The following is a 144,179-nucleotide window of genomic DNA, read 5'->3' as shown; positions in this document are numbered from 1 at the left end:
TCACATTAATACTTATAATGTTACTCATTAATACTTGCAATATTATATTACAGTATATCCATTATAATACTTATAATGTTATAGTATAATAATTCTCATTAATATTTTAGTGCCTGTCAATGCTTTTTGATGATACATGATTATTTCCAATAAATCATGTAAGAATTTGACACTTAACAAGTATAATAGTATAAAGATTCATAATTGCCAGTGATGTCTATGTACCAATGTTGTAGATAGTAACAGTAACTCAGTTCTCCAATGCCTTTAGAATTGTAATGTATTTCCACTGACATTCAAAGGCGGGTAAAAATTGAGCTGTATATGAACTACTATCTGGCTCTTCACTGTTTATAATGCACTTTGAGTTTCCCACGTGGAAAATGAGAGAGCAAAGTAGCATAATAACTCATGGTGACAGCAACACAGAATGTTTACGGATTTATCTCCCTGTCAAAGTATGAGATCCTCTTCATCTACTAACACTGGCACAGACTTTGTATTGCGCGTAGTTTCAGGGCTGTTCTGTAGACAGAATTCTGAACATCATTGAAATTCTGTTCATTTTGATAAAAATGTCTTTTTTTTTTTTTTTTTTTTTTAGCCAAGATCATACTGAAATAATATTTCTAGGCAGAATACCTTCTTGATCAGAGTAGAGATGCTTTTTCTACAAGGAACAGTTTGCCAGTCTGCACAGCAGGGTTATTGTTTGGGATGCATATTGTTTCAAGACTTAAACAAATTTTCTGTCAAGATCAACATCTGGGACTCTCTTGGAAGATAAGCAATTTACCAGAGCAACTGGCTTTTGACATCTCTGCTTAGTAATTCCACTCAAGCTGCTTGACTAAATCCTATGCCCTTAAATGACTTCAGCTCATTCCTTTCACATCAATAAAGCATGTTTTTCTGAGTGGGAAGTAAGAGCTTCGGAACTTGATCTATAACTGCTACTTTACACGCATACTCAGAACTTTATGACAGGAAAAACAAGGCTTGATCACAGTAGCTTTAGTAACTACAATGGGACTTAGTCCTGCCCTCAGAGGCTTTCTTGATGTAGTTCAGGGAGGAAGAGTTACTCACAGTTGATAAAGATCAAAGATAAATAACAAATATGCACAATTGAGTAGAAATAATTTACAAAACTCTCTACCTGTTTAGTCTGGAAATGGTCCAATCTGTGTGCAATGGCTCTCCACAAATGTGCCAGACTAATGTTAATAGCCAGCAAATTATGGGCTCTGCTGTTTCCCAGATGCTGCTTACGATATAGAAATAAGCTGTATCAGCCATACCATCTGTCTACTCCTGCTCTTGTCACATTATGTTTTGTAATATTATTTGGAGATGTAGTATAGCATGTCATACAATGTGAAAAATGAGTTTTTACTTCCATGCAGCATCAGTTCTCTTTCTTCAGTAACCTGATCCAAAGCTTTTTTGAAAGGAACAGGCTGACTCCCACAGTTTTCCATAGGCTATGGATTAAGTCCCAAATGCTTATTTTCCTTCTCTAAGAAGGAATACAAATGTTAGAAATGTGCATATGATCCAACTTGAACATCTTCCATGTGCAAGATGACTTTCTAAATGGAGGGAGTCTGTTTTAATAGCCATCTGCTATTCTCTTGCTTTTACTACATCTGTGATTCAAGCTCATCCTTATAGATGATATGTGGCTTCAAAGTAAGGCATTTTGTGCCAGTCAAGCAATAGTTCCAGAATTACCTTGCAAGAGCACATAAGTAAACATCAGGCAAAGAAAAAAAAGCTCAAATTAAATCAAAATGTTTTAGGATTATTATTTATGTGAGGCTTTTTGGCAGCTCAGAACAACTCAATGCTTTCATTTCTCATAGGGATGGAACTTTCCCCTTGGACAGAAAACTAGCACACAACTGGTTCTGCAGTGAGTCAAATTTTACCTCAAGACTCATAAATGCCCTTTGTTGAGAAGCTGACAAAAGAATTCCTACACAAACAGAAAAGAGTGCACTGTTTCTTGGCATTTCCAGCTAGTTACCTGATCTGCATTTTGCACTACCTGTTATATAGCAGATGAAGTATCACCCAAGATTTTACACTTAAAAAGGGAATGTATAGCTATCCTTCACACCTATTGTAGAACATGTGAAAAAAAAAATTATCATAAATTATAAATTTGGAAACATGACCATTGTGTGCTTGACCATTCCATGAGTCAAGGTGGTAATGGCAACGGAAGATGAAAGAACAGATCCAAAACCACAGGCACCACAGCAGTGTATGTTATTTATATGTTATAGCACAGAGATTCCATAAGCGGTATGACTTCTTTACAATTCATTAGTTTCTGTCCAAACAGACACAGAAACATCTCTTGAGAAAAGCTGGGGGGGAGAGAGGAGAGAAAAATCCTTACCCTGCAAGTCTGGATCCATTTGAAATGGACAGATGGCATTAGGCATTCTATAATGAAACAAATCAAAGTGTAAAACCACATTATCTAGACAGAGACATATCGAACCATTCACATCAAACCTTTTAATCTGAACAATTTACTGGATGAATTTCAGAGATGAAATTAAACAGAATTACATAAAACAACATAATAGCTTTGGTGTTAGGTGCAGAGAAACTCCAGAAAATTGCATGGTATCTGCTCAGGATAAAGCAGAGGTAATTCCAGTAGCTGCAAAATTGTACGAAAAGGAAAACCGTCCCCAAAGTTTCAAGTTTCAAGTACAGCAGATGAGATCTTTCACTACCTAGGAATCCAGTATTTACATATAGGATTACTACACAGTCCATAGTGTATAATTTCAGCATAGACAGAACATACCTTTACACTAGACTATTCCCAAGATCCATTGATTACAATTGCTTACAAGTCTATTTTCTAAAATTTTCAAACTTGAAGGGTTAAGCTGAGCAGACATCATTTCTTTCTGAGAAGGAAGTGATAAAGAAATCATAACCATGAATCTACTTCTTTATGTAGCTCTGAAAACAAAAGTAATTGTGTCACTGATAATAAAAGAAACAAATTCTTCCCTCAGGCCTTAGGTCGTTAACGTTCCAGTCTACATTATATTTTTAAACATAAAAGTATAAATACGAATTCAATATAGTAACTCTCAGCTAATATTACAGTTGAAAAACGCTAGCTGTAACAGATTTATGTTACATGAGACAAAAAAAGGCTTATAGTAAAAAAAAAACGGAAATTTGATTAAATAAATAAAAATTAAATAATTGGAAACTATCTGAAATGTAAACAATGATTTTGGTATTAAAACTATACTTACCTGAACTTTCACTTCATTTTTCCAGTGAGAGTCATTGATCATTTGTCATAAACATTACAGAATACTAGACAATTATCAAGGATAAATATTCAGTCATCTATAATTCTTGGATCATAAAGGTGTTGCTCACCATCTTAATTGGTGAAAGCTGCAACTTTGTCTTTCAGTCTCTAAATAACCTATAAAAAAAGCACCTATAATGTAAGTCTTCAGTGAAAGCCAGGTGTAGCAATCTAAACTCTGCATATTTTCTAAAAGATAGACTTTCAAAGACACCACTTGCCTCTTTCTTCCTCCTTTTGTCTCTTTACCAAAGGCACATAAAATAAAGCAAGAATGTGAAAGTAAAAATACAGTCTAAACGTAAATAAGAATTCAATTTGCTCACTCTCATGAGAGTAGATCCACTGACTTCACTGAGTTATACAGCATGCGTAATCTATTAATACTTGATGTTGTAAGATGACAAGCTCTCTATCTAGTACAAGGTAATGTTTGCCCTTTCAATTAGCCATATGGATAAACACATTGATACTACAGTATTCAGGATCTCAAATTAAACTTCATCTATTTTACTGAACTGGTCGTCATTGTGCAACATCACAACATTGGATGTTTTATACCCATGAACCCTGCCTGTAAAAAGTTATGAAAGGCATTCTTAACATATATACAATCTATATTTTTATATAGGAAACTCTAGGAAGAGTCCAGATCTTGACTGCAATAGGAATGTTTGGATGAAATCAGCTGGATCTACTCCACCATTAGCATATCTACTTTATAATGAAAGCAATATGAACATAAAAGAACATCTATCTACCAAAACACCACATCTGAACTAACAATACTCACTGATACACTATTTCAGCCAGGGTGCTGTATTTTGTCTACTTTTGCCCTTTATTAATATTTAATAGCACTTCCACAAAACAAAAAAGAATTATAAAATTAATTCAAAGTGTACAGGAAATATATTATACAATTATAAACTCGGATCCCATTAACACAACTATTGTTAAGAGCAGAACAAGAACAGTCTTACTCTTAAAATCCTCTTGGAATGTGCAACAAAAGTAACATGCTTTGATTACTTAGACATATTTTGTTTATCTATACAGGTCCTCAGAACATGTACCTTAGGAAATAAAATGCATTTTTAAACATACTACGTAATTAAGTTACAAAACAGATGAAGTAAGACAGAAAACTCAACAGACCAATTGACTTATCAAAGAAGCCGTCTTTCAAAATCAGAAAACATACCATCAACATTGGAAATATGCATAAAATAAACTACAATTACATTTGTTTCCTGAGAAGAGTGAAACATCCTATATTGTGTTCAAAGGCTGAAATTGCCATGTCTCCTCTTAAACACAGTAATGGTGCTTACCTTTATCTCAGCTACTTACTAAGGGCCCAGAAGTCAGAGAACACCATCAGAAAAGTCCAGTAGTTTTATAGCACTTAAAAGTTGACTTCAAGACACAGTTCTAAAGGTTTTGCTTTTAAATAAATGTTGTTCACAACAAATGCCTGGCAACAGCCCAGATCAAAGTATCAGGTAATTGTCTAAGCAGTCAAATCAGAGAATGCTAATTAATTAGTAATAAATATCTTGAATTATTAAAGATAAAACTTCTTTGATCTTTGTTTCAAAGCCAATATTTCTTATCATTAAAATGCAGTATTTCTAAATTGGGGGGTCTTTACTAAGCGTCTCCCAGTTGCTGAGAAACAGTGTTGCTATAGAGACTGAAAAGGAGGTGGAAGCTGGCACACTAATGCAGAGAGCAGTGTGCTATAGCAGTTGGTGCAACAACACAGAGAAGAAATAGTAAGCTCTAGCAATAGTGTCCTAGAATAAGGATTGTTCTGACCAACCAAAAAGCTTACATACTCTTCGATAGGCTAAAATATGAAGAATATATATATAACTTTTTAAAGATATATCCATTTATCTTAAGGCCTTTTTTCATTCATTTCTCAATGTAGAATTAGTCAACGCTAACAGTATCCTGCATATGTATAATTACTCAGTAACTTCAAAGAAAACATGTACCAGAAATTACTTACTCACGTATTGACAATTGTAGGTTTTCTATAAGTCTATCACTATGTAACCAACATTGAATATATTACCATATTTTAGATTTCACATTATTTTCATTCATTCTTTCTCTCTTAGGCAAAAGCCAAGGAACTTCAATTCCATTCTGTTATGTTTCCCTGATGAAAGATCCCACTTTAATTTCTTTCCAGGCCACTATGCACACCTCATTAGAATAATTTAGGATATAAGAGACATCCAAGACAATTTGTTTTGTCTTTCTCCTTCAGATCTCTGAGATGAAATTTGTGTGGTCTCAAGTAGTGACTCAGAAGTCCAGTAAGCCTGTTTAGACATGAACTGTTTCTGCAATGTATTTCTCATTAACAGCTGTGCAGTGTTGGTAGTTGAAATGCCCAGTCAGTTGAACTAGTATTTCCACAGGTAGAATGGAAGAAATCCAATGTTAAAAGTACTGCCAAATCATACTCCACACAGCAAAAAATAAATTCAAATATGTTTTAGAGAAGTTAATTTTTCCTCTCTTGTCTTGGAGAACACTAAGCCATGAAACAAACCAGATATGGTTTATAAAAATTACTGATAGCATCCTTCCTCGTTCTGTCCATACCAACTAGTAAAGAACAAATAAACTCCTCTTGCTTTCCACAACTGAAATGAAATCTATCCCTGCTAAGAGTTTGAACCTGCACATGAACAGAAATAATGAATTTATTTCAATTGCATATATCAGATTCAAAGAACATGAAACTTTTTATTTTGCTTTAAACATTCAGATCTGATAAAAAATTAGCAGATACAATGATATTTCACTTAACAGTCTCCATCTTTTAAGACACTGAAGACATGCAAATGAAAGTAGTTCCTCAACAACCATGTTTAGCCAAGAACTAATTAATTGTATAGCTGACTTGAAACATATGAGCAGTCCCTACAAAACTAACAAAATAGAATCATGTAGACAAAAATGATCTTGTCACTAAGATGCATGCAGTTAAATCATTGTGTTAAAAATCAATCTTGCCTGAGAATGTACATTCTCACACAAAAACTGTTTTTCATTACATTTGCAACTACCAAAAGAGGTATAAATTTGTTGAATTTATGAAACTACTACTGTGTGTGACAACTTTGATCAAAATTGTCCTAGTATGCACTTTTCAGACCTTAAAAGATATTTTTGAAAGATTGTATTTGTTTGAAGTAAGTTATTTGTTGGTCATGAATGAGATTCTTGACTCGTTAATAAGTCAGAAGTTTTGCTTTAGTCACCAGATTAAAACTGTTATATTTACACCATTTTTGAGATATTTTTCTGCCTACAGACTCACAGGGTTTTGGATGAAGAAGGCAATATAAAAGCAATTACAATGTTTAGCATTTCTTTATAGTTTGTTTTAGAATGTGTATTTTCACCATTTTCTCCTGAAGACATATCTGGCTAAACCGAGCCAGCAGGAAAGGTTTCCATCCCTGTAAAAAAACAAAACAAAACAAACAAGCAAAAAAAAAACAGTACATATTTTTGCTAACCTCCCAAAATAGTTACACCTGCAAGGAGATAAGCCAGGCACTTAGGTAATACTTGAATAGTATGGCATTTGATACCAATGTCACAAGAGTAGGTCACAACTAAGCAGTTAGCTGCTAGCAGAGGAGTGTCTCTCTGCTTAGCAGTTAAAGCAGCCACAGGAAGAATGGGGCAGCTCTAGAAAAGGAGTGCCAAACAAGTAGAGAGCAGAGACAAGGACACTCCTATCTAAGTGAGAATCTACTGTCTGAGTTAATCAAGATTCTAACTACTGGAATAATTAAGTTATGCATTTATCAGGAAAAATCTTACTGCGTCAGTGGTCTTTTCCTATTTACAGTATTTTTTCCAATTTACAATATTTTTTCCTCTGTTAGAAATTCAATTCTATTTCCAGAGAGTGAAAAAGAGTAAAGAATAGTTTCAAAAACTTAGGGTATCTGGTGAAAGTTCTTTTCTAATAATAGTTACTTGTTTTAAAAAGATTTTCTATTTAATTATCATCTATGATAAAGCATGTCGTGTACTTTATGTTGGCAAAATCTTTTATTTTTATGCTAAATGTATTATTTATGCTTATTTTTAATATTCATAACATGTGAATGACACAAAAGAAACTTATCAAAATAAGGCTTCTATCATGCAGATTTCCCCTTCCTATGGCATGGGTCAGGATATATCTGACAAGCACTTGCTACTTATGTTCCTCCCTGAAGGGTTTTATATTCATTTAAATGGAAAGGGACATCAAATTAGAATTCATTACTTAAATTCTCACTTAAAACTTGGTGTTATCTTTTATGGGAAAAAACCTACCTTAATGCGATTTTTTTTTAGTAGTGATTTTATCACGTCCATATGGATGCATTTCTTTTATTTTCTTTAATGCAATGAGCTTTTCCTGAATAATAATAATAATAATAATTTTAAAACCACCCATTCTTGTTAGCCACTGAAATTTCTCACATAATCTTAAAATATGGTCAAATGAAAATAATCCTTATATGTTACTACCATGACTGAAGATCACAAATACTTTAATTATGCCAGGATGTGGAATTTGGGACTAGTCCACCTAGTTTTATAATATTTAGACAAATTAAATTCTTTCTGTTTCACTAAGGGGCAAGAAGCTCTTAATGCAATTATTCCTTGCTGATTTTGCATTTTCTGAAAAATCCCTTATTATAATAAAATCTGGCCTTCATTCTTGCAGAGTCACAGCCATAAGGATCCCAAAAGATACATTTTCTGGCATAGAACTACTCTGAATACAATATATGCAAAATCAAGATCAGCAGGATAGAATGGAGAAACATTAACTTAAAGTTAATATTTCAGTTTGCACAAAGCCTGTAGAACTTGAGAGTGCAAATTCTACATCTCCATATGTAAACATTTTTTATCATCTCCTTTTTGGGGAACACAACAATAGTCTGTTAATTTCCATATATAAATACTACATTATTTCACAATACCCACCCAGTTTTACACATGTATAAACACATGTACAGCTTGAACAGCTTGAACATGCCTAACATTTCTAGTAAGGTGCTCAGTATTCAAAGTTACATTGCAATGTACCCATAGGTGGCAGAATGGGCATACTATCAGGTGTAAGAAATCATCACCTGTATCAGATCATGGGATAAGCGTTCCAGAGCTTCCTGTGTAGTTTCATTAATTTCTAATTCTGCCATGACTTCCCAGCTACCATTCTGGAACCTCACTGGCATAGAAAAGACAATCCCTTCAGGAATGCAAAATTGTCCTGCAGAAGAAGGAAAAATTACTCAAACATACTATTTCTGATTAAAAACACATTTTCACAAGTGTTGAGATTAAGCCCTACAAATATGCAGAAGTGCAAGCTGTGCAAGAACTTAATATAAAGACTGATTTTTTTCAGAGCACAATTCAAGGACCAACAGGCTCCACTTTTACTGTAACTTCGAAGATTAGTTTCATCTACTCATAACAGTTTTATGTCTTAAAAAGTGGAAAAATTACATCTTTTATTTCATGTAATGTTTAAATGACTGCTGTGAAAATTTTCATTTATTGGTCCACCCATCTACATAAGAACCTGCTTGTATAGGTTAGGCTCTAAGAACTATAAAGATTCCACGTGCAAAACATATATATAAGAAAAGCATTTAAATTAAGTCTAAAAGACAAACTGTAACAAGACAGTATTAACATAAGAGATGCTTTTAAGCAGTAAATATCAAATCACAAGCTTGGGATAGGATAACTGCTTAGATATGGAGGCTCTTGTGCTGAAACAAACTCCCAGCCTATTATTATATTATGATCTGATTTACAATTGTTTACTAATTTGAAATTTTGATTTAAAAAAATCCCATTATACCTATTGGGGAAAGCTCTAAGGAAGCTATTAGAAAATACATGAAGCAAAAATAGGTTTACCTTCACTAAGTATTCCCACAGAAACAATCTCCCCAGAAGGAGAACCATGAAACCAGTATCTTAGTACTGTAGCTACTGCATGAGCGGGTAACATTCCTGCACAATGACAGACACGGGAACTCAATGAACTCTGTGCAGACAGAAATTCTGAATGGATCCATTCGCTGCCAACAAAAGAAGGAAAAAAAATAAGAAGGAAAAACAACAAACTACTAAGATGACTGTAAGAAGAGTAGTTTCCTAGAGGATAAAAGAACTAAAACCAAGAGAAGATAATAGTTAAAACTTATTCAAACTTTGCTGGAGGCAAGGCACTTAAAGACAGAAAATACGGGCAAGAAGTAGCTCAAGAAATGACAGCAGGCATTACTTGTCTATGAAATATCATTTAGTCAAGTCAAAACTGTTACTATTACTGTTTACATTTGTTACCTCTTATGTAAGGACCCAGCCATGAACTGTAATTCCCCTTTGCTAGGCACTGTGCAAGTATGGAATAGAAATGTCAGCTACCCAGTAGATGCTGGAAAGTTTATACCAGAGTGGGAGCTCCACACAGCCAGGCCTGAGTATGTCACCTCTGCTGCTCACTCACTCCAAACATCTTTTCTCTGCTAATTCTCTTTCCACTAGAACCTATCTAGATGCCATGCATCCTTTTAATACCTGTAAACAAATCCTGTTTTGGGAAATTGTCAATATTAGTTCCATCAGGTCATAAGTTCTATGTAATTCAGGTACTTCAAGAGGCAGATATGTGTTTAGTATCATTTCAAAGTTTTGTCACGCACTTTAGATACTTTAGTCACTATCTGGCTTTTCTTTACTTCTTAAAGCCTCTTCATATGATACACATGCAATATGTAGGAAAATATAGTTATAAACAAAGTTGGCAGGGGAGTCAAGACTACACAGCGCTACAAACTACTCAATTTCTTTTGCAGACTCAGCACTTCAACTTAGGTTCTTCTTTATGTACAGTGCTAATCAATAAACAAAAATCTTTCTGGATGTTCATTAAACAGTTCAGATAAAACAGAAATGTTTAAAAAGGTATTTGATTTTACTTTAAAAAACAAATTTGTACATTACCTATCATAAATCAAATTCATCAAAGGACGTGAAAAATTAGCTGGGCCCCAAACAGCACTGTCACATCCGTAAATTTTTGTATGTGACAAATCAATGTAGTGACAGCCAGTAATATTGCCCCAAACAATCACATCTTTAACTCCTGCAACAGAGAAAAATACATAAATTAATTAAAAGAAAGACAAACACTTTCACAATATACGTTGGACTAGATGACCTCTGGAAGTCCCTTTGAAGATGAATTATTCTTTAATTCAGTGTCCTGCCTTAATAGCAGATATGTTTTCATCTGAAAAATGCATCAATATTCTCCGTAACATTACATGAAACCTCAACAAAAGCTATAAAAGGAACTTTAATTAATATAATGCTATTATATGTATTAGACAAAAAACTAATATTTAGCTGTCGGAAAACAAATAATTTCACAAACATATAGCAATGTTTCATTTAAAGTCCTGTACATGGAAATATTGACTGCTGAAAAGCAATCTGAAAAGGAAAAAAAAAAACACATTGGTGCAAAAAGAATTTCTCAAATAATCTGCTGATAGGCAAATCAGCCTATCAGTTGTTCTATGAAATACGTGCTCTCAGAGAAGTTCATCCACTGAAATCCCCAAATGCTACCAGAACACAAAAACATTCACCTGCTGCATTCATATTCAGCTTCCTGGCCAGCATGGCTTTAGCTGCGGTTTCCCAGGATGTTGCAACAGCAATGACATTTTCAGGATTAATGGATGGGCCGTATGTGATAATCATCATCGCCTTAAGGTTTACAAAGGTTTTTCCTGCTGAAATTACTCTGACCTCTTTCTTTGCATTCTTCTCAATCAGGGGAGCATACACATGGCAGATCTCACTCACTTTTCTGATGTAGTTCTCAAGGGACTGGACTTCACGTTTTAAGAGGATATCATCAAGAACAATGATAACGTCAGCTTGAAGAAAAGCCTTATCTATTTCAGTGTGCTCTGAAATACCACGGAGGAGTGGGAATGCCATGTCTTCCACTTCCATTACAATACCGCAAAGAACATTCTTAAACTCGTCAGTGTCTAGCAAATGGATACTGATTTCAGTTGTCATCCCAAACACTTCTCCATTCGCCAACAGAGGTATCAGCTGATAGCATATAGGAGCTGATGCACTAATAAAAGAATGGTACCAAAAAATCATAGTTAAGCACTGTATACTGCTCGTTTCAAAGTATTACATAAATAAACACAAAGACCTTACCTTTACATTTGATTATATTTAAATAGAGCAATAAAAGATCCAAACTAATGGTCTTTCTCTGTTCTTAACATGTTAAAAATTAAAAGCAGTTAGGGCATCCTTTCATTTGAAGGTTTTTCCATCCTATACATTTCAGGCCATAATGTCATTTAAAGTCTAGCATCTTACAGAACCACAAATTTTTAAGGTATTTTGTTAGGATTAAGAGAAATACATAAATTTCTACAGGTAGACCTGCTAGGAATTGATTACTTATTTAAATATTTCCAAATACATTTAATGTAAGATACCTGCATTACAAAATTTTGTAAATACTTGTTTTTCCTTCCAAGGTGATCTGGTGAGCTCATTGACACCTGTTCACATCCCTCACTTAAACTGGAACATAATGTAACGAAAATAGAAATACTTTTCAATTCATATGTTGAATGCTCATAGTGAAGGGTGCAGAACCTAACTCAAATCAGCAAATTACGTGGATTCATGTATAACCTCAGACATTTATACCTCATATGCATTGAGAAAAAATGCATTCTTCTGAAACTGAGTGAAACTTCATACTCTTTTTACTTTCACCTGGTGATCCAGATCTGCAAAGGGTTGGTAAGATTTCTAATCTCCTCCTCCTCTTTTTCAGCTTCCACATGTGCCTGTAGGTTCTCCTCAGCAATGTCTAACATTTCCTCACTCAACATCATTGAGGTGATGCCATAATAGTGCTAAGAACAAAAAAAAAAAAAACAAAAAAAGTGATCTCTAATGAAATGACAGCTCAAACACAGCAAGGTGTAGGATAGCTTTATTTTACATTTGAAGGAGGAATAAAGAACATTATAAGAAAATGTAAAATATGGGTTTACAGAATAAAAAGCAGCTCACTACCTGAGCATATTCCAGAAAATCATTAACTCCTCCCAGAAGCAGACCCTTCCCTCCACGGTCCAAAAGTTCTCTCCAAATGATTGGAGATTGTCTGTGCTGCCATCCATTCATTTCACAAATGTCACGGAGCCACTGCTAATATAAATACCACCCCCCCAAAAAAAAAAAAAAAAAAAAAAAAAAAGTTTTAATACTTGTTCACTTATGATAACAGTTAAATGTTACAGTTAGTAACAATCTTATTACTTCCTGTCAATACATGATTACAAAGTGTCTCACAACGTACCCACATCCCAGTGTGCAAAAATTGGCAGATTGACACAAAGCAATTCATGATGATACACTGCAATATTTCAGCAAAAGAGCAAAACGTCCTATGAACTTCTGCTTGGTTTTAACTCTGTAATTTTTCTCCATTGTCTTAATGACACTGAACATAGGAATGTTGTAAAGCAGCGAAAAATCTGAGGATTCCTTAAATAGGTAAGAAGTAGGTAACCTCTGCAGAAGGGTCGCTAGGCTGAAGAGGTTACTTGCCATTCACTTTACTGTTGAATTGGCTGAGGTATCAATCAAAAATATAAGGGGGTAATATAAAGCACAGTACTGCCTGTCTCATGAATACTGCAGTTTTTCATTTTTATATGGACTACAGTAAAAAAAACTTCAAGTAAAATGAACAACTGAGCATACAGCAAAATAATTAAAAAGGCCCACTCACACTGTAAACCAATATATGAGATTTATTTTTATATTTCTGTTATAATTCAAAGCCTTTGAATGCCAGAAATCCTCTTGACAAATAATGGCTGTGAAAGTATACACAATCACAGTGTGCAAAAAATTTACAGAAAACAGCAGGCTGAACAGTCACATGTACTTAATAAAACATAAACTTCACTTTCTTGCAAGCAAAACACAGTTTCAGCGTGACCTTCATTTTATGTACGTATTCTGCCAGTCAGAATGTTGAAACTTTTCCTCAGGCTGGCGCTCATACCCAAAACTGCTTTTGCAGCACTTCCATCCACGTACCCAGATGCTAACGAAAGTAAGAGACAGACTGCAGCCAAGCACACTCCTTGCCAGGCGGAGCACTGGGTTGGGTTATCTACCACGTTTGGACTGGTAGCGCCTTACCTCCCACCTGTCAGGGTGCTGGGTGATCTTGTGAACCCTGAAGTCCGGCAGGTTAGCCTGGAGGTAGTCAGCCAGGAGCTCCGCTTTGGCATAGTAAGGGCAGTTTGCCCTGCCTGTGGAAACACCAACCGCACGCCCAGAGGCAGATGTGGTGACACGGGCTGGTGAGAACTCGACCAACACAAAACTTTTGGGAATTTTTCCACACACACTCACCTCCCCCCCCCCCCCCCTCCCCTCAGGCGCCTCACCCGCCAGCACCAGCTTGGCCATGCACGCGCCGCCCTCCAACGGCCGCCGGCTTGGGGCGTCGCGCGGCAACGCAAGGCGCTGCACGCGCCGCCACGGCCGTTTGGCCCTCGGCGCGCGCCGTCCCCTCTCGCGAGGCTGGCGGAGGGCGGCCGGGCGGCAGCATGGCGGCGGCGCCGCGCGGCGGGTAACGGCCGCCCGCGCTCCTGAGGCAGGTGCCCAGCGGCTGCCCGAGGGACGCGGAGGGCTGGAGGGGGCGGTCGGGGCGAGCCGAGCCCAGCCCAGCCCTCAAAGTCCCCCTTCGCAGCAGCTCTCCGGGGGGGTTGTCCCAAATCTTCTCCCTGCAGCTTTACGTGAGGAGTCGCAGGTCTGCTCGCTGAGCTGTGGCTTCCCTTGGGCTTCACACACAGGTGACTTTGTGCTCTCTTTGCAGGCTGGTTTCCGCAGGAGGAGTTTTATCGGGTCCCCTGCCTTGAGTTGGCGCGTCAAATCTGCTCATGAAACGCTCGGCAAAATGAATAACAGGATAAGTAACTTGTTGAACACGGTCAGGTGCTTGCGTCGGTGTGGTTCTGTGCTCGCTCCCAAGTACTCAGGCGCCACAAGAAAACACGCTTCGTGGGTCGGCGGGCACAAGGATCCCCTGGAAAATGTGAACTTCAGAAAACCCTTTCCAAGTATTTTTCCCTCTCCACACGGATCATCTCTTCGGTTTCTATCTCAAAAGGCAGATGTTTTTAGCACAGGTGATGAAATACAACCAGAGAAGAGTACTGAGGCTCTGGGGAGTGAGCAGGTTCCCCAGAGCTCCTTGGAACTGAAGAACTTGAAGGATGATTCTGGGGGCTCCAAGGCGAAGCCTGTTGTGGATCACAATGAACAATTCTTTAATAGTCTCCGGAAATGCACCTGTCCTAGCGATGTGCTGGATTTGGCTTCAGAGTCTGCTGTTTCCCTTAAGCACTTCACTAACTGTTTAACTACAGCATGGAGACTCCTGAAAACCCTGTCTGAAGACCAGCAGCGTTACGAGAAGCAGCTGATCTTTGAGCACCCAGTCTTCGTCAAGCTCTGTCAGCACCTGCTGCGAGACGCCAGAAGGATGACACGGGCTGACCTGGTGTTCAGTCTGCATGCTGTGGTGAACCTCGGTGTTCCTCAGAACACTCTCCTAGTCCAGACTTTGTTGAGGGTATGCCAGGTGAGTATGAAAAATCTCTCTTCTAAGTCTTCTAAGTGGGCTGAAGTGTCGGGACTAGTTTTGGGAGGCTGCCCAACATCAGAGAGATTTGGCTTACATCCCAGGTTTAATCTGATGTTCATTGGAAATTGGGCTCCCTTAGTTAATCTGTGTGTAATTCTAGTTTCCTTCATTTTTGAAACCACTGGCTGATTTCATACGGATTTAACTGACAAATCATTATCCTTTTCAAATCAACTAAATGTGGCTGATAGGAGACCTTGTAGGACAATGGAGTCTCAGGAATTGACTCCTCGGGGGGAAGGCAGGATGGCAGGTGGACATTAAGAGTGGCCAGTTTCCTTCTCTGAAGTAACCTAACATTGTGGAACTCTTCAACAGGAAAAGCTCAATCAACTTGATAACCGGTGTATCTCGGTTTTGGCAACTACTTTAGCAGGGCTGGATAAAGACAAGAATGTGAGCGCTCTTCAAGCTGGATTACTGTGAGAAAAATACATTTTTCACATGTTCTTAATATTTAATTATTGTTTGAATGTTATGTCTTATGTAAGTCACGGAGGGAATATCTGCGCATAAAAGACGTGTTTTGGTTTTAGGAATTAGATGATTACATGAGATAACAGCTGTACATGACAGTGATTTTTGGCATTGTCTTTGCAGTTTCAAGCAGAAAGGCTTCTGATGGCATAGGAAGTTAGACCACTCTGCAGCTGATACATATTCTGACTGCATCGCCACCACTGTTTTTTTGTGATGTTGGTCAAGTCCCTTTGCATATCTATGCCTCTGTTTTACCTGGGTGTAAAAAGGAGGTAATAAGGCTAGCTTAATTCATTAACTGTTTTGATTTAACATGATGAAAAATGCTGTTCAAAGGCCAGGGATTATTTCCTTCGAGTTTAGTAAGGAAAAATTAAGATGAAAACAAGTTTTGACTTCATCTTTTTATAGAGCAAAGCCTATGTCTAATGTTTTGTCAGAATAACTTCTCTGGTTTTAATGATTTTCTCTAGAATGATGAGATGTACATGGGTAACCAATCTGCTTACTTTCATGAGTTTTTTACTGAGGCTGTCACAAAACTTGAAATAGATTAGAACTTTTGGTCCCAAGTCAGGTCCTGCTTTGAAAAGGCAGATGTGCTAGTGATACAGACAGAACACGTTGTCCTGTAAGCTTAGGAACGTGGTTCTTGTAGGTTGGTGGAAAGCAGTGGAAAACAGAAACTCCTTCATCACATACTTATGATTCCTCTGTTCTATGATACCCCCTTCTGTTCCTGCAGCTCACAGCGCAGCTTGTTTTTTTTTTTTTTTTCCTCAGTTGCTCCAGGTCATAGTCAGTGTCCATTCCCAAGTTTCCTGTCTGTTTCAGAACTTGTCTCCATCTAGATGATTCTATGATAAAAACGTGTAATGTTTTCCACAGAAAAGTGTTAATTCCATGAGGCTTAACAGCACTCACATCTGCGCAGTCACCTGTAGTCTGGTCAGGTGACCCTAGTGTTCAGAATGTGTCAGGGACAACACTTACGTATCAGGGAACATTAAGAAACCATATATTTATACCAATATAATTATTTCCATGTGGGTTAACATCTGTGCTGCAGCTACATCAGATAAAGTTGTGCCAGCCTTGCAAAAAGTAGGCAGGAGAGGAGCAGGGAATAACAGCTGTAACTTGGGAGTATATCAGTGAGGGAGAATGGGGGTACATACCAGTTCCTGCTGAAACAAGGAAACCATCTCAAGGCTTTGCATTTCTTTCTTCATCAGATTACTAGCGGAGCAGCGAATCCCAAGTATCAGAGACATCTTTATACTGCAAAACCTGATGAAATGCATGGGAAAAGATGCTCCAGTCTTTCTGAAAAAGAAATTAGAGGTGAACTTGGCTGAGGGGTCATTTTTACTTCCAAAAAAGCCTGTGCTCTTGCATTGTTTTCTGAACTGTGTATGGTTCTTTCCAGATGCACAAAGAGAATGTATAATACAAAAGTTAACTGCATTTGCTATATGAATCATAGTCCAGCTATATTTGCAAGAGAAACTTAAATTTGGAGCTGGGAATATCACTGAAAGGGGGCAGGAAGCAATGGAGATGGTACAAAAGGAGTTGAGACAGTAAATTAGCAGTGCCTTCATCTCTTGTTTGGGTTGGCCAGATGGTATTTCATAGAAGCATTTACTGGCTGTTCTGTGATTCCCTTGCCCAACCTCTGTCTGGAAAACCGACGTAATACTGTGTAATTTCTATTGTAGATGCATTTTGCATTTACCCGTTAATAGACATGCAGTAAGAATATTGTATTTTAATAACAAGTAAAGCTAAACTCTGTAGTCTCATTTTTACTGTCTCTTGTATCAGTCTAACTGCTGCTTCTGTAAATGAAGTGTGTTCTGCAGCATCGTTGCCTCTGTTCACATTAGTAGCTGGGTGTTTGTATTAAAGATATGCCACTCTGTGCTGTTGGATTGTGCTGAAAGCTTACAGCTCTTGCACATGTCCAAAATAGTAATTGCAGTCATAAAGTAAATCAACTGTGGTAATTATATTTCTGCTGCTTTTTTAAGAGTTAGTATATGGTATCACAGTATTTGGAAGTGAGTTTTACTGAGACTTCTTTAAAAAAAAATCCATATAAAGACAAATTTCTGGGAAATTGCTTAGTGACCTAGCTATAGAACACTTGATCTCTTCTGATTGTATATTGAGAATCTGAAAGAAGTTACTTTATGCTTTTGCTTTTTGTTGCTCCTTTTTCTTTCATTTAAGTCTGGACAGGCTAATGGATTTGGGAAGGTTTTGGTGAAGATTCCTTCACAATAAAGCAGTGGTAACATGTGAAGAATGAAGGATTTAATAAACTCTACTTCACTTTAGATGGCAGTTTTGAAAGAGATTGACCACCTGACTTACCTAAATGCTCGGCGTGTGTTTTTGGGTCTTGTTGCAATGAATTATTGTTCCATTCCGATCCTGAATGCCTGCAGTAAAAAGATCCAGGGTAAGAAAAATGTTTATTAAATCTCCCTCCTTTATGCCAAATTTTTCCCTTTCATGTCCCTTTCCTAATTTCCTTTAAAATTCAGGAAATATCTTTGCTTTACAGAAGAGAATAGTAATGTGGAGTCATTTGACAAGTGGCAAGACAGAACATTACTGATGGACAATGAAACCAAATAGTTCTTGCATTCTGTACCCTTTTTAACATTTCCCTGAATTATATATTTTTCTTTGCTTTTCTTCTGAATGCATTATTTAGGAAAAAGAACTGAATGCTAGAAGTAAAAAGTAGATTTCAGATAAGCTTTTAAAACAAATCTGAATTGGAAATAGATAGACAGGCGGTCTGATGCGATTAGTCTGAAGGGAACATAGTGTTTCCCCGATTAACTGGTTTTCAATATTGAATGCTGCAGTCCAGAAAAAAAAACTTAAATGAAAGGTAGTGCTCTCACCTCTCTCCAACCTTTGCAATGCATTTCCCAAGTATATGTAGTCAGTACGTATCAATTCACACTTAAAATGCATATGAATGTGTGTCTCAAAAAAAAGGAAGATATCAAAACAACATTTTTAATATTTAGGAAACAGGAATATTTGGGCTGTTTGTACAGTCATTATTTGTCCTGATGTTCATGTGTGTTAGGACACAGTCTTTAATTACATATAGTGGCTTCTACCACAGGAGTCATGCCGTGCTCAGACGCAGGCTACATAGCATGCATAGAGTAACCAGCTACTCAGTGCTTTTTTCTGCACTTTTTTAGTGCGTATCATCAAGACTTACATGCTATACATTGTGCTCTGGGCATAGTCATTTATTTCTTGACACAAGTAACCCCTTCTAGAGTATGGAGATGGAACAGGATGAGGAGGGAGGGTTATCCATTGGGTAAGGGAATTTGCCAGCGTGTTTTCCAAGTCCTGTGCTGTTGCTGGGGCTTTCAAGAAAGTAGCACCCTCTTCTGTATCTCAGGACCTGAGCATAATTGTAGTAACCGTGTGTTTCATAAATTGAGTTAGTTTTTGCAGCATTGAGGAGGTGACCCAGTGGTGATATTAGTTTTCTAATTACACAGAGGAGAGATTCAGGTCAAAGTGTCCAGTAACACGAGATTTCCTTTGATCTGTTTTCTTCAAGAATACCTAGCATTACCAATCACTGAATTTGATGCACAGATTTCATTGGCTTCAATTGCTGTTGTCAGTGCTGAGCACCTGAAGAAATGTTTCATACTAAGCCTGGAAAATCATTGAGCCACAGCTTACGAGAAGGGTTGAACTCATTTATTTTCCTACTATCCTCTTGAGTCTTCATGGAGAGGAAACAAAGTCTAGTTGTAGCTGTGCCTTCTCCTGCAGTCACTGTCTTTTAGGACATGCATGTCACTCATTGAAGCAAACAAGGCAGGATGTTCAAGAGAGAGCATTGTTCTTTGGTATTTAATCTTCAACTCAGGAGTAGGTCCATATTGTGTGGCAGATGAAGTAGCAGTGCTGTGCTACAGGTCTGTTGTGATCTGGTACTCAATCTGTGTCATTATGCTCATATGCCAGGAGGTTATGTTAAGGTTTTCCAGTCTGACATGTGCTAGTGCTTCAATGCTTGATAGCCTCAGTCCTTTTTAGAAATAGACACATATTTATGGTTACATGCAGTTCTGTAAAACCAAATCAGAAAAAGTAAATTTCATCATGTGCCACTATGCCTCCAACCTACAGCTCCCTTTGCTTTGTCCTTTTTATCATTTGTCCTTTTTTGCTTTTCTGTTACAGAGAATATTCACGATGCTCAATTTTGGCATTTAATTCTTATTCTGGAAGCTTGTCACAATCTCCAGTACCGTAATGTAAAACTGTTTTCAACAGTAGCAGACTACGTTAATTCCAGTGTCTGCATTTTGGACAAAAAACAGGTGAGTTTGAGACCAAATAATTTATAGTAGTAGCAGTAGAATAGGCAGTTTCTGGTGCTTTTCCATGCTACCCTTTTAGAAATACCATTATGATGAAGTTCATACAGTTAAACTTTTAAAATGCGCTTCTATCTATTGACTTACAGAATAAATAAAGAAATAGAATGAATGTTATGGTTTGAAAAGTTTGCTTTCATTAAAAATGCCTTTTATGAAAACAAAATGTAAGATCCACTTTACTTTTTCTCTTGACCTTATAAAAATACCTTTTGTTTCAGATTATCCTTTTTCTGTCTGCCTTCGAGATACTTGGCTTTCAGCCCAGTGAACTGATGGGTGTTTTTGCTGAGAAGGTGACAGCAGACTCTGAATTCCTGGACTTGAAAAGCCTTTTGATTGTTCTCCGAGTGTATTCACGACTCAACTACCTTCCCAAAGGCCAACATCATTTGTAGGTTTTCATTTGAGAACGCCTGATGTTATGTTGTCATCAATAGAGTAATATATGGAAATGTATGGAATGGCAACTGGTATTTGATATTAGTTGTGAAAAAGTCCATAGTTCTGTTTTATTAATCTGTAAGGTAAATTTTCTATGTCTTCTAGCATTTTTTTCTATATAGGATTTCTTTTCTGAAACTGAAAATTGATATATTCTTGGTTCTAGACCGATAAAGGTACTAACTCTGTTGATAGGTAGCTGTAGCCTCAAAGAAGATTCTAAAGCTAATGCTGGATTACTCAACATGTGATTGTACAAAATATAAAATTTACTAGCACATAATTCTGTTTGAAATCCATTATAGTCTTGTATATTTAGATACTTTTCTTCTGCTTTTGGAAAAGGTTTTTTGAGACTCTTCAGAGCTGCTTGAATAAGTACCTTCCCCAGATTTCCAACACAGAACTGCTGAAGGCAGTGTATTCACTTTGCATCTTAGGATACCTTCCTCATCGTGCACTTGATCAGCTGCTGCAAAAGGAGAGCTACGAAAGACTTCTACCATCAGGTTAGGCCTTATGTTGTCATGTTCTTTTTCTTTAGAAGGACAGTTTGCCTACCTAAATAATTTTTTATAATTGTGTTAAACCTTATAATTTAAAGAAGGCAAACACAATTAATACTGAAGTTCACAAGAAAAAGCTGATGCAGTAATGGTGATTTAAGTGACACCTGAGTCTCTAATTATGCACTAGGGCATCTGGTTTATTGTCCTGGGCCCCATGGTGGCAACTGTTTAATTAATAGTTTGTGCAAAGAGGTGTATGTGAGATTGGTGGAAATTGTAGAAATGCATTAAGAGCTAGGGGTTCTTTGTGCAACAGATATTCAGACACTTTTAAAAACACAGGAAGTCTTAAGCTTCATAAACCAACTTCGGTACCTGGGATCATGAGTAAAATTTGACTTTGACTGCTTGGAGTTACTATGAGGAATTTGGAACACTGTAGTAGAATTTGGTTTCCACATGACATTCCTCTACAGTGAGTAGTGTAGTTTATCAGAGTAGGAACTCAGTGTAGAATAAAACTGCCTTGATATTGAGCCTCCTTTGACTGAACCTGAAAGCTGTAACTGCTTAGTTTGGGAAGGCTAGTACTCTTAAAACACAGTTTCAAAATGATGGCTAAAGTCTGATATCCCTTTGTTTTATAGCCTTCTACTGTCTGGATTTTACAAATGACTTGTATGCATGCTCTCTTGTTCCATGTTCTTAAGGCTTCTGTAATAACTGATGGCAGGCATAGAGCTGTGTACAGTAGAGGGGAAAGAGTGGATAAATGGGAAGGTACTAGCTGTAGACCTTACTATTTTAGTTAGTGAATTGACAGTGTATATTTAAAAGAATATTGAAGATAACAAAAATCATTGGGGAAAAAAAATTGGGGTTTGACTCCTGTATTGAAATTCATTTGCTCTGAAGAGACTGTAAATGGTAACAAAATGAAATGTTCTGAGAGGTAATACTTAGGATGCAATATTTTTTTGTATTCTTTTTCAGGTGATCTTTACAAAGAAAAAAAGGAAATGATGCTTCGCTGTGTGAAGACGTGTATGGAACTTGATAGCCCTTCCTTCACGAAGCCTGAATTTGTGCCAAATGAGAATTTCTCATCATTAGTATCTCTTAATCTCAGAAAGGCTCGAGAGGCACTGCTGGAACTTCTGGGAGATGAGAATATGTTTCGGCAAAATGTTCAGCTGCCATATAAATATCACATTGGTATGAAGACACATTCATATTGTTATTTTTAATGTAAATGTATAATCCCTAAAATAATAAGGTGGTAACAAATTTGCATAGCATACAGGTGATTAAAAGATATTTTTTTTAAGGTAGTCATTTAATAAATTATATCCTTGATTGTTGAATTTATTTTGTAGGATGCTTTTGTAAAGTCAATTTACTGAAATACTATGATTGCTTTTATTTACAAAACTGCTTTGGACTTCTTGTCAAGCATCAGCGAGCAGATTTTAACTGCATGTAAATCCAGAATGGCCAACTGTTTCAGACAGTTGATACCTTAGTATTACACTTGAATTAAAATGAAACAGTGGTCTTCTTTTGTTCTCTGACTTGCTTCTCCTCTAAAACTCTGGATAACGTTTGGTTTCTACTTCCATTTTATGAAATGGGATATGATCTTGACAGGTGATCATTTCATAACATTTAGTTTCTTTTATATTTTGATATTGCTTATTCTTTTGCCAGCCACCCAGATAACCGATTTTCTTGTGATATTTGTAATAGTTTTCTTCCTAAATATTTCTAACTGGGCATCAGATTACAGGAAAATCTGAGTAGGTATGATGGACTCAGATCAAAACGAGTTTCTTTATGCGAGTGAATTGTAGTTTAAAGTTACATCCACAGTTTCTAAAAACTTTTTTTTTCTTGGAGATGTGCAAGCTTTAGCAGTTTATGTTGGTTGCAGGGAGGGAAAAGCGATCGGTAATGAGCAAACTACAAGAGAACAGTAATTAGAAACACAGCAGTGACAGTGTCAGATATCTTTTTCAAATGAGCTACATAGAATATTAATTGTAACCTCGTGTAATGTTTGTTGTTGTTTTGCTTTCAGATTTTGAAATCAGGATGGATTCAGACAGAAAGAAAGTGCTCCCAGTAACTGCAACAGATAATCATCCTGACACAAGTGTTCAAAGGTGTCTTTTTTGACTGTCTATTTTTTCTAGTAGGCTAGTTTTGTTTGTATGTATTCTATGCACTTATGATTTCTACTGATTTGCAGAAGCAAGCAGACAACTTATTTGTGCTCCCAGAAATTGCCATGCATGCTACTTCAAAATAACACCTCATCCAGCTCATTAACTTCTAATAGAGGCTAAAAAAATTACATTCCAGAGAAAGAGGCAGGAAACCTTACAGTTTGGATAATCTCAGCCTCCTGCAATGGATACAAATTTTTAAGTATGATTAAAATCCCTTCCAAAAAAATAGTACATTATGATTGTAAAATTCCAAGCATTACTGTGTTTAATTAAAAATTCAGTTATTCTCTTTATGTCTCCAAAATTTGCATCCCAGTGGTATGTTTTAGCAATGAATTCAGCTGCTGAAATGCAATTTGAATAAAATGCACAATCATGTCCATGCTTTAGGTGATAATTTTAATCTTGTGGAAAAAAATGACCTCTCACTGAATGAAGGCTTACTTAATTGATGTATGTCCTACTTAACTAGAATTGAGTAATGCTTAAATTTGTGTGCTGGGTCGCACTGCACAGGAACATATTTTGTGTAGTTTGCTTTTTGAGAAAAAGAGAGCTAGTGAATTGAGTAACAGAAACTCACATCAGGTTTTCAAGACATTCAGCTTTCCTTACCCTTTTGAGTAGGTTTTATGGCAGGAAGTAACTGATCTTGAATATTAGCAAAGGATCAAAGTAAATGCACAAGCTGTCAAAATAATGTAGAATTTGGAATGATCTATTTCCTTCCCATTATGGGGGAAGTGGATGTCTAAGGACTTAATTCTGCTGTAGTAGTTTAAGTAGATGCTAGCACTTGAGTGAAGCTCACCGAAGAAGAGAGGGTCTAAATTAATTAAGTCTGGAGAAAGAAAAGGATAATGAAATTTGTGCAGTCCTGATACTCTGCCTTCCGGAAAGACAGCTCTATATTCTGCAATGTTGAAGGACATCACTGAATCATTGTCTTAAACTCTTCTTGTTTGTAGATTGGCGTTTCTCTTTGTTCCTCTGTCTGCATTTTGTTTGGGTACAACACACCCCCAAGGGAAGCTTGCAATGAAGAAGCGGCATCTAAGTAAATTGGGCTATCATGTGATTCTGGTAAGAGTTCTGTTATTCTCTCTGTTTAGGTCCTGTTATCAGCACAGTGATGAGTATGTTTGTTTGGCAGAACAGGCCCTGTAGGGAATGATGAGCTTTCTCCAGAGTGATAACTGTGTAGCATATCTGCTTTTACAAGGTGGTGATTGTGTCATAAAGGACAGAGGAGCTCTAAAAGACAAGCTACCACTTAACATTGTCAGTGAAATAAATGTTACCATAGCTCAGGTGGGAAAAAAAAGTCAAGCCACTGAATTGTTTGTACCTAGAAACCTGTAGGACTTTGACTTATTTTTATTTTTTTTTTACAGAATGAATGATTCAAATGAACATGTTTCTCAAAATAGAGCAAATCCCTATGGCTTTCCCATCATTGAATGCTTTGTTTATGGGACATAGTAGTTTGCTAAAGACACAAGAAATAATGTACCCTTTCCTTTTCCTTTTCTACAGGTCCTGAACAAGAAGTTTCAGGAAATGACAAATGAAGATGCAGTTGAGTTTTTAAAAGGAAAAATCTATTCTGAAAATGCTTCCCCTATTTTCTAAAGTGAATGTGCCTGATAATAATTAAAGTAAACCAACAATTTTGTGTCTCTCTCTCTTTTTTTCCTGTTTAACTAACAGACTGATTTTAATGGAAAAGGGAAGCATGTTTTTTTTTTTTTTTTCTGCACAACTGTGTGCTCCAAGGTATTATTACAGGTTGAGAAGTTTGTAAAGTCAACAATTTCTGCTGGTAGTGGTGGTTTTCTTTAGTGGAAACAACTACTTGATGAATCTGAAAAACATCCTGGCATCTATCACTGTTGAAATTCCCTAACTTTGTTATTTCTGCTCCTCCCATGCCCCAAATAAAACTCCTCTCTCCTCTTGAGCTGGGTCAGAAAAAGGAAGTGACTATTTCAAGTGGTATTGGTACCTTGCCTACAACCAAGCACTAGAGGGATTTCCTCCAACATCCAGTCCCCTTCATCCCCTGCATTAATCCTTATGCAGAGCTCTAGCAAGTAACTAAGCCTAAGGTGTATATTAAAAAAAAAAAAAAGAGTTGCATGAAAAGTTTCTGAGAAATCAACCTCACTCAATTTTCAGAAGTTTGGGACAAAAATGGTTCCACGAGCTGTATGCTTATTCTTTTGAATCTTTTGCTCCACTACTACTGTAATAGATTTTGAGGCTTCTGACCACAAGATTACAGGTCTGTCACATCCTTATGAACTGACTCTTGCTCTCCCTTTATGATTGTCTCCACTGCTACTTAAAGAGATTTTACAATACTCAGGTTTGTTCATTACATATTATGATGCATCTCTACTACTAAAAGGTAAAATGACAGCATGGTGGAATTCATTATATTGACAGGTCTACAAGCTCAAAACAGCTTTAGGAGTTCGAGCTCAAAGAACAGAGAGAAGTGGTACATCTTTTCTGTTACTGATAATATTTACTGGTAAAAAAACATGTATTGCACTGGAATTACTGGAGTACTTAGCAAGAGCATTGGAATGTTTGGACCTAGATATATTTGCCAAGAATAGGTTGCTTGTTTCTGCTGTACAATCAGATCTTCAGTCATCATTTTACTCTACCGTAACCACAGCCAAAATGGCACGAAGGGAAACAGCAATACTCTATACAGTGACCGCATGTTACCTAATGGTGGTGCCCTTGCTTCACTTGATAAGCTACAAGAAGTGTGTTCTTTGTCTTTCTGAAGTAGCATGCATGTATGGATAAGGTATTACAATAATGAGATAAGGTCAAAAAGAATGCTTAAAAAATTTGCTGTGCAATTTCTTGCAGAACATGTGGATAAAAGTATGGTGCACATTTATGAAGGAAACCAAGTAAAAAGCATCACAGTCTGGCACAAAAAGCATAGAGCACTGCTCAGCATTTCAATCTCTGAAATACAGCAAGTGCTGGAAAACAGATTTTTTTTGCAATTGTAAAACTTAACAACCAGACCAGAGTTAATCTGCTTAACTTGATGTGAGGTTTATCGTGCCTCTTTTTTTTATCTGCTACTTTAAGGAGGTATTGTCTGCATGAACTCATCTGTAAAGCAGAATGGTGAGGACCATTCTGATTTTCTGAGCTAGCCAACTGACTCATGGTCCTTGGCCAGTGCTGAAGGAGGTGTGAAATATTCTTGTCCATGCTGGAGTGCTGGCCGGAGCTCAGAGCTGTGTTTGAGACAGCATTTTATGCTGTTCAAAGGTGAAGCCTTGCAAACCAAGCTACTACAGTGTCATCTGCAGCTCTCACCTGGTCTGGGGAACTGCTGTTTCTGCTTCAGGCTTTCCAGTCAGGTTCTCAGTAGCAGGTACATAGCTCCTTCTGTTCAGTGACAAAACAGCAGGCAGGAAAGTATCTCTAGGGTACCAGCAACCCAGACAGAATTAGCCAACAGTGAGCACACAATAGCATACATGAAATTAGTTGATTATTTTCTTTTATTTCTTTTAAACATCTTGTAAGTGTATGGACATTTACACAAGCCAGATGGAAGTGTAGTCCACCATAATGATCACCTTGCTTGCTAAAATATCTTGCTTTATGCTACCATAATAATTTATTGTTATCGCCTACACTGATTCATAGTTCCAAACAATACAATAGCTGCTGCCAGAGACTTAGGAGCTGTGGGTTTCTTCAGTCATTACTCCCATTAAAAAGCTACTATGCTGCAATGTTTGAAATACCCTGATTTCTCAGGAGTCCAATTCATGCAGTAAGGCAGATCTGATCCCCTAGTTTGTGTGACAGAATGTATTTCAAACATTCTCCTCTTTTCCCTGAATCACGCTTATTAAAGTTAATGGGAGACCGCCAGTAGATGATTTTGCTTTGGTTTTTGTCACTGTGTGGACTGCTTAGTATAAAAGCTGCAAAATCCCCTTTTTGGGGGCTTAACATGTATTTAGCGGACCTGGCAGTGAGGCTAACAGGGGTGCAAGCTGCACCATTTTTTTTTTAAATACACCATTTTAACAGTCTGCCTGCAGTCTCAAGACAGGCATGTGTTTCTAACCTTTATCCACACTTAGAACACATTATAAGTGCAGTAGATGGAAATTTTTTTCTGAACAAGGAGTGGGGACCCTGGAATCTGAATATGGCTTTATTTTATAGAGCCTAGGAGCATACCTTATCAACAGAGGGAAAACAGATACCTGCTGTGTTGTTTGTCTTACTAGGGGAATTTTAGGCATATACCTAATCTAGCATGGACAAAGGTTCTTAAGTCCATGTAAAGTGAAAGTAGATCATTTACTAAGTAAACTAAATTGTTCACAGATCTTCAATGAATTGACGGCTATTTAAAGAGAAAATAGCAAGTGTACAGCTTAGAGTAAATATGTAGCAGTGACTAAAAGATAGTAGACTCAGTTGCACAGATCCACAAAAAAACTTCCTTTCATTCCAAGCTATGAAATACCAGACTTGGGTACTTGGGTACTGCTAATCTCAAAGAAAAAGATACTGTTATTCCTGTTTTTTTTCACATACTATATTATACCTTTTTTGATTCATAAATCTTACATTGTTACAAAACAATAAAATGCAATGATAAAGCTGGCTTATCTTTTTGGTTTGGTTTGTATCTTTCAGTGAATAAGCATAAACAATAAGCAATTAATGAATAAGCATTTTGCCATTTGAATTCTTCAGATTACTTTAAGGACATCCACATACAAAAGGGTGACAAGCTTGGACCACTGTCATGTATCATACAATCAAGATGAAAACATTGTGGGAAGAACTTACAAGTTATATAGCAAACTTCGCTGGCTCAGGGATGACGTTAACCACTGCAGGATGTATGAACAGATCTAAAATGAGAGCGTGAAATGGGAAGGCAGAAGATGCATGCTGCAAGGGTCAGGAAGGCTCTTGCATGAACAGAAAATAAACTAGTACCATCTGAGCAAAAATGAAACAAAGTTTGTTAAGTAATGCAGAATGAGAACAGCAAGGGTCTGGAAAATAAAGCACAAACAGCTGGATTTGCAGACCTCTATGACCTGTGTTTCTCTGCCGCTTGGATTTACTTATGTCTGAAAACACATTTGAGCCCTAACTCCAGTCTTCTCAGGGGTATGAAATATCTCAATCACTCAGCCACTCATTCTTGCAAAACATCCAGGAACTCTCCTTAGAGTTTCCTCTTTGCTCTCAAACTGGCCAAGAGGTTCAAAAATGACCAGGAAAGAAGGACTGAGTGCATTGGAATAGCTTGTTTTTTGTTAAGGACATCAGCATTTAAATAAACTTAACCTTGGAATTAGGGAATGAAAGTCTGTTTCTCAGCTATTGCAACTGTTTCTGCATATGCAAGAGGTTGAATAATGCTCTGTATGTGGAGGTCTATTGTCAATTCCTAAAGTGGAAAATTTTAATATCCAGAGATGATACTAAGATCTCCCTCTAAAGCTTGTTTTGTTATTCACCATTGCAACAGGAATGATTTTTATTGCCATTTGTTAACACTAAGTTATTCCCATTCCATGTGAATCTCATAGCACACAAGCTGGCATGAGCAAGGTATCAGTTTCACTTACTCTTTGCTGGCAGGAAAATATCTGAACTCAAGAAGAACTGCAGATGTTATGTAGAACTCAAAAAAGGTGGAGTATTTACTCCAAGGACAAATGTGCTGAAATTAGTTATCTCAGAACAAAAGCAGAGCCAGTAAAAAATAGCAATGGAATACAATGGTTATCTGTTCTTTACAGACATACTTTTAAAGCAATTATGATATTTAAGCACGTTTTACTGAACACATAATTCTGTGTTTCTGTTCTTTGCTAGTGACCATAGCTGCTTTAGAAGTTCTACATTGTTCTTCTCTTTTATGTGATGCCAATGTAATGGGTTCCTATATTCAAGACCTGTCCTAACAGCTGCAGTTTTTTGCTTTCTTTCTCTATTTCTGGATAATGGCAATATGGAGTCAAAGTATGAATGTGGCTAATACTGTAAATAACAGCCCAGGAACAAGAAGGATAACCTGTCTTTGGGTCTGCAGCAAGTCCTTGTGTCCACAGACAACCAACAAGCTTTCCATTTCGTCCTATTTCCTCTCTTTGAAAGTATTCCCATACTATACTGCAATAACATTGTTGCCATGGCACCCATCAAAACCCAGATATGCTCCTGCTTTAACGCAGCAAGATGCAAATTTTGATAAGAGGAGGATTTCTTTTCATTTTTCACTGCTATAGGTATAGGATTCTATCCATGCCTCCAGACAGATGCAATTTACTAAACACTCTTTGTTATTTCTGAATACATGCCATGGATTATTCTTATCAGTTCAACTCACAAAGGGTTCCTGCTAAATCTTCTGTACTTGCCTGTTTGATTTTCATGGTACAGATTCCTCTACATATGTCATCTGCACTCGACCACCCTTTAGAAAGGTGGGGAAGTGTGTGGGGAAAGGGGGAGTGGCTCCTCAGCTGGTTTAAATTGAAGTCAACGCACCACAGCAATATACACCAGCTGAGGTTCTGGTTCTACATCTTCAAAGGAGGAAACTTGAACTGATGTGCAAGCCCAGATTTCTTCTTCTGCAACAGAGAACAGCTGGTGAATCTGACTCTGACTATATGCAGCCTAGTGTAAATAGTGGTAATTGCCACTGAAATCTTGATTTGTGCTGATAAGAGTTGATTGTGGAAGAGATTATATGTGTGTATGTTCAGACTTTATTGCACACAATAGCTTAGGGAGGGAAGAGAGCCTGGAGCCCACATCTGAAATCATGTTGATTGCATCATAAAAGAATACTTAAAGTATATTTATTAAAGACAAATACTGTGTTCCTGCTTGCCCTTTGTGCTGGCTCAGCAGTTAGATATCAGCTTTAGTGGAACAACAGACAGTTCTGTGACAGAGGCAATTCTCTGGAAAGTACAAGGGAAACCTAAACCCCTTACATGCGGGGTGTGTGAGGTAAGAAGAGGGTAAAGACTGCTAATGCGTTTGTCCTTGTTGTCTTAGAACATGTTCCATTCTGAGTAATCTGTTCAGGGAACATAATCTCTGCTAAATGAATCTTCATTCTGAGTTACTTTCATATAATGTAAGGAAAATGATGGAGATCTGAAAAGTTAAGCTGGCAAAAAATAGACGTGTTTGGAGATTTCCTCTGTATCAGTCTATGCTGAAGGAACAGTACAAAACTACAAATGCTTCACTGATGTCAGCAAGATTTCATTCTCAGTAGAGTCAGTACTCCCCCTAAAGGGTACTACTGATGTGGATGAAGGCTGGTGTGATTTCTGGTAATACAGAATAAAAAGAGAACTTTCCCATCTTTTTGTTTCTGCTGTTACTTGATACTCATTTGCCTAACCTAACAGCTCAGTATTTGAAGGAGGAAAAATGAGGAGAACAACAATAAAGGTATCAAAACCACCTTATCTGAACAGAGGAAAAGAACATTGGCACCACGGCATTGGGTGGAGACACAGACAATCCGAGTTCAGCTCCCTGCTTGCCATTGCTTATATGTTTGCTCATGGGCAAGTCACTTAGGAAGATCTCATAGTACACTCAGGTACCTGTCACTTGCACGCATCTCGGCTGTGCCATGACACCAAGGAATGTCCTGGTTGCCAACAGAGGTAATAATCACAGCCCAGCCTGGTGCCTGTGCTCCCGTCTGTATAATGGGGATGTTCCAAGGTCAAGATGCTTGGATTTGTTTGCTCCCCCAGGCAGAGCTGGTTGATGTTTTCAGAGCTGTTAGCCATGAGTGTGGAGAAGGCCTTGGCTAATTACACAAGTAACAGCCCCCTTCACTGAAGAGCCCCCAAACTTGTGACTAGAACTCTTCGCTGCAAGCCATGTCAACAGCCTTACTGCGAACTTAGTGTCACAAGCACGTCAAAATTACACCATCCAGTCCCCTCCCTCAGATACTATTAGCAGCAACATTTTTTTTTACAAAATCAAACACCAAAATGGAAGTTATTTCTACTGCACATCACATTTGTACACATATAACACACTCCAAACCTGGCGTACAAATTTTTTTAAGACTTATTTGCAAAAATACCCCAGAAATTCTACTCAGGATAAGCTATGCAGAATAGAGACTTCTCTAACTCAGACAAGATTTGCTTCAGGATCTTTTGCCAAGTACTACGGGTTTCAGCAATCATTCCTGTGATTCCTCAGGGAATTCCTCATCATAATATGCAAGGTGAGTACTACTCACCTTGCATAGCCTTACATCCAAAACTGCAAGCACACGAGCAATACTGTTATGCTTGGTGGTGCCGGTATTAAACAGAAAGCTGAGTATGGGTATCACTGCTGATAGAACTGAGGCCAAAGGTTAATATGAAAATGTTTCATAGCTGCAAAAGCTAATTACTTAACTTAAAGTGAGTATAGTATAGATTGTTTGAGTCTAAGAAATTGTGTGCAAGGATATTTGCATCTAATAATTTATGCCATGTTTAAATAGTTCATACAGTATTTTAGGGCTTGTAATAGAACTCATTAAAATAATGTTAGTTTTTCTAGAATGTGGTGCAGTAAGCTTGTTTTTTTAACCATTAAGCAGTAATAGAGGCTTATGTGCAGTCTTTCACAGTTCTGTTAGTAGCAATAAAGTAATATTGGTTCATTTACTTACAAAGGTAATTACTGTATTTAAAAATACAAGCAAAATACACTTACAATGTTATGTGACATCTTCGTTAAAAAGATCTCATCAAAACAAACCACACTTTGTTTTGACAACGAAAAAATTACAATATGTTTTGTTTCTTCATACCATCAAGGATTCTCATCTAATTCTTGCCCACTCAGAACCTTATTACAGTATCAGACACTTATGAAAATCCTTTTGTCCCAAAGCAGAACCTTTGAAATCATAAGTTCTAATCATGTCACCAGGAGCTATTCTTAGGAGTGAAACTTTTCAGGACTGGAGAAGGTGAGTGTGAAAATTTAACTGCTCCTTATGACAGCAAATTCAGACCCATTAAAAACTGCCAGCAAAAGGAATCTTTCCTTTGATCAAGCTAAAAGGGCATTATTTTGCAGCCAGCTTGTATGCATGGAATTTAGGTTCAATAATTTGCCACTGCACCTGAAATACACTACTAGTGTTTTTTTTCAACTGCACAATCCTCATGCGGACAAATTTCCTACTGGAGTTTACATAAGGGCTCTAGGATTTTGCGCACAACTCCTGGTAAAGGGGATCATCCTTCACTCCTAGAAATAAACTTTGTTACTCCTGAGCAACAAGCTGTAAATACCACCTTGAATTCAGGCTCTATGTTAAAGGAGCACCTCAAGGTTTCTTAGCAGTGACATTTTGTTGTTTGAAAGATGAAGGTAAAATAGGCCAACTAAGGAAAGGCATTTTGCTAATAGCATCCTCTTTTCCTGCTTAAGGAAACTGGTATCTGAGGAAGCTGCTGCCAGCCTCATTAAAGCAATACATATTTTGCCAGCCTGCTTCCATAAGGAGCTGCTTACCGAATGGGTACTTGATGCACTTCTGAGACAATGAAGTTGTCTAAAAACTGTATCATGGGACTGGTGGAGAAAAGGCAGGTGTTATTTCTTACAGTGACACAATACACTTAAACTTCCAGTTTTGAATCAAAATATCTGAGTATGTATGTGTGTAAGTGCTATAAAAACTGTGGAAAAATCTTTGAAAGCATTTGTAAATGTGTATGTCTTGAAATCATTAGGTCATGTACCAATTGTCAAATTAGTTCCAGTCAGCTAAAGCTTAAGTGTCCTATGTCAGTCAGTGATCTGCAGGACACTAACAGTTGGCTTAGTGGAACTAATTTTAAGGTTTGCTAGTAATGTCATTCTAATCTAGCGTATGTTGGCTGGAATTTATTTAAGATTATTTTTAAATCCCAAATGTAAGTTTAATGGAGTGTTTTCAGTATCAAATCAGAGAAAGAGAGAGAGAGGAAAACTCAGCTTCCAGTATATTCCCATCTATGCTAGAATTGTGGCTGGAGGTAATGAGGCTTGAGAACTGTTAACACTGTCAAATCACAACAGAGTCCAGAGAATTTCAGACAAACCTTTCTCTAACAAAGTTATGAAAGGTGAAGATGTAGTATACCAAGAGGAACAATGAATTGAATTGCAAACCATACAGCATATTGCTGAAGATGCATGCGCTACAGAATTAAGACCATTCACTTAATATTGTAGAATGCATTGGAATATTTGGAGTATTGCTCAGAAAGACAGAGAATACTTTTAGTACTCACAGAAAAAGACAGTAACTATGCAATAAGCTATCTGCTATGACAACTCAATGGGAAACAGATCTATCATTTCATTGTGTGCTTCCTCAAAGTGAAGCCACAGTGATAACCAGAGGATATTTTAGTAAAACAGTTGAATTACCCAACCCACTTCTTCACTGGAGCAGAAGACTAGGATTTAAGGCACATTACTCAGCATGTTACTGTATTGACCCTACTGAGTGATGATTCTGACTTGGACATATACCATGAGCTTTCTGCAGCAATGAAAGAGGGAAATTTACTGGAAGATTATTTTGCCAGAATTAAGGTGATGATTAAAATAATGATCATCTTGAACTCCATCTAGTTCTACTTTGTTTTTTAGTTCAGATGGAGTCAGTATGGGAGTTAGCTGTGGAACTGGGAAAGCTTGATGTGGTGAAGTGATGTTTGTGGAGAGATACAAGAGCATATATATATATATTTTTTTCATCTTAATAAGCTCCTTGTCCTTGAAAGTTACATGCAGCTCAGGAGGAAATCCGGGTGCAGGCAGCTACCAGGATCAAACTCACCGCTGTTTGATAATTGTTTAAAACATGTGCTACGCTTCAGTATGGAATCTTTAAACAAAACAGTTCTAGCTTGTGGCTGTTGCTAAACAGACTGTATGCAGATAAGTCACAAATAGCTGAGCATATGTGTGGTGCAAGGTTAAAACAATAACAAGCAGGTCGAATCATTCAAACACTGGAAATCACTTTGACTCCAGGCCAAAAGCTTAGCTTGAGATGATATCAGTATGGGATAAAAAGAGGATAAACTAACAGGCTTAGCAGCCAGCTTGTTGGAGTCAGCATATAGTATCTATACTTCCAGCAGGAGAGCAGATGGTCATATATTTAAGGAAGCACCAGACAGGGAGTCAGGAGATCTGAGTTCTATTCCTGGCTCTGCAGCAATGTTCCGATGTCACCTTGGGGGAGTCACTTTTTTCCCCTTTTTTCTTAATCTTCTAAGTAGTGGAAATAATATTTGCTTGTCGAGGAGGCGGTTAAGAGGCTAAACTGATGCTGAAAAAATGCTTTGAAGCTCTAAGAAAACGTATGCAAGTACTGCAGAGCAAACTTGTTTGGAAGAAAGGACGCTGCATGGTTTCACATGGCCATATACTTATGACCTTTCCTCTCCTCAGAACATACCATGTCTTTTTACACAGTTTTCCAGGAGGGAATAAATGGATTAAGCTGCCTTCCACATTTGCTAGAAAGATAAGCAGCTGCCAGTAAGAACCTGACCAAAGAACAGGCTTTATTTCTGAGAGAGACATTATTTATGCCCAAGAGGGCAATAGGCTTGTTGACTCTAACTGTTTGTCCCAAGGTAGTTTTGCACTGGTGGCAGAATAATGTCTCTAATGGCATTTATTCCAAATTCAGCAATGCTGCTTACAAACTGAACATTAAGTACATACTTCAGTATCTTCTTTTATGAACAAATCTTCTGCCCAAGTCCCCAAACAAGTCCATTTTTTAAATCGGTGAGAAATGTCCATGATTATTTGTACAGGACTTTCATCTAAAGCCCATTAAAATCAAGTAGACTTCAAAGGAATTTGAATCTAAGACCTAACAAGCAACTGTCATTTCTTCTGAATCCCATGCCTGAAAAGCAAAATGACCCTATCTATCTTAGTAACTCTTTGGCATCAGAGGAGTAATGATTTCACCACCAAATATATAGATTCTACTTTCAGGATGAAGGTGTAAGGATATGGTTGGAGTTGAATTTTATCATATATCATGATTTGTGCCATTTGTATATACCTTTTTTTTTTTTTTTTTCTTTTGAAAAAAAAAAAAAAACACATAATGAAGCCTTTTGTTTTTTTACTCTATGCTCCATTTTTCTTGTCTCTTGATTCTGAGTCCCTGTCAAGGGACTGAGCTCCCTTCAAAGCCAGTTCTGGTAAAAGGGCACAGACACTACCACAGGAAAGATAATTCAAAACATTAGTCTACCTCACATAGCCATAGTGTGGACAAAGGAAGAACAAGAAAAGGTTATCTGAGCAGAGGTGTCAACATGGAATATGGACTTTCAAACATGAGCTTGTTTTTCTGTTTCCTACACAGATGGAGTTGCTGTAAGGATGGACAATTATCAATCCTGTGAAGGTGGACTTCCTTCAGCTCTTCTGGAAGTCACTGTGGGTTGGGTATCTGCATGGAGGGAAATATTCATCATTTTTACAATCAAGCAGTCGAGCAAGTAACAATATGAGGCAAAAAATGGGAAAGGTCTGGTGTGATTTATGAAGAAGAGCATATTTTTCTCTTGAATGCAGACTGGTTTTGTGAGAACACACTTCTGAGTTAAGCTGGTCAGTTTTGCTGTCTGTTTCCTTGATGACAGCCTTGGCAGTAATGTAAGAGGACTTTGCTGAGAAGGATACTATGATTACAGTTAAAATTCATTGCATGTGTACACAAACAAACTGACTTACTGGACTTTCTTCACTCAAAATCCATGCAGTCTGCTGTATTAAACGACAATGGGATGGCTTTACTCCAAGAGAGAAGTTCAGTGAAGCAATTTCTTTCTGAAGAATTGTGCTATACGTCTAAATGTAGTCTACTAAGGAAGGAATTCAACTGCTCACTCGTGATACATGAACTAAATAGGGAATGAAGTATTTCAGACAGTAACCAACCCACCATTTTGAGCATATCAAAACACTTTTTATGGCAGTGTAAAGTTGATAGTGTGTGGCCTGGGACTGATTTGGCCCAGGGCTGATTTGGCCCAACTGAATGTGGTTTTAGGTGAAACTCTGCAATCCCCATATCTTTCCCTCTAAAACAAATATTGGTTGTTTCTTTTACATTCTCTTCTCGGCTACCCAAGTGACAAAACTGCAATCAGAAGGTCAGGGAAGTGCTCCACAAGGACATACACATGGGAAGGAACAAAGCAAGGATGGAGCTTATTTTTCCAGTATTCTCTTGTTCTTCCTACCCCTGTAATTTTTACATAATCCTCACTAGTTGCCATAGACCTTGCAGGTAACATTTTCTTCAGACTGCCAACGTGGTCATATAACATTTTTAAAGGTTTGAAGGTAGCATATATAAAAAAAAAATCTTACTTCTTAAAAGGGGTGCTGCAGTGAGAACAATGCTATTTGTATATGTTTGTATTTTGGGATGTGAAACAGAAAGCTTGAACAATTAACAAAAAGTACAACTATATCAACGTGAAGTTAATGATTGAACAAGGGTAGGTCTGGTTATATAATAGAATTGTGCAAATGAAGCTTTTAGTCCAGATCTATCCTCATCTATTCTGGATTGTTTGCACAAAAATGTGGCTTTTTCTTGGGATGACCTTTTCTCTGGGGATTCTAATTCCTGGAAAACTCTGCTCGGATCTGCAATATGATGGGTGAGTGTGAAGGGGGTCATGAAGAACTATGCAATCACTGACATTCTCAGGAACTGTGTAAAAATAGTAATAACATCTCTGAAATGAAAATGTGGATGAAGGGTTACTAACCTGTAAATTTGTAAGATTTGAAAAAAGAAAACATACAGACAAGAAATGAGAAAGAGTGAATCAATCCAAGCCAACAAAGATATGGTGGCAGCTACAGGAGACGCAACATGTCCCTGCAACGCATCTCTGCTATCATTAGCTGAAAATCATTTGGCTGATCCTCTTTCAAAACTTCTGAAATGAACTTTTGAAATCAGATGCTGTAGGAATAAAATACTTTTTCGGAGTACAAAATGATTGAGCAAAATTAGATCCATTAATAAAAGAAATCTGGGGTTATGTGAAGAGGATGCTCAGATGCTGAACTCCTGTTTTAAATCTGTAAAAATAATTTAAAAAGCCAATGAAATTGGTCCAGACAATCTTCATCCAAAGGTGTTCATAAAATGAGATTATCACTTTTTTTAACTGCAAGTATTTTTGAAAAGTCTGAAATGCCTGCTTTTGCTGTATTCTCCATTCTCAACTCTGCTTCGTAAGAAATGAGTGATATAAAATTGTGCTGTTTGCCTGTCTAAACAATTCTGATAGGCATTAACCCTCAACTTTACAAGGAATGACAGGTCACTCTTCGCCTTTACAGCAGCTGTGATTTGCAGTAGGGGCACAAATACAGTGCAGAGACTAACTATCCATATAGAACTTCATATATGGAATTTTCTAAAGTCAACAGGAAAGTAGACCTGTGATTAATACTTCTGGGTTAATTATATCCCCTAGATACAGCTTTAAAAAGAACACAAAACCAAGCAAATAAGCTCCTTCACAGTATACCTGTTCAACACCTCTCCTGGGAGAGCATACACAGTCACTACATCTCCCTTTACAGTGCATTATTTCCCTTTAATCTTTACATTTGTGTCAGGGACTTGCTCAGAGCCTGATGTTTTCACTGGGCAGAATTCATGGACCCTTGATTATGTAGTGTTCAATTTTGTTTCTAATTGCTCTTCAGGACTGAACCTGTTGAGTACTTGCATAGGATTTAAAAACACACTTAACAGAATGATCTGTGTGACTTTGGACTAGCAGTACCTGCACAAAGATGAAGCAACTGGTAAAGCCCAGCAGGACTAACATTTTCGTCATAATTTGCTCTATGCAACAACTGAAATTAAATATCAGAGGCATGTGATCTATGAACATCCAAGGAAATGCAGCTTGTGCTGAGAATGGTCCTTTAATTTGGTAAGAAAGCTTAACCATAGCATTTAAAAAATGTTGTTCTTGCATGGTCACATGGGCTGACTTTGCACTTCTGCACTGAGAATCCTAGTCCATAATCATAAATGAGTGTGTGCTTTCTAATTTTAGTGTACTATTAAAAATGATCTGTCTCCACACTGGCTATTGTAAAAGGTTTATCAGTAAATAAGAGCTGGCCATCTGGCAGCAATCTGACTGTCTGGCATTTCTTTCATTTGGTGTAATTAAGACATAATGTCAATGAGGATAGAAAGATATTACAGGATATTGTTTCCCTTCCTGACAGACAAAGCACGAAGCAAGCCCAGGCATTTCTGGAGAATAAACACGGAACTGCAGCTGAGATGTTTATTCTCCTAGCAAAGATGTTTATCCTGCATCTACAAGGATCTATTTCAAAGATACCATGGTTGTTGTATCAAACCGTTAGCAATGCAAATGTAATCATTTTGCCCCATAGATAAGGCTGCTGCTATGTGCTAACAGCATCTCCTGAACCAGTTGCAAACAGCTCACTTTAACTATCAGGTTCTGTTAGTCCATCAGCAAAGGTGATATATTCAAGAGAGAGAAAAAAAAAATCCTGCCCTCCTATTTTTCAGTGGATAATGCGAATAAATTGTGAATTCTATTTGCATGTATATTCAGCTGATAATAGTACATTTGTATGGAAGCACAAACGATAGCAGTTGCAGTTCAGATGAGAGCATATTATATTGATGACCACAATGATTCACCATGCAAGGCTTTTGCAATGAGAGTTTCTATCACAGAAGCCTTAGCAAGTAAATATATTTTTCTTTTTTACTTGACCTGTAAAGGTTTCAAAGCCTACTGAAGTCACTGAAGAAGACTGTGAAGTTGTGGTTATTGGTTACTAACAAGTAAGCACATTTCCCAGGTTCCCCATTTGACCGCATCAGTAGTAGATAACTGCCACCTCACCTTTGAGAAACACGACATAATTGTCAAAATCCACTTGTTATTATGAAATCCTTTCATTAGAAATATCACACTTGTTATCAGACCTGGAAAGCTGATCTGTGAACATCCCAAAAAAAAAGAATTACTTTTTTTTTTTTTTTTCTATAAAGCATACAGATTTGTTTTCTGCATTTCCAAGCACTTTAATTTGTTCTTTTCCAACTTTTGATCTTTTTTTTTCTTTTTTCAGATGAAGTCTGCTGTAAATTAAAGTTTCATGGGGCCTAAGGAAAATATATTCCCAGACACTGGATCTGTGTGTCATTTTTGGAAATAGTAAAACGATAGATCCTGTACAATACATTTTTTGTGTTTTCTGCTGTTTGAGTAAGAATATGTGCTTCTGGAGACCACTCTATTCACTGCTTGTGGAATAAATTGGCAATTCTTATGGCGAGCAGTTTGTGAACATCCCAGTCTCTTAGCAACTGGTGGTATCATGGCAATCTAACTTTTTTTTGCATGTTGAAATAGATTAGCAAAGCACAAAGCCTATTTGGAATAATTGAACAATTCCTGAACAGGAGGAACAAAAAGAGATTTTATCAGTGATCTTGTTTTGGCCCCAGTCCTGCAGAGGCAGAAACACACACCAGGGCTCATGCAAGCTGATATGATGAATAAAGGACTGCCACTAGCAAGGAAGCAGAGCTAACCTAATGCCCCAGCAACAGAAAACCCACATCACTTAGTCCTGTTTGTAGCTAAAACATTCCAGAAATTCATCACTCAGACATGCTTTTCTTAGAACATTTACATGTTTTGTCTTCCTTCCACATGAGAAAATACCTCCCTTTGATTTATGGCAATCATGTCTACTTTAACAAATATTAAAACCTGTCTTGTTTCTGTACTTAATTTCCAGAGATCAGGTTTTGCATATTGTGCCAGAAACATTTCAGCAAGTCCAGCATCTTCAGCATCTTTGCAGCACTTTAATGGTGAGTAAGAATAACCAGGTGTGCCTAAAAAGCACAGAGGGGGCTTGGAATGTAAAACAGATTTGCATGTAAGCTTGGACAGGAATGAAGGTGAAAGTAAACTTCAAAAAGCTACACCTAAGACGTTTCTCTTAGTGTAAGGCTAAATTGCCCCTCCACTAGATGAAAGAATTTATGGGGAGACGACAGTTTCATTGCATGGCTCTGGGAAGGTGCTGCTACTTATCAATGGTGCCTCAGTCAATGGAAGCACCGAGCCTGTGCTGCATGCTCTAGGAACAGATTCCTGGAGAAAAGTTAAGAAAAGAATCTGAAGAAAAACTTGTTCCATTGTTTTGATACGCAACTACTCTAAATAAATATATTTTCTCGTTCTGAGAACAGAGCGTGATTTGTGCATTTCCTTATTGTCCTCTGCCTAGCTGGATTTGTGGAAGCCCCAGCTGCTTGAAGACATCCGGGCTGGAGAAGACCTACACATAAGGGTCCCAGCTCCTCTGGTGCAGGAGGTGAAAGACAGCTTAGATCAACATATGATCTCTTACAAGTACGACCTCTAATTTCCTGATAAGAAAGGCTGGCTCTAGCAATCTTCTTTGCTATTACAGTAGGATCAAACCCTTTCCAATGAGCAGTCAGCAAGTACTAATGACAGGACCCAATCTTTGTTCCAACTGCCTCCAACTTATCTTATCTTGCCCGATGCACAGATATTATGGCTACCTCTGAGTTTTAAAAGCATGTTCCTCTATGCCCTGTTTATTCACCTTCCACTTAGCCTGGACTGCGAATTTGGAGCTGGAACAGAACAGAAACTGCAGTCTTCCTAACTGTTCTTCCCTTGACCAGGCTAGGGAGAATTTCCAGGCAGCATCTAGTGCAAGAGAAAAATCCCAGCCTTTAACAAAGGTCCCAGTGGCAGGTCCCCACTGCGCACAGGTGAGAGCCACTAGCTGCGTTATCACAGCTATCCAGCCACTCATCTATGCCAAGGGCCACGCTTTTGTTTCCAACCAGAAAATCTAATTCAGATACAAAGAGTGATTATAAAGCTACATGGGATTAAATAAGATCTATTCCTCATCCAATCTCACTCCCATTTGGAACTGACTTTTCCAGGTAACCAGCAGCTAGCTATATTTCATATAAACCATCCTGCAGTCACTCAGGGCTGATGACAAATGGCCTATGGACATATACTGACATTTACCAATGAAAGATAAGCTAAAAGAGGATTGGTGCCACTTCAAAGCTGTTTAGAGTTAAAGCTGATCTTGACATCCTGCCTGACAAATTCTTTTTAGTAAGTGTGATGCCCTGACAACCAGACGTGGAGAGAGATGAGGTGGCAGCCAGTATGCATGATCTGGCATCAGGTTTAGGTATTCAGACCGAGACAACAACCCAAAAGATATTTAGCCTCAATCAAGGCTATTCATTTTCTAATGGCTTCAGCTGATTCTAGGGGAAAATTAAATATTAATCAGAAGTTAGCAGCTTAATTTTTATTTTATTTTTTGGATTGGAGCCAGAATAGTATCCACCTTGTGTAAGCTCCTAAAGAGAGAGGCGGATAATTTAAAAGTCAAGCTGAAATTTTGGCTTGAGGGATTGAGATAAGGAATAAGGCAATGTTATAGTTAAAATTCCTGTGACAGATTCAAAGCTGGAGACATCTTTTAGAAGGTGGTTGACATGCAAGGAAGGTAACGTGACAGTTAGGTGAATAAAGATAGAGACATAAATGACAAATTATAATCAGGACATAAATATTCTGACTGTGTCAGATGCTGGGACTTCTGTTCTCCAGAGCTCTGATAAGGCATTTTGTGTGTGGTTTCAGTTCAGGGGAATCTGCACTGCTACATTTTAGTCTGAAGTTCAGATGTGAATAAACATCAAAGCCCAGAGAGACAGTCAGCTGTAACCACTCTTAAAAGTTAGATGTGCAGTTTCCAGAAATGCCAACTGGTGCTAGTGTCAGCAGAATAGCCTATGAGCACTTATGGTGTTTGAAATCAGTGTTTAAGCTACCTTTGCAATTGTCTTATCACAAGCGCCTACAATGAGCACAGATTTGTGAGTGTTACAAGTGGCCGCTTTCAGTAAGAAAGAACAGTGTCTGATATGAAGTCCTCTGAAGCCAAGGCAAAAGCTTTATGGATTGCTCTTCCTCATGGAATCAGCCCTATGCCACACTCTTTTCTGAACGAATTCCGAGATAAAAAGCAATGAGGTCTTTTTAGAGAAAAGATCAGGGTTTGTTCTGATTTTTTCAAAGTGCACCAAACACCTACATGAAGTCTTTGCAAATTGAAAATGTCTCTATAAAATACAAAGAAACAGTAATCTTAAAATTTTCAGTTTCCCCCTGACTTTACCCAAAAGTGGTATTTTAGAGTTTTGCCCAGGAGCAGAACTGGTAAAGGAAAGTAAGATCTTGAACTTTTTTTTTTTTTTTTTAAATCGTCAATGGTTAAAAAAAAATCTAATAAAATTATTATTCATAAGACCCAATGAAGACTTCAGCACTTGGAACTTTCTCTTACAAAAAAGTAACCATTTTGTTGATGGTGATGAATTTGCCAGGCAGCTCAGAACCCAAGGGGCTACAGCTTTTTATTTGTTAATATAAGTTGTGTACCCACCATGACAGTTCTTCAGTAATCATTAGGGATTTTTTTTATTTCCTATCTCCCAAATTTCCCTCCTTTCAGAGTCCTGATAAATGATGTGCAGGAGCTTGTGGACGAGAGTGTGCTAAAGGAGAGAAGCCAAAGGCAGGTCCCTGAAGGTTACAACTACACTGAGTATCATCCGATGGAAGAGGTAAAGATGAACCTGAGTTTGTTTGCTTTCTTTGTTGCTATTTTGTATTTGCCACAGGAAGCAGCTCCCTGCTTACAGAAAGCTATACTGGAGCTCCTTCTGGCTTTAGGGGTCTTTTTTGAAGGATCAGTCCTTACTGTTTGACTAGAATCTCGTCCTCATGTATTTTGTTGAAGCTACCCCTAAATTTCCTGCTGAACTTACATGTGGAAAATAAATACTAAGATGGCAGATACTGTAATTGTAATGCAGTTCTGGAGATTTGATGGTGTGGTTCTGCATCCAGCAAAGACAACAGAAAGACACCCAATGGGGTGGGCATGTTGAATAAGATTCGGGATAGAGTATCAGTGTTGTATTGCAGTGATGTTGTCTTTTACCACCCAGTGAGATATGGCCATGTCTTTGCCTGCAGGCAAGTGAGAGACCTTCCGTAAGCGTTAACTGATATCACAGATTAATATCACAGCTTAGGTCTGAAGAAAACATTGCTTGTCTAGGAAAATCCTTTAATCTGGAAATAGAGGTGGATAAGAGAAGGAAACTCCCCCTTAGCACCAAGCGCTCTCTGTGACTGTTTCAGATTTATGAATGGATGACTCAGATCGAGAAAAACAGTGAGCTGGTGACTCAGCACTACCTGGGGAATACAGTCGAGAATCGAACAATTTATTATCTGCAGGTAAGGCAGGAACTTTATTAAAATAAATAAAAGTACAAAGAAGAAAACAGGATTCAGATCTTCCCTAAGACTGTACCTATTCCAGTTCACTGAAATGAAGATGGTTTTGCTCCCCCTACAGTGCAGTAAGATTTCCCAATGTTCATATACACTATCACTATAACCTTGCTATTGCTGTTATATTGCAAAAGCAGACAAATCAACTAGAATTGAGTTTAGAAATATCAGTCAAGTTGAAACTAGCTTGGCAACAGCTGTGTGTGAGGACCAAGAATTTTATTTTCCAGTTTTTATTTTTCACAGCATATAACATTTCTTCTACAAGTATTCCATGATACTTTTTATTGGTAGCTCTAGTAAAAACTGTAATCTTAATAATTGGCTTAGTTATTGTCTAATACACTCTTATCACTGAGTAAAATTAGGTTCCCTGCCTTTCTGTGCTTCCCTGTCTAAAAAAAAGAATCTCAGAGTAAGAACAATCAGACCTGTGAATGACTAATATAAATGAAGAAGAAACTGTTTCATTGAAACTTCTACTCAACAGGCACTTTAAAACTCTTGCCCTGAGTTACTTCAGAGATGGGCTCATTAGGAAGGAGAACTTATCATAATGATGTCTGCAATAATAATTATCTCAGATAACTCAATAGTATATCCAGGAACATCCTTTTCTTCATGTATTAGGCTAGGCTATTTTATTGTAATGTAAGTTAGCCCAATGACCATTTTTATACTCTCTCAGATCAGTCAACCATCAAATAAACCCAAAAAGATCATTTGGATGGACTGTGGGATTCACGCCAGAGAATGGATCGCTCCAGCCTTCTGCCAGTGGTTTGTGAAAGAAGTGAGCCCTATCTTTTCCACCAAAATAATAAAAAACACTGATTGTTTTGAATGCTTCAGTTTTCTTCTCTACAGTGGTACCAAGCATTATGCTTTTCCTGTTAAAATATGATGTTCAAAAATAGTACACAATACAGAAACCTAAGTCCAAATCACAGTTTGAGATGGGATACGGGACAATATTTGTTAGCACGTTGTATCCTCTATCTAAACTGATTCCAAAGACACTTAACTAGACAGCAATTTCTACCTTTTCCATGGTGGCTTTTGGATCAAGCCTCTCTATATCACAAAGACACAGTCCCCCTGGAATGAAACATCCCTAAAAATGCAGTACAGCAATGTTCTAAAATACCTGGTGCACAATGCCTATGGCATCGTGTTTTTCATTCTCTGCACCCTAGGAAGTGCACTACAACTGGATACACTGTCACTTTGTTAATGGCAGAAGGTAGATCTCTCAATATATCTGGGGATCAAGTAGATCTTGGATACCACAGTAATATCCAGGAGTGAGTGATTCTTTGATGACGTTTCTAAACAATTTCTTTACAATGATTACCACTATATTCTCTTCTGTTCAGTCCTTTGTATTTTTTATTTTCAGATTCTGCAAAATTACGAATCTGATGCAACGATAAGAAGATTTCTTCAGAATTTGGATCTCTACGTCTTGCCAGTCATCAATGTTGATGGTTATATCTATTCCTGGGAAGCAGTAAGTAGTGAAAATCCAGGACCAGACTGAAATTTAGACGTGCACAGCATGTTTTGTTCATTTTAGACACAGTCATAGCAATTATATTTAAACAGAGAACAGTGACAGAATCATTACTCACACAAATCCTCCTGTGGCAGAGAGTTTTTTTTTCTTCTGGTAAATCAGCAGTCACTTGAGATCAGAGGGCAAAAAATTCCTAGCAAATGTCATGAGCCTTGGGAAGGTAGAAAGTCAAAACCACAGGATCCATTGCTTTCAGGCTTCTGGGAATGGACTGACTTCCCTGCTAACAGCTCAAGGCTTGAATGATAGAGTTAAGCATGTCTGGAGGAGTCAGTCGTACTTTGCAAGAAATCTCAACTAGCAGACAGATCTAATCACCTTCGCAGCATAGGGCAGAAGACTTGGTCAAATGTTAGGCTATCTGGCTTTGAAATAGATGTGCTCTCCCATATAATCTTCCTTATCTGATATGGAGAATAACACGAAATATAGAAACATCTTTTAATTCAGAACATTAGCACGGCCCAAAATGTTCAGTCTACTGCCACATGGACCCTGCTGTCTCTCCACTTACTCCCCAGCAGGTTGGGAGCACACCACACACTGCATTTGGATGCACTGGTCATTCAGCCAGGAGGCTCATACAGGCAGTGCAGTGAGTTCTGCAGGAACCAAACATGGCAGTGAGTTTAACAATGAATCAAAGAGCAGCTAGATTAGATGGCAAAAAAAGCATTCATCTTCCTGAATCTGAAACAAATGTAAGTTCAGCTATCATCTCTTTTGGACAAAGAAGTATCCCCCACAATGTCAGGTCCTTCTTAGAAGTGGAACACCGCATGGAAGCGGTTCGGTACTACAGAAATAACATTGTTGTTTTTTAAAAGCTCAGAAGCTCATTTCAAGGTGCATGAAGGCTTGTGGAAGATATCAGCATGGCAGTAATAAATAAGATGTTTGATCACTAAGTTTTATCACCCTTGAGCAGAGTCCCCTATAATGCAAGAGTTACTCAAGAATGCAGAGGTCTAAATAAAAGGTGTGCAATGCCATACTATCATTAGTCTCTTTGGATCATCAAGTTGCAGTTATTTAACTGGAATTACTTTTGTTTAGGAACGTTTATGGAGGAAAAACCGTGCACCATATATGAATGGCACCTGCTACGGGACAGATCTGAACCGAAACTTTAACTCCTCCTGGGGCAGTAAGTTCCAAGTGTTTCATGTCAGCTACATATAATAAATACATGCAGTATTTATACAGTAAATAAAGCAAGAATAATAACAAGTCTCTGAAATAAGATGAAACCCTATATGAAAGGAATACTCATCCCACTGTCACCAAGATACACGTAAAAGTAAAAACCTGGTTTGTAAAAATATTGCTATTGACTTTCAACTGGCATTTACTTCTGGAAGCAGAATATTAGTGCTTACACAACTGTACTTCTAATTCACTGCAGGAGCAAGCATCACCAGTGTTAGGAGTCAGTCAGTTAACAGCCAACATTTGTATCTGCCATGAATTTCAAGGGGCCTCCAAAGGTTTGCTGGTAGGTTGCATACTGTTGTTGTGTCAGTGATTTCATTGCAGCCAACCTGGAAATGCGTGTAAAATAATTCATAATTTTCAATTTTTAGTTGCTAGCAAGAGAGTAAAGCATTCGAGTCCCTCTGAGCTTTCTAGTCTGACTGCCCACATACACACACACCTGAACACCTCCAGGTAAATTTCCCTATGAAGTGGAGTTAATATGTTTCTCCTTTAATTCACTTTTTGTATTCCTCTCCAGGTGTTGGTGTTTCTTTTAACTGCACCAGTGAAGTTTTCTGTGGATCTGGACCAGAATCAGAGCCTGAGACGAGAGCTGTGGTCCAGCTTATTGAACAGAAGAAGAGTGACATTTTGTGCTACTTAACAGTACACTCCTACGGACAGTACATCCTCACTCCATATGGTTCCACAACCACACCTCCAAGTAACAACGAAGAACTGGTAGGGCAAAACATTCATCTTTCACACCAGTAGAGAATTAGTACAAGCAGTAGCACCTGGCACAACTCTTTGAACTGTTGATCTTTCTTTAAAGAAAACTTCCCTTGAGGCAGGTCTCCAGGGCTTTAGCATGCTCATTGCCCTTGTGCTGGGCTGTGGTCTCCTCAACGTTCTCAATTGTCTCTTGAATGGGCAGTACCAGCAAGGCTTCTCTGTCTCAGAATTAACCCTAATCTTTCATCTTAAAGTAGGAAAAGTGAATTATTACAGTGTTACTACAGTGCAGTATAGGTAAGCAGAGAAGAGCACCAAGTTCTGCCTGCAATCATTTGCTGCATGCAGGAATGTGTTTGCACTTCAGGATGCTAGTACGTTACATGCATGTGGTTGTCAGAGTTGTATCCAGAATGGGTACAAACATGTTCATTTGGAGAATGGGAGCAAAGTAGACACCTACATTTTGGTTACTATTCTCCCTTAGTTTTTGAGTGCTTTAATTTAAGTTCACTAAAATGCATATTTATGAACATTCCCACAGCTGTTGCACTAGTGAAGAGCATGTAGGACCTGGGTTCAGAGTTCATACCAGACACTGGAGAAGTGATTCAGTCTGTCTATAGTTCATTTTCTAAAGATGGTGAGACACCGACTCCATGGCAATAGGAGAAGTGTAAGAGATCAATAACTGCTCTAGTCAGTCTCAGTTTGCTATGCAGCATAGGCTCTAATTCTCCAAAATGCATCTCTCCAGCACTAAAACAAAACCAGTATCTTCTCCACCTAATAACAGTTATCTTTTTAAAATGTAATTTGCATTAAAAAAAATCAAGACCGTTTTGCCCAGATGTTTGTAATGGGTTTCTCTAGAGTCCTGAACTAATAGAAATAAAACTTGAGGCTGATCACAAGTAAACTTATAGCTGAAAGAGATACAGATTTTGGACTACTAGCAATAATTGCCAACTTTACTGGTACTGACAAAAATGCTGTTTGTATTTTGAACATACAGATGCAAGTTGCACAGAAAGCAGCTGCTGCCCTGATGGGAAAGTATGGGACCAGTTATAAAGTAGGATCAACCTCTTTAATTTTATGTAAGTTTATTTTCCCCTTTAATTGCTCTGTTTTTCAAAGAAGAGAGTCATTCTTGCGTCATAGACATCAGCAAGTGCTGTTTTGCCAAGGTCCTTCTTTGAGTAATATTTAATTGCCTGGTTTGGTGGAACATCCAAGTAACAGTCATTTGAATACAAGATAATACTGTACCGCATAAAGCTGACTGCAAGAAGGAAAGAAGCATTGATCAGAAGCCAGTTCTTACATGAATTCCTCACAGATACATCACAGGGGACAGAAAGAGATTGGTGATAGATCATCCTGACCCTGCTGAAGTCAGCAGCAGAACTCCTATTTGTCTTCACTGGAGTCAAGCAAAAATTAAAATCCCAATCAGGTCTACTCCATCAGACATTATCACATTGCAGCTGCCTGCAGTTCGGTGCGAAATGTGTCAGTCTCAGCCTCATTCCTACCAGACCAGATAGCCACATCACGAACACACCACGACAGCTCATCTTAGTTGACAGTCTTAACACAGAGGACTTGAGGGCCCTAGAGACTGCCTGGTAAAAACAATCCTTTCCCACCAAGCAGGAAGTCATGCCAGGCACTCAGAACAGTAAGTAGCTGGCTTCAGTACACACGTGGTTTTGCATATTCACAATGTCTGTCTATGCCAGTCTCTGCATGAGCAATGTGGTGTAAATCTAAGGTAACTTGTCCATGCCTAGGACTGCATGTTGCCAGGGTTTGTACTTAAACTGAATGGGTAAGAAAAAAAAGATCCATGAGGCAGATAAACAATGATACAAGGAGTAGCCAGAATTTTTTTCAGGCTTGAACAAAATCATGTTTAAAAATATATGTGTTTAAAAATATACAGAGAAGTTCAATGTCAATGTAGGAAATGAAATACCAGAACAGAAAAATGGCCTATGCACCTTGTATCCAACACTGATCATGGCAAAAAGCTATAAACGCAGAATCTGTGGAACTCATCTCTTATACAATATCATCTTATGGAAAGTTGTTTCACTTAGGAAACTCCATGGAAGACTTTAAGAACTGGAGCAACTAGAAATGCTGGTCTCCATGTCACAGTGATGTATGATTACTGCTTAGCTCAGGGATTCTGGTATAACCTTGCATTAACAAGAGGTATTTCAAAGAGCAATGCTTAATACATATATCTCCCCTCTATTTTTAAATTCACAGACAGTAACTCAGGCTCCTCACGGGACTGGGCTCACATGATTGGCATTCCTTTCTCCTATACATTTGAACTGCGAGACAATGGTACTTATGGATTTGTTCTACCTCCTGACCAGATCCAGCCCACGTGCGAGGAGACTATGTTGGCTGTGACAACCATTATAGACTATGTTGACCAGAAGTACTTCCCAGGTGGGGCTGTGATGCTGACCTCAGGCAGCCTGAGCCTTTGCCTGAGTGTTGTATTTACATGGATTGCTTCTTAAAAACACTACCAAAAGCCCCCCAAGAGACACCAGACAAGGTATAACATCCCTTTGAAATGACAAAAGTATATTAGCAGAGAAACTAAATGTCAAGTATTTCAATAAAAGCTCATTCCAGAAAATTCAAGTATTCACTTGTGGTTTTGATAGCTCTGTTTTAGGGACTTGTTGGATGAGGTGCTATTCCTACCTCACGGAGCAGATCAGAGAGCATTTCTTTGCATTCTCAAATTCCAGAAGCTCGACAGAGTGCTAGAGGACAGGAACCACTGCAGCTTATCGAGCAGAGACCCTCAGCCTTGGCCACTCAAAAGGAAGTGCCAAGGAACGAGCTGCTGTATGCGTTGTGACAGCCAACAGCAGAGGGTGCAGGGCGTTCACTAAAATAGAGAAAACCTATTTTAAACATGTATTGTCTGCTTTTGAATCCTGGAGTTCTGCATCCCAGAACTACGTCCACCAGGCTTGGTTATTACAGATTTTTTTTTTTGATAGAAAATGAAGAGTTCAGGAAAAAAATGCTATGTCTAATTTTCTAATGCAATGTCTAATTTTCTTAGCAAACTTGAAGTTTCCACTTGAAAATTTAAAGTCTTCTTTAGACTAGAGATTTTCAACAAAATATTTCCAACTTTGGGGAAGAGAATATTTTTTTGCTTGTTTATTTCTAATGACTGCTTGAAAGCTAGTCGTGGCAAATGTAGATCAAAAGCTTCTGGTATAAAACAGATAAAGCACATGGAGATGACCATAATATTACTGTCCTCAAGCTATAAAGTACAACAAAACTCTGTGACTTGACTATGATCTCATCGATATTCTGTGGCAGAATCTGGAAAATTCTTTTGACAAATTCCCTTCTGATGCTGGCAAGAGAAAGATGCATCACACTTGACCATGATACCGTTAAAGAGAAATAAAGACAAAAGCTTGCAGTCTTTTTTCCAAAGCACATCTTATTGTTTTGTCTGTATGGTTCATTGTCAAACCTTAGCTCCTGTGTTCACTGTCCACAGATTATTACCAATCAGCGTAGCTAAATCTGTCTAACTCCTGCAGGTTCCCCAGAGCATAGTCCTTCCAGACCAACCACTCATTTAGAGTAAGACCCGTCTGTCGCTGGGCTTTGTAGCAGAAGGTGTCACTAATTAGCACTTCTCCCCACAGGAGCATCACTCCCCAAACTTATGTTTAGTTTAGGGTGTAACTTGTAAGGCTTTACATCTACGTTTGTATATCATGCCTTTGGAACAGTAAGAAGCAAGACAAGGCTATCTGGCCCATCACTGGGAGCTGTCTTTAAGCAAATGGGTTTTGACCACGAGTGTTTTGTAGCCTTCTGCTGGCACGTGGAAGCAAAGCCCCCCAGTTCCACCAGGGCTGCCACCAGCACCAGATGGTGGTGTCCTCTGGTGACCAGTGCCCCCACGTTCACCTTGCCAAAGCCAACCCAAGCTTGGGCTTCCACCACGTCATTTCCAAAACTAGCCCATGACTTTACTGGTACAAACTGCTGCTGGGCAGGGCCCCTTCCTGGATTCGGAGACACCATACAGCCTGGGTGCCTAGAGACAGACTGGAAGGGAGTTAGTTTTGTTGATCTTAGGGATCTTTTGATAACATTGTTTGCAGCTACAAGATAAAACCAGGTGTGTCCCAAGGTTAATTAGCAGATTTCTGTGGACTGGCTCATTTCCTTATTAACTCCCCTTGCTGCAATAACCACCAGCAGACAGGGAAAGATGCACCTGGACGTGGGCCCTAGGCAGGGGGATGAGGGGAGAGTTTGCCTCCAGCATTCCAGAACCACAAAAGGGGAAAGGAAGACTGCCAGGAAAAGAAAAAAAAAAAGGAGGGAGAGAGAGAGATTTAGCAATAATCATTATTTAGAAGAACTTCTGCTACTGTCAGCACACTGATCATCCTTGGGCACACAGCTCCCTGGATCCATCAGCAATGACTCACCCACTTCGCATAGTAAAACCACAAATGAAGGTTGTGTGGAAGCAGTACCTTGCCCTCCCTGCCACTGCAGAACTGATGTCCCACAGTGAGTGCTTACAGCCCCTTTTAGGAGCGGTCGTTGCACAATCAAGCTACAACCACTAAAAGGCCAAGGCTGCAGCGAATTGATCTTTACAAACATTACACGGGCTCTTATTTCACACACCTTCCCAGTTTGCTGACATCTCCGTGTACCTTTTGTGCTTGTAGAAGGGTGATAAGTGTGGCTGACAAATGACTGCAGAGAGGGTGCATTTTATCAACCACAGTTTGCAAATAAAATTTTTAAAGAAAAACATACTACGAATGTCTCTTGAAACTCCCCTTACTTCATGAATCCACTGTCTGGCTCTGTCCCTCCTACATTCCTTTTGTTTTCTCTTTGACTTCTGCTAGTTTGTGCTTTAGGATGAGTTGCGGAAAGAGCCACATTCTGATTTCTTAGCAGAAGCACTGCATTATCTTACTGAGACGATTGTGTGGCTTTCACTTTACTCATGTGTAAACACAACAGAATTTATCATGCAAAACTTATTCTTTTATTGATTGTTATTTCTCCCCAGTAATTTTACCAATACCAGTGTCTCTTCTCTTTCTCCTTCACAGTTATCCAAATCATGCTTGCTTTACTCGTGTAATTGTTATTGAGAAGGATTAATTACTTTTGGTCATTCAGGTTACTGAATAAAAACAAGGGCATCTGATTTTTGAGTAAGAGTGTTCTACATTATCCTTATTAATATTTCTTCCTTAATATAGAAATAAATATTGAAGGAAGGGCCAGTGATCTCATTCAGTTTCATGCAAGGAGCTCCTCTTTGTTAATTTCTCCTACACACGATGTTAATTTCATACAGTCCTCAGGCTCCTAACAAGTTAGCAACACTGCCCTCATTAAGGAAAGTGAAGATAATCACGAGGGAGCTATACTATTAAATGAATGTGTGTAGCCTCATTTCTTGGAGCTGTACATGATACAAGATCAAAAACCTGCAGTTTTGAAGGGAGTATAGCAAGCAGTAAGAGCAAGCTCTGTCAGCTCACCTTCTAGGGGAGGCACTTATTCCCTGGTTGTTATCTCCTGATAAAGTGCTTACGCTCCAGAAGTCCACTCAAACATTTTTCTTGGGTGCAGGTTCTGTTCCAAGTGAAAAAGAGAAGCTGGGTCTGAACAAAACTCTCAGACTTGAACATCTCAACTGTGTATCAAAATTAGAAGCAGTCTTAGCTGCTACAAGCTCGCTCAGAAACACAAAAAGACGGTCTCAGTGTGTCCCAGGTATGATTGTAAATGGAAAGGTACTAATTTACAACAGAAGACCTAGCCATTCGGGTCTCAAATCTCTCTAGCTAAAACTACTTTTTCCAAAGTAAGCTGGGACCAACTTCAGATGGAAAGGTCAGACTCTGAACGGAAATCAAAGCATCCTGAGACGGTCTTGGGTTTCCTCAGCCTACAACTCACAAGCATTCATGGTCCTGGTAAGCTTTGTCTCAGTCCCTGTGCCTTTTTTGGCTTCATCTAGAGCTTGGTTTTCTTGACTAGATGGGTTTCCCAGTTAAACCATACACAAATAATACAGCAGAGCCCACTGCTTTGATGACAAGCTGTGCTCATGATCTGCTTCAACATAAATGGCTAGCCAAGGCTGCTTTTTTTTTTTTTTTTCTCTTCACGACCACTATGCTGAGAAGGGACCAAAAATAAAGATAAAGATAATAAAGAGAATTCTAAAGCTGAAACGATTGGGCATTAGAATTAGCAAACTTGGGTACTCTCGATTAAAGTATTTTCTAAAATGCATTTTCTATTTCCAGTATCTGCTTTCCAATGAATCTGGATGATCCTTGTTGGTAGAAAATATAAAGGAATAATTTGATCACAACCTGTCATCACTTGCTTCTGTCTGCCAAATCTCACAGTGTCTGTTTATGTGCATGGTAGGCATTCATAAAACCAGCTTCTTCTCTGAAAGCTGGCAAACAATACCATTGTACTGTTCCCAAGGCACCCTGTGGCAAGCAGTGAGAGCAAATGCAGTGTCACGCTCACACCTTTTAATTCTCCTCAGTGTCTTGACCACAAGTTACACCCCATCACAGATGCCCTCTTGTGTGGGGAAAGACTCAAATGAAGGCAATGTAATTTAGGGAGTGCTGTTTAGGATTGCATAGTACCTACAATAGAAAATACATAGATAAGGGAGAATATTTGCAAAAATGATGGAAATTTATTCTGCTGACAAAGGCTTTAGAGGGAAAGAGGAAATAGGTCACACATGGACTAATAATGTCATCATTGCTAGCTTTAGTTCCTTTGCATGAGTGTCTGAAAGAGACAGACCTTGTTTGAAAATCCAATCCCTCCCATTTCTCAAATACCCATCCAGCCTTGCCTGAGGATCACCTAACACAAGAAAGTAAGTCTGTATTTAATGTCCACATTCCTAGTCCCTAAACACAAAACACGGGAATCTATGACAAAGGCCACTTTACCCCAGATTTTCTCTTCTCACTTCAGTCACTGTTTCTGTATATTCCTTAGATTTGCACATTGCAACTTTCTTTCCAGGCTACCTCAGCTAGAAACAAATCAAGGGCTTTTGTTTGTTTGTTCTATGCTTTAGCTTCTACTTGAAAAATAAATCTTGCTCGGGATAAGCAAGATCCTTTGTGGCCATACACTTGTGATATCAGAACTGTCTTTGAATTTGCCATTTTCTTCACCAGTTACCCGGGACATGGACCTGAACTAATCAGTGTGTGATTTTGAAAACACTGAAAGGGGGTAGAAATCTCAGAAAGCAAGTTGTGTCAAATGGTTTACTAGGAAATACTATAAAAGGGTCATTCTCAGGGGTAACAAACCCTCCCAACACCAGGGGAATGTAATTCCATCAGGAAAATGATTGCCTAAAAGTACCACACCCAAAATGCCTTACTTGGCATTACTCCCACCTCAGAGGCAGCATCAAGCCACTTGTGCATCCATCCATCCATTTTGCCTGCTACCTAAAGAATTCCATTACTCTGATAAACCTGTTAGTGCCTGAAATCCCCAACACATTATCCAAGGATATCTTAGTGACCAAGGAACAGGGAATCAATAATAGGCTCGTGAAGGGACAAGAAGGGGAATAAGGGTTAATAGCAATTATTCATGAAAAGCAATTTAAACCACTTTTAAAATTTAATTTTGTGTGCCAAATTTAAAGGATTCTTGAATGCTAAGGCCTTTTTAATCATGCTGATCCTATGTCTTATTAAGTAGGACCAGAACATTACTCTTTTTTTTGTGACCCTCAGTTATCAAGGACATGCTGGGCAAACAGCCAAGGTAATACACGCTCAATAATAATAATCTATACTTAAAGGTAACATGATGGCTATTACATGATGGCTGTGCCGATTGGAGGAAGGTTAGATCCTCCAGCTCTGGTAACTGCTTGACTTAGCACTTGTTTTAGTGCATGAGAAACATTATAAAATAAAGCATATATCTTACAAGCAGGAGAGAAGTCATGAAATGTAAGCAGCAAAGAAATGGGAAGAGGTAGCAGAATGATGGGGGCGTAGAATCCAAAAGCAGTTTGGACATGCTTTTTTTTTTTTTTTTTGTAAAAAACAACACAACGAAATACAGCACTAAAACTCCCCTGACTCCATCTGCACAGAGGACTGTCACTGTGTGTGCCAGGAGAACAGATCAAGAGATTGATAGAAGTCCTGTTCTATTTAAAGGACGTGGAAATGTACAGAATCAAAGAAATTAGAAATGACAAAAAAGGCCAGTGAAAGACTATCTATCTCGTAGGATTGCCCTCTAGGGCACACTGGGGACAGGCAGGTTGTCTGGTTGAGTCATTAAGGTCTCAAGCTCTTTTCTTCCATGTCCCCATTCAAACTGTAGAGTTGTACTTTTATCTTCAGTTTTCAACCTTTTCCTGTTCAGCACAGGAAATACATGTTTTATAGATATGTATATTTTTACATATTTGTTTTGTTTAGCAAAAATAGGCCTTTGGCAATAGGCTTATATTTCTTAGATAGTTGTGTGGATCCCATGGACTCTCAAGGATCCAGAGACAACGGCTTGTCAGACAGCGGCCCATTAGTCTTCGGTCTTGTGACCCACAGCACCCTTGGACTGGAAAACAGCAAGTTCCAGAAATTGTCTCTTCCTTTAGGGTTTATTGGTAAGATGCTCCTGAAGCCTTTTTTCCAGCCATATTGCTGCTTTTGTCCAGGTTAGTAGGAATCTGATGTTATCTACTGTACACTTTCTTTATGGTATCAACAGAAAATTGAGCTCTTTGACTACCTTCCAAGGAAAATTGGGAACTCCAGCTGAGTCCTCTAAACTACGATAGCTGTTGAAACAAGACTTGCTCTAACCCTGTGTCTACTACATGTTCAGGATCACTCAAATTTGGCATGCTGCTCAGTCCCACAGATCTGGCTAAGTTATTCTTCAGGTCTCTGCCAGGTGAAGATCCTTTCAGAGGGGCTATTTGGATGTAAAAGCAGCCATGGTGCTGAAAGAATAAACTATTTATTTTCTGAATGGGCTGAAATGACACTTTCCCCTACTGCAAGCACACACCATTTATTTCACCTCCCTGTACAATCAAGTACAATGACACCTGCTGCAAAACTCTTTTGGAGTTCTAAGATTCTGGACAGCAAAAATATTGTCTTTCATGTGACTTGTAGTACCTCATTTGGTGCCACTTTGAGTGAGGCCAACACACAGCTATTGAAAGGCTTTTAGTGGCAAGAGAAACTACTTAACAAAACACACATAATCTGAGGGGAAAGAAAAACAGCTTGCGTAAGGGTACCTAGGAAGATGAACTGCAGGAATACAGAATGGACCCAGATCCTCTGAGCCTCAGTTGGCAACCTGCTCGCTAGCCTGCCACATTCAGACCGCACCACGGAGCTTTAAAATGAAAAATGGCTTCAAATGAAAAGAAACAGTTCCTAAGCAGAGGTCTACTTTAAAAACACACAGCGCTCTAGTGCTAATCAATATTTTTTGTCTATAACATTTGTCTTACATAGTTTTTTTTTAGTAGTACAGTGCTGATTTCCCATTTTGCTTTTCTAGAGAAAAACCATGAAAAACACTTGCAAGTATCTTTAACAGGTGTTCTACTGATATACACACTGCTTAAAGGTCACTTTTTTTTTTTTCTTTTGACAGAGACCTTAGACTTCTATATAAAGTGCAGCAGGTTTTCCTGAGATGCCTGAAAACAAATGTTGACATGCTGCTACAGCACTCCACTTCTTCCTCAGCTTCAAAACACAGAGATGCTTTAGAGAAACCTACCAGGAGCGTTAATACGATGATGTGCCAGCAACAAACTGCAGCACGTCGTGCGGAGTTCTGACCTCAAAGAAAGCCTGAGTATCTGCAAGGGCTCTTCACTAAATAACAGCAGCATTTTCCAAACACAAGAGTGGAAAATAATCCTCTTTGGTGAGCAGTCATTTCTTCTAGATAAGGAAGAGAATTTGCAAAACAGCACCATACCTCCAATACGTTAAGTGTATATGTATATATATTGTTTAATGCCTTGTTTTTAGGAGAAAAGACAGTTTACTAGAGTTTAAAAGACAGTGTTAAACTTGCTGTACAGACTAGTCCAAATTTAAGCTTGAAATTAGTCCAGCACATCAACTATACTTCAGAAATTTCTAAGGTTTCTTTCACTATGGGAGCTAAGTGGCAATGGACTTAATCCTGCACTCCCTGACATCCATAGTAAAGCTTCTGCTGCCCTCAGCAATACTGGATCTGACCCTGTAAATCCCAACATGCTTGTGATCAGAGCTTGATTTCTAAAACCTTTTTACCCAGTTTCTCACGGCAACTTGGGCTGGGAATTCTGCAGAGACCATTCACTTGAAAGATGTCTGAGCGAGATTTCTTTCATTCAGCGACAAATCCCTGACTGATTAAAAGACCTGTGCTGACAGCCCTCCAGGAAGCCATGCCATCTACTGCTTGGGCAGCAGGCACTGCTGGCAACATGTGCCAATTTAGAAAACAGGGAACAGTGAGGGTGTGAAATCAGGAGTCAAAGTCCCTGCAAGCTTCCAAGCAGTTTAAAATAGAAGGGAATTTTTGTCTTGGTTAAACACAGTCCCCAGCCTCTCACAGCCAGCTAGATAAATTAACCATTATCTAAAACATTTCTATCATCTTCAGTGGGGCACGGTAAAATGTTAGCTCTTCGGTTATGTTGGGTTAGGTTAGGTAAAATGTTAGGATTGTGTAGTATGTTGGAGTACACTCAGTAGTTTCTCTACAGAATCACCAGCTCTGTGGTGTAAACATGCCTCCAAAAACACATATCCATGGACAAAAAAATTTGGACTCTAATTAGGTTGTGTTTTTATCCTTTCTTTCTGTAGAAATACAGCTTAAGAGATCATGCTGCCTGCCTCTCAACCTCTCCATAGTGACCCTTGAACCTGCTGGCTGCCTTCTGCCAAACTGGCAACATGAGAAAGGTCACAAAAATGAGAAGCTCCTACCAAAAAAAAAAAAAAAAAAAAAAAAAAAGTGTGTGGGTGGCATACAGAAGTCCACATTGGCACCTTTGAGAGGGAAGGGGGTGTGTGATGAGGCCAGTAATATGGTCTTTTAAAAATGAGCTGGGGGGGCGGGGGGAAGGACTCTCTAAGAGGAGAGCAGATGAAATTTGAGGGTGTTTTCTGGCACACATGATGGAAATTGACAAGTGGGTTACAGACTTGTGTGGGCAGAAACGCAATTTCAGAGGAAACTAGACTTCGTTAATTCTGCTGCTTGGTTGTGTTACTGTTTTCTGTGAAAATTATTAGAATTATTAGACATAGCAGACTCAATTGCATTACCACTAGAGAAGAACTGAACCAAAACCACAACAGGATGCTGAGAAAAGGTCAATTGCTGAGCAGCCATGTACTATACAAAGTAAGAGCCAATATCAATACATTAATTAATATGCAGTATAAGTTAAGTAATATACATAATGAAAGCTCTAAAAAAAAAAAAAAAAAAAAAGAAAAAAGAAAGAAAAAAAAACAACAAGGAAAGAACCTGCAAAAGAACCTGCAGGGCATTTAGAACAAAGGCGGCACCTTTTCCTGCAGAAGAAAGGACTGTCTCATTCTTCAATTCTTAAAACAGTGTTTTCTTATAAGTAAGCAGAATGAGAAGCAAGCAGGGAGCTTTAGGAAGAGCTGGTAAGGACATACCCTGCATCTTCAGCAGGTGGCAGGATGATAACCGAGAACATCTTCTGTTGAATATGTGTGTCACAAGGCTCAGGGGGACTGCTAATTCCCTTTCCTACAATGACTCAGGCTGGGATTTCCCCTAGTTTTGTTATTAGCCTAGTTGCTATTTTTCTTCCTACCCATTTTGTTTCTTAGGAGACTGATAGTCAAAGAAAAAAGAAACAACAAAAAAACCCAGGCCCACTCCTACCAGTGTGATCACAAGTTAAGAAATACCGAGTGTTCTTCCCTCCTGAGATCTGCCAGCACAGAAGGAACATGCTTTGTTAGTATAGAGCGTGTCCAGGGAAGTAGATTTCCAGGCACAGCCACGCTTTGCTCTCTGAAAGCCAAATAGTATGGATTTATTTTATTTTTTTTTTTTAATGTTTTCAGGGCAGTAGCAGAAGTTTCTCCAGTAGAACAATGTAACTGGGCGATGATTTATGGCGCAGAGCAGTGGTTACACGACAGAGTCATGGAGCACAGCAGCAATTTCCCTGCCACCCAGGACTGTGCAGTCCTGTAACAATTACACTTACATCTCTGTGTAAATATACAAATTCAGGGACTCTTCTTCCTGGGGAGGATCTGCCAAGCCCGTTTGGACATATTCTAGGACAGAATGAATATGGTGCCCCATAATAACTGCTGGCTCTTCTGTCTCATTTTCATGAGATCACAATCTGCTGCATTAATCTGGTCACCATGATTTCCTCTTCTCCCTGTCTTTTTACTCTCCCTCCTCATCTTTCATTTTATTTAACATGAAACTATAGCCAAGAGAATAGAACAACAATAAGAGGTGCTGAAAATTCCCAGACCCTAGCCCAGTCCTCTACTGGATGAATATTACTCTAAAGAGAAACTGGTGCAAAATCCTGAGATTACTGAAGAAACAGCACACTTCACACAGGCTAGAAACTAAGTCCTGCGTTATAAGCCCTGTCTCTTGTTATGTTCTGGCTTCTCAAAAGGACCAAATACCTCACTCCTTGATGTGATGTTGAAGCTCTTTAGTCTTCATCCCTCTTGAAAATTCTGGTGCTTATTTTTAGGATCTCAGCCAACGGTTTAAGAACTGATGTTAAGCCCCTGTGCTTGATATGCTGAATGTGTGGGTTTCTGGCACATGTATTTAAAAAGAGATGTGTTATTAATTGGCTTCCTAGGGGCCGCAGGACTTTGGAAAAGACTTAATAAAAGATATGCAGCATTGGAAAGCAGAACACCTTCAAAAAGTGCTGCTATAAAAGATGACTCATCAGGTGATACCACTGATATTGCACCTGAGGAAAATTGTCCCGGATCAAAACCACCCAGACACAGTGGACATGTTTCTAAGAAAGATGCATACAATCTTTTACCAGGTTGCTTCCTCAGATGAATAAAGCAACTGAAAGAGTAGGCAATACATGGATATCCAGCGCAAGTGGTAGGTAATGGGGGCTTAAGTTCTCATGTCTTGATCCTGCTCTTATTTGGAGATGCTGACACATCTCCCTCAGACTTTAAGGAAAGTAGGACTGGCACCAATAGAGCTGTTCTTAATTTCCTGCTTTCTCCTCCAATCTGTTGTTCCTATCTATTGCTCTCTGTGACCAGGCTTTTTAGCTCATCCCTCCATGAAGCTTTGCTACATCTGCTTATCTGTTTGCTTAAGCCAGCGAAGCAGTCTAGGTAGCTCTTTGCCTTTCTATAACATTTGCTTACTGTCCAACGGTATCTTTGGCAAAGCTGACATATTCATTGATCTATCTGAAGCGTGTACAAGTGATTGATCACTAGTGCCCTTTCAAAATTACTGCCCACCCCTGACGGTGGGGATGGGGGGAGGGATTACATGTGGATCAAAATATAGGACCAAGAAAGAACAAAGAGACAGAGGCACTTTCCCACATAGAGAAAGCTTTTGAGGTTGCATTTGAAAGATGGTAGGTAATACAAATTCTACCCTGGAGTGACAAGCTGGGGCTGAAGACTCCCTGGAAGGGTGGGAATATGTATCAGAGGGTCATGACCACTCCACCCTTCCTTTATTGTTAAAGGGGGAGGATTTATGTATTAATTTCTGTTACTGCAGTTCTTAAGACCAATACCAATGGGTCAGGGCCATGCTGGACGAGACATTAGAGTGACATTTAAAACACAGACAGCACTTCCACAGCGTGCATACCTTGTTATCTAGGCAGCACACAGCACGAGGAGGGAGTGGCACATAATGGGGAGACAAATGGGGGGCAAAGCGAGAGCTGAGCCAGGGGCACTAGGGCAAGCTTGCTGCTCCGTCACAGGCAGAGGTGAGCACCCTGATTGATGTCTGCTGCAAGCTAATGGGGTCATGCTGGCTGAGGGGGGGGAGGAGGATCTCATTTTGGGTGCCATCCTGCCTCTGCCACAGAAAGCAGTAATAGCGTAAGTCAGAAGCCCACAGACAACTACCTGGTGACCCCAATACAATCTGCTTGCCCCCATCAAGTATGAGCACTCTAATTCCCCTCTCTGTCAATGTGAGCAAAACCAGCTGAGTCAGATTTGAAAGTCAGATCTTACTCAGGCTCTCGGACTTCAAGCTCTCTTCTGTCACCTCCATTGGGAACTGTTCAGCTCAACTGGGAGCACTTCACATTCATTTTCTCCACTGCTCTGCTTTGTAAACGTGTTTTGCCCCATCCCTTTAGATAATAAGCTCTTCAGTAGTCTCATTCTGGTCTGCACATACAGCACCAGCATGACATGGCACGAGATCCCTGATTACATTTTCCATGCTTCACTAAAATCCACATGGAGCCATAGGAAGGACAGAGCAAAGAAAAACAACTCCAAGCAGTTATGAGGAGCATAGAAAGGTCCGAATTTACCTGTGTCCCATTAATTTTTGCCACAAGGAAGGGGGCAGCAGCATCTGTAGTAGCAGCTACAAAGAATGTCCTTGGTGAAGGAAGGGAGGTGGTAACTGTGGCTGCTGGTAAACTGCAGGGACCAGAATATCTCACAGCCACACTCCTTTTCTATTCACTTCAGCTTTTGACAGCTTCCAGCTTTTTGTTGTTGTTGTTTTGTTTTTCATCAAACAGAAGCAGTATATATCAAATAGGGGGCACTTCTCAGTGTCAGATGCTTTGTTTAGTAAAGCTTGGGAAATACAGTGTCATCTCCATTTTTTTTCCTGAAAGGGATAAAAGACATCACAGACCTTACACATCCTTGTGGGTTGTTATTGCGGGGTTAAGGTCGGTGTTTTAAAAATGGAGGAGAACTAAGCTTGTATTATAAGTACCTCCAGGCTTTTGAATTGGTTTATAAAAATAGGTGCCTGAAGAAGAAAAAGAAAAAAAGAAATCTGAAAAACAAATTCAACACCAAGTAGTTTCTAGTGTGCCCATCTATTTCAACTAGTGTGATATTAATAGAATACACAACAGCAGGGAGTGGGAAAATAAACGTATTTTCACTCACATAAAGGGACTGACTAAATGACTCACAAATGCAAAAATAAATAAATGGCTCCCCATGATAATCTGAAACGATATTATACCCACTGAAACAACTCTGCTTCTTAACTGTAACCTAGCATGTTAAATTCAATCAGTTTTATTTGAGGCCATGGTCAGACTGAGTGATCAATCTCTATTACCATGGGCTTTTTTTTTTTTTAATCCTGTCTTTACAGTGCCATTTTTCTTCTCACTAGACATTTCAGTTCATTTCCCTGAACCTTCATCAGCTTAATAACTGAATTTCAGACTTGCAAAAAACAAAAACAAAAAAAGCTCAAACTTCCAGAGCAAAGCAAGCAAGCGTGTGCTGTGCATGGGAAGGGGGAATATAGCTAAAAAATGTAAAATAGGCAAGGCAATTGTTAGCATTGCATGTCCTGCACTTACTGGATAATAGTTATGTATTCTAGCTTAATAATGCAGATATTCAGGGTCAAACAGGTGCTGGCTTCAGATGGTGTAGAAATCAAGAGGCAGGGTTTTTTTTGGTCCTGTATAATTGGCAAACAGGTATTCCCCTAGAGAAATGGAATGAGGACACAGCAATTAACTCTCCCAGTCCTGCAATCGGAGTGCTAATCACATCCTTAGCAACTGCACGGTCACTATGGTACCGACACCATCTTTTGCTCAAATCCTTTCCGATTCATTCTCCTGGTAACTTTGGTGCTGGTCAGAGCAGAGGTTACATACACTTGCTGACACTACGCTGAATGGCTCCATCAATAGCCAGTCTGCAATATTGGACTCGGTTGCAAATAAAAATCAGCTGGGAGGCTAGAAAGGAAGGCAGTAAGCGTCCAGAGAGTCTATGCTGTTTGCTTTTCAGAAACACTGTGCAAATGACAAACACAATGCCTCACTACAGTCTCTCTGCTCTAATAGTCTTAAATGTGAGGCTAATGAACTTTATCTTTCAACTCCATTGAACCTCATTATACTGTAAATACCCTTTGTGTAACATCTTCTCGTGACTCAGCTGCCAAAAACAATAATGATACTATCAGAAAAGAAGGAAAAGAGAAAGCCATGGCTTTAGAAACGAGCCAATCAGATGCATCTTTCCACAGCAAATATTTGTCCTGGGAGAAGCAGTGACAAATTATAGAGGTTGTAATGGAAAATATGCTAGATGTTGAGACATTTTTGAATGCTATCAGAATCAGAAAATAGCACACAGGAAACAGACTAACGATCTGTCCCCGATGGAATTGCGGAGTAGACAGTGAACCTCCCCTCTAAGAAGTTCTATCCCATGCACTGCAGGCACAAACAACAGGAACTGTCTTTCATTCGTGTTTGGGGTTTGAGTAGCTCATCTCCTCAGACTGCTTTGGATACCCCAGTGACACAGAGGAGCTGAGCTCCAGTTCTCACCATGTGAAGAGGGGACGCTGAGCTCCTTGCGCTGCTGGCGTTACAAAGTGTCGAAGGAGAACTTACTCAAGATCCCAGCCCCTTAATTTCAAATGCCAATGTTTTGGTACATGGGAAGACTGATCTTAGCATTAGTCAAGCAAAAAGAAAGGAAATGAGTGCTTGCAGGAAGAAAATGGATGTCATCTAATCCAAGTGTATTAAGCTTACGTCAGGACACTGTGCAGTTAATGGGAATAGGACAAAACATTCCCAGGGGACATATTTTCAGTATCTCCTCAGCCGCACGATGATGCCCTCTGACAAAGCTGGTACTAATCACTTTTGGAGGCAGAACAGAGGACTAGGTGGATGCTGTGTGGATCTAGTGTGATGACATCTGTTTTCACAGGTGGAAAATGACATTAAAATGGAAGGTACAGATACTGGGAGGTAATCAACTGGAGTGACAGTTTCAAGTGGTACTGACTGAGACACAGATAAATGCATAGCTTCCAAAAGATTTGTAGAGTGGATATTTTCAGTAATGTCAGCATTTATCATATATTTCTAATTGGAGGACCTCAATTCTCCATTTTCCTAATTGATTACTGTAACAAAGACACCTTGAGTGCTGTATATTGCTCACTGATTGCTAGGCAAACATTATTGGAGTGTCAATATTTGCTTTTTCCTAGAGCTATCATTGTTTGAGAGGGTGTAAGTCATTTGGGATAATGCTCTAGTAGCGTTTTATTAAACACGCATGGAAAGCATCTGGTTTGCTTTGTCTCTGTTTTCTTTTCTTTCTTTTTCAGCAAAAACAACCACTAGTCACTTCATAAAGCCAAGAGACAAGATAAGGCATATCAAAGGAACATATGATATTCCTGTCCTATTGGCATCACATTACTTAGCTTCAGAAAGGTTGAGAATTCAAAATTATCACCCATTTTACATTTGCATACCTGGTCTCTGTAATGAAGCATTCCCCTAAATCTCCTTCTACCCCAGTTGCTGATGTTTTATCTTTAACTAGAAGCCAACATCACAGACTTTCATTCAGAAGTTTGTGCATCACCTGGCATAGCAGGGATCCTGCTCCTAATTAGTGCTTCTTGATGCTACTGTGATACAAACCTATGTTTTTATGTTAGGGGTGAATGCTCTATTTCTTGAATGGGTGAAATAAAACTCAACTGTTTACCTGGACAAAATGAGGAGAAAAAGTACACAATAGTTTCTTGCTAAATTAGAGGGAGAAATAATTTTCTGCCCTAGCCAATATTTAATGAGGCTTTCCAGTTCTTCCAGGGGTGTGTCTTTTTAAATAGCATAAAGATTTTCTCTGTGGTCCAAGAGCTTGGGCAATAATCAGCATAGCTGAGTTCGAAATAACTCCATAATTGCAAGTTTGGCCAACTTATCCAAAGCCCTCACCACAAATTTTATGAAAAGTACTACTTGATATTTACATGAAAGTCATAGTACACAGAGTATGATGCACTTGGCAGGGTGGCTGAGGTGCATAGCTGTGGAATAACTCTTCAGAACATCTTATTGGTCCTCTGGTCATTCACTATGTAGGTAACTACTCACAGGAATACTGTCCTGAGGTAGAGAGAAGATCACTGGAATTGATGGTAATGAAATGCCTGGAGAGTTCCCTGCTGCACTTGGGAAGCAGACAAGAAAAGTGGATTGCAAAATCCAAAAGAATGGCCTTGGCTCCCTGACACGGGTCAAGAAGAGGTTGACCATGTATTTCAGAACTAGAAATCCACATCACACAACCAGGAGTTTTGAAAGGACAGCATTGTTAGCCATGGTTTTTTTTTTTTTTTTTTTTTTTTTTTTGCTAACTTCTATCCTGGTTATAGAACAGGATGAAGGAAAAACATAGAATTTGGCCTTCTATATACAAAAAATAGTGCCCTTCAACGGTTGTTTAAAGTAGACAATTATTCTTGTGCAAGCCAATTGGGAAGGTGTATAAATACACTGTGCATGTCTTTTCACACATGCAAAATTTAATTTCACAAATAGCAACTTCAGGCATCTGGAGTAGATAAAAATCTATAGAAACGATCTGAGAAGAAACTTTAGTCTGTTCAGCACTAGAACTCACATGTATGAACCATTACCAATATCCTGCTGAATAGGAATTTGTCTTGACATTACGCTGATTGTTTGGGAACTGCTGGTCAGTATAAGTCATGTTTTCCCTTTCTGCATAATCTGAAGAGAATTACAGTCTCATAGTTTCAGTTGCAGAGTATAAATTCAAGTCTAAAAGCTCATGTTTTCAGCTGTCTGTACATTCCTGTGACATTCCCCAGTGGATCAGCGATTTCAATGGCCAATCACATCAACACAAAGCTCCTTACTTCCTCTTTTTTCACTTCTGATGAAACTTCCTCTATCACAGAGCAGAGCTAATGGTCCACATTTAATCAACAACAGCATTTACATTTCAAAATAATGAGAGCCACTCAGCTGGTAACTTGTTAATTAGTTCTGAAGCATTCTCCCTTTCAGCCTTTATCCTCTTGCACTGCAGCTCCAAATAGACCTGGCTGAGGCTGACAATCCTTCCAATAATAAGAGAGGTAACTTGAGCAAATGTTATCTCAGAATCCTATCTTGCTCTAAGCTCACTTTACACCAATCTCAAGGAGAACTACTCCTGATTTACCTGGGGGTAAACGTTTTAGTGTATCACATCATCTTTTCCCACTAAATTTTTTTTCCTACTATTTTTGAACGATGAATGTCTGCAAAGCAATTACATGCCTGAACTTAAACTTCTCTCACCCCTTTATTTTTTAATAATGCTATTCTATTTGAGGACAGATTCACATTTGCAGAAGAGCTATTTCTACCACCTTATAATTCAGTGCATTTTTTTTCCTCAATTCTAACATGAAAGCACTTTTACACAAAGCTATACAAAGCTACCAGAATATAAATAAGAATCTCTCCTTTTTTTTTTTTTTTTCTAGCACCCAGATACTTGCAATTGAGGATGAATGCAAAGAATGAGGATCTGTTCCTAGTTTCTATCCCTGTGCTAATAAAATCTGCAATACAAATGCTGGGTCTCACAGTCTTCCCCAGCATATTCCTTAACTGCAGAATTCCACCAATTAGTCCCCAGTGCAGGATATGCCTCAGCTGACCTGCTGCCAATCAGTTGCTCCAGAGCCTAGATCGATTTTGTCCTGTGATTATCAATTTTCCTGTCAGACAAAACAGACAAGATCTTAAAGAAAAGAAGACATTTTAGGAAATAAAATCAGGATGTTCCACTCAGCACGTAATTTCCTCCTATATCCTAATTTTGCATGGCACATAAGTGTGTGCTTAACTTCAAGCACTTGATTAATCACCTCTTTGAGAAAAGGAAGTCTTTCCTGAACTGGAGGCTAGTTCTTCTCTTCTGCAGCTCTACAGATGAATGCTTTCTTTAATTCTGTTTTCTTTTTCTTTCTTCTTTTTTCCTTCTTGCTTTATTTCCTAATTTTTCCCCCTCTTCCCACTACTTTTTTTTTTCCCCTATCATGTATAATAAATCTTTGCAAAGTTTTTGCCTTTCCTAAACATGGTGGGTGTTAAAGGAGACGGCTTATTTAAATAAGGTAGGGGAATACGTGTAGGTTATAAAAATAGCAAAACATTCCCAAAGTTTTAACAGGAATTTGTTCTTTTGATTCATTTCAATTTCTTTGGAAGCCTGAGGACAAAATATACGTAACATTGAGCCTGGCATTTTCATTGATCTTTGTCTTCTATAAATGAACTACTTCACAAATAACAAATAAAACAAAACAAAAGGAAGAAGAAATAAAACTGGCATGTAAAACTTTCTTTCCTAAGTCTCCAGGGCATCTTTTGAAAATTATCTAATTTTGTCTGCTTGTGACCACCATAAAGTACGTTCCCATATATTGGGAATTTGGAAAAATGTTGCCAATAGTTTAAAAATACATAAATAAAGAGGTCATACATTTCAATCAGACATTTAGAGTCTGCACGTGTTGTCTGTGAAACCAATGCAATGATTCTGATTTTCACAGAAACGTGACCAAGCCTTAGGGTTGGCAGAAGCAGTGAGTTTGGATCTGAGCTCCGGGAAACACAGTTCTAGAAATGTGATCTGCAGAATATCAAGATTGCAGAATCGCAAGACTGAATACATTTCATTTGAAATACTTGTTTAATCATTTTCTAAAAGATAATCTCATGTGCTTATACATATTACTTACAAGAGTTTGTTCTATCACAAAATTCACAGCTTGATAATCCCTAGGAGGCATAAATCCTGAAGATCACTTGATAGCCAAACTTGAAACATCCAGTGTACAAACTGCCTGTATCTGCAAAAAACACTCATCTGATTAAAACTGCCTAATTGAAAAGAAGGTTTCCTAGAACAAAGGAAACAAGCGGGAGGGTGTGCTTAATTAATTATTTTGGGGGACTAGTAAGATTTCTGTTCTCCTTGACTCCTCTTTCTGTACTTTTAAAAAATACTCTGCCAGTAACAAGCAGTCTCAACATACTTGCCCAGAGGGGCTCTGATCCAGTTAAGACAAAACTTACATTGATACTAGTGAGCGTGACCCTGGATTATACATTTGTACTTGACTTATCAGAATTCATCTCTGCTGCCCACTTGGCATATCACACCATGCAACTTAGGTCCCCGATTCAGAAGTGAGAGTTACAAAAAAATCTGTTTTAAATTACTTTAGTTTAATTTAGGTATTTGTGGGATTCGGACAGCGCCAGCAGGACTAATTTGGTTATAGAATAAGAATATTAGCCATTGCAAATCAGGCTCTGGCAAATTTATTTCTCAAATATAAATAACCTTTCCGTTTTATGTATGAATATATAAGTGTTTTGACTTTTGTGTGGGATTTGGAGGCTCTGTCCCTATAAAGATTTGTGCATACGTTTAAGTCAAACATCTAAGGAGTAGTGTCTGTTCCTCCCCTCTCCCCCTTGCAGTTTTAATTAGATTCCTTGATTTCTGCATGTGCAAGGTATAAGGTTAAGCAGCTCAGGGACACTTTGAGGGATTTTAGGCTATCATCTGGGCAATAGTGTGGGAATCTTCTGCATATATACACAGCAGCAAGAAAACAGCCAAACTGTTACCATAACAACAGTTTTGAGGGAGGGAGTTATAAAAGGGAACAGCAGGAAGAATAATTTCTTTGAAAACATTTCAGTGTAATGTTAGGGCGTGAGGTGGGAAGGCACAGAAGCAGGCATTAGATGATCTAGTCTTTAAAATCTACTGTATGCCGTCTGTGATCACTGTGAGTTACTAAGGAAAAAAAAAAAAACAATAACTCCCTGCTGAGACTAAGGCTATGAGTATCCCTACTCACAGTTTTGTGGCTTGTTGACTAGTCTCCATCGGATTTTGTGTTTTTTAGAAGAAAATGCCCCCTTTCCACATTTTAATATGCTTTCACCTGTTATTATTTTTAAGCTTGTGGCACACATTGATAGCAGTTATTTTTAGCCATCCACCTACCTATTTTTAAACAACTCCTCTGCCTCACTCCCTACCTCAAAATATACCACGTTGACTTCAGTTCAGTTATGTTCAAGGTCATCGATCACCCCCGTTCCCATCTTTTGGAACTACATACAGTCACTGTTATACTGGCTGTACTTGCTGATGTGGGGGGGGGGGGGGGGGGGGGGGGGAAAGCAGGCACGTGGAAATGTAGGCACTCTTTTACCCAGACTTGACTCTGACCCAGTGCTAGACAATGCACTGCCTGGTCCTGCACGGCATGGATGTGATGAGGTCAGAGCTGTGTGGCCGCAAACTCCTTTCTGTAATTAGATCTGGGCTGTATTTTCCCTTGGAAATGCTCTCTCTTTATCATCAAGACATTTCAAAGCTCACTTCTATTTTTTTTTTTTTCCTTAAAGCAGTGAGACAACTGATTTTTTCCTAGCAATTTTTTCCCCGTCACAAAAATGATAATGAAAAACAATTTAAACTTTATTTTTTTTTCAGCTATTCCATTACTGATCTTTCCATTGGCTCAGAGGAAACAGTGAGAGAGGGTTTGATTCTTTTCTGTGGAAAGAACATCAAAAACCCTGTTACGCTTTTTGTAGAAAAAGAACATTTTTTCCTCTTATCCATTATTTTGCTAGCAATTTTGTATAGCATTTCTTTGAAAATACATGTGCCAGTTTCATTTTAAATTTCTTTACTCCATTCTGCTACTGAAAAGGCTGCAGATGGAAGGAGGAACTGGGAACTCCCCGTGTCAATCAGCTCTATTCACTCAATGGCTGTATTTATTAGTTTCATTAAAAACATATTGAGCTGCCCTGGTTCCTCAGTTCCGCACGCCTACACAATCCCGACTGCCTCACCATCCCCCTGTCAGTTCGCACTCTGCCCCGAGGCCTCTCTCAGCTTGAGATTCCACATGAAACATGAATCCAAGAGGATATCACATGTTTTTAGGTCTTGCTGGAAAGATTTCACACAGCTTGATAGGGCGTGTGTGTCTGTTAGTGACCCACGAGATGAGAAAAAAGAAATCCTTTAGTTGGAGTGATATATATATATATACACACACACACAGAGGTATGTATGTTCTAAGAAGAAACAGAAAGAAAAAGACTATGTGAAGAAAGAAAAAGACTAAGCTTGGAATACATATCCACTGTTAATGTCATTTGGACATGACTGTATGTGTAGCATCTGACCAGAGTATTAGTCATAAACCAAAGTTTTGTAGGAAATACAGCACACTGGGCTGTCATCATAATGGAACAGCCTTTAGAGGAGATTCTTAATTTGTTACATTATTAATGCTGAGGCATAGACTGGAAAACATGTCTCTCTCCATTTGCCTCCTGTTCTTATCAAAATCAGAACCACATGGAAGAGCAGAACCAAAGGACAAAAGAATGGATGCTGACAGAAATATTACAGTTAGACTGTCTGTCCTTAAATGTTTTTGTTAGTGTTTTTTTTTTTTTTTTTTTTTTTTTTAAATCTATTTTATGACAAAATAAAAAGGTGTGGCATAAATCTGTAAGATCTCTGTACAGAGGATCGAGAGCTGAGGTTGCAGTCTAAACTCTATTTAAGTCGCAAGCCTGGTCTAAAGACAAGCTAAACTACTAAGCAAATACCAGGCTAAGAATAAGTTTTCAGAAAAGGATTTTTTTTTTCTTCCCTGAAGAGTAACCCATACAAATCTATCTGCTCGAATACATTAGAACTGAATTTCTTCCTCTTTTTGGAAATGATCTCTCTTTCCAAAATCATCAGATTGAGAAACTGCTACCTAAACACACTAGTTTTCTTTCTCCTTTCCTATATATCCATAGGCTTTGAACTTTAATTCCTGAAACCTACAACGTTCCAAGAACGGAAGAGACTTGAGTACACTCTGATGTTCTTATGCACTCCAAAGGATGTAGAGCATACAACCCCTTCCATAAGTATCTTCTTTTTTCCTAAGCACATCACAACATATTAGCACTGGTCTCAGAATCTTTTATAGAAAAATTACACCTTTTCCTCTCATGACAATACAGATTCAGCAATACAGCATACAAGATCTGCTTACTATCAAATAAGTATTTTCAGCAGTTACGCAGCCCTCTCAAAATGTTTGATCCACACAGTCATCCTGACAAGGAGTTTATAGTATTATTTACCTGTTTCCAAATGAGAAAGCAAAGGTAGATCTGAATGTATATTTGTATATTAAATTGACACAAACATACCGGTGATTTTCTCCCAGATTGTTAACTTTTCATCAGTTCAAGCCATTTCCACGCAAGTCCTTCCCTGTATGGAAAAGCAGCCCTTTGAGGAGCAAGAGACGAATGGCCAAAACTCCTCTGACACAAAGGTTCACTGCCAATAATTTCTGATTCATTAGGAATCAGAAACATTCATATGAATTGTTCTCTCCTTTGTATGTGCAAAACGTAATTCCCACTAACATCAAAGAAAAAACTGACCTCCTTATCAAGCAGCAACTGCATGCGGACTGTTTTGTTGTTGCTCAGGGGCTCAACAACATTTCTCACTTCATGGATATTTCACACACCTACCCAGTGTGGTGGTCCGGCTTCCTCCTGGAGCGTGCGCTGATCTCCTGCTGCCTGGTACCACCAGGCACGCATAGCAGCAGGTAAAGGAGGCCTGCCCAGCCTGGTGGAGCCCGTGCGGCAGCCACTGCTAGCACAGGCTCCATCTTGCAGCTTCTGTGCCACAGTGGACATTTGAGGCATCAAGCCAGAAAAGCCCAGCTGCCAGAGACTATGTTTGGAGAACAGCACAGCCACTTCCTCCCCTCCCAGATAAATTACTTTCGGGCAACACCTGATCACAGTAACAGCTCCCCAGGCACTTGTCCTGCTCTCCTCACAGACAGCTGCAGTCACTAAAAGAGCCCAACAGCACCTGCTGGGGGAATGATGCGTTATGGGAGTACTGGTGGTGTTCATATGAACAAATAAATGCTCTCAGCATCTTTTATGTCTGAAATCTTGTACTTTTCTCCACATGATCTCCCAAATAGTGCCCATGGCCTGACTGACTTCAGGCTCAAAGATAGCCCTCAGCCATACCCAGGTGGTTTTAGGGTGCTCTGGTGGGGCCATACCAGGAATTCAACAATATGGGTAACTGGGATATGGCCTTGTTGTGTTTATAAGTAAAAACATGATATGGACATGCCTAGGTGGATTTTTTTTTATTGGTGCAGTGGCCTGAAGGGGCAGGTGCCCAGCATCAGAAATGCTGAGAGAAAAGCAGGCAAGGGGTTAACAGCAATCCCCACCACGAAGCATATTTCAAATGGCAGTACTTTTATAGTTGTTTGGTAACTATCAGCAGAAAGCCTGGCCAGCACAGAAGGGGATGACAGAATTGCTGTGTGGGGAGAGGACAGCAGGGCTCCCGTGTGTAGCGCGAAGACCCACCTGACAGGGCGGAGCACATATCCTCCTGCACTTCCTCTCAACATTAGAGCTGCTGCCATTTCACCAACGTTGCTCAGGGACAGACCCAACTGTCCTGCTCCTTCACAGCCCGACAGTGTGCCCCAACAAGGCTCCTGAGCGGGGTGGCTCACCAGAGAACGGGCTGGCCGCTGTGGGGAGACCTGAGGGGAGAGGCGCCATTTTGAGGGGCCCTGTGTGTCTCCTCAGCGCCTCAGCACTATGGCGGCCTGAGGTGTGCCTGCCTCAGCCATGCCCGGCCCTCGCGGCACACTGCTGTTCCCAGTGTTAGCTGGGGGTGAGGAGAAGCATTTTGCCTCCTCTGTCACGGGCTGCAGGGCTGGTGTCATGCAGGAACACAAAAATCCCTCTCGTTGCTTGTGGACAGGGAAGGAAATCGCCTGATTCTATGTGGAAATAAAGATCTGTAACTGAAACCTTCCATTCTCCGCCACAGCTCATGAACTGTATTTAGACTATTTCCCGGAGCGTTAGGCAGTGTTCTGATTACGGATCTGTTCCATCCTTCCTCTTCTAAATTACCTTAGTTGTAGCAGCTCTTTCTGCACCATCAGCCAGCCACAGTATTTCTGAGTCACAGGAAAGGAGGTAGAAAGAAATGCATATTTTAGGGATTAAAATATTCACCTCAGAAGACCAAGGTTCTCATCACTGAATTTTAGGAACTTGTATTGTTATCCAAAAGGCTAAGAGGCTTTCGCTGAAGGATACAAAAGTTCCTGTTTTCAAAGATCCTTCCTGAAAATCAAAAAATACTGTTTAAATGTTATCACTCAATCATACCTGTCTTTACTTATGGGATTAGTACTTTTCCTAGGTTTGCTAACACCAGTTAGACTGGACACTCAAGTCAAGGTTACGTTCTGAGTACCTCAAAAAATGAGAAATACTAGATAGGAGCTTCGAATCAGAACATATTTGCCTGTGTTGTGATGCTGGCTTCCGGTCAACACTAGGTATTATTTGGGGAATTCAAGTTGTATTTGAGGCATGCCTATCCCCTTCCACAGGTTTGAGATGCTTTTGCTCTGTTTGTACCTCAGAAAAATTCCGGGGGAAATTCAGCACTAAGATCACATAATTCTGGTGGCACACCTCACTTTCATTAACTCTCAATTTTTCTTTCATTATTTACTCTCTCCAGGAAAATGTGAGGTAAAAGGCAAAAACTAAACATACAAGAAAAAAGAAAATCTACACTTGTAATATAGGAAGCATTTTCTTTTTTATAGCTCCCTCATGTTTTTCCTGAGATAGCTTAGAAAAGAAGACGCTTGAGAAAACTAATGAATCTGTTAGAATAAGCTGCCTGCCAGATAACTACATATTGCAGATTCCTGCCTAGAAAATGCTAAGCTCACTCCGCCTCCTTCAGCCTGAGAATGGAGTAAGGACTCCTCGTCCCTGTGCTTGCTGCTCCTCTCTGCTTCAGCTGAGGTGCATCTGAAGGAGAGGAACTGTCTGCAAAGTCATGCAAAATTGTGCAAAGTTTGCACAGATGTGTCCAACAAGATGCTGATTTGCAGTCTAACCCTGGAAGTAACTAATTCTTCTTTTCTTTCCTTAGAGAACTCCATTCCCCAACAGTGAGAGTAGCCTAAGGTGTGTGATTGTCTGCTGCCTGAACAATTTCAGAGGGAAATTTCTCTTTCATGGTATCTCTTTTTCCTGGCCTCTAACCTAGGGAAGTGTTTGAAAGCTGTTCTTGCATCTTCTGAGAGGAAGTGCATGATAGTAAAGCACTGGATTTTCTGAAAGTTCCAAGAAAACAGATTGTTTGTATGGTCATCTGTAATTGATAATCCTCTCTCCAATTCAAGGTAGTTGAAAACAGACCAAAGAACCAGCACTGCTACTCCAAAGTTTTCTTCATAAAGGTTGTTCCAGATTTCTCTGGAAGTACCTCTCATATGTGGAAAGCAGAGGACTAATTTACATTAGAATTATCTTAGGCTAGACATATAGACAATTAACCATCAGAAAACTCAAGGTAGGTGACATGCAAAAAGCTTCCAGAGGTTTTCAAGGAAGAGAGGAAGTGAAGCAACCAAACCTTGTCTTTATAGAAAAATAAATAAATAAATAAATAAATTTAAACCAAAATTTTATTTCCAGGGGGAATTCTATATTGTATATAATTCCAGACATACCTTCATTGTACAAATCCATGTACAATAAAGACACTTTTAAGAAACTGTATGACAACTGACTGCCTCAGTCCCTCAAGCCTTGAGTGACATCAAGATACTCCTGCTGTAGTAAAGCTGCTAGAGCACTGTGAAGTTTTGACCATTTAGAACACCAGCCAAAAATTTTAGCCTAAGACAAGTTCTTTTCCAGTGCTCAAGAGCTGTTTGTAACATACACCCCAACACTACAAATTATGTCCATTGTCAAACATCTGGCATGACCTGAGTGACCAGAGCAGCTATGTGCATCACTGGAACTTTTGTCTTCCAACTTACCGTGTATTTTTTCAGTAACGCCTGATGTAACTTCATCTCCTTTTGCATTCAACTCATCACCTGGAGTTAGTCACCTCTGGATGTCTCTCTCTCTCTTTCTTCATTAGCTACAGAGGGAGTATAAATGAGTAGGTTAGAATGGTAATCTGACTTCTAGATGCAGGTATCAGGAGGGTAATCCTACCTTCTGTCTCCCATGAGTAGTCCTCGCAGGTCTTCCAACAGGGAAAGTCGAGCATGTTGCTACAGAACTAAAAGCTAGCGAGTTTGTATCAGATGAGCCTTACAGGATGTTCATACATGGTGCCATTTAGGTCACTGCTGTGTGTGATAACAAGATGGCAAAAACCTAAATGGATACAGGCCTGGCTTGACAAAGTCAGTCGTTTCATTTTATGGCATGACACTGCAAAGTAATTGTGCTCAGAATGACTGTCTTTACTGCCTAAACACATTTTCAGTACTTGAGCATCCAGGTGGATTCAATTGTGCTTGCAATTTTGCAGACATTAAAGAGAGAGACTAAATGATTGAGGCAGGGGAAAGAGAACAATACTGCGCTCAGCTCCTGTGAGACTGTGTGATGCACAGACTAGAGCATCACACTAATGCTCAGGAGCCTCAAAGTCTAGTCCTGTTTTGACCACTGACTGACAAATGTTTTGAAAGCTAGGCATGGAAAATGCAATGCAAGTGCTCTCTGTATCTTTTACAAAAATAATACTGGCTAAAATCTTTAACCAATGCTAGCTTACGAAGAGCAAAAGTCACTGACTCCAACAGAAGCAATGTTACAAGCCAGATGGAAATCTGGTCAGCTTTTAAGAATATGAATTTCTTTCTTGAGCATCTTTTCCAAAAGCAACATGTGTTACAGCATGAATATAAGCAACACTTGAACTGTTACAAAATACATTTAAAAAATATTATTTAAATTCAAAAATGTGATTCTCTTAAGTTAAAGCATAAGTTATCTATTTATACCAATATGTGTTTTTACATAACCATAGCCTTAACTGATATTCAAAAGCGACTTCGCTGTTCACGGAGGTTTTCATAAGGAAATAATATACAAGGCACACTAAACACTGTCGGGCCAAACACATTCTACTGTTTATTACACATATTACATTCTTAAATAAAAATGCGTCACATAACATTTTTGCATAGATATCTTACAATATACCAATTTAAAAAAGAATTATGAAACAGACCAGTAACAAAAATAAATTTTTTCTTCATTAATAATTTTGTAACATTAACATACCACCATCATATAATACAAATAATATTTTTAAATCTTAAGACTTTTTGTACAGCAAAAAAACTGACAAAGTAATATATTTATATATATATATATAAAAAGCTTAAAAAAAATAAAATGTCAAAAAAAGGCAGAACTGAGGGCTACAAGATTGGGTACTTCTGTGATATACTAGAAATACCAGAGTAGGCCTGAGAGAACGTGACCGAGGGCATCTCCAAAATGCACTTGTCAGACACATCTGGTAAAAGAAAAATTATAGTGCAAAATGAAAGTCCTTCAAGCAATGTTGTTTGTGTGTGTTTTTTTCTTTTTTTTTCTTTTTTTTTTTTCTTTTTTTAATAGGGAGCATTCATCCTTTTGTTGTTGTTGTTGCTAAAAAAAATCCCCCAAACAAAAATCTAACATGAAGTAGAGAGCAAGAAAGGTTTTAAAGGATAAGAAAGAAAACAGGACATTTTGCAAAGCAAGACAAAAAAAAAATAAATCTCAGCCTGCTTTATTATTTTTCCAATCAGATGAGCAGACACGCTAAACTAAGGCCTTGTTTCTAAGAGAAAAGCTGTCATGGTTTATATGCAGTAATTTCAAAACCATACACTTGGAATTGGTGCAAGAACCTTTTGGTCGAGGTATCTTAATTGGTTGAACCATTTCTTACACTTTATCTTAACTGCATAGGATGCCAATGCAAACACAGTCCAGGCGAACAAATACTAGGTGCATCCACAAAGTGATTTTAACTAGACTGATATTTTAACATAGGGCAACTTCCCTGGTAGAGACATGGCCTTGGTAACACAGTAGTGTGTAAACCAGTGTTTTGATCTACTTCCAGAATCTGACAGGCCTGGGTTTTAAAATACAGAGGGATGGGAAAAAGGCATGTTGCAAAATATAAAGTAAAGATCAGCCCTTCAGCCATCAGGCCTTTCAGGGACTGCATGTTAGCTTTTTATTTCCCCGAGAGCCCAACAATAAAGGCTAAAATTGTCACCTTTCTGTCCATTCTAGTTCACTTTTAGTGTGTACATGCTAAGCCCTCATCCCCCTCCCTTCCCACCTCCCCTCCCAACCCCCAATTTGCAGCCTACTCATTCACAGTACACAGCAACAAGTATTTCCCAGACTGTTGAAAACTTTCCTACAGAAGCTGACATGATTCCTAAAATGCAGTGGCAACAGTAAGTGCCCTCCCTAAATCAAAGCAATAGGCACGGTTGGTTACTACACACTGTAAGTCAGTAGCTCAGTTTTGTCTTCTGTGTGAGTGCATACGGTATACGGTTGCACCTCCACGCTCACACAGAGAAACGGTGTAGAACCTGTTTTTCTGGCAGTATATAGAAGTTAGGACCAAAGCACTTAAAAAAATCATCAAAGCTTTCATTTTGAAAATTGTGAAGAGTTTCAACTTGAATTATCACACCAAAAATGCCATTAACAAGCATTAAGGAAAACTATAAAACCCTGTTTGAAAATAACACCTGCATTTGAAAGTTTTCAGGTAGGGAAACCTATTTTTGAGGTGATAAAGGCAGCCTACCCCCCTATCTCCACATTTTAATGTATATAATTTATATATACAACTACATCATTATATATATAACTTATATAGTACAAGTATGTCTTGGACTTATTCCTCTAAGGGAGGAGGAAAGTCTCAGCTTTTATGAGAGAGACCTTAGTACCTGGTGGGCCAGACCCTCCAGTTCTTGCTATGCTAAATCTTGCCACTGAAGCCAATGTAGAGCTGTGAGGAGAAAGACTGCAGTAATCATCCCTAAACTATTAATAAAAAAAAACACAAGTGTGACACAAGGAAGAAGAATATCCAAGCTTGATCTGGAAATGATCCTTCAAGAAGGTGTAGGTTTAATGCTAATGAGTGACAGGCAAGACTTATCAATGAGTAGTTGTAGAATCTTGGGAAGAAATAATTTTCGTTTTTTCAAGTCAAAGCCATAGAGTTAGTCTAGCATGGTCATTGTTCTTCATATGTGAGGAGCTTTGCAAGTGCAATTCTATCTGAAATCAGCAAAAAGTACTTCAAAAGAGTGTTGGGTTGAATGCATAACCCAGAAATATGAAAGCTTAAAAACAGTCTGGATGGAATGAAAGGATTTGCTAAGTCCCAATTAAAATCAAGAATAAAAGCCCTTGATCCACTGGGTGCTGGCCTGGTAACATTAAATAACGTCCAAAGTTTTCCTCTGTTTTTGTTTTTTAAATGTAAAGATTTTGACATACATTCCAGGAAGGTGAGAGAAAAGGAAACCCTTAAGCATGTTGGATTTTGATCAGTTCCATCAAAAGCACCAAATATGACTTGTTCTATACACAAATAAACAAAGCATGTTAAATAAGAAGAGCAACCTTTGTGTTAGGGGCAGCTAAAAAGCCCAAGTTGTCTACAGCCAGGTAAAAATGAAGGAGAAAACCTGATTCTATAAATACTGAAAGGTCACAGATAACACACATTCAATCACTGCAACCATCATATTGTTCAATTACATTTTAGCCATACATCTTAGTGATTATCCTTTTTACTCCTGAAGGTAAAATAGTTCCAAAAGCAAAGGACTGGAGGATCTTCTTGCATTCAGGTTCTTCTTCCCCACCTGTGTTTAGTCAGTGTTTTCCAGGTATTAAGTGAAAATGTGCTATTTTAAAAAAGCAGTAAACCCAATTCCAAAAAATCTGAGTCAAATGAAAAAAACAACAACAAAAAAAAAACAAAAACAAAACAAAACAAAAACAAAAACAAAAACAAAAACAAAAACAAAAAAAAAAAAACACCTCTGTAGAAATGTAAGTTGGCTAAGATTTCAGGTACCGGGAACCATTTTTGAGACACTGCATGGGTCTTCCAGGCTAGCAAACTTGTTTCTGTAATATTTGTTTGGTTCCTGCAACTGTGACACATCTCATGGTATGATATTCCTTCAAACTGCTTTGCTAAGCTTTTTTTTCTTCTTCAAGATTTTTTTCCTCTCTACATCTTGCTCATGAATAAACCTTATAACGTTTGATATGGATGAATCAGAGTTTGAGAGTAACCCTACGGACCCATTCTACACTCTGGGTAGAACCAGTACACATAATTAACCAGACAGAGCTCTGATATGAATCACAGAAACAGGAAAAAATAATGTTGGAAGGTATCTGTGGAGGTCACCTAATGCAAGCCTCAGCTTAAAAAACAGTTCAGTTAGATCACTCTGCTCAGGGCCTTGTCCAACACACTGAATAAATCCTGGATTTCAGTCCTGGAAATAAGCTTTCTTTTGTTTATTTGCCTAGACTATCCAGGTGAAATCATTTTCTAGACTGAGAACTGGCTATTGAAAGAGAGCAAGTTTAAGATAATGAAAAACACTCTACTCTGGAATCTCCTTTCCTGTTAGACTATTCTTTGTAAAATATACATGATGGTTTACGTTGCTCTTCTCCTAAGGGGGAAAAAATTGCAGAACAAAGATGCGCTGAAGTGTTGCTTTGTTCTAAAAAGTGACTAAAATGCAACATCATGTGTCTCCACGTTTGATATAGTATGAGTGATACGTTATTTTAGTTTAAGGTAAAAAAGTGATGATTATGTTAGAAAAGCAGAATTTTGCTTGCCAAGCCTCAAGCTGGCAGTATAAAAAGCATATTTCCATAAGCATAATTTTATACATTCAGAAAATCTTACTAGAAAAATCTTGATACTGGTACTTTCTAAATGATTTTTCAACACTGTAACATATAAAGTACATCTTGATCTGGGATATTCTGTTCAATTTTGGTCTTCCCCATACAAGAAAATTACTGACACACTGGAGCAAGTCTAGAAGAGAGCCACCAAGGAGATCAGATGGCTGGAGCACATGATGGATGAAGAGAGGCTAAGAGACACAGTTAATTCTTAGGAAGAGAAAGGTAAGGGTAGATCTTATTGCTGCCTACAAATGCCTAAGAGAAGGTGTGGAGAAGATGAAGACTCTTTGCAGTGGTGCACAGCGGAATAGCCAACAAACACAAGTTGGAACATGGGAAATTCCTACTTGACATACAGATTTGTCCTTTTTTTTTTTTTACCACAAATTTAGTCAAATATTGGACCAGCTTGCACAGAATGGCTGTGGAATTTCCATCCTTGGCAGTATTCAAAAATCGACTGGACATGGCCCTGAGCAACCGGCTCTAGTTGAAGGTTGGCTGAGATAGTCTCTGGACAGTCCCTTTCTACCTGCATTATTCTATGATTGACTACACTGCTCCAAAACATTATTTAGCTACTCACAAAAAAAAAAAAAAAAAAAAAAAAAAAAGATATTTGATTTAGTTGTTTCCTTTATGTATACTATTTTGTGGGACATTTGTCTCAGTTTGTTCTCATCCTACAGTTCCATGGCCTTGGAAACCACATCTGACTTTCTTCAGAAAAGCCAGAAAAATGTGGCTTCTGTTTTGCAAACAGACATAAATCTAGCATGAAAGAAACAATGTTAAGCTTCTCCTTTCTAAAGCTCAATAATTTTGTCCTCAACTGTTACCAAATCATCCATTTAGGGTTTTGCTTCCAAAGACGCCTTACAGAAAGGATTAGCCTTTCCTTATTAGCCTGTTTCTATTCATAATTTATAAATAGAAGATGTCTGTACAACTTTAGCAAGGAGACACAGGCCCAAAAATGATCTAGCTATACTGAATTGCTCAGGTTTGAAGTGCACAGCTTGAAATATCTGCAAAGAAACAAAACTTTTAATTGTAAAAAATGACTCCTGGAACGTGTCACTAATTAGGCCTTTCCAAAATGGAGACTCCATCTACAAAATACAAGCTATGGTTCAAAATTTTAGTAATGACTAAGACACTTGTATATGAGCACCCAGAAACTGAAGTGCAGAGATTGACAGAGTATACAACATATTCAGGTGAAAAATACCTCCTGTTACAAGCAGAAGCGATGGTCCCAAAGCCCAGAATTTGGCTTCAGAGTTCAAGACCTGCAACAAAAAGAGCCTGAGAAATCTGAAATCTAGTTAAGGCTCTTATCCCCTTTTCCTCTATGTTTGGCTATACGAATCCAGGATTTAACTATAGGCCTGTCTCTAGAACAAAATAATCACACATTTCAGTATGTTTCTTTCTATGGGGCCCTTGTTCTGCCATATTTAAATAAGACATCAACAAGACCACAAATGAAAACTGGAATAAAAGAAGCAGTCTTGCTTAATTTTTTTCCCTTTTAAATAGAGACTGGTACATACACTGTCATTTAATAATTATTCTTTGTAGACTACTGTTAGCATATCTAAAGGCAGGTGTGTCCAGAGGTCAAAGGAGGATATTTATGCAGGTTCACAGCCAATGAGTATTGTAGCAGTGAGTTTGAGAGCACATACATTAGGATGCTACACTAATGAAATTCTAGGATTTTCTTATTCTTTTTTTTTTTTTTTTTGATCTAATGCACTGACTGGATGCTCTACAGTTTCACACAGCTGAGGTTTCAGTTCCCATTAGACATCTGGCAGGATGCTCTATATATTCCAACACAAATTGGATTCTAGGGCCCTCAGTCCCAGTGGAACAGCTGGATGGAATGGCCATAGAAGTATGCAAACACAGAAGTAGAGAAATACGAGATTGTCAGCAAGCAGTGCTCCGCAATTTTTGTATATATATATACATATAAAATATATATATATGTATATATAGTACGGTTAGTTTTAAATCTTTGGAATAAACTCGATTTTCTTTCTTTCTCTCTGTCTTTCTTTTCTTTTCTTTCTTCACACTCTCTCTTGCTCTCTCTCTCTCTCTCTCTCTCTTTCTTATCATGAATGTTACATCATTGCCCCTAAAAGATGGTTAGATTTTGGTCCATATTTCATGCCATATGGGCCAGACATCGTATTTACCCCCTGTCCCCAAAGTGTTCAGTTGACAGTCACAGTGTTTTGTGAAAACTGTGAGGAAAAACAGCATCTTTTGAGTAAATTCAATCTCTCACTGGAACCAAAGGTTGCAAAATGCTGAGAATTCAAGTGCCAAGGATCCTGGTGACAGCTCATAAACATCTATTGAGTTTCTTGTTTGTTCTTTTTTCCCCAAGAGAACAGTTTTACCTCCCAAAACATAAATTAAGGGAAATATTTAACAGTCAATGAGTCAAAACAGTCAAAGAAGGGCAGTTGGCTAATACAGTATAAAAGAGCAGCAACCATTTGTGGACCATGCGCCATTTTGTTTCATTTCTAGACACATCTTGTAGGGATGGTCCCAGAATATACAAAATATACAACCTAATGACCACCTGCCTGCTTGCATAGGCCATTTTTATGGTCCTAAATGCAGTCTTTGGAGTCAGGGCCAGTGCCAAATAGTTTCAAATGCAAGTTATAGTAGGATACATTTTTCTTTGTTTGTTTTTCTTTTGTATTGTAGACTTTAATCCACTTTAAGCCCAACGAAATCAAATTATCAATAGGACTGAAGGGTGAGCATGAGACCTCCACTTCTCCTTGGTGGTTCACATAGCAGGCCAAAATGGACCTCTAGGTTAGTAATACTTTAGAGCAATCATTTGGAAAAGCCTCATTGTTGTATGTGAAATCCAACCCTTCCTTCACCATTCACACCATTATGTTTTTTCATATTGGAGTGGGCTACAGTATCAACTTGATGAGTGGAAAAGGAGGACTTTGATAATTTCTTTAAAAGGCTAATGCTGAATGAAGCCTTTGTACTTGGAAGAGGTTCTCGATTTCCCACTCAGAGACTAGAGCAGGATTTTTGGCTTGTGGTTTTTTTTGAGTGTAAGATGTTCAAAAAACATCAGGTTTAAATAAAAATGTCTGCAGGTGCTCTTTACACAAACAAAAGTCTAATGTTTTAAATTGGTTATTAGAAGAACAGCAAGAAAAAGCAACAAAATTCATCTCTAAGTCACTGTGAGTTGTGGCTAACATGCTCACATGATGTGGAAGGAATCCTGTAGTCATGCCTGTGTGGTGTGGCCAGTCCCAGACCGATATCCAGGTGAAGACAAGGAGTTCTGAAGATCACTTGTTCGTGGAGAAAAGAGAAAAGAAGGTTTAAGCTTCCAAATAAGCTTTTAAAGTTTTCATTCAACAAATAAACAAGAAGTCCTAGCTATGGCAATAAGGTGAGGCCTACAGAGATATTAGGTGCTGTTTCTCAGGGTTTATCCCTTGGCCACTTAGCCATCATGGCAGCAGCTTCCAGAGTCCCTAGTGCATATGTTGTGCAATAGCCAAAACAAAAATTAAAATAAAAACAACCAACAAAAATATAGTCCTCCGTGAAGTCTACATAAACTCAGGCCAAAGAGAGGATATTTGTGTCACAAGTGTCACTCCACAGTCTACTGCCATTAAGGCCACTGGTATTGACTTAAAAGGATCTCAATAGCTCAGTTCTAGGAAGAAGAACCAAAACCAAGACAGGTCAAAGTGTCTGTGAGAAGTCTGACGCACTGAACATTAGGAATCCTCAGACAAAGAACAAACGAACCAAGAGGTTAATTTTGGCTACCAAACTGGGATTTGGTTTTCTAGGTCATTGTTTTCCCCCCATCTATTTAAAAAGAAAGTTAGTGCTACAAATATGCAACTTCAAGACGACTTATTCTCCTATTGAGTTGCATTGAGAAGCAAGTTAAATAAGCCCCTCCTGTTGCCGTCCACCTGCAGAGAAGCCTCCTCCATTTTCTTTGACTTCCATTGGCAAAACCAGGAAATAAATCCAAGAGAGACAAAGTACTGTACGCAATTGTTCTTCTCATTGACTTCACCTCTATACCATTTCTTTGCCTGCATCTTCTCCCATCCAGCTGGGGCAAGGCATAAAGAACCGATGTATGTATTGAAGTATAACTGGGTGCATGACAGTGCGAGCGTGTGGTCTCTGTACAGAGGATTACACGTGATCAAGTTCTCTTCTCCTGCAAGGCAGCATGTTATTACTCGAGTTCCACTTTCATCTCACAACACTTAGCTCAGATGACTTCCATGCCAAGCTGACTGATATTTAGATGTGTCTCTTCATGTGGAGGGCAAGGTGATCAGACCTGGAAAAACACCTGCAAAATAAACCAAGTGGGAAATTAAATAAATACAGAATTTTGGAAAACAAGGTTCCTGCTCCTCCCTCTTTATGTATAGGAGGAAATGCTTATCCAGGTTCAGTGACATTCTTTAGATTATCGATGGATCAACACCAAACCCTGTGTGCTTCACCACTATAGAACCGATGGCCAACTATCCTGGCTTTCAGCAACTAAATAGACTATTCTCCCTTCTCTGTTCCTCTCCCTCCTCCTCTTTCACTGAGTGAAACTTCAGGGAAGGGTGCTCATCCATGCACCTGTAGGATAAAATCAAATATTCAGTGTATGTGTGTGTATAAAAAAAAAATAAAACAAGTCAGTTTTACTCAAATACTTAGCAATGACAATTTAAAAATAAGAAAATAATAATTAAAAAAAAAAAAAACACAAACAAAAACACAGAAAAATATACCTTTTTCAAGTGCCCAGTACCTGCAACAAACACCAACAGAAGATGCCAGTTTTGAAAGCTAAGTTCCCATTCTTAACTACAAATCGGAAGAAAAATGGTTCAATGCTTGGGGGCTGGAAATCCTTCGGGCTACATCTCTCATTTTCTCTCCATTGGGAATATCATTGGTAATATGTGAATGCTGATGAATGCTATCTCCCTAAATGATGTTGAGAGAAGACAAGGTATTATCCCTATCCTGTAAGTGTGAAAATTGAGACACAAAGAAAGCAAGGATATTGTAACACAAGAAGTATGGTAAAACCAAAAAAAAAAAAAAAAGGGGCAAAAAAGACAGGACTTTAGCTTTCAATTTCTGTTCTTCATCCACTAACCCATCTTTCCTCCATCTCATCACACAATATTACATTTTGACATTCTGAACATTTAGATGGATACTGATGAGACGGACTTAGAGCATCAACCCTGGAGAACTAGTTGAGTTTTAGGGCAGGTCTAAACATGCATTTAATTGAAGATAAGGTAGGGCGTGAATTTGAAATGACACATCTACTCTTGATTAACTCCCTCTCCAAGGGCTTATGACTGCATTCTTTTGAAATTACTTAATCCACTTGGGAAGTGGGTTAAAATATTCAGAATAAAACACTCCCGAAGAAGAGCAGCCCCAAAAAGAGTTAATCAAGAATTATTATTCTAGAACAGCTGTCTTGTAGCAGACATGCTTCAGGGCATTCACTGCAGCAGGAACAGCAGCCCAAAATCTGTGACTTTACACCATTAAGATATTGTCAGTAACAAGGGGAATAAATTCTGAGGAGGACAGGTGCTTTTCTTCCCTGTCATTCAATACGTAAACCCATTTTATCAAAACTGCCAGTAAGCAGGAATATTTATTCAACTTCATACCCAATAGAAATGGGATCAAAGGCACCAATCCATTTCACACCCACGATCACAGTGTCATTAAAGATATGTATGGCACCAGAGAGTAAACTGCAGGACAAGCAGGCAGTGGTTCTGGCTGCCTACCCCAAAGCCCTGAAATGGAGCCTGACTGTCAGAGAGGCAGCACTGAGGCACTCTCAAAATTCAAACTTCTACTATGGACTTTGTACTTGTTTCTGAGTACTCAGAAACAAGAGGTTTACAATATCCCTGCAAATCTTGGCTTGTCTCCTTTCTACCCTAAACCAAAAAGCACTGGCACAATTATTTTTAGTAAGAGGAAAAAACATCTATTATAACACAAAAACACAAATTCATGGCTTTTGAATAAACTGGTTTTGTAGGGCTTTCAAAACAGAAAATATATATTCCAGAACTGATTTGCCTGCAATGTCTTTTCACTGCCCCACAGATCTAGAAAGAGCCACCAATGGTTAGAATATCCAAATGGCTTATCATGAGAATCTGGACAGCTCATACACAGGCACTGAATCTATTTCTAAAAAAGCAATAGTTGAGGATTTTTTACTTTTCAGAAAGAATGTAAAAGAACAAATTCAACTACGTAGTCAAAAGGAAAAACACAAACAAACAAACAAACAAAGAAAAATAGAAGTGCCCTCAATCTAAAAGCAAGCACCCAGAGAATAAACACACTAAGCAGAAAATAAATAAGAAATATAGAAATGAAGAGATTTTAAAATAGTTAGGGAATCTTTTCTGTCCCACTGGCAGCATTCCCTTGTACAGGCAGTCTATCTCTACCTATATCCAGAGATGATTCACCAAGAGGTAAATTTTTAAGACAAAGAGGCCTTGTATGAAGGCAACTTTCACATGAAAAAATAAACTCTCATCAGCTAAGGATGAGCACAGCTCTGCTCCAATCAGCTGTTCTCTACCGATCCGTAGCAGCTTACAAAGGGGTTAGCACCCTTCTAGAGTGGCAAAAATTCAAAAGAAAGACTTCAAAATGGGCTGGTGGCTGCATTCCTCCCAGCTCCTGCCTGAAGTGCAGTGAGACAGATGAGGAGCTGACAATGGACACTTTGCTTTCAGCGCAGCAGGCTCAGCACAGCTAGAATTTTCTAGCCCAGGGGTGCCAAAATCCACCCTTGGACCAACATCTCTCCCGTCAGTCTCAACTGAGAAAGCAGCATGCTCTGGCTACAGGGGCTGCCAAAACAAAACAACAGCTTGAGAGGCTGCCAAAAAGACATGCACCAGCTGGCACTTCAGTCTAGGACTAGTCATAAGACCACCACCCAAGCACGGCTTTTCCTCTCTGATTGTCTCTATGATAAATGCATCCGAGGAAATGTATGCTGAGTCACAACACAGCAAGATCTGTGAAAAATACGAATCCCAAACACTGTTTCACATCAATTACCATAGTATAAGTATCTAGTGTATTTTTCAGCCCTATAATATTTTTATAGCTAATAAAATGGCACCATTCTTAGCTAATTTATAGCTAATAAAACGGTACAACGCTAATTGTTCACGTCCTCCTGCTGACTGATTTGGTTAGTTCTAGCTGTTGGTAAGGCTGGTGGATAGGGACGTTTATTTTCAGCAGTATAACAGTCCCTACTAAAAGATACAGCTAAAACACGCTGTCCAAAAAAAAAGGTATTGATTAGTGGGCATATTTTTTTTCATTCTGGAACAAGAGCTAGCAGTGGGGGAGGCTCCACAGGATACACTGACAAGATAAACTCCTTCCTCCACAAAATTAAGAAGCAGCAGCTTGCTGGTCCCTAGTCCTGTCTATGAGGCAAGACTTTGCCCCACATCTCTGGCTCTGTGCCTCTTCCAGTCCTAGAGCAACACTGCACGTGGTATGTGGGCCATCACAGTCTTCCCCATCACCCCTCCCCTAATCCAGCTCTTCCTAGGAAGGACAGTTTATGCTAGATGCATAAACTCTTATGCTTAGACACCCTAATTCTGAAAGTCATACAGTGATGCACAATGCAAAAATTCCCAACTCCCTTACATGATTCTCTCCCTTCTCTTTTTGCTCTATCTCCTTAGCAACACAGTACTGCTCAGCACTGAAGCCTCCACAGGAGAAAGAGGGAAGGTAAGAGTATACATCGCTCAGCCATCTTTCTTACCAGCTGTGGAGTTCCCACTGTGGGATTTGTGCATTTCTGCCAAGCACGCTCTTAACTTGCTGTCAAGAGAGGACACCAAGCACATACACTTACATTGGAGTATATACCTCAATAGGCTGGCACTGAGCTGCTATCTCCTAAGCACGTATTTATGCAGAACAAGCAAGTGCCACTGCCCTGTCATCTTCTTCCCTTTGGAGTGCTGAGGGCTTGCACTGTGTGAGGAACATAACCTACCTGTGTTTCTGAAGAGCATAACTCCTGGGGAATGCTAATAAACAGCATACCCCTGGTGTCTGGAAGGCACGAGGGACTTGTACGCTGCTTTCTGCACCACTTTAGCTGATTCTCCTTTCTCCCCTGCCGCCACCAAACCACATACCATTTGTTGTACATATGGTGCTACTCAAACCAGTGGTAGCTTGCCAGCTATAACTAACAACGTGATCTGTGGGGTGAATGGCATTTGGGCTGGGATAGGGCTGGGGACAGCAGCAGAAGAGAATCAAGTCTTCTCATCTCTTATGTTTTAGAATTGTCCTGTACACAGGGGGCATGAATACCCCTTTGATGCTGGCCAGGAGGTCAGAGACACAACTGCATCTGAAAACAGACTGGAAAGGAATTGCAGCCACACCATGTGCACAACACTCCCCTTCTTTACTATATTGATCCCTACTTTAATGCTCTGATTGCCAAGGTATGGCCTTCCCTTCTGAACAACAAGAGCTGTTCCCGTCTGAACAAAACAGTATGTTTTGTGCGATGTCGATGTTGTGAAAAGTAGATCCAAAAGGCTCCTTAAATTTTAGCAAGCCCGGATGTCTGAGGGAGTGACCACAACTCTTGTCAGTAATGGTGAGTGCAGAAGAGGGCAGCAGTTCAGATATGGAGCAACTGTTCTCCAGCTGGGAGCCCTGGCTCAGGAAGGAGAGTCTTTAGCATTAAATTCTGCCTAAGTGGCTAGGGACAGATTTATGCACATTTCAGTGCTTGCTTGAAGTGACATCTCCAATAGATGCGGACAGATGAATGAATGAAAAAAGGAAAAATAGTGGGATGGCAAAGTGGGCCAAAAGAATACGCACCGGCACTCTACAAGCTTGCAACTGATTGGAAAAGTAAATCCAAACCTGACTCCTACCACCGCACGCAGATGGCTTGTGCATGGAGTGCACAAATCCCAGCAGTCTTATTAATATATTTTTTCTTTTATTTACAGATTCAGCTGAAGAGCAGAAGTATTAGATGGTTGCAAAAATGTATCTCTTGACTGCAGTAACTGAGTTGGCTGCCAAATAAAAAAATATATATAAAGGCAAGGATAATATGTAGATGGAGAAGAATGATTACTTAAAAAAGGACTGAAAGAGGCTGAAGAGTTGAAAATACCTATTTTACGTGTTAAATCTCTGCTAAAAATACTGTCTGTCCTGACACAGAAACCCTGCAGTTTTGCACTGCTTGTGTTTGTGTGCTTGTGGGGCTGGGGGTGGTTACTCTGTTCTTCAGAGAAAAAGAGAAAGGCAATGCCTTACATTCAAAACAGAGAACATAAATGTCCTCCTTCACAAATGTGCTTATACCAAAGCAGAACTCCAGAGGTCCCTACTTGGTTTATCCTGTCCCTCACTCTGAGCAAACAAAAGATAATCCAGGGATAAAACAAAAGATAATCCAAGAGGAAGCTCTCTGTGGCAGGGGCGGGGCAGGAAGAGGGGAGACAAGGGGAGAAGAGTGCTCAAGGAGATGAAGCTCTTGGAAAGGCAGGATGTGAAAATGATCGAATTTCCTTCCCATAAAAGGATGGGGTCCCTTGTTTATGTCCCACACATCCTCTCTCCACGCATGTTCTCTGCTGGTCTGGTGTACCCAGAGGCTTCCTAGAGCCTTTATTGTATTACAAAAATGTTTTCTTATCAGAGCAGAGAACCTTAGTGCTGCATTAAAAAGATGGGTAATTTTCTTAAGTCTCTTTTAAAATATATATATAAATAGGATTAGCCGGATAACATGTTCAGATGCAAGCGCATTATTTGATTACTCAATACTGGATCCAGGTTTTACCCAGGGCACTGCCAGTCTCCAGCTGGGGGGGGTCGAGGGGGAGAAGTGCTCATTGTTTGATCCTGTCAGTGCTGTCAAGAGTCATTACAGGGGTAATTGCTTTTGCTCCACCCTAATTTCTTATCATTTGGGACTGGAGATGGGGAGGAGGTTTTTCTTTTGGTTTTGTTTCTGAATTCAAAGAACCCAGCTTTCAAAGGAACCAGCACCAAGCAAGGACAACCAGAATTTTCAGACGACCTCATCATTCATTCAGCAGCTAAAACGGTGAGGACTGCGAAAAGGTCGGCAATGAGCAGCAGCTCCCACTGCTCTCACTGGGAGCTGCTGGGTACCCAGCTCCCCCAGCAAAACATTTCTGAGTCCCTGGAGGATGGCTGCATGACAGGCTCTTCAGGAAGCCTGGCTCTAGGCACCCACCAGGCTTTTAAGTCTGTGCCCACACAAAATGAAGGGGCAGAGTATTTCCCACATCAAACAGACACCAAGGCTGAGATTTAGAACTGGAGGAAAAGATTCACTCATTAGCAGGAATTCACAGCAATCACTGATCCTACTCAAAACAATCCCATGACTGTGAATTGTCAGACTTGCCTAAAATACTCCTGTGCTCTCGAAGCTGAAGCACTTTGCTGTCTTCTTTTGACTCTCAGTTTCACCTGGGGAAGCACTGAGCCCTCGACTCAGTGGAAAGAGAAGACAATGATGTAGTAACTTTGTACAGAAATTAAGTGCTCTTTTCCCAGACTATTCTGTAGATTTTGGGCACCTGTGACATAACAGCCACACACAGACCCCATGTGCCCTCTCGTACACCCAGGTGTTTACGAGGCCTGTCAGCTTCTGCAGACCACCCTGAAGTGGTCTGGAGCCCTCTGGACATCCTCTCTGCTTACAGAGTATTAGAAAAAGCTGTCCTATGGACTGAATCCTGTGCCCACAACAGACACTGGCACGTTTCAGTCAGACCTTTACCCGGTCCCACCTCTTTCTTTGTGCCCTCCGTGGCTCAGGGACTCAGGCAGTGGGACACAAGGCCAGGAGAGGCCTCTGTGCTGAGGGCCAGGCCCTCTGCTCTCAGGGAGCTGGCAGCTCCGTGCCGCCCACCATGGCCACATTTTGCTCAAACACCGCGTGAGGAGGCAGCATTACCTGTCACAATGGTTGCATTTAAAGGGCTTTGCACCCGTGTGCTTTCTGTAATGCCTCGTGAGCTCGTCGCTCCGTGCAAAACGCCACTCGCACCCTTCCCACGAGCACTTGTAAGGCTTCTCACCTGCGGAGGGGAGGAGAGAAGAGTCAGCACGGCAGCAGCATTACTGAGCACTCAACTTGCAAATCCTGTGACCGCCCCCCTCGCCCCTTTCCCACTTGGGTAGTTTAACCCACATTGAGTCATTCACAGCCAGAGCACGATGGGCAGGCTAACCCAAACTGAGTCACACGATTCATGGCCAGAGCACGACGCAAACCACTTAGGGCTTATGAGGCATTGTACTGGGGATGGGTCCAGCTCCAACATTCCAGCTGTTAAAACATCCAGTTTCCCATTTCTAACAAAACCCGTCAACTGCTCTTCAAACAAACCCTCAGGATGTCCCCAAACCTCGCCCTCTGTGCTGCTGGGGCCTGATTTCCAGTCAGCCTTTCAGCTCGCTCTGTGCTCGCAGGCTGAATTACTGTGGTAGCTGTGAGAGGCTGTACCCATGCCAAAACCCCGCAGGTGGAAGCCGGTCGTACCGCCACCTGGGCACCCCCAGGAGCAACCACCTCTGGACAGGGAGTGCAAGAGGAGAAATGTTTTCTTCTTTAAATGAGCTGCTCCTTCAGTCTTTTTGCACTACACCTGGATCAGCTGTTATTCCACCCCCAAAATATGAACCACACCACTGAAGCAATGAAGTGGTATGTCAGGAGAGTCTGGTCTTCTGTGTTCACTTTCACCTATCTTCTGACACAGACCAGCCTCTGTGGATCCACGGTGTAACATCCGTGAGTCCCTCATGCCTTCTGATGGAGACTTCCAAGGCCTCATGGCTCCCTTCTCCTCATTCTGTGCCCATGTATTCATGCACATGCACATTTATCATCTCCCTCCAGAACAAATGCTCCAGTGCTTCTCCTCGAGTATAAACTCAAAGTCACGGCTGCCCACACTGTCAGCACAGTGTGGATGCATTAGAAGAGGAAGAAGTTGAGATAAAATGCTGACAAGAAATCACTTTTGCTACTAAGCTACTAAGCCAGCAATTATAAACAGAGAAGGGACTTATTTATTTGTTCTTAAAATTGCTAAGAAGGCAATCTTTAAAAAAAAATGCCACTGACCAAACTGAAGTTGCAATACGTATGACCTCTCTACTTGGCCACAGCAGATAAATTTCTCGGCGCAGAGAGGCAGATTTCTATATTTAGCGTGTCTATTCAGCAGGTAAAGGACTGAGATCTGATTATGGGAGCCCTACGTATTTCAAAGTGACAAATTGGAGAGGCCAAAAGAGCAATAAAAGTGAAGAGGGCAGGATAATTGCATGAAAATACATTTTAAAAAGCTGTTTTGTGGTGAGTGAGTTTCTACAAACTTCTCATTGCACAGGCAGCTCTGCTGCACTCTGGTCCCCTGCCCCAGCAGGGTGAGGTGTTTGTGAACTGGAGTTGAGCCATTTTAACAGACTCTGAGAAGTTTGTTGGGCACAGTAACTCAATTAAAGGATTTATTGGGATGAGGCAATGGAGAGGGTGCAGCAGCAGACAAGACTTCACCAAAATACTGAATTGTGCCCTCAGTCCCCAAAACCAGAAAGGCCAGCCTGGATGTCTCTACTGTGTGCCACAATCCACCATGGGGACGTGGCAACAAGACAATGGGCTGAGCCAATAATAACCCCGTCCCACTTAGACTCAGCCTGTCTGGTCAGCTCTGCAGGCTTGCATATTTTTATTGAAAAAACAAAACAAAACAAAACAAAACTTTTTTCACAGAGGGACAAAAAAGGGGGAAGAAAATTCTTGTTAGTGAGCCAAGTGCTGGTGTCTTGTTTCTGTGCTGGTTACTCAGCTGTAATTCAAACACTGCTACCAGCGCTGTCGCAGACACCAGAACTGCAGTTGCTTCAGCACTGTCCCCTCGACAGCCCATGACATCCTACCTGGCACATTGCATTCGATCTCCCCTTGTCAGAGGAAAAGGATTTCCCCAGCCCTGGTCATGTCTCTGATGGTGCAGCGGTTCCATGTGAACAGTTCCTGCATTATTTTTAAAAGCTGTCAATAAATGGGCCTCGGTGATAATCCAGCTTCCTTGGTTCTCTGACGCTCTCTAGTGCCTACCTCAGAGTGGAGACAGCAAGGCAGACAAACTGCCTTGTAGTGCGTTTTCTACACACACTGTAAAGAGAAGGCAAGGGACGAATGCCCAGCCAGATCTGGCAGGAACAGCCAGCCTGAACAATACAGCCGCCTACGGAGCAGAAGGGTGAAGGGAAAACATCATGGGCTTTCTATGAAACAAGGGCTATTAGGACTGAAGCTGTGTTTGGCTTGTTAACATTTGTCAAGAGCTTTGAAAATGTACAGTGCTATATATAGGTTACGAGAGACAGAAATGCCAAGCGTGATTACTGGTAAACCCACGGGATGCCACACATCTCCATTATTTGCTCCAGGGTCTCCTCTCTCAAGTGTTCCTGATTTGGCCTTGTGCTGCCCTGAGCTTTTTGTTTTCGGATGCTTTTCCTCTGTAAGCGAAGCCCCGCTCCACAACATGCCAGAAGTACCTCTTTGTGCTCCCAGGCAGCACGCTGCCGTGCAGAGCTCCGCGTGGCACAGCATAAAGGCGAAGGAGCACAGTGACCTTTAAAGCCATGTCAGACAGGCTCCTTGACCCAGAGACCTCAGAAAGGTTAGATCCCCTGCCCTCCCGCAGCCACTCAAAAACACGAGAGGGCACAAAGTGAGAGACCTCTGTGTCTCTGTACGTGAGGATGAAAAACAAACTGCTTCCTAATGGCTGCTCTCGTCTCACCCGCAGATGAAATGAAAGCTCTCTTGCCAAGGTGTGTGTCAGGAGGAAGCGTGGGAATGGAAAAGGGGGAGAAGCCCCTCCTACCTCACTGCTGGCAATGGCAGGCAGAAGAAACGGGAAGGATCGTTTCCATGTGCCAGGCTGCTCTTCTGTTGTTGTAGAGGATTAGCGAGAATAAAAGGATAGATGGCGAAATCCTCCTCTGCTGAAGGCAATGGCAAAACTCCCACTCTCTTCTACTGGGCCAGGATCTCCCCCTTTCTAACAAATTAATTATGAGCTTCAAAATCCAATTAAAAATGGGAACATCACAGAGCTGTGCCATACTGACTTTTTCCAGGCTCTAATTCCTCACAATTAAAAACCACACTTAAACCCCGTGCCTGCGAGCCACTCCCTGGAAGGAGGCTCTCCTCTTTAAGTCACCTTTACCCAACACAAGGGGCTGTGCAGTGCTTATACAAGTCCATAAACCCACATTTTTCCATGTGCACTCCACAGAGGAGCCAGAGCACATCTAAAAAGAAGCTGATGCCCAGATACGCAGCTGCTAAAGGCTGTGCTGCTGCAGCTCAGGACGTGCTCCACACCACAGGGCCGGCTTAGCCTCCGTGCACCCACAGGCACACCGAGGCAGGGCAGGCAGCCAGCGACGTGGGCACACTTTGAAGCATCAGATTATGCAGTTTTCTGAGACGAGCATGAGTGTTCCCACAACGTACCACTTGTTTACAGAAAAATCCCAGCAGTGCCCCAGAGCAGTGGCGAGGTGCAGAGCACCGTGTAGTGATTTCGTACCTGCTGACCGCACTGGTTTCTCGAGGCAGCATCACATTGGTGAGCAGTGCAGAGCCAAAAAGGTGAGCTGCAGAGGGAAACCATGGTCAGGCTTCCCAGCACGCCTGCTGCATGTGCTTCAGGAGTGTTATTTCTGGCAGTGAATGGGGGCAACCTGGAGAGCGACCCCAAAAGTGGATTTCTGAACTACAGAAAACGCTCACATGGACACATCCTTAGTTGCATGCTGAGGGCGCCTGAGGAGCAGCCCGCAGATGCTGTGAGCGCACAGACCACTAGGCTGAAAGCTACTGATCAGTCCCTGGCCCATTTTTATCTTTTCATGTTTCCAGAGCATATATTCATATCCTGAGATGGGGCTGTTTGGGGAAGAAGCTCTCTGTTCCACTTCTATTCCTGGCATTTCACACAACTTAGCTCTCCTTCTAAAAACTCCCCCAAAGTACACTTCAGTAACAGGCTGACCCTCCATCCCTCTTCATTTCACCCACCCTTGTCTAGTCTTGTAACTGGAGGACAAAGAATTCTGCAAATTTATGGGAAACATGCAATGATGAAGCTAAAATCTACGACAACCTTAGCAACAATCCACAAGACTTTGGTACCCCTGAAATCAGGTCACTGTTCCTTTGCTGACTAAGACAAATGAAAGACTACACATTAAGCACCCAGTTATAAAAAATCAGCAGTGATTGGTACAGGTTTCGCTTAAAAGCTAAAGGTTTTTCATTTGAAAATATGACAGGGTCAAGCACACAACCCCAGCAACACTGCAACACTGGTAAACACACACCAGGTTCCCAGTTACTGTTGATAGACCTGGGCTGGTTTTACAATGAAGCCACTTCACCAGACTTCTGGACTTGTCAGGTCGTTTTCCAGTCTCAGACACACTTGGTGAGCTTCATCTCATGCAACTTCATGTACCACAACTTCACGTACCAAAAAGCATCATCGGAAATAATCACCTACTGCTCCTTTTGATGTTAACGGAGAGACAACGGCGTGTGCAGAGTGGGACACATCAGGCCCCAGTTACACCGAAGCTGGAGGTGAATTTCTCTCCCTTGGTCGTACAGGGGAGCAGCTCCATCACAGGCTGCTGTGTCTTGCTCTCCAAGCACAAAATGGAAACCATCAGGTCTTCTCTCCCATACGCTTAGATTGCAAACACTATACAAGCCTCAGCAATACAGACTCTCTCACAAAACAGCACAAAACACTGAAATCCCTTGTCCTTGCCACCTATACACCCCAGAACCATCTAGGTGCAGGGCATATTTCTTTGTACAAGGAGTAAGAAGAGTCAGCTCACTGCAGACATCTCGGAGCGGCAGTTTCAACAGAGACCAGTTAGTAAAAACATTATGGTTATGGGAGACAGAGCAACACAAACAGGATCAGCTGAGGACATTGTCATGACCAGAAAACTGCTGCACAAAAGAAGGAAGCCAGGGATATTATACATCTTACATTTTACGGTATTTATTGCCAACCCTAGGGGTTTAAAAAGTCTATGAGTCCAGTCTCCCACAAAAATAATGAGATTTTCAAGATGAAGACAGTAAGACAGAGAGATCATTTGCCTTCTGGTTTGGAGATAACCTAGGGTCATGATTTTAAACTTCTCTTTGCAGCCCTGAAGACTAGAAACATTTGTTATTAAAAACAAACACATGCACATACACACACAAACAGAGAAAGGAGGTTGTTCCCTACTCCCTGGATTTTGGGAGGGGTGAGTTCAGAAGAAAACCCTACAGATTTGGGGATGTGCATGATAAGATCAAGCAATACTGCAGGGTGAAACCCTGGCTTCATCAATCGTTGGAGAAATGCCCATTAAGGCTTGAGTTTCGTCCTGCATCTTTACGGAATTAAAAGTAAACAAACATATTAAGATTATCCTGTGTGTCTGTTTCCTTCTGCCTCCCCATGCACCCCAACTTAAACACCACAGCACAAATACATGCTGCTTACAGTGTGCTTAGTAAAATAAGCAAGCAGTTTAAGCCCCGTGGTCCTGCAATAACTTCAGTAAGACAGATCAACAGCGGAGAATCCCAGTGAAAACCCTCGCTGGTATACCTCACCGCTAAAACACGGTACAGTTAAGAGCCCCCTTTTGTCAGTATGCCTGAGTTAGCCAAAAAGGCTTAAGGAAACTGAGGAAAAAAACAAGTCCTGTCTGCGTGCACATTTTGAAGGCCAGTCAAATAAGATGTTTGTTACGCTGTGCTTTAACAGCTCCTTAATATGTTATGTAAGTACATAAAAATAGCATGTGAAAGTCTTTAAAAAAACAGGAACACCCCCTGAAAAATCGCCCTGTGTTCTAATCCACAGTGAATTATTTACATACAGTTTCAAGATCCAAAAAAAAAAAAAAGTTTTCTGAAAGAAACACAAAGCATCTCCTTCATTTTTAAAATCCGTGATTAAAATACTACTCAAAATGAAACTAGTTCTAAAAGCCTCAATGTCTAAAAATATGTCCTGAAAGACAGCTTTAGCTACGCTTGCTCTAAGACTGGCGTTCTTGGAGAACCAGACAAACTGCAAATTACAACTGAAAAAGGAATTAAATGCAAGATTTCTCGCCTGGATTTCTCCCATAAGGACGCTCTGGGGGCCCGAGTCGTGCAAAGAGAATGTGTGAAGAACCACGTAGTCCCACTGGCTTTTTCAGAGAGCGTTTTAATAACTTTCCTTGCCACCCTCTCCGAGAAATCCTTCTGGGACCTACTGTTCCGGGGCTGGTGGCTGGGAACGTGCCGTCACGCCGAGCCGCGGTGTCAGCGCTGGGACGGGGCCACGCAGAAGGACACCGCGGAGACGCCGGCAGCCGGTGGGTTTTTGGTGAGAAGCAGCCCCCCGGCTTGCCTCGCGGAGTAACGCCAGGCAGGCGCTTGTATTTGCTTTGCAGTTTATTACAAAAGTCTGCCACGGCACAATGGGAAGCCTAATGTGGAACATCACATTAACAATATTTTATATTTATGTAGCACTCTTCATCTCTAAGGGTCCCTGAGAGCTTTACAAGCTACATACGTGGCATACCAATGAAGCCGAGCCATAATTCTTCTAATTAGCTGAATATCAGCACACATCACATGGCACAACAGAAAATGTTACTGGTCACTCCTCTCTTCATATGGAAAGTGCTACGTGATATTTACCAGCAGCAAGTTGCAGAAGGAAATTCAGTTTTAAGGACTCTGGAAAAAATGCAGTCTCCTAACCAAAGAGGTCTCATTTACGGCCGTGTCTGTTCCCCCACGTCGTGTACACACACTCCCCAAATAGGAGACACAGAGGAGGGGCCCGAGATCTGCTGCTTGTTGAATGGCCCCACTTCCACGCTAAATTCAGCAAGTTACCATCAGATGCATGCCTCAGACAACTGCTTTGCTGGTGTGGCTACAGAAAAGCTGGAGAGCTGCTGCAGTTCAGTGCACGACAACATCACCCTCCTTTTAATGCCACTAAGTTCATTTCTTCAGCAAAAAGGACGAGCAGGCTATTTAATACACACAGCCTCTGGAAGTCAATGCCGCCATCTAAGTGTATGTGCATGCAACCCATCAACCGGTAAAACTAATTATAAAAATCAATTTCAGATACTTTTCGGAGCCTTTCATTCCTCAATATACTCCTAATTGATTTTTGTTGGAGAAATAGAAAGGGTAGTTATTATTTTTATTATTACAAAGGAAGGCAGGAGGGGCCGTGGTCAGTGTTTTAAGTGGCTCACCGATTCTTTCTACCCAAAAAGAGAAAAAAGGAAAAACAGCATTTTATTCACAGTTTTGCCACCTGCTGGAAAGATGGAAAAGCCTTTGAAAGGGTGACAAAGCACAAGAGAAAAGCTGGCAGTAGACAGTACAGGGCAGAAGAGGAATGTGACAGGATTGTGAAAAACACAATGTGAGAAGGTTGTACCTATTTATAGACGGGCAGGGATGATCAAGTGTAAAAGCAGTACATTGCCGTGAACGCTGTACAGCTCCTTTCATCCAAAAAGGTCAGAAGTGCCCTTATAGAGAGATGGCTCTAATCATGTCTGTATCAGAGATGGGCGAAAAGAGGTTAAGAACCAGCCCCGCTGTCCAATCAGTCTTTCTACCAGCTTCAAAGCTCCGGACTAGTCCCTAGGGGCCTTGCCAAAGCTCGTCTACCAACCCGGCAGCAGTCTTCCGCAGGCAGTCATTCAGGACACAAAAACAAATGAATTTTTGCAGCCTTATTTCTTGCACACACACACACAAGCACCCAACGCACATGCACAAAGCCCGCTTGCCTAGCTGAAATGCAGAGCGAAGCGAAGCACGCGGCAGCGCTCCAAGAAATGGAAATACTCCTTTTTGTACCCTCCTTGAGCGCCAGCCGGGGTGCACAGCCCAGCTTTGTGCCCCCTGAAGTGCACAGCCCAGCCTTGTGCCCCTGAATTGCCGGCGCATCCTCGGCCAGCCCGGCCCAGGGGACGGCAGCAGGGCAGCCGGCAGCATCCCCAGCAGCAAGGCTACCCAATTAAGCCTCCGGAGCGAGTGAGCGAGGGGGGAAGGAAAATTAAAATTAAAAAAAAAAAAAAAAAAAAAAGGAGAAGAAGAAAGAAAGGCAAGGCTGGATGGAGTTGCTTGGCAACGCGAGGGCAGGAGCAGCTGTGCAGCAGGTCGGGCTGGTACCCAGGCGCCCGGCTGGCCCATCAGCATCCTGCACGCCCCACATTTCGTGCCGGGGTCTCCTAGTAACAGGCGGTGCACGCCGGGCTGCTGCGCATCCCCTCCTCGCCTCCTGCTTCTCCCCGGCAGGCACGGCATCGCTGTTTGCCCTAATTACACATTCTCCGCTGCTTCAAGCTGCCATTACTTTGGTCCCCAGAGGAGCAGCAAGAACTTTAAAAAAAATCTCCTCTAATAAGGGTTTTTAGTTTCGAATGCAGCGGAGCTCTGCGAGCTCAAAGATGCAAGGCGAGGCAGTGGCGGCAGAAGCAGCAGATGAAAAGAGAAAAATTCAGCGGTTCACCGGGTCAGATTTTTGCAGGACCCCGCAATAGATCTTTTCCCTTTGTTTTTTTCTAAATTATACCAGAGGGTAAGCAGTGATGAGAGCCCTTTATGGGACCTGGCGCCTATTTATATAATCCAGAGCAGTGTAGTAAAGGTCTGCTCTTTGGACACTTGCAGTTTAGGCCAAGAGTTTCTGAGAAATTCCATGCAAAAAGCAAAGGTAACGTCACAGGCAGAATATAAAAAATATTTATCAGTGACCAGAATTGACAAAAAAGCAAGTGAAGAGGAAGAGACACCCCCTGTCCCAAATGCTAACATTTTAAGTTATTTTTGTTCCATATTTTTGCTAACGAACGTGGCTTTTCATTTACTCAAACTATTGCAGTGTTGATGGGTCTCGCTATTTATGTGTCTCTTCCTTTCCTCCCCTTTGCCACTGAAAAATCAGGGATGCAGACTGGCAGAGACAGCACGGGAATAAAACACGAGGGGAAAATAAAATATCTTCCTTTCTGTTTCCTGGTTTTGTCAAGAACAACAAGAAGAAAGGAACAAGACCCAGGATGCTTTCATTCATTCAGATACCAGCTTTGATTTGGGGGGCGGGAAGCCGTGTGTTTGGCTGTATAAAATACACCCTGTGCCAGGGCCAGCGGGGGCAGGCGGGCGATGCTTCGGCAGGAGACGCCGTCCCTCCGGCTGCTGCCTCCCTCGGGGGCTCGTGGCAGCTCCCAGCAGTGCAGGCAGCAGGAGCTGCTCACTGCTTCGTGGAGCACGTCGTGGTCAAAAGGTCTCAGCAACGCTGCCGGGCAAACCCAGGCAAACCGAGGGGCCTGGTCTCCAGAGCACGAGGCAGCCAGTAAAGGTGATGAACTCTGCCGGCTAGGAAGTGTACTTGTCTGCATTTGGGGAAAGTTTGCACGATGATCACCTTCCCAGAGCTATGACTCCAGAGGCTCTAAGCATTAAGGGAGACAGAAGCACCCTGCTGGAAATCCCCCAGGTCATCCATGCTGCCGGGTGAGTGTAAATGAGGAATGATGCAAGTGCGCTACAAAACCCCACTGCTGGGTGACGCTGCATCTTCAGAGGGAAAATCTTAGAGAATAAAGACACCTTCTGTATGAAATGTGTTCCCCAATACACGTCCAAAGTCAAAACAAAGCCCAGGAAACCACCTGGAGAAACCACCGTTGGGACTCTCTGGGTTTCACGAAGAATTAACAATAAAATTGCATCACGTGTACCACACTCATACAAAAGTCATTTCACAACAGATCAGAGCTTAGTCCATTCCAGTTAATTTTCACCCAGATATTCACAGATAAAGGTCTTCTACTCAAAGGCTATTTTCCATTACAGAGGCCAAGTTTTTAGCTTAACTTGTTACGCTGAGCAAAGCTCTCTTCTCTCTGCCCATGCCCAACACACATGCCACATTCTCCTAAAAAACAAGTATTTTTCCTCCAACTTCTAAAATAACAAACAGCAGCCATGCTGGAAAAATACCAAATGTGGAAAAATTCAGCTTCAGGGAAAAGCTTAGCAGAGTGACACGTGACCAACACGAAGATGCCCAAATGGAAGTTCATGCAAAATTAACCGTAACAGGTTCCGTGCACTTACATATCGAACAAAAGTGTATGCAGATATGCACGCCTGTATTTTTATGGCATTCATTTCCAAGAACTAATACATGCTTCTAGTGCACTAATGATCACTTATGGTCATCATAAAAAACTAGAATGACATTGCAAAATTGTCCAGCTAATCTATTAAGTTCCCTCTATCGGTGGTAAGCGCCCAGAGGAATCGGAGCAAGGAAAAAAAAAACAATAAACTCCGCATGTGCACAGTTCAGCAACAGGGACACCTTTCCTTCAGAACTCAGCTGGTGATCCGCTTTCATCTGGAAGCACAGGCTCGTCACTGTTAGCTTGGCTAGCACGCCTGTAAATGTTTTTCCAGCTTTCAGTTCTTCAAGCCCCAGTTTTCGGTCCCAGGTTTCAAAGGCCAGGCACCCCCAGGCACAATCTGCCCACGGCAGCACGTGTGTGTCTATCTACAGATGGGGCTGCTAGGGCTGAGAACTGGCCCGCACATTTTTTAAAGGCTTTCAGTTCTTATTCAGCCTTCTATCACGTATAAAGCTGGCCAACAGAAAGATTTGGGGTCTCCAGTGAAACAAAGAGACTGTGGATAAAGAGGGTCCCATGCAGGATTTTGTCCTCCCCTTTCTAACAGGTATGCACCAGTCTTTAAAACTCCCTTCGCTTGAAGTCCTTCTTTCGTATTCATTTCACTCTACAGCAGTGCACTACAATTTACTGCTTGACATTTGGTAACCAACTGGCTTTTGGCAGCGGTGTTAGACAAAAAGTTTTCTGAAGACACAAATAGAGTTTTTCCCTGAACTCCAGCAAAACAGAAACAGACAGTTTGACACATGAAATCCACCCTACAGTCTCGGCATCAGATGCTTGCCCTTTACCTACCTTGAAATACATTTTCTCAGACATCATTCCTAGTGCTAGTGCAGGTCTGTGCCATACCATGGGCACCATTTACTCCGCGGTGGCCACGGTGTTACCTGGCTCTGGACCTCTCCTGGCAGAAGCACGGACGCGCCCGCTGCGTTTAGGTCAGCTGAGAGAAAGCCTTGCAGCTCAGCTGTTCCTGCGGGCAAAGCTGTACGAGGGGTGTGAAGGGCAGGCTCTGCGCTGGGGGCAAGCTCCTTGCCCTGCACACTGAGCTCCTGGGCTTTTGCCCAGATGTAACCTAGACTTAGACACCCCTGCTGTGCTTAGAGGACTGACCTGGAGCCTGCTTTTAAGACATGTGGCAGCACATTTGGCTTTTTCTGCCCAGAGTGCTTCAACTCTCCCAGGCTGCTCAGGCCCTTCTCCTCCAGCAAGCCCACCTCAGTCTAAGATGGCACCTCCACACACACACCTCTGTTTCAGGCCTGGTGTGACTTCAAATATTTCACAAGCACCAGTGTTTTTCTTTTTCTTTTGTTCAAAGCAAAGTTTCTCATCCTTAACCTGCCGTTTGTATCCAGTGCGGGACACCAGCAACATGAAGGGACCCTGGCAGAAAGCAACTGAGGATTTTTAGTTTGAGGTCTTATGCCGTGAGCCATATCCTTCACCCCTTTTCTTGGGTACCTCCGAGGGGGTCAGGGATGGATGTGAAGAAAACACGGGATGACAAACTAGAGGGGGCTTCTCCGTGCCTCACTGGGGCAGCCTGCCCCAGCACTTGGAGGTGCCTGCACTCTCCCTTCTGCAGCTGCCAGCAGGCAGCAAACAGCACTTTCTAGGTTTCCCTTGTGCCAAAAATCATCTCACGTGGCACACAACCAACCAACCAACCAATACCTATTTACATTTCCATACCCAAACAGTCAGACTGTCTCCCTACCTGTGCTACTGAATTGCAAACGATGGAGCAGAAACAGAGGAGGGAGAATGCAGGTACCTGCAACCAAGCAGTGGCTGAGCACGGGTGTTTCAAATGGCGGAGGCTCCTTTTGGCAGAGCCCATCCTTCTGTCTGCACCGCTCACAAAGCTCGCTCCTCAGCCTGAGCTCTCACTGTAGTAATGACGTTAGGCTCTGGCCCTCCGCACTGAAATCACAAGACTCCCCTCCCAACTTGCCAAGTGGTTAAACGGCTTCAAAAAGAGAAAGTTTTTTAAAAGCTTGTGATCAGGTCGGGCTTATTTCAACCAGCTTTGATTAAAAACAAAACCAAAAACCAGCAACACACATCCTTCCAACTTGGCAGTGCAACTGAAAACAAATCCAGCCACGAATGAAGGTCTTCCTCACACCCCTTCTCCTTCCCCAACTCCCTTCTCTCGTTTCCAGCACCTAACTCACCCGCTGCTCCAGCTGCTGCCACGGGATTTAGCACCCTCTCCGTCCCTCCGTGTCCCCTTGCTGGTCTCAGCCCTGCACGCAGAGCTGGGGACTTGTTCCAAAGCTGTGGATCTCTCTCTTTGTGCAACAAAAAAAATCCCAGGCCTTGGCTTTCATTCCTCCCATTGTAGCTATACTGTTCTCCCAAATGCTTTTCCCTAACTCATTATTCAGAATCTTACACAACTGGTGCTTTGCTTGGCTGTTTGTATTTTCTTTCTCATCTTTGGCTTTGTGTTCACTGGAGGCACCGCATTAACACTACACAGCACTGCAGCTTCCCATTCATGGGTTATCACTGGCACAGACAGTCTTTATTTTCTCTATTATTCCTTTACCTCAAATTAATCGTCTTCATTTATCATCCAGCCTTCCCAGCTCAATTTGCGCTTTTCCAGTCCTTTCCAGATTCTGGACATTTCCTCTTCTAGCCCCAGCGCTTTTGGAAGACTCTTCTCTGTCATTTTGAATCCCACCTCAAAAACCTTCCTGTTCCTTAATGCTCTTCTAATACTCTTGTGTACCTCTCGCTTTTTTCTTTCAAGCGTAGTAATTTGTTTTCCTGTAGGGTGGATTTATTTGTTCTTGTTGCTCTCACCCAGCACTTTGGATCAAAGAACGATATAATTTACAATAAGATATCATGACAATGTGAAACAAACTCCACTTAAATAAATGCTACCTTCAGACAGTCTGTAGACTCATACTATCTATTTACACAGGCATCCTCCACTCATTTTAGGCTTTAGTAACCTAAATAAAGATGTGAGATGCCCAATTGCTTTATTTTTAAGAATTGATCTTGGGTTGTATCAGATCCTGGTTTTAGATGCATAAAGAAAAAAAAAATCAAAACCTTCTGACACTCACAAAATGCAAGCCCCAGCAAAACACTCTATGGCTTATTTTTTTAATCATCATTGCAATCTTCAGGATATCCCAGTTAGTTTATTTGTGATGTTTTATCTCTGGCCATGAAGCATCCGTGCCACCTCATACCTTCCCCTGCACATTACTGCAAGGAAGGCTGATGTGAGTTGTTTCATCAGGAGATAGAAATCTCCATGGGTCTTTGATCCAGGGGACACGACGACTTCCCCATGACTAATCTTTCCAAAGGTCGCAGGCCAACTCCCCCTTAGACGTATTTGCATCCCGACACTCACCAGCAATATCCTGTTTTCTAATTTAGGAAGTACCGATGACTATACATTTTCTTTGGCCCATTCTAATTCCTTTCCTCTCCACTCTGCTCTGCATTGGCAATTCATCTCCACATGTGTGAAGGCTGGACTAAAATTTCTGTTTCTCAAAAGAGACATTGTCGTTTGCACTGATGCCTGCTCCATGAATAAGTGTGAGAGAATGTATTAGGGCTGGATTACAGCACCAGCCCTGGTGGCTCCTTTGTTATTTTTTTTTTGCCTCACCCCCATGTTGGCAGCACAGCCTTTCCAATCCTACAGCTCACCTTTTCCTCCTGTTTCCACACACAGCCCCTATTTCTCCCGAGTGGCTTCTTTGCTGCCCTCTGACAGACAGACACTTCCACCACTGCTCTTAGCTCCTTTCTGTACCCTTCTCTTTAGATGCCCCAGCTTGCTTCGAATCCAATCAAATATTTTCATTTCCCTTTCAACCCAGACAATGTTTTTCCCTTTCCCTTCCAGATTAAATTCTCTCCCACACAGATAATTGTTTTTCCCTCTCCAAAGGTCGTCCAGAAGGTGGTTTCATAACCAGTTCAACCATTGATGGGCCTTCCAGAACTGTCCTAAATCTCTAATGGAGGAGATGCGAGAGAATAACGAGGGAAGCTTGCACAGCACCATGCACAGTGTGGGGTCTGAGTGTCCCTGGGCTCCCCAGCGAAGTAAAGCCCCAGGAGAAGCCGGGTTCCAACCCAGCAAGCTGCTATCAGTCTGTGTTGCCTCCAGCCCAGTCTGGCTCATCACGCTGCGAGGAAGGCCAGCCAGCGTCTGTCTGGTCAGCGTTACGTACGAACGAAAGGAATGCAACCTCCTTCCGCTGCCTTCCACCCCCCGGCTCCCCAACCCATGGCTTTCTTGTCTTCCTGCAGAGCAGTAAATCCCTTTGATCCAGCCAGTGGACTTTGCACATGGAAGTTGGGTGACCGGCCCGCATCTGCCTCCGGACGGCGAGCCCCACACTGAGAGCTCTTTGTCTGCCAGGGCACTCCCACCCCTTCGCACAGAGCCCACTCTGGCAGCCTGCTCTCGCATGACACACTAACGAGCTACCAGCCAAAGGAAAATATCTCACAATCATCTCAGGCCCTCTGGCTCAGCCAGTGAGTAAGCCAAGTGGCTAGTAGCCATGGGCGCTGCTGGGCGCATTCACAACCCGCAGCACACGCGGCTCCCTGCGGCTCCAAGGCGGCTGCGGAAAAACAAAGCGCCGATGGAGAAAAGGGCTGGTGGAGAAAAGGGCTGACAGAGAAAAGGGCTGCTCGGCCCTAGCCCCGGGGCGGGCATGGGAAAGGAGGTGGCCCTGCCATTCACAGCTCAGTCCCAAATTTCCATCACTGGTCGCTGGTCGTTTCTGTCCCTCTCTTTCACAGGAAGCTCAGGAGCTCCCTGCGGGGACACCCCACTGCCCAGGGCAGAGCGAACAGGTTTGATGCCTTGATTGTACCAGCTCTAATTATGGCACTCATGGGCTGTGGGTTTTAAGGGAACAGAGCACTTAAAGGGGACGTATGGGTCCAAATGACTTGGTTCTTGTGCCTATATAAGCTAGTTACATAGGCCCCTCCCCACCACTGACTCAGACCGCTCCCAAGATGTAACCTAAAGGTATTCAGGTACCTCTGAACACCCAGGTGCTTTCCACTGAAATAAACCTGCTCCCAGCTTCTGCCTCAAAGAGTCCAGTTTGATTTTAACAGGGCTATATCCAGTCCGCTCTGCAAATGAAACCGTCCTTCCTACACAGCCATAGACAGCTAGGATGTAACCAGGTACAGGATGCTTGTACGGTTGCAAAGACAGGATGGGACAGCTCCTCATCTAGCTTTGGTTTTTGCCTCTTCTCTTTTACCTTCCTGCTTTTTCCTAACAACCTTTGCAACCTTTGAATTTGGTGGATCAAAACACGAACACCTCCTTAAACTAGGAAATGGTTTACAGACTGGTTGAACTACTGCTGGTTTAACTGGCAAGCTCGGAGGGATAGCTGGACCCACGGGGTGAGGTGATGGCAGCGGGACATTTGGGCACGGCACCTGCACAGCCGCAGTCTCATCACTTGATGCAGGTCTCCCCCATCTGCCAGTAAAGGCGGACTTGCCTTGCCCACTACACACATACACCCCAACTAAAGCTATTCAATAAAAGTATCACGGTGCCAGTGAGAAACGTTTCTTGTCATGGAATAATTGCAAAACACAGTATTTGACATGGTGATGTTACCTAGGTGAAAGATACAATATTCAGCCAGACCTAAGACTTGACTCAAAAGCATGTAAAATCTTGCAAGATTTGGACTCCCATGGTAGAGGTCTTGCCAGAGTGGCTGTATTTTCAAAAGCTCCCTCAGGACTCCTTGTCCCCATTCACACCTACTGGGTGACCAAAACAAAAAATTGCACAAGTTCACCCCTTTTAGGTGAACATGTCACATCCTTGGCCAACTTCAGAAAGAGCTGTATGAGAATCATCACTTCCAGCTTGAGGAGGAACACGGGGGTCACATGCAAACAGTCAAGGCCATTGCATCAACAACTCACACCCTGGAGCTGTGCCCTGACGGGAGCCCCTTGGCCCACTGGAAGGCCTCAGCTGAGATGTCCTCCTGGACACCACAACAGAGCCTGCTTTGCTGTGGGTTAAGCTCACGGTGGCTTTGGCAGCACAAGGAGTCTCCTGACCACATCACTACAGGTTTTAAAATGACTGCTCTACTTCCATTGGCTTTCAAATCACTGGATCACAAGTGAGGTCACTCCTGGTAAGGCGGCTATCCCCAGCAAAAGCACTAGAAAGCCCATATTGAAAGATCAAACCCAAGGCCTTTTATGTCTTAACATGATTTATACCTCAGACCATGTAACTTTTACAGTGCTGCCTAGTATATGATGGATGCAGCTCTCTTAACAACCCACACATTTGTTTGATTTACTGCACTGGTCCAACATGTTATTTTCTACCTTGCAAGAACAACCTCGCTTCTAGGAATACGCCTGCATGATAAGATCGTGAATTAAATGTGCAGTTATCGTAAGAGACCACACATTTTACAGTAAAATTGAGAAAACTGATTACAGCAATCCCTCTGGAAACAAGAATAATCACATGATAAGATAGTGCTAATGGGAATTTATCATCTCTCATCACATGTGAAGCCTAGAACAAAGCAGCAACACTAGCAAACTGCACAGCTATTACTGCCAATGAATACCAGCTGAAAAGCTACTGGGGACTATGAACAAATGACAGGAGAGTAGGGATGCTGAACAGCCAAACTGCAGCCAATTTGGTATGCTTCAAGATGCTTACACAGTAAAGCTTATATGCAACACTAATCAATACTACCCAAAATAACTGTCTGATATCTTTCCATACATCCCATACCCTTTCTATCCACACTATTCCAACCAAGCTCCATGTCATTGATTAATTTGCTCTTGTAGCATTGGCAGTACAAGGAGTCTCCTGACCACATGCTGTATTTAGTCACCAGAGTAACCTGAAATAGTGAGATCTCAAGTGTACATGCATCTGTGCTGTACACGTCTGCATCTACACACATGCTCCCTCTCACGCAAACATTATTCCTAAAGCGCCTGTCTCAGTTCTGAAATATGCTTGTTCCCTTCCCCCATACAAAAAGCAGCAAAAACCTACCCACGGTATTTTCTATTTGAAGCAATTAACACTTGACTAAAATTAACATTTTTAAAGCTGTCTTGGGGATCTGAGTGCGGAAAACCCAAATTGGCATGCCCACAGTTTTAACATGAATGATACATCTACAACCCTTAGGTATCCTAAAATTACTCTGCACCAAGCCCCATAAGACACATGAAAGCTCAACATATTAATGGTAGGCAGTGAACTCCTCCGTTCTGTTGAAAAGGGGGTACATTTGCTGCCCTACCGTATTTTTCCGTTGCCCTGTTTCACAGATATAGGCTTGAACTTTCAGAAGAGCTTTTTTTTTTTTTTTTTCTTTTCTAAATGAGAATAAAAGAAGATGGTTACGATTAGGTGGCAGGAGGATAAGATGAGAGAAGCATCCTACACAAGTACCTGTATGAGTCCTCTGGTGAGCCTTTAAGTGGGAGCTCTTTGTGTAAACCTTCCGGCACCCATTAAATTGACAGCGGTGAACCCTCTTCTTGTTTTCTGGGGACGCTTCCGCCCCTGGCCCTCCTTGTTCACTGTCACTTTGCCCACTTTTTATCGTCCCTGCGGTTGCTGCCGCTACACCCACTTTCATGGAGCTGAGCGAAGCTTTCTTGGCCACCAGTTTCAATGTCACCGTGCCGTCCACTGCTGAGAGAGTTTGTGAGGTTTTTACAAGGTGGCGGCTGAGCTCCGGAGAGGAAGGGGGTGTTAACGAGGTTACTGCATTGAGTTGGGCCTGGTTGACGGCTGTGTAGCCTTCTGTGGAAGAGCTGGTGGACTGCAAGCTGAGGCACGTCTCAGACAGCAGCTTGTCCCGTGAAAGGATAATGTCCATGTTGGCGCTTTTGTCACACGTACTCGTCTCCACCGGTAAAAGGATGGGGTCCAGCCGCCGGATGGTGTCCTCCGCATCTGGAGCTGAGGAGGCATGAAGGAAGCAGTCTAAGTCCTCACCAAAGCTCTCGGAGATCTTCCGTGGTTCCGTCTGAAGGTATCGCTCCAACTCGAGGCATGTCTGCAGGAGGGGAAGGGAGAGGGGAGGGAAAGAAACCGCTATTAGAGAGAGATTACAGCATAGCTCCCACCGAGGGCAGGAGAACAATGTGGTCCAGAGCCACTCAGAGACAGCACCCGTGCACACCAGCACCTTCTTGCCAGACGGTCACCTTTTGGCACACATGGGGACCTGCACTTGTTTGAAGCTGCTCAGAGACAAGGTATGGGAATATCTGTGTATGGTAGCAGATATTAAGGCAGAAGTGAAGATACGACAAAGCATCCACTAAATTTTCATGGAAATCTGCACATTGCCCCATGGACACCAGGCCCTTTCCAATTTTAACTGTAACCTGGCCAACAGTCACCTCCACATGAAACTACTCAATCTGCCCAATTTCCCGGCCACATAAAAACAAAAAGTCACCTCTCCAGAGAATTTCCTCCTCTTTCTTTCCAAACATTAAATTTAACTGCAAATTTTACCCAGCATAGCTGGCTGGGGCTCAATCTATTCCTGGAATGGCAAAATTCTGAAGTATATCATTTTAAAACAGAAGGAGGAGACAGAAAACCTTCCAGTGACACCATAGCTTGGTTGAAGGGGCTGAGAGAAGATGTAATAGGAAAAAAAAGGGACCTAATACCTTTCTTAGAGGGTTTTTAGCACAGCTGGTCAAGCAGGATTTCCTGTATACAGGACACCACACTTGCACACCAGCACACACACACAACTGATTTAAAAGTAGGTGATGATGCAGGCAAACAGCTGCCACTTAAAACTGCATTCCTGCACCTCCACAGCAGTGATCATCAGCACGAGGATGGGGTGAGCCTATTACTTGAATGTACCTTGTATTAGGCACCCTGAGCTCATATATGGAGGCCCAATAAAGCCTCCAGGCACCTTCACACTGCCCAGTGTTCTCTATAACCAACATTACAGACTTTTATTATTTATAGAAAATGGTTAGCTGTAGTTTCAGGAGCATTTAATGGAGTTTATTAGTGCTATTTTTCACTTCTTGCTGCCCGAAAGGATAGCTGGTTTAATACCATCACTGCAATTTTACGGGGCTTAGAAAAACACACATTCTAACTCAGATTTTTTAGAAACCTCTAAAAACAACTCCTAAGAGAACACTTCTAGAGATATGAAAGAAGGGACTTTAGGCAAAAATATTCAATGCAGCCTACGGGAGCTGATGGCCCAACTACATCTCAACCTGGAAGCCAAACATCTGATCAAGAAACAAAAACTTCCTATCACCGGAGGCGAGACGGAGACTCCTGCCTTCTGGGTACAAACGTCAATAAGAGTGTAAAGAGGCCCCATTCACAGCTCTCTGGGAGCTACCCTGTAACTCAAGATTACTCCTGTTAATGCAGCCTGGAAGCAACACTGCTGTTTGCAGATACAATTGGGTGAGATGGCTTCCAGAGTTACAGAAATAATCTGTCAGACTGCTATCTGTGTTTTTTGTTTGTTTCTTTTTGGTTTGTCTTTTAATAATAGCTGCTTATAGATCTGAGCTGTAGAGATGGACTTGGACAAAAAGCAATAAAATGACAACATACGCAACTGAGACATGGGGGTTATTTTCACAGACGTGATACTGTACATGCGATGTGCCTGCAGGTGGGACACTTACTGGTCAGGAACCTTGCCATAAGCAAATCCCCATACAACCAAGCTCCCCAAACTTAGTAGGGTACTTCACTTCTTCACCTACCACAAACGGGACCACTGAAGAGCTGTTTTTTTGTCAAATACATGGGAGATTAAGTCAGCAAGCTTTAGTGCTCCTGACACTCAGCAAGGGGAGGTCCAACCCTGGAAAATGGAGGGTCAGCACGCCCCTGGGAGCTGGTACCAGCGGGCTGCAGCCTGCTGCTGGGGCTCCTGTTGGAGGCTGCCAGCTCATTTCTCCAGCAGCCTGCTCCAGGAGTCACAAGAAACTGTTTATTTGTGCTCCCTCCTTTCCCCACCGCTCTTTCAGCTGGGTTTTTCTGGACAGGTTCCTATTTCCTGCTGCAACAATGCAACCGGCCCGCACGTCCGCCCGGCTGCCCCCAGGGCTTCCCCGCTTCCTGCAGGCAGCAGAAAGCTGGGAACAACGGAACCAGCCCTGAGCTTCCTAGCAGAGTGTCACAGCATCGCATGCTGCTGCTAACTGACTTTGCCAGCTCGTGTGACTGCAGGAGAAGCTCTTCGCCCCGAGCCCACCTTAACCCAGTACCAAGGACTTCCTTCTGGGGGCAGGGACAGGGGACAAGGCTTTCAGCTTTATTTACGAGTCCCCTCTCCCCTGAAGGTCCATCTGAACAGGCTCCTGAGGAGGGAACAGACAGCCTCACTGCTGTCTGTCCCAGGGGACCAGCACCTACTGACCCTGCTCACACTGCTCCCAAGCAGAAACCTTGGTACCAGCACGGCAGAAAGCTGCTGTGCTGGGGCTGCTCTCTCAAGGGAGAGCTGCTCTCATGGACACAAAAAGCCTGGCAGGTTTTAGGGGCAGCCTTCCAAATGTGCCCCTCAGTCTTTCAGGACTGACACCCACAAGTGCACCAAAAGAGGTGATGCTTTTGAACTCCCCACATCATGTAATTTGGGCTTTCTGGCTCACTTAGCCTTCATCCAGTGGGGCAGAAACAGGTCTAGGGGCCTAATAAATGCAAGGCTTCCAAAGTGATGAGTGAGCATAATCACAAATTAGGGATAGAAAGGGAAAAAAGAGAGAGAGAGAGAGGGACTCAAGGCCATTAAACGTGATGACAGTGACATGAGATTTCAATGGCTGGGTCCAGAAAGCTGCACACTGGCTCCACGCGCCCGTGGAGGCAAGCGGGAGGTGCTGCTGCTTTAAGGCATAACTACCCCGACAACAACAATAGTAGGCCTGACAGTTTTTCCAGCTTCACCATTAATTTTCCATAAAGAGCAGTTTCTCGATGAGCCCTTTTCAGGCAAAGCCTGATGCTTCAGAAACCTGTAATTATTCCTGGCTCCCCCCTCCCGCAGCCATTGCACCTGTGCCATTTCAAGACACCAGCTGGCCATGCCTTGCCTTCTGCCTCAGAAATCCAAAACCAGTGGATCAAGCCCATCTCCCCATAGAGGGGAAAAAAAAAAAAAAAAAAAAAAAAAAAAAAAAAAAAACAACTCAAAGGCAAAGAAACAATATAATGAGGTCCCTCCCTCCTGCCCCCCTCAATCCCTCCACCAAGTCAACAGGGGGGCAGAGCCTGGCAACGCCGAGCCAGAAAGGGCCTCCGGCTCAGCTGCATGGCAGACAAAGCCCGACGAGGGTTAAGGCCACAGCCCCTCCTGTGCCCCCCGCTAGGGCCCTACCTGCTGCTGCCGTGGCCGAGGGCAGGCGATGGCAGGCAGGAACAAAGCTTCTTTCCCCATATGCGCTCCCCGGCGTGTGCCAAGTACCTTACGTGACCTTCCCCTCGCTCCGGCGCAAATCACCCGGGGAGCAGCGAGGCAGCGTTTGGAAAACAGCTTGTTTTCTTCACTCCTGCCCTGGCAAGACCTATGATTTTTAGGTCAAGTAAGCTCACCCCCTTGTCTTGAGCTCTGAGCTGGTGAAACCACTCGGGCTGAGACCACCAAGGCCTCCGTTCCAGCCCTATGGGCCGTCAAGAGGTTCTTCGGTCTCCGCTCCCACAAAGTCATCTGCCAGTGAGTGCAGCGAAACCTAACAATTTTGTGTGGGAGCAGCAGGATGTTGACAACTGCCCACAGAGATATGAATGCACATGGCAAGATTCAGACACTGGGGAACCTCCATACATCTTCTGCTTCCACCACCGGCCTGGGAGGAAAGCGGCCCACGGAGTGGCCCAAGAGGCTGAGACAGGAGCCAGGTGCTCCTGTCATGATCATCAGTTCTTCTGGACGTCCAGTTTCTCCTCAAACGTTCATGCAAGAGAGGGGAAGACTGAAGTAACAGATGTAATAAATGTCACATTCGAACTAAATCCTACCGTGCTATAGGTTGACACGCTGTGGGTAACTTGATGGTCATTAAAGTTACCCAGCGCCCACAGATTTGCAGTGACAAAGGCCTCAAAAAATTTAATGGGAAGGGGAAGATGGCTCCCTTCAGGGACACAGGAAGACGATATGCAAGACTGCTGACCGCTGTCAAGCTGTTTTTGCAGGCTAGGGATAAAAAGAGACCCAACCACTTCAACCCATCTGCCCTGACTAACAAGGGTCATGCTCTTTGCACCTTACGCCTCAATTTAGCCAGTTAAAAGAAATGATGATTCATGGCTGACAAATAACAGCATATGACTTTGCTAAACCCCATGTACTTGCAGAAAGCCAGCTAGCAAAGGATGGCGGTCTGGCATGTGGATTTTTCAGTTTTGGATACAATCGCAAAAAGATTCACTTTCCAAGAAGAGGGACATTTTCGTCACCTAACAAAAATATTGTGTGTCTCCTGCCTACACACCTTCAATCCATGGCATCTCTTCATTCCCCTTCTCAGGCCTCTGGGGCACGTAGAGCAGTAGAATCCACTGTGACACTTCCACATGCAAGACCAGATCCATCAGACACTTCATGACAACCCCTGCAACGCTGCTCTACTTGTTAGGAAATACAGTGGAAGAGAAACGCAGTGTCTGCCTCTGAGAGTAAGAGGTGACACGTACACCATTCTCAGCAGAGGTTAGCACTCCCCTAACTGCAGCCAGCAGAAAGTTTTTACAGTACTCAACCTCCTGGGTGTTTTGCAGAGCTAAAGACAGAACAGCGTGCTGAGAGCAAAGTTCTGTCAAGGGTAAAACAAAGCCCCAGCACTTAAAATGATTTGAGGTCAGCCGGGGAAGACACCTAATCAACATGTTCAGTGGGTTTCTCGGTTTTATTGATGCTGAAGTATTTTATAACATCTTGATTTTGAATTTTTCCAGCAGACATCGGGAAGTTCTTATCTGGAAGTGCTAGTTACTTCTAAGTGCCATTTTACTGCAGATAAAATGGAACATCAAGCACCGATCTTGGAAGTTATCCAAAACCTAATTAAGAAGTTGGATACTTAGATCAGGCTGTGACAGAGAATGAAAATGTCAAATGTGGTTGACAAGCAGGCCTGATCTACCAGCTCTGTTTACAATACTTGAAAGGATTCTCTGAGCAGCAAAACTGAAACGAGTGAAGCAGAATTATACATGCAATTGCTGAGGTGAAATTCCAACCTCCATCATGACCCCATCACTTTCCACTGGCACATAAAAAAGGGGCCTCATCCGTAAGTTGAAATAACTGTGAAAGTCTCAAGATTGCAAAGGAAGAGAAAATTTCCCCAACCTGAAAGCACCCCAAAAGAATCATCCTAAGGTGAGCGTCACCACGGTTCACTCAGACCAAACTACAATGGGTTGCTTCCAAGTCCAGCATCTGGTGTCAGTCTGTCATTCTTCAGCAGGACAGCAAAAGCTCTGAGCTACAGCACCACTTGCATTTTGGTTTCCAGATACGGAACACGATACTGTGGGGCAGCCCTGAAGTTCAGAGGAGTAAGAGGTCCAAAACTCACCTGCCTTCCCTGGAATGTCATGCCATGTTTGTCCTTAACCCTAAAGCAAGGTTTGAAAGATTCATCTTCCTCCCACTGCCAAAAGCCTTCGTTACTTCCTGAACAACAACAAACCCCAATATTCTTGTCCATCTATTCCAAGATTGTCATCTGTTCCCAGCCAGCTGCCAAAACCTCCAGCTTTTCCTCTTGGCAACCTTTACTGGGCAGTTGCTAGTTGTCAAAAGCTGCAGCACATCAGAAGCTTAACATTTGGGACAGCATAAAATAAACAGAATTTTAGTATTAAAATAAGTAGTTTTGCTAAATACACTTGGGAAAATGGGGAAACCGCAGTCTGAAATGAATGAGTAGTAAGAAAAAGTTTCAGGCAGGCAATAGCAAATAATTTCTATTGCAAACGATTTAAGACAAAGCTCCCAGTAACGTGCCGGCACATCCTACTTACATTTTATATAGTTCATTAAGAAAAAGACAGCTAAAACCAGGTACAACAGTAAGCCACTTGCTGACAGCTCACAGCAAATATCTGCATGCATGTTCCCCCGTATAGACAAGGCAAAGCCAAGTTAACTGTACATTCAGCTACCCAACTGGCTCTTGCCAAGAGCAAAAAGCAGGCACACACATGGTCAGCAAAGATCAGCTGACACGCAAAGCCTGGTTTTCCTGTGGTAACTTCACCATATGCTCAAGCTGACAGGCTCGTCCTCTCTAACACTGGCTGAGTCTCAGCAGCCAGCAGAGTCTGGGCCAGGCCAGCCTCTGAACTCTGTGATTTCTGGTGAATATGCTACGCACGACCCAAGGCTCTGCTTGCAAAATTCTTCAATATAATTATGACCCGCGTCCATTTTTTCCCCTTGGTGTCAGCACAAATAACCAACTTTTAAGGAAATGTATTTAGCCAAACCAAGCCATTCACTATTATTCATGCACAAAAGCACTCCCAAAGAATGCTCCCGTATCACGACCCAGACAGCCTTCTCCCTGCACGTTCTTCACAGCCTTTTTCTTCAGCACATAAAAGATGCTGAAGTCAGAAGCCTCAACCACATTCGGTAAAGACACAGTTTAATGTAAAAAGTCTGCAGATTTACTGACAGAGCAGAATCACCACCTCCACATAAACACAAGCCATTTTCCTGTTGCTCTGGGGCATGGTGTAACCAGGGTTATCAAAGGCTTTGATCAGCCTCTGAAGCTCAAAGGATCAAACCCACTTTTGCCATAAATTAGCGATTTTTACCAACAGAAATGGGTAGTGAAACAAATGTCTCGAACAGAGTGACCTGTAACTCTGCCCAAGGAGTCGAAATCAAGATTTGTAGCCAAACTCAGTGACAATGAAGTAAATCGTATCTAACAATTATTTTTGGAAATGGACAAGCCATATTTGTTCACTAAAAATCCCTGGTATTTGGGCTCTAAGCATAGAGTTTCAGTGCACTGGTTGTGAGAGACTGAACAAAGGACTGCAGCTAAGCATGGCTGAATTTGATAGGCATCTAGATAAAAAAATGGATGAAAGAAATCTGCAAACACTCAACCAGGGCTTTGGAGGGCTTTTGTTGTTTTTTGACTGTTTAATAAAGATAGAAAAAAAATATCTGCGACCAGTCACAACAACAAAAAATAGCATCAGCAAAGGATTAAGGACGGCCAAATCAAGAATTCAAAAGTGGAGGCTGCCCATTGTGCTAGTACCAAAATACAATAAAACCCATGTGTGCTTCCACATCAGCGCATGCACTGTCTGCTGCCATGCAGTCCACACCACAGGTAGCCATACAAAAACCGTTTGAGAAATTATAATAATAACCTAACAGAAAAGAATAAAGAATAACCCAAGTGTGTTTCAAAATCTTTCTGAAGAGATCATTTATTTGTATAACAACCTTGGATGGCTTTGAGTGAGTTGGCTAGTGTCCCTCACTGCTAACTTTCCTCTAAACTTCATCAAGTATGTGTTTAACCTGTTGCTGTCCTGTTTGGAAGCAGCTTTAATTTAGCATTATAAATAGCAAAACGGGACAATTAGCTCCTTGAATTGCCAGTTCTAGCTCCCACTGAAATCAAAGGATCAGGTTCAAAGCATGCCCCAGAGTGTGGTAAACTTCTCACAGGAAATGGATATGCAAAAGCAAATGCTGACGGCTGTGAAACGTACAAAGTAGAGCAATATTTTAGGTCTCGATCCTCAATTAAGATTCACCCCTATGAAGTACTGCAGTGGGGTTACACGGCAGAACTGGATTCCTTGTAATTACTCCAGATTGGATCATGAATGAAAAAATGTACTAGTTAGAGATGTTTCATTAACATCACAGATAGCTTAACATTTCCTCCTCGGCAGCTGACACAAATGTGTACATGGGCTCAAGCAACACCATATTCGCAAGCACAGTTCTTCACAATTAAGTCCTATATGAAGAAGAGGTGTCATCGCTACACTCAATATATGGTACGTTTCGTAAGAGGGATTTCTGGGTTGTGAGTCACCTCTGCTCTGACCCAAAAGCATATTAAACGAGAGTGTACATAACATTGAATTCCTAACCCAAAGACGTGCTGTTCCTCACCTTAACTTTGTATGAGCAGTATGTGTCTGCTGGGACAACTGAATCTACCCTGCACATGATGCCCATTCACTATCACATCTCATGGCTCAAAAAACCTTTTGTCTGTTCCCTTTTGTATTATTTTTGGCTGCGGGGAGGAAGAGGTGGGGACCTGTCTGGGAAACAGGAAGCAGGCTACAGGAGGGGAATATGTTGTAGAACAAGGTCAGAACAAAAATAAATAAATAAATAAATAAATAAATAAAAAAGCATTACCAAAGCACTTCTAAACCATAATAAACATAGGACCAAAGTCCGCCTCAAGCCATGCAGGGAGCAGTGGGCTGCTTGGCTGAAATTTAAACTTCTAATGGGAGCACAGCAACTGTTTGATCACTTTTACAAAAAGCCATTTGTTGCTTTTTTTCTTTTTTAAAATCATTTGGGCAATTTGTTATCTTACAAGAACAAGAAGATGCGTGTGCTGCTGTGATAAATATGCCAGTCGGGGCAAGGAAAAGAGAAGACAGCAGCCTCGAGTTTCACTGTCAAACTGAGAAAAAACCTCAGACCAGAAACAAAGCGATGGAAGCACAACCGGATTCTCAGCTGGGGTAAATCAGCAGAGAGCAGCCCTGATTTCATTGTTCCTGTTTACATCAGCTGAGGACCTTGCCAACACTCAAACTCCATGAAATTCTGCTCTTGATTAGCGCCATTTAACTCTGGCTTACGTGAAGCAGAATTTGACATGTTCTTTGATGGCTGGAGACGGTTATTTTATATTACAAATCTTGTCTACTTTATTAGGAACAATGTGACCCAAATGGAAAAATGGGAAGAATTTAAAAACACCACCATCTTCAGACATCCTGATGCTTGTTGTTGTTTTTTTTTTTTCCTCTCTCTCTCTTTCTTAATTTGGCCAGCAGTGTGTTTGGAGGTACTCACAAACTGGTTACTACCACTTCTGTACCAGAGTTTTCATCGTCAGTGTGCAGAAACAACAGTCTTCATGCTCGAACATCCCACTGCAGGTAAATTTGCCTCTCACTCAAATGCAGGTGCCCTCTAAAGGGTGCTCCATCACCGCCAAGGGTGTTTTTCCATTGCTTTTATTTTCTACACTGCACTGCCAAGGCATTTGTTCCAAAACTTTAGCCATCAGGGATTTAGAACCAGCCTCAAATCTCACAGGCAGTGCACTTGGGCTGCCACACACTCCGATAAAAGCAGCACAGTTCTCTTTTAAGGCAATTTGTTGGAGCACATTGGGAAAGATCCTGCCAGCATTGGCCTATCCACTCAGCAGCAACACAGGCAGCTGCCCACAGGCATCTGAGGAGATCTGCATCCCCAAAATGCATCCGATGAAACAAAAAGGAGACATGGCAGGGCCTTTTGTGGTTACCATCTGCAACTCAAGGTGCGCTGTCAGACCCAGAGCAGGCTCTGCTTCCTCCCTGTGGAAGGACGGAGTTCATCTCTACGTCAGTGCAGTTTGCAGCAGGCCGTAGGGCTAGCAGCTGCAGCACGGGATGGACAGCCGGGAGATGCCACCAAGAGCCCTGCTGTTTGTGGACTTGGCAAAGCTCAGCAGGTCCGATCAGCAGCTGCTGAGAGTCAGCACACCTCTGTGAGCCGACTTACAGCAGCAAGGCTCTCGTTCTGGCTCGCTTTCTTCAGTCTGTTGACTGTGGACACCCACCCAGTTGTTATGGATTTTAATATGCTGCAATATGAAAGTGCTATTTCAGGACAAAGTTATTAATAGCAGTAGCAGCCAGAAAATAGCCTAGAAGGAATGCAATGTCTTGGTATTCCTGGAAGATAAAACAACTTCCCAGCATCCAAGCAGCCATGGTCAATTCAAGACTTTTCTGTGAGACTTTGTAGTTCACTACAGGATCAATCAACCATAAGCCATCACGATACCCTTCACAGAAATGCCCCATACAGATACCTGCCGAATCCTAAATCTGCAGAGACTACAGCACCGCAAGTCCCAGAGGGTGGTTCTGTGTTACCGCAAGCAGGCTGGTGAAAAGCAGAGGCTGGGTGCTGTGACAAAGCAGCTGTCTGACACAAGGACCTCCCAGAGGCTCTTCTCAGTCTCTCCTCTCCCACCAGCACCTCCTCCTTCCCTTGTTCCTTCACGCTGCACCTCCTCAGCAACACTCTTCACTTCGGCAGGAGGTTAGCTGGCAAGGCAAGGCACTGCCCCTTTTTATGCTCTCTCTTAAACCTACTTTTTCTCCTGGCAAAACTTCCCTGAAAACATATTGGAGAATACTGTGCAAGTCCGCCAGACCCTGTCGCAAGTTTTTGCTGGCACTTGTCCCCCTCAAATTAATTGGGAGAGTTCCCAGATTAATTTCAGGTATGTCCCTGAGCACAACACTCAGCACCACCTTCCGGAGCTGAGGGCATCAGGCAGGCTTCTCTCTGCTGACACTGCCACAAGGCTTCCAGCAGCCACTCCGCTGAGAGGCCCTTAGAAGGCCTTTGGCTTCCCAGCCCCATCCTCAAGTATCCTATTAGAGTAAGTTGGATGAAACCCAACACTGTGCCTTTGTCCAAGATGAAAAGGCCCTGCTGATGGTGCTGGGAACTGGAAGATGGCACGTCTGCAGCATGGGAGCCTTGCTGACTAAGCCACCACACATGGCTCCAACACAGCACCAAACACGCCACAGGGAGCTCTGGTCCCTCAGCCATCTCCAGAAAGGAAACAAACATAACCCGTTTACCAACAAGGAAAAGAGAAAACACACTGTAGGCATTATAATCCCAACAGCAGACATCATCTGGCATATTTCCCACTCAGACGTTTAAAAAATTCAGTTAGTTTACCTCAAGTGTCCTATTTTCCCTGATTTCCCTTCTTCGTATCTACTTAAGCCTCCTGCGATAGGCCTGCTTTTGTGTGCTGGCAGCATGCCCCACCTTCCCTCTATTGTCTTTCAGAGAAGGGATGGGAGTCTCCACTGTCATGGCCTGGAAGGCCGCGGCCAGGCTCTCTTGGCTGGGGCTGTGGGAAGGGGAAGAGCAGGAACATGTCTGTGCCACTGCACAGCCTCTTCTGCTGCAGCAGCAGCGTCCTGTCCTCTTCCTCATGGTACAACCAACTCTCCCTGTCATTTTGTTTATCTCCAATATTGCTTGAGTAAAGCTGTTTTTAGTAGCCCCCAAAGGCGGGGTCTGTTGCCAGCTATCGTCAGCCCAAACACTTTCAGACCTCTGTCACTGCTATGGCAGAATCCCTGCAACAGCTAAACACAAACATTATGTTCCCCCAAGTACAAATTACAGCTTTCAGGAGCTGCAATTTTATTTTGGTTATAAACATACAAAGGTAACCTTTATGCTGGGCGAGGAGGAGCAGCACAAGAGACCGCAGGCCGAGCCTCTGCCTCATGGGGAACATTCCTTGGGAGCCCTTTGCTGCTTCTCCCGCTGGCTCCTCTTCCCAGGCGGCTGCAATGATATCAGAGCCAGAGCAAGAGCCAAAATCCCTGGTGCTGGTAGCTGCTGGAGGGATCTGCTTCAGTCCCGCCAGTCCAGGAACCAAGACTCAAAAAAGGAGAGAAACCAGCCCAAAACGTGCTGCTTTAGCTCTATGCCGGCAGCATACATGTTCAGACAACAGTATTTCAGGCACAACTCGTGACTGTTGCCATCCTTCATCCCTGCAGAAGTCAACACAGCAATTAGCAACACACAGACATGTTCAGGAAGGCAGTGTGAACATCCCAAAGACTGCTTCCCATTGCAAAAGCAAGGCATAGAGGGATTTCCTCCATTTTACATCTGTAACCCTTCCCTGTCCAGACCACAGGTATCCTCGCTCTGCAGATCTCCCATCACTACAGCACCGAGCACACGACATCTGTCAAAGAAGCATGAAGTCAAATTGACCCTGCAAGCCTCTGAGCGTCCCCTGGGGCATTTCAGTCCTCCTGGAAGACTGCTAATGTGTCCCTTCCCCACCACAACTAACGATGCACTCCTGGAAGCAAAAACTGCATTAAAAGTCGTCTTTACATGCAAGCTAAGAGCTTTCTTTGCCTCGTACCATTTTTACTCATAAATATAATATCAAGGTGATTGTGTTCTCCTCAGACTACTCAGAGTGTTCTGTAAGTAAAACCTGCAATTGGCAATTTATCAGATAGAAAAATAAAAGCCACATTTGGTTTCTCCCTACACTTAAAAATGACCACGTGCAGTCTCTGAAGCAGACCAATCTTTTTAACAAGGTCATGAATATCAGCCTGGAGGCGGAGGGAGGGAAACAAAACCACCCTGCACATGTTTTCCTTCTCCGCCGCTTTCTTACCGATGTTTTGCTCACTTTCTAAGCAAAGAGGAAGCCTCTCCTGTTCCCGTAACCCTGTGTTTATCCACATTCCAGCGGCCAGCGGTGCTTACAGCCTTGAGGAGCTCTCCAAGGGCAGAAAATCAGACCTTGCTGCACATTAAGATTGAGACACGGCCAGTTCTGTGTGGGAAAAAGGTGGAAGTCGTGAGAGCAGAAAAGATAGAGGCAGTAGGTGGTGGGACACCATGAAATCTTTTGAAAGCATCGCTCCTGCTGGCTGGGACAAAAAGCACAGCACACCCTTCGCCTAGTGAAAGGACTGGAAAACGGTCTTTAGGAGGCACAGCCTTAAGAGCCTGAACAAATCCCCCCAGATTTCCCTGGGGACAAAGCAGCCCAATTTGATCAATACAGCGGCATTATTAACACTGCGATACCTTGCACGTGGCCAGTCATATGTTCCAGGCTCTGCTGAGCGTGGGGGAAGGGGTGCAAACTCCTGCAGCAGCTCACAGGGGAGCCGTCTCTCCATATCCTCAGGCTGCACAAAGAATCTCTTCCCCGTTCCCATGCAAGCTGCTTTTTTGGGAGAGCTCTGCTTCAGTAGTATTGATCAAGCTCAGGTGGAAACCCATAAATATCGTGTGCATTATGTGCTGTTTTTTTTTTTTTTTTAAGAGATTTTGCTTTTAATTGCTTTAGGATCTCTGCCTTCAGGCTTTCTTTCTGCAGCCGTGAAGCCCCTTCCTTTGTGGGCTGGGGACAGGCACATAAATGCAGGCAGTTAACAATAATGTGACTGCAGAAGGTGGGACTTTATGAATAGCAAATCTTGTAAAAATATTACGAGGATTAGGGGTTGAGCTAAGTGCGTTTGGATTCACACAGGGATGGTAGTAAAAGGGTGTGTGTGTGTATATATATATATTGCTGCTGCTGCCAAGGCCCGGTCAGAGCCGTGGCCCTTCTGTTTGGCTCCTCACAAACAGAGTTTACAGACAATCCCGGCGAGTAGCTCAGGAATTGGCAGGAGAACGGAAGGGGAAGAAAAACAGTCCTAGCTAATCATCTGCTTAACCACAGCCAGCACATGTGAGGCTCTTGTCAAAGCCGGGCCCTGCGCCTGCCGCGTGAGGAGCCTGCGTTTTGCCCCACACCGCCCCAGGTGATGCATGGAGGACCAGAAATAGCCTTTAAAGCCAGGAGAAAGGCCCTCTTGCCCACGGAAGGAAGGTTTCATCTACTGCTGGAAAGAAAAACCACCCCAGAACTGCTGCATCTGCACCAGACTTCCTTCTCTGGCACTCAACTTGGACATAGTATTAAAAAAAAAAGGAGGTAGGTGAACAACAGACTCTCTCCCCCTCCATAGGGAAGAAATCCTCCCACGATTCCTCTCTGCCACCTCTCCAACACAAAAGCACGAAGACCAAAGCCAAATCCTGCAGAAGGAAGGTGAAATGCTGAGCCTGAGCACCCTGTGCTGTCTCCACACTGTGTTTACCGAGCTCCTCTCACCAGAGAAGTGCGGTGCTGCTCCAGAGCTGCTGGCACCGAGTTCTTGCAGAAAGGGGTGCTGTAAAAGTGTCTAGACAGACTAAAATTAAAAAGAACAAATTATATGACACTGCCCACTGTCTGCAAACCAGGGCCAGATTCTCAGAGGGAGGAGTAAATCGCTAGTGCTGTAATCATAGCTAGTGGAGTTATCTGCATTTACGCTACGCGAGGATCTGGCCCAGAAAAATACTCCTGTCAAATCTGCAGCCAAAAATTCCTCTGCTAGACCACATTCCACCAGCTAAACTGCCAGGGAAGACAATTGCAAAAAGAATTTAATTAAAATGGAGATCAGGGAACGGGTATCCTTTTCAGGCTCTGCTCTCGGCTCCTTCTCTGTGACAACTGAGCACTGGGGTGTCCCAAATTCCCAGCCTGCAAAACGGGCACGCTACAGCTCCCTGTTCTCCATGGGCAGTGGCTGTAAGGCATCCTATTTGTCCAAAGCTCGGCCATCACATCAAACATCTGAATGCTCTAAAACGCTGGGTGTTGGATGAAAATGTACGCATTTTGCGCTGCTGAAACAGCTCTGTCACTGCTCTTGGAAAATCTGAGCCTCAAAAAGGCAACTTTGCAAGACTTGCAAGACTGCAGGTGTCAGGTCTGTGACTCACCAGGGTACTGCTAGCGAATTTTGCTGCCCCAGACTACACAAATCCACTGGCACAGTGGTTAAAGTAGAAAGTCCCTCCTCACTATTGGTGCCTAGTACTGAAATAAAGGTACGCACAAGGAGTAGCGCTTTACCACTGTTTTCTAGTTCATATTTTATCTCTGAACTTAGTCTTTTGTATTGATTAGTGCCTGGATGGAGAGTGGGTTTTCTGCATATCCCTCTGCTTTCAGCTCCACCAAGAAGCTATTAAATTGAAGAATACACCCACGGTGTGGACCACTGAGTGCAATCACGCCGTAAGGATGATGCTATGTGGTACCTCATTGTAGCAGGTCCTTCCTTCATTTTTACTCCTTAATTTTTGGTAAAACATTTAGCTTTTTACATGCTGGTCTGCAAGAACATCTGCAACAGCACACTGTTCAGAACACATTTCTTTATAGTCCTTGTGCTCCACACAAACATCCCTAAAAGATGCTCACAACAGGACCTCTGCACTGTTCATGGAAGTGCTTGCTACCACATCTGCGCTTGAGAAAGCTGCTAATTCCCATACATGACTAGAGACCCAGTTTTGTACACCTGGTATGTGCGCTTCTGGAAAGAAAAGAATGGTTACTACCCCGCAGGATTTTATTTGTTTGGCCAGCCTAGCAGCAGCATTGATTATGATGTTATTTTGTATTGCCTGAAGCTCTTCAAGGACAATCTCTCTTAAAGGCTTGCTGGATATAGAGGAGAAAGACGACAGTTTTTGTAAACAGTTTTCACAGAGGCAAAACCCAGCATAAACCAGCACAGCTCTGCCGCCCTCAACCAGCTGTGCAGCTCATTACTATTTAGTGAGGCCCCACTATTTTGTTACAACCCCAGCAGACACTGCATGGGGCAAGCAGCTTTCCTCCTGCGCAGGAAGGAAAGGGGACGACGCATCTTCTGAAACACCGGAGACTATTCCTTTGCAAGCCTCCTCCTGCAAACAGCCCAAGCTTCCTCAAAGGAACGGCGATGGTTAAAGGCAGCAAGGCAGACAAGCAGAGCAGGAGGCTGCAGCGTGCGGGCTGACCAGCCAAACTCACACCAAGTCCCGCAGTTCACAGCAGGGAGCTCCTGCCCCCAGCTCCAGAGGCTCCTCTGCCTTACGCTAGCGGCTTCCTCAAATCCTCCTGCAAGGCAGTGGGGCCAGGATATACCGGTCCTGCCCCTCTTGGGCCTGGTCCAGAACCCGCTTGGATCCCGGGGAATTATTTCCATCGCTTCCAGCAGCCTTGGGACGCCGCCGAGCTGCCTGCCCAGCACTGACTCAGCAACGCGGCCGCAGGGAGAGGTGGAAACGGTGCCGGGGCTGCTCCAGGCTCCCGTGTTGCAGGCTTTGGGGCGGTGCAGTGAGCCCGGGGAAATGCTGGAATGGTTCTTAGTGGAAAACAGAGCCCAGAAACATATCCATGGCTTCGCAGGGCTAGCCCACATCAACGGCCAGCAGGATTTATGCTCCCGATGGCACCTTCCAAGCCCCCTGGGCGCTGACCCCAGCATCATTCCTCTGCTGCGGGATCTGCATGAGGGTGCTGAAGGGAAGGGCAGAGGTGTGCTGGGTGGGCATGGAAATTCAAGGTGCTGTTTCAGATGAGCTGTGATGAAGAAAAACTTTGGTGTTCGACAGCCAGCAGCACATGGATGCTGTTTTCTGAACAAAGGACAGCAACTCACAGCAACCCTACTCTTCCCATCACTACTATCACTATGCAATTTTCAGCCCCGTGGCTGTATTTGTTTTTAGACTCCTCAAATGCTGAGGGTTTCCACTACCTGCTGTCAGCAGCCAGCTGATTCTGAATCAGCTACCATCACATCAAATCATCAGCGCCGTTCTGACTTCATCCCACTTAAATTCTGATCTGTTTCCTTAAGCAAACAAACAAAAACTTGGCCTCGTTTTTTTGTTTCCGTTTACTTTGATGGATCACAGTCCCCAGTATAAAAACATGCTTAATAAAAACAAATCAGAAAACTAAGGAAACTGATAAAAAGCTTTCATTGTGAAGAAAAGCAGGGAAAAGGGCTTAAGGAGTAAATGCTAAAGTTTTCTTGTCATGCCAGCAGAGAGAGGCAGTATATAAAGGAACCCACACAGGGGCAGGAAATAAATCCTTGAGACTGAATTCGAAGAAAGACAAATTAATGCATTTATGGAAAAATAGCAACACAGCATGCACACTAAATACAAAGCAGAGATCCAGTCAGGCTGAAAAGAGACCTTGTGCAGATAAAACAGAGAGAAGACCACTGTGGTTTTGGGGATACATTCTTAGCATCTGATATATAGGAAAATTGGAGGAAACACGAAGATGGAAAGTATGACAAAATTGAAAGGGACATGCACATTTGTTCCTATTTATCACGTCGGCTCCACAGTCAGTATTATAATCTCCAGTCAATGAGCAGGGGTCTCGTTTCACAGTTAGATACAAATCCTTGAAAGAGTTAATAAAGATGGGAAAAAGCATCACATTACACAGCTATGAATTGGATAAACTCAAAGCCATGGAGGTCCTCATAAAAAACAAGAGACAATACAGGAGTGTGAGGAATTAGACTCAGGTAAGAAAAAAACAAACAAGCTTTTAGATATTCTTCCCCTCAATGAGGCTTTAGCACATGCTTTCAAGGCTTCCAGGGCCTCGTGCTAGGTGGATTTCCAATGAGAGCAGAAGGCTCCACTGAGGCATACAGTGAGAAATGGCACCTGGGCAAAAGAATTTGATGATCTTACAGCATTTTTTTTTCTGTGCTAATTTCTGAATTAGCAATTTCTGAATTAGCAGAACTGCTAATTAGCAATTCAGAAATTCAGACATTAGCACCGGACCAGATCTGCTTATATGCACAGTTTATTGTTGCTGGATGAAGGCAGTGGCAGAAAATGCCTTTTCATCATGTGCACCCTGCTCTCAAACCTCATTTGCCTTTGGAATGAGGCAGTCACATCCCGCTGCTGAACACAGGCTCTCCTGCGACCCTTCTCAACCTCGGAGGCCACGCTGCAGTCAGCCTCCGGCCCAGAGGCTGTCCATGACACGACACAAGATGACACAGCTTTGCTTCAGATTCCAGCCAGCCAGGAGGAAGCCGCCAGCTCCACAAACCCGGCCTCTCCTCCGACCTGGCACAGAGCACGTGCACGATGGGTGCTGGAAATGGGCACACACGGGGCCTTCCTTCAGCCCAGACTCATGTTTACAAAAAGGCCTCGAAGTGGATTTACTTACAGAAGCTGATTTTAAGGTCAAAAAGACCATTCTGCTCATTTAGCTGATCCCTGGAAGAAACTGCCCATGGAATTGCACAAAATGCTCCTCCAGATGCTCATTTACACCCGCTTTCAAGTTGGTTTCCACTGCTGAATATGAGAGCCTGAGGGCAAATTGGAGCAGGATCCTTCTGTCTTCCCATGCACTGAGACTGCTCGGAGACCTCTCTCATCTGTCTTCGTTTCACAGGCGGGTGGGTATCCGCTGTCCCGAGGGAAGCAGTGCCCACACTACCTTGCAGCATTGCACAGAGTACGTTTAGAGCTTAGAAACATCTCTTCCCTTCCCACCCCCACGTTTTCTTCATTTGAAAAACCAAAGCAAACAAACCATGCTACATCCTTTGTTTTATAGGGAGCCACTCAAGACCTCCCACTCTTTTCATGGAAAGAAAATTTATTTCCGGTAGAGTTTCCATTATTTATTAGCTGAAGGTGGGGGGAGAAACGGTATTTATAGGATGCCTCAGGCCATGCTCACTACAAAACAGAACTAAGCCGGTGTGGTCAGAGCACGATTTAGCGTCCTATTGCGCAACAGTTTAAAAAATGCACCCTCTCGTTACGGCACTTGAGACGATCTCCTCCCTTGACACCGCTGGAAGCACATTTATGAGAGCCATAGAGCAGCAATATTGTTTTAATCAAATCATTAAAATGGGCGTGCTGGTTTTTGCCCACATCCTGGTATTTGTTCCACATCCTGACAATATTTGGGATTTGTATAGACCATTCTCCTCTAAGGTGTCAAGTGACTTTGTAGACACTGGGCCAGCATAAATCTGCGTACCACCACTGGGACTTTGGCTGATCTGCATCAGTCTGCATCAGCCCAGGAGCTGACTCACTGACTGCTCTGCACTTCCCTGAGTGATGGGGATGCTATCCTGCCCTTTTACAGAGAGAAAAAACAGTTCAGAAATGGATGTCAAAGGTTTCCTTGGTCTTCTCCACTTAAACATAAAGAAATGGAAAGGAGAAAGAAACTCCCATTTATCACAATAGTACATCTGACGAGAGACACAGATTGCTCAAACAAAATGCCAAATTTCAGGGCCTTGCAGCTGATCTAACTCTCACTACATGGATATAATCCATGTGAGGCAGTCCCAGTAAAGAGGAATCTTCAACCTCCTCTTGGAGGGTAACCACTCAGTGTCCTGTTGAACAGGCACTCAACTCCCAGACGATTAGGTTTTCCTACGATATGTAGGTGGAAACCACCCTAGGCTGTGCTTACACTACACCAGGTGACAGCCACTTACTCTAAAATTCTCAAACTTGCAACAGAAGCACCTTACAATCCCTTTTACCGGGTCATGTCAGCACTCCACAATCTACAGCAATCTACCTCTTCTTTCTATAGCAGAGACCTCTGGCACTGTAAGTGCCTCCTTCCTCTGGTCTGACCAGATGGAAACCCCTTCCTCCCAATATTTGACTGCAACCCCCCCGCTTTCATGTGTTTCTGAAAGCCACAACACTCAGAGGCTTCTGGTTACATCAGAAGTGCCTTTCTCAACACCAAATGCAAGCTTCTGTTTTCCTTGATCGTGCAGGAAAGCCTACAAACATGCTATTATACTATCCCAAAATAGCACAAACCAAAACCAAATAAAAACAACATGCACCTTGCCTGATGTACAGCAGCTCTCAGATGTTCACAACTATTTGGAGGTGCTGGCACAGTTTATGAACAGCTGGGGGAGGGCTGTCTGTGGCTAGGAGAGCATCTCTGACGGAGACGGAAAAGAGCTATTCTGCCCAAACTGGTTGTAATCTCCGTCAGTCAGTCCACTGCCCTTGTTTCTCCCTTATTATTTTAAAATGCAGACAAATTTAAAAATAAAAGCTAGAGACACTGAAATTCCTCCCCATCTGATCTAGTCACTAATGAGGGAGGTTTCTTTTCACTGGCACAGATTTTCCATTGAGCAGCAAATGCAGCCTCTCCACTGTCCACGTGTCGGAAACAAAGCCACTTCTGGCCTGATGCTTTCCATATGAAACACCAGGTCCCATCTTTCTTCTCCCTTCTCCCTTCCTCCCTTTCATACTTTATTACTCACACAGCAGCTGTAGTAGCTTGCAGATGAGTGGAATGTTTCCTTCAGAGCAGCATAAATTTTCCAGACTGACATGGGAAGCCAAAAGAAAAGGAAAAAAAAAAAAAAAACAAACACCCAAACCAGGATTATGAAGGATTATTTTCACTAGTTCAAAGCAGGCAGTGAGCTCTGCGTGGCTGTCACCCTTTAAAGCACTGTGCACCCACAGGTAAAGACGAAAGCCCCCGAGCCGCCCACCTCACCCTGCACCCTGGGACATGAGGCACCTCAGAGCCAGACATGGACCAGAGGTGTCAAGGCAGGGCGAGCACAGATTCCTCACCAACAAGATGCACAGCACCTCGCCAGCAGTGTTTGTGAGCGGTCCTGGACAAGCGGAGCCAAGGAGGGCGAAAAGTGACCAGCAGCTGTGAGGAGCCGATGGAGGCACGTGAATGCACCACTCATGCATCTCCTGCACCTGCACGCCTCACCAGACTTGCATGGGGAGGGAGAGCAGCCCCCAGGTTACAGACCAGAAGTGGTCAGACATTGCTTACAGCACCACGAGGTGCTGTGGCCGCAGTGCTCACAAGATGACAGTCACGGGTTGTAACGAGTCTAGGTACCTTTTACTAGCCAAACTGATACTAGCTGGGGAAAATTAATCAAGCTTTAGGGACGCAGGACAACAAAGGCAAAGGTGCTAGTCAAACCAAGTCTCTCACACCACAAATAAGGCCTGGCCCTGAGGGAAGCCTCTAGAAAACAGACCCAGTTGAAACATTTCTACTAAACAATCTCCAGTCAAAAAAAAACAAAACAAAACAAAACAAAAAATAATTTTTGTTTAATCTAAAGTGTTTTATTGGAATGTATTGATTTTGAAGCACCACACAATCAGCTAAAGTTTCACATACCCAAGATGTAATCTAGAAAGACAGACCTGAATTAAGCAGGAAAGCGATCCCAACCTGGGTCTCTCACAGCACACCTAGGAGCTGTGATGTGTCCAATGCCCATTTTGAGTGTAAAAAGCAGGCAGACAGGAGCAGCTCTCTCCTCTTCCGCTCTTCCACTTACTGAACACTTTCACTGTGGCCTTTGCTCACTGGAACCTTTGTTTTCCACCCAGCCCTGGTGGAGAATAACGACAGGCAATTAAAGGCAGGCCCCTACTTCACCCCCAGCAGCACAAAGCGACTCGGCGCGATGCCGCTTCCCCTCCTGGGCTGGCGTTAAGACAAGTCAGCAAGGGGGACAAATTGCAAACGCTTGCAAACCCAAGAGCTCTCCTTATGCTTGAAAACGAGGTTTGCCCATTGAAAAATCAGGATTAAAACCAAATGCCTAGCAGCGTAGTAGCCTATTAGTAGTGAAAGCATTTTTCAAATCTAATTTACTTGTCATGCTGCATGCCTTTTCCTCACCGCGCAGTCCAAACAGTTGCTCCCACTTCGCTTTATTTCAGATGCACGGGAAGAATGCTGCAGTGCAAGAGCTGCACAGACAGCAGGTGGGCAAGATGATCCTGTCCAAAAAATGCAAACCCTGCTTATGCCTTGTTTTGTTTCTTTTAATTATATAGATGGAGGTAATTCCACTGATTGCAGTTTCTGTCAGAACATGTTGATTTACAAACCTTCATCACAGTCAAACGCCAACCCTTTGCCACGTCCCTTTAAAACTGACCTTGGGAGGCTGCAGATTTAAGGGCATGATTTGTAAATCAGGACACTAATTGGAACCTCGCAGAAAAGCCTCTCACAAGCCGGTGTCCTTCTCCTTTGTGTGCCCCTCCGTCAATCACATTGTCTCCCAGGCTCACCTCTGTCACCGGCTATTTCTCTACCCCTTGCCGAGCAGGAGCTGCTGACACCCCCCGTATGATTTAAGCCCTAGCTTTGCACGCAGGTCCACAACGCTGGGAAATAACCAACAGGATTAGGACGTGTCAGACACGGTCTATAAGCCCCGTGTTCAAAACCATTATGACACTTAAATGCGTACGTCTGCAGGACCTTCAGCAAGCATTAATACGCCGTTTATGCTTAAGTGACTCAGACTCTTTAGTGTACATTGTAAAGTATACTGCATGCATCTTAATGGTTCTCTAAACAACAACACGTGTGAGGAATACACAGCTGCGCTGAGCGGAATCGCCCTGGATTGGAAAGGATCCTTCATGTGTGAGAACAAAGAGAGAGAGGATACCTGCTTGGAAACAATTAAGAGCATCAGAGCACTCCGCCAACACAGTAAAAACCATTAAAAATAAATAAATCCTGGACTTCCTGACCGAGTTTTCTACACCCGGTTTGACCCATTTTCTATAAACTTAGAGATGGGGTCAAAGTTGTGCTCCACACAGGCTGTCTCAAAGGCAAGGCAGACCTCAGGGAAGGGGTTCAAGCTCACCTTTCGGCTCTTTATTTTCATTATTTCAGACAGCCGACCCTGTACCCGTGGAGGGCACACAGCATGGGAGCCGTCCTGCACTTTCAGGGCCTGCCCCACGACCTGGGCCTGGGGCACTGCCTGTCCCCTGCCCTCAGCCCCGAGCCCCCGACACCGATCCTCACAGCACCAGCAGGCAAAGGGAAGAGCTACCCGCCGATCCCGTGACTGAAGAGCCGCGAAGGAAAGGCTTGGAAAGGTCCTGATGCGATCCAAGCTGTCTCACTGCCCTGGAGCACAAAGGCTGAGGCGATTTCGTCACAGCAGGGAAGGGAGACGTGGCCCCTGCCGCGCCAGGCAGCCCCGTCCTCACCAGATGCTGCCAGGCCAGGGGTGCAAACACGGCCCGGCTGGCACAGGGCCGAGCGGGCTCCTTCTGACACGTGCACACATCTCCCTACCCGAGCCAGCTCTCCAGCTGATACAATAGCAGCACTTTCTTAATGCTGCTGGAATCAAGTAACTGCTGGAAAGCCTGTCTTTTTGGTTTTTAAGAGTAAAAACACAATTTTTGAACTCAAAGTGGCAATGCTAGGAAGGAGACACAGCCGAAAGAGTACCAAACTCAGGCACTCAAACACACGTACTGCCTATCGAGACTGATGTCAAGAGAAGAAAACTTGGCTGGTCTCAAATACATCTGGGGAATATACCTTTTTAAAATCTATGCTCCAAACCTGTTCTCTACCCAGCAACTTTTAGGAGGAAGGGAGGTTCTTTCCCTGGCGGGTTTGTTTTGTTTGTTTGCTGCAGAATCAGCTGAGGCCGGCAGTACAAGTGAATCCAGACTCGTCTGGACCATGTCAGCAGCAGTCACGCACAGTACAAAGAGGACCTGTGCGGAGGGGGAATTCATAGATGACCTATTGCTATGACTTGAGCCTGAAAGAAACCACAGAAATGGGCACTCACAGCTCGTGAGCAATGCTGGGAGTTTGGAAGTAGTGGGGTGTTGTAGATGAATACGTATGAGAACAGGCAGGAGGCACCTGAGAGTCTAGAGAAACTGAGAAGAAAATAAGAGTGACTTAGCACCACTCTTGAAAACACTTTATTAACACTCCAGAATTCAGCTTTACCATCAAAAAGAAAAACTCCCACCAATTACAATACCCACAAATGATTTTTATGACATTTTGAGTGTGGTGATCAATATCCTCCAGTGTTTTTTCCCCTCTGAAGGATGTGACGAACTTGGTGTGAGGTATACTATTACACTTAACACACTGTAAGCCAGTGTTGCTCAGCCAGTGAGCAAACCCCCTTTGTTTTATAAGAACAATTGCAATCACGGTTGTGCATGTGCAGCTACAGAGTCAAACAGCTTCCTTCTTGCTTCCCTACAATGTGTCCCAATGCAGAATGGAGATGATGCTTCTCAGTGGAAAGTCATTCGGAAAAGCCTCAAAAATATGACAATATCCAGAAAAAATAAAAATAAAAATAAATGTCCCCCACCCTGGAAAGCTTAAGTGTGAAATTACTGCATTGTACTGAAGACCTTCTGCCATTTCCATGTGGAAGTATTGCATTGCAGACTCGCTATATATCACCATTTTTATGTAACCTACTCAAGTCTATGCACTGCCTATTTAATAGGACATAAAGACATGGGTGGGTTGGGGGCTGTGAAGGTTAAAGCATCCCAAACAAATAAAAGAAGGCATTTTCTAGTTAATATCCACAGTATGATTGTGCATTGCTGAAAATTATGTACCCTATTTCAAAAGCACCTGCCACACACAGAAGCCACACACAAAATCAGCTGTTTAACATTTACAACATGGATTGCAGGGCTCCACACTTTCACAACACCAAGAACTAATCATTTCTAACAGACTCTGCAATTAAGGAATCACAAAACAATACAGGCTGCAGTTTCCAGTTTGACTTTCTATTTCTCCATCTCCTTCTATAGTGTGAAAAGAGCTTGCTTTCAGCACATGGAGCAAGTGGAGAGCCTGCACGGATAAATGGACTGGTGCTCAGAGTCTGAAATACACTGCAGTACACATGTGGCTGTTCTTGGAAGTCAACCATTTCTGCAAGTTATTCTCAAGAGGCATGATGTACTATAAGCACTTAAGAAATGTGTTACACTGTGACTGGAACCAAGATGAAATAGCAATATTAAAAGAGATGGTTTAGTTTATGTAGTGGCCAACTATGCCATTAAACTAGAACAATGGAGGTGATGGGCAGGCAGGAATGTTCTCCAGTGTGATTTATGCCTTTCCAGTAGCAGTGGAAATTTTTCCTATAGGCCTGAAAATGACGCTGTCTCCCAAATAGAAGTCAGCGTTGAGATGTAAGGGTTCTACCAGACCAGCCACCCCAGGATACTCTGCTCTCACACAGCACAGGGACCTCAGAGCCCTTTGCCAGGATGGGTCATTTCAGCCTCCCGGCCCCACAAAGACCATGCCTCTGTAGTGTTGTTCTCAGTCATTTCAGAACAGGGTAAAATGAGGCCTGAAGACCTGATTAAAAATACACAAAGGTTCTACCACAGAGTCAAGGGCAAAACAAAGGTTTCCTTGATCCCGTGCTTTACAGGAAATGCACATCTCCCTTAGAAGGATCATGGCTTGCTGCAGCTGAGAGCAACTGAGTCAGCCAAGGCAGGAGGAAATGTTATTGGGCAGTGGTTATCAAGCAAACAATACAAGGCTATTCCCACCAGTAAGGCCTGTGACACGTGTGGGAAAGGCTGGCTGCCTTTTAGTGTAAGCCAGAGCGTGACACTTAAACCCTGCTGATTTTGTACTTCTGCTGAATCAGCTGCACTCACAGCAGCCCTGTGCATCTACCTGCTCCTGGTGCCGCTGTGCTCTGGCAACACAGGGATCGCCGTGCCAGAAGTTGCCCTGTGCCCCCCCCAGAAAATGAGGAGAGCCCCCAGACGTCTCCTGATCACACCTCTGAGCACACACAGAGGACAGCAGAGGTGGGTTGAAGTGCTGCACCTAGAAGAGACAAATCTGACTACAGAAGATGCCCTCTGCTGTTGATCTTCGAATGACCCCTCACACAATGTGAGGGCCCAGCACAAGGAACAGGCTGAAGCCCCAAGCCCAACCCTGTAACCACCTCCCCCAAAACCAGCCCTCGGCAGAGCCACGAGGCGCTCCCCAGCTTTGTGCTGCTTTCTCCACAGCCCACTCCCAGTCCTGGGGACACCTCGCCAGACACCTACCCCTGAGCAACGTGCGTGGGATTACAGCTCCTCACGCTGCACAGCCGCAGCCACGCAGGGGCTGGGATTTCCCCTGAGCAGGTTATAAATCACCGAGCAAGCTCACAGGGATGGAGAGCAGCGGGGACAGCGAGCAGCTCGTGTGGTTCACAGCACGGCGAGGACGGAGCGCCAGGCAGAAGCAGACAGACACTGAGACACCAGCCAGCTGGCGTGCAGCAAGCGCCGGGTTTTTCAATGCCCAGCCCACCTCTTTCTTTAATCTCTCATAGTGCCATGGCTGCACGAGGCTGCTGGAAAAGACCAAACAAAGTTCTCTCCCTCTGGATGAAGCTGTGCTGTGGACTACTCATCAGATCCTGACCTCTCCACTCCAAGACGAAACCCTCCTGACCTCCAGAGCGCTTCACCTGAAGGAGGACACTCAGAGCTGACATAGCAAAGCTAAGCTTTTGTTGCCTGAAAACCAAGCCCACCAACACGTGCTTTAAAAATAACGTGAAATGCATCATGGATTCAGTTCCAGCTTCCACTCCAGGTATTGCCACTTTTACTACGTGTACTACGTCCAGGATGGAGTGAGAGGTTTTTTGTTTGTATTTTTCTCCTGAAAAGGAAACCTACAGAAGAGATGACAATCTCTTCCTCCCCCGAATCCACTTGCGTTACACATAGCGCGGGGCTGCTCTCATGCAACTCCGGCGCTGATTGGTAAATGCGTAAATGCCAAACTTGCTCACATTTCTCTTGTAGTAGGAAGGAACAAGGGAGAGAGGATCAGCTGACCGCACGCAAGCATTTAGCAACCTGCCTGTGCTGTCAGTGCCCCCTGTGAGTGATGGCTGTTTCCCAATCGGAAACATGAGCAACTGCCCCAGCTGGGTAGTCCTCAGCCAGCAGCTACGAAAGCGTGGTCCTGACTCAGGAAAAGAGGCAGACAGACAGGACTGTGGCAACACACTCACCCCAAGGCGCTCTCCAATTTTCAGCAAGGCAATTGCATTGTTTATGGTATCACAAGAGCCCCCAAACCTAGTGGCAGCAATTGGCACGAGCCAGCCTCTCCCCATCGAGGACGGACAGCCGGCTAGCACAACAAACTTGAGCTCACAGCCTGATGAGGAAGCCTGCTCTTGACCCACACAACTACTTCCCCCCATTTCAGAGACTCTGAGGCAATCTCCGGGGGACGCTGCTCTGATGCTGTCAGGAGCACTGCTCTGGAGCCTCCAGGGAGCTCAGGTCTTTTCATGGGAGTGGAGGCAAGACCCCTTCAAGCACCTTCACCCTGAATTAAAGCTGCTGCTTCCCCACCCCAGTGCTTCACACAGGGGTTGGCAACTGCCCTGCCAGCTGTCTTCCTGAGGGTCTCAACTGCACCCTGACAGCTCTGAGGGGTACCTTTGGGTACACACACATGCACACGTGTGTGCCCTGTGTACCCAGGTTGCTATGGTTTGCCTTAAGCAATCAAATCCCTAATACCAGGCTACATTTGCAAGCAGTTCAGCAGACTGAAATCGGGGTCTCTGTGTCAGTGGGTCTGCCAAGCCTGCATGCCAGCACGCTCTGTGCAGCTCCCACTAGTCATCTACTGGGTCAGCTCCCCTGTTGTCTGCAAGGACGGTCCAGGCAACAACAGGGGAAAAAATTAAACTGCAAATACAGGATGCATTATGAGACATCGGGCACTGGTTGGAAGATCTGGGGGAAAATAAGGGAAAATGTAATAAATTATTTCCAAGTTTTCCTTTTCCAACATACGTGGGGTTTAACCAGGAGAGTATTAAGTTTAAATCCTGTCAGTAAAAGTGGGCTTGGGTAGTACATTGCACTGTATAAACCAAGCTGCTGCTCTTCCACACATAAAAGAAGGCAGCAGGAGACAGAGTATCACGCACAGCACTGCCTAGAGCATGCTGGCTATGTCAACAGATTATCTCGCTTTGGACTGCCTGGGCTGTTACTAATATGCAACTGATCCAACAACAGCGATGCTATGAAATTATTTTCCTTAATGAAATTATATCAACCTCTTCAGTTTAATTAGCATGTTAGAATTATAAAAGGAAAGCAGATGTGACCACCATGGATGTGCGAGCTGAATATTAATAACAAAAAGCACCCCCACCCCCTCGGTGGAGAAAGCAAAGTTGGATCGGTCATTTCGCAGATGAAATCCCGAACGTGTTCACACCGCGGCTGTCAGTAAGCCTCTCCCAGGTGTGCGTGCACACACAAGGCTGGAGCCCACACAGTTTTAGCAGGGCGAACCTTTAAAGACCCAGCCACAGTCCAGCGGATGACAAAGCTACAGCCCCTGCCGAGCGCCCGTCTGCGTTTCTGCCTGCACACACACCGGCAAGGAGCACGAAATGAACGTCCCAGGCTGTCACTGGAGAACTAGCACACGTTGCCCCTGTGCTAGCCAAGCCTAACGGGAGTGCCTGCAAGACGCAGCCCCGTGGCTCCTCATCCCCAAAGTGACAGTGCCGTGGGGCCGGGCAGCATGCTCACACATGTCATCCAGCCACACCGCTGCTCTTGCCAGCCAGCACGTCTTGTTTTTCTTTTAAAAAGACACCAGTTCACAGACAGACCCCCTCTGCCAGAGCACCACAGCAGCACCCAGCTCTGCCGCTTCCCTCGGCATCCCAGCAGAGAGCTGTTCGCAGGGCTGGGCATCTGGGCACACGGTTTGTTTGTACAGCTCCTTTCTGTCACCTGCTCTTCTCCTGGGTGTTACTCGGTCACTAATTGTCATTTTCACACGTCGGTGAGGCTTGATTTCCCCTGTCAGAAGTGCCCCAGCTCTCTCTGCGCGTTAACCCTACGGAGCCTCCGAGCACGCGGGCTGGCTGGCACCAGCCTGAGGCGGCATTGTCTGGCCGCACAGCCAGCGTGCGCTGCTCCCCTCCTTCCAGAAGAAGGGAAAACATGAAAAATTAAAAAATCACTCGCCCCCCTAGTCAGGGGATTCAGCCTACAGCCCTCGCTGGTGCCCCCACACACCTGCCCACCTCGCCCTGGTTTCTGGTGACAGGAACACCTGAACCCCGGACGATCCGTGCCGGTTGTCAGCACCGGCTGGAAGTGATCAGCCTGAAAAGACCAAGCAGGAAGAAAACAGTAACGAAACCCCAGCCGAAAAACGGGGTGAGGAGAGCGGTGCTCACCAAGCCAAGCCCCGGCGGCTGTCAGCGGCCCCCAGGTTCCCCTCGGGGTGGGGGGGGGGGGGAAACCAGGCAGCTGAGGGTCTGCCCACGCGGAAAAAATAATAATAATAATAATTAAAAACAAAAAACAAAAAAAAACAACAACACAGCGACAAAAAAACCATCCTGACCGACCAACCCTGAACCGAGGAAGCAGAACGGAGCCGCGGCCGCAAAGGCACCGAGGATGCGAAGCGAAGCATTCACCTGCTGCCAGTTCTCCTCCAGGGACGGCAACGCGGAGAAGTAGCCGGTGTCGTGGACGAGCTGCAGCTCCTGGAAGATGCTGTAACTCGCCAGGACATCCATGCTGCCGCCGCCGAGCACGGCCCCCGCTCTCTGCCCGCCTGTGCGTGTGTTTGTGTGCTCTGCTGGGGCTGGTCGCGAGCATAAAAAAAAAAAAATTAAAAAAATAAAAATAAAAAATAAAATAAAAGAGGAAAAGCGGCCGACGGTGGAGCCGGCGGCCCCGGGGCTTTGTTGTGTTTCGGGCACAGTTTGGGAAAATAAAAGGAAAGGGGGGGAAGGGAGAGAGGGAAGGAGGGAGGGAGGGAGGGAGGACGGGGGACCCTCAGCGCCGGGGGCCGGGCGCGCACCGAGCTCCGAGCACCCCGCGGCCGCCGCACCGGGGCTCGCGCTCGTGCCCGCCGCCGCGCAGCCCCGCGCCGCGGCCATGCGCGCTCCCGCGCCCCCCCCCCGTGTTGTCGGGAGCCCGCAGCGCCCCCCCCGGCCCCCCCCCCGCGCCGGTTCCCTCAGCGGAGCAGGCCCCGCCCCCGCCGCCCCGCCCCGCCCCCGCGCGCGGCCCACTCAGGCCGCGCGTGACCATGTAAGGCAAACGGCGGGGCGGGAGGGGCGGGGCCGAGGCGCGCCTGAAGTCACTGCCGCCCAATGGCGGCGCGGGATGGCGGGGAGAGGGGCGGGGCCTGGCTTCGGATTGGGCGGCGGCGCGGCTCCCGCCTCCCGCCCGCTGCTGGCGGGGCGGTGCGCGGCGAGCTATTTTTAGGGCGCTATATAAGGGGGCGGCGGGGCGCGCGGTAGTGGCAGAGCGCGGCGGGGGCGGGCGGCGGAGGATGGCACGGGAGGCTCCGCGCCCGCCACAGCGCCCGGCCGGCTGAGGGGGCCGGGGGCGCTGCCCCCGGGGGGTGCTCTGGTGGCTTCTGTGGTGTGTGGTGCTCACTGAGCTCCTGTGGTGCTGGCTCCTGGTGTTTGTACACGTGGAGGGGCCGCAGAGTATGTGAGCATCTGAAGATGGGCTCAGCAATGCCACAAACCCCTTGTCTTATGTGCTGTGGTGCCACCAGCCCCATGGCCATAGCCCTATCCTGCCACCAGGCTGCTGGTCCAGCATCACCCACCCCCATGGGGCCAGGTGTCCCCTCAGCAGATGCTGCAGGGCCATCTGGTTTTGCAGCAGTCCCTTCACGCTCTCCCCGCTCCCCATGCCCGTGTCCGTGCTCCCCGCTGCCTCCCCTGCAGCCCAGTGAGCGTGCCTGGCCTCAGCTGGCGCAAATTGGTGCAATGCTGCTCCCGCACGCACGGCTCATCCCAGGTGTCCCGCCCGGATTGATGTGAAAATATGAGGCAGCAAAACTCATCAGCGTTAATTAGTTCATGGTATGTTTTCTTTCCTGGTGATGAAGACAAATTGCCTTCTCCAAGACCGGGCCCATGTTAACAATTTTGAATGCTGCGTTTGGAGAAGGCCTCTGAGAATAAGCCTCCCGCTGCCCACGCTGTGGCTGCACCAAGCCACAGATCCTCCAAGGTGCTGTAGGCTGACACTGCTCATACATCTTTTTATATAAAAAGAGTGAGCACCGCACCCTCGTTTGGGGAAGCAAAATGTGGTGGGAAATGGAGCTGTAACAGAAGGCTGTAATTGGGAGAGACCAGTCAGAGACTGTTAGTTTTTTCAAGTAAATGTTCTCAGCTGTGTGGAAATACCTCTTGTGCGGACACTTGTGCTACAGAAGTGGCTGGTGGCAGTCTGCATATGGCTTTCACCCCTAGGCAAAGGCTCAGGGTGGTCTGGGGGCAGCTCACCTGCAGCTGGCCGTGGCAGGGATGCCTGCTTCTCACCCTTTGCCTCAGGAGCCGTCAGTTGCCTCCAGCAGGGCCACCTCCAGCACCTTCAGCTTTGCAGAAGAGCTGGGTGTGAGACTGGACGTGAATAATAAACTGATCATTCTCATCAGTACACCCACAGAAGTGGAAATGCGCATGTTAGCGGGAAGGCGAGAGGGAAGGTCAGCGCGGCGTGTGCTGCTGGAGGTCCTGCAGGCGGTCGTTACCGATTCCAGGCATGCCTCGGGCTGGCACAGCGACACATTCCTGGGACACCTTGAAGACGGAGGAGGGAACTGATCTGAGATGGTCAGAGCTGGTAAGAAGCAGCACCTGGGTGTTGTAGCACAGCTCCTGCTCCCAGAGGTTTACTTAAGAAATACCAGTTTCAGAAAAAGCTTCTAAAAGTATTGCTCCTTAAGAGCTGGTCAGAATAAGGCCATATGCATATGTAGAGGCTGCTTCTGACCTCAGCTAGGCAACAGGACAAAAGCAATAAAGGTTTGTGGCGAATGCTGCTTAAACATACACTTTTATCTTCAAATTCTGTGATTCCTGTGGTTGAAAAACATTTTGGTACTGTAATTCTGACCTTGTTAAGCATACTACCCTTTTATTTAATAGGATGTATAGTGCTCTGATTGGCAAGCCTCTGCTCTAACACAGGTGTGAAAGAAGTGGCCTGTGTGAGCTGTGGGTTGGTCAGTTTTGGTTGCAAAGCTCTGCACCTATGAGTTGCTGTGTGTAGACGGCCGCCCAGGGATCCCCTCTGCTGTGATAAAGAGTCATGTCTGCTTGCTACCGAGTAGCCCTGGCTTGGATTGACACTTAAAATCCCTGTTAGCCCATCTTGAACTTTCTGCTGAGGGCATGCCCTTGTAGGAGCAGCCTCTCTTCCCCCCTCAGGGTGAAGGTTGTTCTCTGGTGGAGCTCAGCTGCTTTTCCCCAGCAAAGAGCCCTGCCTGTGCCCAGGCACACCGTAACTGATGGTCGGATCCGGTGAGCAGATGCTGGTCTGCTGCTCTGGCTGTCTACAGGAGGAATTGTCTGAGGGCAGGATTTTGGCTGCGAGCCGTGAGGTGAAGAGCTGGGCTACAGATCTGGCCGCTTGCCTGGGTGGTTTCCAGGCAGACATTGCATTTTTATTGTCTTGGATACTCTGCTTTGGAGGTCACTTGAAAAAAGCAGAATGGGGTTATTGCTGTGCAGAAGTAGAAAAGTCTGGACAAAAAATGAATGTGGTGATACGCTGGGTGTTAACGCTCTCGCTTCAGCATCTGGGGTAGCATATACCTGTGCTAACCCAAAGGTAATGGAAAGCAATTTTTACCATGCTCTTGTTTTGCAGGCTGTGCTGACCTTACTCCTGGCAGATAGCCACTCAACCCTCTCTGGCCCAACCACGCCACCCACCAGAGAGCAACGCAATCAAATGTGGAGGAGGAGCACCACCACTACGCTGCCGGGCTCAAGGGCACAAAGGACTGCACAACACTCAGGTAAAGCTGAAAGCTGGACCTGTGGGAAGTGTAAGGAGGAACATTTCAGCCCTAGCACAAAATTGTCCTGAAATGAGTAAAGAGAATAATCTGGAAGGTGAAAGGATCTCTTTAGGACAGCTCCAAACTTCATCACTGCTGTGACTTGTGGAAATGTTGGGAAGATGCAGGGAGGTGGTACCCAGCTAGCTTAGTTCTCTGGGCTGTGCTGAAAAACAAAGCCTGATGCTTTGAGGGAAGTTGAGATAATAGTTGGACGGGCCTGTTCTGGTTCTGAACTGGAGGCTTTTGGCCCCATGGTCCTGAAAGGGCACTGCACACTCAGAACTTACCAGAAATGAGTTTTCAGTTTGGGGAAGGAGTCTTCATCTGCTGTGGTTGGTTCACGTGCTGTAAGGTTTTGCGTTGCTTGCTATCATTTATATCTTAGAACTGTGTCTGTTTGCATCGATATCAGTCTGTAAAGAGTAAAGCAGTGCTGTAAAGGCAAGTAGTGTAGCATACTGCTGTGCACAGACCAGTATGGTGATGGGTCAAAGCTTCCAGCAGCATGTAGTAGGTACAACCACAGTGTTAGTGGGAGGACATGTGAATTCCTTTGGGTCCTACTGAGAGCTCTGAACCCATCTGCAGCTAACCAATTCTTCTGTCTTACCAGTCCTGAACCTTTAACCAGCTGTCTGTCCTTCTCAGAGAAGTGATGTGGCTGTATAACCCTCCCCCTCACTCCCCTTGTCCTCCAGATTGTGCTACAAATCTATAAATCATATAAGAGTAGACCGGTACTAGAGGAGTGAAGTTGTTCTCAGTTCCTGGCTGTACCTGTGCTCCCAGCCTCTGGGGATGACAAAGGTCAGCGTGTGTGCATGCAAAGCAGAGACCTCCGCCTCTTGCCCAAAGTGATCTTCATGTTCCTGAACCTCTTTGCAAGGGCAGTTATCATTGCTATTCAGCCGGTGTTCAGCATCTGACATAAACAGTCTCTGATCATATTAGTAGGCTCTCAGGTACTTCTACAGTACAAATAATAAATAATAATGAGCTGCAAGGAAGACCTTTGAGTTTTGGATGTCTGCTCAGGCTGGGCTCTTACAGCTTCCACCTGATGCATCTGCTTGGAAGACCCTTCTGGGCTGCTGTTGCTGGCAGTGCAGCAATGCTGCCCAAAAGAGTGGGCTGGGAATAGGGCCCCTTTGTTCTTGGCATGAAGGAAAAGGTGGTCCTCAGCCCAGGGAGGTCTGCTTGGAAGTGTGGTAGGGTGGGTTCCTGTGTGGTGGTGGCTTGGTTGTCTTGATGGTCACGCTGAGGACAGCGGGACTTTTCCTCACGTGTTGGGTGCGAAGAAGTGCCAGCCCTGGGCAGAGGCCATGGCTTTTTGTCCCTCTGCTGCACACTTCAATGTAAAAATACAAACTGGTGCCATGGGAGATGTTGTGCGGCTGTTACCAGACATGAGAGAGACACATTTGTGTGTGGAATCTCTGGGCTGGTGGCCTTTTAATGACTGAGCTGGATTACACTCAGGAAATGTATAGGAAACCTTCCAGTAAAATAGAAGGATACTTGAATGGTTCAGCAGCTGGTAACTGGGGACTGGCTTGCGTTATTACATACATTACTCTGGACAAAGTGTTGGTTCGTATTTGCTGTAGCCAGCA

General features: G+C 42.5%; 5 protein-coding genes across 9 annotated transcripts in view; 2 read left to right on the top strand and 3 right to left on the bottom strand.

Moving 5' to 3' along the window:
• The window catches only part of DYTN (dystrotelin), a gene marked incomplete at its 5' end in the record, with an annotated part of 17,325 nt that extends 14,872 nt beyond the window's left edge, over positions 1 to 2,453 (bottom strand). Inside the window, 2 exons of the mRNA XM_082763441.1 lie at positions 485 to 559; positions 2,408 to 2,453. Coding sequence (XP_082619567.1) covers positions 485 to 559; positions 2,408 to 2,453 — 121 coding nt within the window. The remainder of the gene's footprint in view (positions 1 to 484; positions 560 to 2,407) is intronic.
• Positions 2,454 to 6,288: 3,835 nt separating this feature from the next.
• MDH1B (malate dehydrogenase 1B) lies at positions 6,289 to 13,957 on the bottom strand (the record flags this gene model as incomplete). The annotated part of the gene is made up of 10 exons (XM_082763222.1): positions 6,289 to 6,840; positions 7,715 to 7,799; positions 8,530 to 8,669; positions 9,329 to 9,492; positions 10,421 to 10,562; positions 11,071 to 11,573; positions 12,239 to 12,381; positions 12,545 to 12,679; positions 13,685 to 13,797; positions 13,936 to 13,957. 9 exons carry the CDS (start codon positions 13,955 to 13,957, stop codon positions 7,716 to 7,718), a joined length of 1,446 nt encoding a protein of 481 aa, XP_082619348.1. The 3' UTR covers positions 6,289 to 6,840; position 7,715.
• A 122-nt stretch (positions 13,958 to 14,079) lies between these two features.
• FASTKD2 (FAST kinase domains 2) lies at positions 14,080 to 25,037 on the top strand. Its single transcript, XM_082764036.1, has 12 exons — positions 14,080 to 14,144; positions 14,367 to 15,134; positions 15,516 to 15,619; positions 16,913 to 17,021; positions 18,021 to 18,144; positions 19,920 to 20,059; positions 20,338 to 20,510; positions 20,906 to 21,069; positions 22,063 to 22,284; positions 23,147 to 23,231; positions 24,266 to 24,380; positions 24,834 to 25,037. Exons 2-12 carry the CDS (start codon positions 14,448 to 14,450, stop codon positions 24,927 to 24,929), a joined length of 2,019 nt encoding a protein of 672 aa, XP_082620162.1. The 5' UTR covers positions 14,080 to 14,144; positions 14,367 to 14,447; the 3' UTR covers positions 24,930 to 25,037.
• An 11,961-nt stretch (positions 25,038 to 36,998) lies between these two features.
• On the top strand, positions 36,999 to 49,939 carry CPO (carboxypeptidase O; the record flags this gene model as incomplete). The annotated part of the gene is made up of 11 exons (XM_082763220.1): positions 36,999 to 37,078; positions 40,245 to 40,320; positions 40,743 to 40,867; positions 43,038 to 43,149; positions 43,733 to 43,831; positions 44,577 to 44,681; positions 45,288 to 45,398; positions 46,521 to 46,611; positions 47,200 to 47,402; positions 48,412 to 48,496; positions 49,677 to 49,939. 11 exons carry the CDS (start codon positions 36,999 to 37,001, stop codon positions 49,937 to 49,939), a joined length of 1,350 nt encoding a protein of 449 aa, XP_082619346.1.
• Positions 49,940 to 77,920: 27,981 nt separating this feature from the next.
• KLF7 (KLF transcription factor 7) lies at positions 77,921 to 139,613 on the bottom strand. 5 transcript variants are annotated; one of them, XM_082763478.1, is made up of 5 exons: positions 139,166 to 139,613; positions 138,756 to 138,845; positions 109,520 to 110,132; positions 91,646 to 91,769; positions 77,921 to 84,919 (listed from the first exon to the last, which is right to left on the bottom strand). In XM_082763478.1, the coding sequence occupies exons 1-5, from the start codon at positions 139,265 to 139,267 to the stop codon at positions 84,868 to 84,870; spliced, it is 981 nt and encodes a 326-aa protein (XP_082619604.1). In that variant the 5' UTR covers positions 139,268 to 139,613; the 3' UTR covers positions 77,921 to 84,867. The 5 variants fall into 5 exon arrangements, with proteins under 5 accessions (XP_082619604.1, XP_082619606.1, XP_082619607.1 ...); XM_082763480.1 differs by lacking the exon at positions 138,756 to 138,845; XM_082763481.1 differs by lacking the exon at positions 91,646 to 91,769 and having other exon boundaries at positions 84,902 to 85,557.
• Positions 139,614 to 144,179: the final 4,566 nt, after the last annotated feature.

Source organism: Aythya marila (genome assembly GCF_965140915.1).
Source record: "Aythya marila genome assembly, chromosome: 6".
NCBI lineage: Eukaryota > Metazoa > Chordata > Aves > Anseriformes > Anatidae > Aythya > Aythya marila.
This window is presented reverse-complemented; position numbering and strand designations above follow the sequence as displayed.

Bases quoted from the DNA above. Each gene is read 5' to 3' on its own strand.
- FASTKD2 (XM_082764036.1), top strand. From the start codon at position 14,448: ATGAATAACAGGATAAGTAACTTGTTGAACACGGTCAGGTGCTTGCGT. The intron at 20,060-20,337 runs GTGAGTTTGAGA...CTTTTGTTTCAG, and splicing joins GCATTTTGGACAAAAAACAG to ATTATCCTTTTTCTGTCTGC. The intron at 20,511-20,905 runs GTAGGTTTTCAT...CTTTTGGAAAAG, and splicing joins CCCAAAGGCCAACATCATTT to GTTTTTTGAGACTCTTCAGA.
- KLF7 (XM_082763477.1), bottom strand. From the start codon at position 139,267: ATGGATGTCCTGGCGAGTTACAGCATCTTCCAGGAGCTGCAGCTCGTC. The intron at 138,846-139,165 runs GTGAATGCTTCG...TGGTCTTTTCAG, and splicing joins TGGAGGAGAACTGGCAGCAG to GCTGATCACTTCCAGCCGGT. The intron at 110,133-138,755 runs GTGTGTGGGGGC...CCCCTCCTGCAG, and splicing joins AACCAGGGCGAGGTGGGCAG to ACATGCCTCGAGTTGGAGCG.